General features: G+C 41.3%; 7 protein-coding genes across 9 annotated transcripts in view; 3 read left to right on the forward strand and 4 right to left on the reverse strand.

Annotated features, from left to right (window-relative positions):
- Positions 1–7604, reverse strand: part of mtmr7a (myotubularin related protein 7a) — a 12023-nt gene extending 4419 nt beyond the window's left edge. The window contains 11 exon segments of the mRNA XM_085130560.1: positions 30–139; positions 1434–1467; positions 1469–1540; positions 1542–1568; positions 3680–3814; positions 5746–5874; positions 5957–6078; positions 6081–6109; positions 6658–6827; positions 6973–7007; positions 7010–7604. Of these exon segments, the coding sequence (XP_084986686.1) occupies positions 30–139; positions 1434–1467; positions 1469–1540; positions 1542–1568; positions 3680–3814; positions 5746–5874; positions 5957–6078; positions 6081–6109; positions 6658–6827; positions 6973–7007; positions 7010–7121 (975 nt within the window). The 5' untranslated portion in view covers positions 7122–7604.
- A 4483-nt stretch (positions 7605–12087) lies between these two features.
- slc7a2 (solute carrier family 7 member 2) lies at positions 12088–27076 on the forward strand. Its single transcript, XM_085135430.1, is given in 16 exon segments — positions 12088–12097; positions 13959–14065; positions 14067–14147; positions 14149–14176; positions 14179–14258; positions 14261–14341; positions 14428–14584; positions 15490–15655; positions 15789–15925; positions 16006–16228; positions 16962–17101; positions 19354–19456; positions 19911–20122; positions 21107–21273; positions 21367–21475; positions 23486–27076. Coding segments are annotated over 16 exon segments (1977 nt in total). The 3' UTR covers positions 23662–27076.
- Positions 27077–34166: 7090 nt separating this feature from the next.
- Positions 34167–43790, forward strand: pdgfrl (platelet-derived growth factor receptor-like). The gene is made up of 6 exons (XM_085175446.1): positions 34167–34425; positions 35424–35694; positions 35774–35925; positions 40436–40729; positions 41268–41404; positions 42321–43790. The coding sequence occupies exons 1-6, from the start codon at positions 34371–34373 to the stop codon at positions 42507–42509; spliced, it is 1098 nt and encodes a 365-aa protein (XP_085031572.1). The 5' UTR covers positions 34167–34370; the 3' UTR covers positions 42510–43790.
- mtus1a (microtubule associated tumor suppressor 1a) lies at positions 42599–67669 on the reverse strand. The gene is made up of 14 exons (XM_085175428.1): positions 65765–67669; positions 65403–65619; positions 64163–64387; positions 62820–62912; positions 62333–62452; positions 56119–56336; positions 50002–50068; positions 47683–47897; positions 47455–47553; positions 47236–47316; positions 47045–47140; positions 46290–46406; positions 46094–46191; positions 42599–44550 (listed from the first exon to the last, which is right to left on the reverse strand). Exons 1-14 carry the CDS (start codon positions 67667–67669, stop codon positions 44322–44324), a joined length of 3780 nt encoding a protein of 1259 aa, XP_085031554.1. The 3' UTR covers positions 42599–44321.
- Positions 67670–67711: 42 nt separating this feature from the next.
- Positions 67712–75429, reverse strand: sybl1 (synaptobrevin-like 1). 2 transcript variants are annotated; one of them, XM_085175465.1, is made up of 9 exons: positions 75256–75429; positions 74664–74884; positions 74421–74478; positions 74012–74149; positions 73778–73868; positions 73428–73495; positions 73190–73282; positions 71723–73074; positions 67712–67787 (listed from the first exon to the last, which is right to left on the reverse strand). In XM_085175465.1, the coding sequence occupies exons 2-8, from the start codon at positions 74807–74809 to the stop codon at positions 73006–73008; spliced, it is 663 nt and encodes a 220-aa protein (XP_085031591.1). In that variant the 5' UTR covers positions 74810–74884; positions 75256–75429; the 3' UTR covers positions 67712–67787; positions 71723–73005. The 2 variants fall into 2 exon arrangements, with proteins under 2 accessions (XP_085031591.1, XP_085031581.1); XM_085175455.1 differs by having other exon boundaries at positions 74664–74842; positions 75256–75428.
- Positions 75430–75947: 518 nt separating this feature from the next.
- Positions 75948–85638, forward strand: polr1d (RNA polymerase I and III subunit D). Of its 2 annotated transcripts, none has more exons than XM_085175486.1 (5): positions 75948–76067; positions 77778–77875; positions 78289–78365; positions 82477–82559; positions 85275–85638. In XM_085175486.1, exons 1-5 carry the CDS (start codon positions 76029–76031, stop codon positions 85320–85322), a joined length of 345 nt encoding a protein of 114 aa, XP_085031612.1. In that variant the 5' UTR covers positions 75948–76028; the 3' UTR covers positions 85323–85638. The 2 variants fall into 2 exon arrangements, with proteins under 2 accessions (XP_085031612.1, XP_085031604.1); XM_085175478.1 differs by lacking the exon at positions 85275–85638 and adding an exon at positions 85027–85267.
- A 3428-nt stretch (positions 85639–89066) lies between these two features.
- On the reverse strand, positions 89067–100290 carry LOC146524263 (endothelin receptor type B-like). Its single transcript, XM_085175438.1, has 9 exons — positions 100119–100290; positions 96453–96958; positions 95272–95384; positions 94982–95186; positions 92575–92724; positions 92101–92234; positions 91904–92012; positions 91744–91816; positions 89067–91634 (listed from the first exon to the last, which is right to left on the reverse strand). Exons 2-9 carry the CDS (start codon positions 96837–96839, stop codon positions 91528–91530), a joined length of 1278 nt encoding a protein of 425 aa, XP_085031564.1. The 5' UTR covers positions 96840–96958; positions 100119–100290; the 3' UTR covers positions 89067–91527.
- Between the last annotated feature and the right edge of the window lie 36770 nt (positions 100291–137060).

Consider the following 137060-nt stretch of genomic DNA (forward strand, 5'->3'; position numbering starts at 1 on the left):
AGACAGTGAGGATTAGCCTCCAGACTGACCTTGGCGATGAAGATGCCTGCATCCAAAACAGCTTTGATGTGCTTCAGCCAGCCTGAGCTCTCCAGACCCTCCAGGAAGTCAGACATGGAGGGGGAGCGCAGCTCACACACTGTAACCACAACACAGCTGTCTCACTGTCAGGAAACACGGAGCATACCTGATCGCAGGACTTTATTAAAACCTCACAGAACACTGACAGCAGCAGAGACAAGTTTACAGGGAATCTGTGCACGCTGAGACAACATATGGGTCACCCGAGCATATTTTGTTTTTTTTTAAAGCAGATTCTGTTTATCTTCTCATGTTATTTGTTCCCACTGGCGATGGCTTTGTTCACACCAGCGACAGCCACTTGGGGATGAGCAATATAAAACCACTTCAGTTCACTTATTCAACTGCCATCAATTTGCCCAGACAGTAATGGTTCCCCAGAGGATGAATCCTTTTCATTTTAATGATGCACTAACTTTTCCCTCTAGTGCCAACGGCTGCAGGCTCACTGTGTCGTTTCATTGTAAAATGTATTTAAATTATTTTACAAACATTTTCCATCGTCAGGTTCACTCACAGGCAGTGTGACACGAACTCAATCGAACTCAGCTGATGAGACTACATTACACTAATGGTCATAAATCACCTTTAGATAACTGTAACCCTCAGATTACTCACTGAGGTGTGGACAAAGTGGGTTTTATGTTGATACTACATCAGTTTGCCGACCTGTAAGAGCTGATAACAGAGAAGCAGGTGAACGGGTTCATTTTAGCCTCTAAGGTTTTGTAACACTTCGCACAGTGGACTTGCACTAAGAAGAGATGTTTGAGGCTTTGCTGTCAGGCGGGAGGGGGGTCTTCTTAATCTTATTGAAGTGTGCAACCGGGCATTGAGAGGAAAGGCAGAGGGCAGACGTGAAAGGGCAGGCACTGTCTCCAGCATTTAAAGGACTTCCCTTGTGCTGCTAGTTGGGCAAAGAGTTAACCACAAATGAGAGCAGCTATAACTTTTCAGGGTTGAAATCGCATAATTCTCACGCCCTCTGTCTCTCTTTGGGGGATAATGTCCGGGGTTCTGTCCGCTCCGGGAACCAAAAATAGCTCTGAAATAAAAACCCGATGGATTCAAAGTCTTGTCTAGGAGCAAACCCCTGTACAATACCCAGAAATTCTCCTGTGGGCTCATTTGAGGCCTGGATTCCAGCACAGTTCACTCTGCATGACTGCATATGAAAAAAACCCCACGGGGGACCCGCTCTGCTTTAGTAATGTGACGACGCGGCCAATTTAAACAGACAATGCCAGACGTTTGTGTAAAATATGATGTGGTGAAACATTTTGACAGCTTGACAGCAAATAACAACCAGCTCAAGCGTCATTATAGCTAAATGATAATTACACAGTAATTACCTTCCAGCATTTTCTGCTGGCTGTTCCTCATGACAATGGATGTTCTCGATCCCAACAAATTGGAATTTGATGTTGGAGTAGTTGTCTTCGTTTTCATACCCTTTTCCTGGCAGCTCGGTTTGCGATCGCATTCAGCTAGAAAAAAAAATTCTGTCAGTTTTTTTATCCAGCTGTCATTCAAGATCCCAACAATATGTAATGTCAGAAAGACGCTGGTTTTACAACTTATAGTAGAAATACTTGGACTATAGTAACATAGTGTATCTAAAACTTATTTCCCTCCGCCTATTATACTTAAAAAAAGGAAGAATCAGACTATAGGATCAAGTTGATTAAACTTCTGGGATATTGATCCTGTCAGTGGGTAGCAAGAAGGGTAGTGTTATTCAATGAATTACAACAGGTACACTAGAGGGGCAACAATGGAGAAACCCCTCCCACATCAGGAATGATTTTACAGATGCGAGCCACAGACATTTTCATTCACTATTTTTTCACAATTTATGCATTTAGTTAGATGCACTGCATCTAACATGAGGAGTCCAACTCTTCCACGATGGCACGTCTCGCAGCCAAGTCTGAAGAGCATGGAGGAGATTCCAGAGCTGGACAGGGCCATAGAAGGTCCTTAACCCGACGAGACATCAGATATCACGAGGAAGGCCAGAGGGCCCAACAGAGCCCTCCTTTAGCGGGCTCTGTGCTCACTGTCCAGGCCATGGAGCTCAATTGGCATTTGCCATAGAATACCAGAATTGGTAGATATACCACTCACGATAAGAGGATGCTGCAGGTATTAAAGGTGCTGTGCTGTAGTAGTTTGAATCACATCTATCTAATAGACTTTAATTTGTTAATTTAAATGAAGAGTCCTCCTCACACACTAAGGTCAGTTTTGGAGTTCCACAGGGTTCTGTGCTGAGACCAATTCTGTTTCCATTATACATGCTTCCCTTAGGCAACTTTATTTATCTATGAAGCCAGATAACACACGCTAATTAGTTATCTGAAGGAATGTCTTCAAGACATAAAGACTTTGATGACCTCTAATTTTCTGCTTCTTTATTTAACCCTGGAGAACCCATGGGGTCAAATTTGACCCCATAGGTTCTCCAGGGTTAAGATAAAACTGAGGTTATTGTACTCGGCCCTAAAAATCTTAGAAATATGGTATTAACCAGATGCTTACTCTGAATGGCATCACCTTGGCCTCCAGTAACAATATGAGGAACCTTGGGAGTTGTTTTTCACCACGATATGTCGCTCAAAATGCATATTAAACAAATAGAGGGCAAATGGAGAGACAATAATAGATCGAGACAAATGTAGGACTGATCCTGTAGATGCAATGTGCAGGTGAGGCTGTGCTTTTGTACATATAATCACGGTCACATTTTAAAATCCTCTGTGTTGGCATAAAGAATAAAGAGTCAATGAAAATATATTTCTTGGGGTAATAACAGATGAGAGACTTAATCGGAGAGCACACGTAAGATATTTTCATTCTAAGTATCAAGAAGCATTGCAATACTAAACAAGGCAAAGCAGGCATTAGACTGTACATCTCCCCATATTACCGTACCGTTCGCTGGTTTCCCTTTACTTAAGCTGTTGTGCAGAAGTCTGGAATCAGAGAATTATACAAACTCACTATTCTTACAGTTTGAAATACTGAAATTTGCCGATCTAATGGAATTCCAAATAGCACAATAGCACAACATGCAAACTCCACACAGGAAGAGCCCGGCCAGGTGGTGGAATCAAATTCAGGACCTTCTTTTTGTGAGGCAACAGTGCTAATCACTGCGCCACTGTGCTGCCCATGGTTCAAAAAGAGTTATAGAGACGTGATCTTCATAAGATATAAAGAAAGGGAAAATGATGAATTTCAGTGGATGTCTCTATTTAGGGAGTTGTTATTTCATGCTCATTGGATTGAATTAACTCTTCAAAACTGGAGGCACTGGCTTTGCTGTGTAGAGGCAAAGTTATGGTGATCTATAAGCAAAGCAAACTACTGAGTTCAAACTCTATCAGAGGCCAAATTACATAAAACGCATATGTTGCAGAAACATTGCCATCAATACTGATCATATAACACCTAGCAGAGATCTGGGATGTTTTCAAAGCGTTTGCTGTGAGATCTTCAGCCGGCAGCGCACAGTCTGGAAAAATAAATCCCACCTGAATATACAGTTAATGCTTTAAACACTTGCAGGCCTTTCCTTTAGATACAAAGGGCTCACCTTAGGCCTGGTATCCACCACATACATGAAGTCAGTGCAGGGATTGGACCTCAAGATGGCCTCAAGCATCTGTTCATCCTCCAGGCAGCGAGCGCTGAAACCTGACAGGGGCTGGCTGCTGCGGCAGATGGCAGCCTGCGAGGAAGCAAGAGGAGCTAGGCTTCATACGGCGACTCATCCTCATCAGTTCACAACATTCAGTGTACGCGCACAATAACCAATCTAATATATGAGAATTAGGACGAGTTGAAATTCACAGTACTTTTCCTTCCCCTGCATGTTCAATTTAAATTATTCAACCACACAGTTTCTCATATCTCCACATTTAATAGCAACATGGGAAATAGCCAGAGATCACTGTGTGGCTCTCCCCTTGGGCACATGAACTAAAGTGGAGCTTTTTGTATGCGCTGAACTCCACAAGCAGGACCTTGAACCCTGGGAAGCTGACCTCACACACATAAAGCACTCCTAAACGTCGAATTATGGATTAATAAGATAAATTATGAGCACTTTGGCTTTTTCTTGTGTCAGATATACGACTTTCACCAATATGAAGCCAAGATCAGGGAGACAGTAATGATTCATGTTGTTATTTAATGACCAAATGGACGTCTGTCTTGCTTTCTTTTTTACAGCCTTGTAACACCCGGCCGTGTTGAAGAAGAGGAACAGTATTAAGACCATATCAGACACGGGATACATAACATTCCTGCTGAATCATCAGTCAAGTGATTCATAAATTGGTCACTTTTATTCAAATGTTTGTCAAAGCTTCATTCAGACATGAAGCTGATAGTCTACGTACTGTACTGTGTAAAACTGTGAGTTTTATTAGCTTTTGAAACAGATGAAACAACTAATAAAATTTAAACTCAGCTCATCTACTGTCAGTTGATCTGGTGTCAGTTTCAGGGACATTTTAATATAAGTAATGGATCTTAGTAAAATAGGAAAGACTTCTATAAACAGCTGGAAGCAACATAATAATTTCGGGTCCTTGCCATTCTTTGTCCAACCTGCCACAGACTCTGCTTTCATCGCGATACGAAAAAGCAGAGCCTCAATAATATTTCAGTCTGTGCTAGATCTGAAATTGTAGATCAAAGCCAACGAGCAGATGAAGGAGTTGAAGGAGAATCGCGCATCTCTTTATTGCTTTTTAGGGCATGTGTTAAAACAAGCACGCCTTTTAGTGACCCGAGCAGGATGCAGAGGTGACACACCCAGATGTAGTCAACTATTGGCCCAACATACATTCACATGTTGAAAGTGTCATTATTACCAGCTCTAAAATGGTAAGTTTGTCTCAGGTTTTATAGAAAGGTTCCCAGGATGGGATACGTTCATAAACCTGACATGATCAGACGTCGTCAGATTAACATAAACAAGCTTTGAAAACACTCCTTATCTTCTGTGATTAGCACGTCAATCCCAGCATATCTCACCTAATCCTTCAGCAGCCTGTCATATCTTACCCCTGCTAAAAAACATTTATTAAGAATGTATTTATTAAGAAGGCAAAATACATTATCAACCATCTTGACCACATTTTGTCAGGAAGTTGCTCTCAGGTCGCCACTATTGCTTTTTTGGGATTAATTAAGATATCTGAAACTGAATACATGACTTCAGACAAATACAGAATCTGGTGCTGTTTCTCTACCGGCCAATCATCATGAAGATGCTGCTTTCACGTGGAAATGGGAAAAGATTTCCTGACAGCAGTGACTCATGTTTGCTTTGGGGTGTGAGACTTTCAAAGCCTTTTTTTCTTTCCGGTTTCCCCTTTTCTCTCTCTCTCTTTTGGTGAAACATGAACTTTTGCATCTTAAGAACAGACCAACTTTTCTCACTTTTGTGGCTAAAACGGTCCAAGTGAAGCATTCAAAACTTATTTTATATACCTGTAAATAATCTCTTACCTCAGCTCCTGCAAAATGTTTTCGTTGTGCAGGACTGGAGATATTAGCTCTGTTAGCATCACTTCATATCCCTTGTACTACTATGGGGCAGATTGGAAGTGTATGGAAAATAAAAAGAGAAATACTCTGTAATAAACTTACATGATTGTCTTTGCAGTAGTATGACAGGGCAGGAAATCTGCCCCTGCTTCTGAATTTGGAGCTCCCCACTATGACCGGTGGTGTGGCACTCTCAGGTACAAACAGGTCAGCAGGGTAAGTGTCACTCACCTTTAGAAAAAAAGACCAAATAAACATTTAGGCATAGCTGTCCATATTAGGATGAATGTGCATCTAAGGCCAGCTCACTGACCTTGTAGTGTTGGTTAACCGGGGAGAGTTTCCACAAAGAGCTTGGGAGTCCCATTCTGCTGTAATCAGCCTTGAGGTCCAAGAAGTCCCATTCCTGTCGTCTCTCCTTCTCATCAACATTTGCTTATAGGAGAAGCAGTACAGCTCGTCATAACTCCTGAAAGACAAAACAGGGAATCGACAGCTAAAGGCTGATGAGCACAACCTTCAACTTGGTTTCAGTTCAGTCCAAAAGGCCAAAAGTGTTGCAAAAGCAGAGGAGATGAAATAATAATTAATGATTGGATTTATATAGCGCTTTCGTCAAGCTACCCCAATAGTGCTTTACAATGCCACTATTCATTCACTACTCGCATCTCCCACTGGTGGAGCAAGCTATGGTTGTAGCCACCAGCTGCCCTGGCGGCAGACTGACAGAAACGAGGCTGCCTATATCGCACCATCGGCCCCTCTGGCCAACACCGGGTAAAGTGTCTTGCCCAAGGACACAACGACAGGACAGAGATAACCGGGGATCGAACCGGCAACTTTCCGGTTACAGATACGCTTCCAAACCCCCTGAGCCACGGTCGCCCGTGACCAACTAGACCAAATGAACAGATTAGGGAGGCAGGATATTTACAGTGATACAGAAATGCTGGCATAAAGAAAAAAAGGAGATAACTCAAAGAGGAATCCAGTCCAAGCCAGTCCAATTGTCACAGCTCACCTGGCTGGGAGAGCCGCTGCAGGGACAGATTGAATATCGTGGCATCCTGCTCTTTAGAAATGATAAAATGAAGAACCTGGAAGTTCTGCAGTGATAAGCAGAGGGCAATCCTGAAGAAGTTGCAGCCAGTTTGTCCACACTGCCACACCAAACTGTGAAGTACCTGAAGCAAAGGTTAAAAAACAAACAAATTTACTGAAGTGTGCTTTGGAGGATTGCAAATGTTAGTCTTGCAGCCTGCTGGTGACTGCACGCTTAACATTTTTTCCTCTTCAAACAGACTGCTTATCACGGGCTGTGATCCCTACCCATGTTTTCATTGCGCACTCCGGCTCGCTCTCACAAAGATAGTGTGTGTGGCAGTCAGGTACAGGGTGCCCACCCGCTCCTTTCTGTGTGAGATTCTGTCAAGCAGCTTGACATCTCCACCTGGAAGGGGGAGGAGGAAGGACAGCATCAAACAGCCTCATCCTCTGCACATCTCACGCGTTTGACACAGCTGCACATATGTGTGAGATGACAGAGAAACACATCCTCAAAGCAGTGACTTTACTGCCAACGTGGCGAACACAGCAGCACGCGTCCTTTGGATTGAGACAGATGTTTGTCTTATTTATTTGACTTTAGATTTGATCTTAGAGTGCGCATGACGCTTTGCTGCTGGAGCGCCAGTGGCGGTACAGTGCGGAAATGTAGCAAATCACTGCAGCCAGACCCGCGGTTACCTTTGGCAGTCGGATGTGCTCCATCGGCAGCTAAGCTTCCAGCCACGGCTAAACTACCAGCACTAGAACATGTGCACAACAGTGTTATAAAAGGCGTTAAATTGGCTCATAAGGTTGGAGCTGTCCGTCAGTAGCTCTCAGGTTAAGCAGCTCATAATATTGCTATTGCCTGAGCTGACTTCAGCGCATGGTCCTAAAGCCCGCTCAGTGTCGTGCTGTTACCGTCACGGTTGTGAAACATAGACAGTAGATAAAAGATGGAAACAGCTTTGTGTCTGAAAAGTGAACCCCAACACAGACGAGCCCTGAACATCATTCATCTTTAGAGGCCAACAGAGGGCGACAACCTCAGCTGAATGCTGACCTGATGACTTTACAAACTCAGGCGACTGGTTTCAGGTCATACTGAATAGTCTAAGGAGCTTGAAAAGAGAAAAAGTGTCTGACTTTCTTTAAGTTGCTTGAAGCTTCTCATCCGAGAAGCTTCTTCAGTTGAAGATGAGAGGTGAAACATCTTCAAGCAAGAAGAAGCAGGAAGCCAGAACATTTTCTTTCCAAGCTCTTTGCAGAGCTTGGACTGGATGACTGAGAACCTTCACATGAATAAGTCGTACTGAATAGTACAAATACATAGTTTGTGGAAAAGGTTCCCAAACCCTATACAATAAGTTCTGCTTAACCTGCCCCAAGACCACATTTAGAATTTTTAGAATAAAAATTCTCCTAAATGGCCAAACAGGGGGAACAAAATGCAGCCAACACAGTAGTGTCACAAACTGCAGTTCCTCTAAGGACCACTTGGTGTGTAGTTCAAAATGACAGTCATTTCAGCGACAAACCCATGTTATAATGCCCAATTTTCCATCCATTAAGAAACCATGCTCACATGGGCCACTCTGATTGGCAGAGGTCTCCTGCGCAGAGTCAGTTGTAGCCCAGTGACTGACTGATATAAGCCGAATCTGCCCACTAATCAGAGGTACTACTAATACTCCACACCAGTTTGTGCCGTTAGGCCCTTTTTGGAGCATTTTACTGGAATTATCTGACAATATGTATTTATGTGTGGTGAAAACCAATCATTTATTCACTAACTACAAAGTATACAATGTCCTGTGAGGTACACTGGTGCAGTTTATAGATGCTGCTTGTAACCAAGCTTGCTAGCCTAACTACTGTGAAATTATACATCTATCACGTAATCATAACTTACGCCATAACTGGAAATGAATTTTTAACTCAATGCCGCAACCTTTATGTAACATGATGTGTACCTGTCAGGAATTTAACTACACTTTGAGTCGATACATACTTTACAACTTGAATGTTGTGGAAGTTTGCGGTGTAGGGATAAACAGAGTTTATGGTTACTACATAAATTAGGACATAGATTTCCTGCAAAAGCCTAAATCAAGCTTTTGCATTTCACCTTCTGGCTTTGAAAATGCAACATGGCTGCAGCCAGAATGTTAATGTTGAGGCTTCAAAGAACACAGTTCAAAACAAATAGATGATATCACTGTAAGTGTGTCCATCTTTTATGTACAGTTCATGAAGACTCCCTAAACATCCTCTCAAGGTGTCAAAAACTGATTTTTCTTAATGTTTCCTGAAGGTGACCGTTTATAGAACTATAAACTTTCTCTGAAGGATATTTAACTTTTAGAGACCCTTTAAGCAACATTCTCAGGAAATGTTTAGGAAATGTTCCCTGCAGGAACAAAAAAAAAAAAGATTTTGCAAAAATACTCCTTAGAAAATGATCCTGCATTTTTAAAGGTTTGTAACGGTCATTTTCTGGGAACTTTAAGGGAACATTAACTAAAGGTCAAGGAAATGACATTTACCAGTTTCAGTTTATTTAAAAGGAAAATGTGCACATTTTGATCGAATTGATCGTTTATGTTGTAAATTGGTCGTCATGAATTTAAGAGAGGATTTACACTCGGCCTGTCCAGTTGATCCAGTCAGTTTGCTGGTGGGACAGACCACGCACTGCTTAAACTGGTTTGAATTTCTCTTGTTTGTCAAGTGTTTTAAGTGATTCTGGTGGATTAGACCTACTGAAGTATATGTGAAGCTCTGTTGCCACAGTCACTTTGGCATGTCAAGACTGCATTCCACTGATGTGAACCAGTTCCAGTGAGCCAGCTGGTACTGTGTGTGAAATCTTTGCACGAGGTTGGAAAAATAAATGACAAAGTATTGCGATAACAAAAAGGACCAGGGCAGAGAACTGAGGAGAACATGTCTAATTAGGCACAGTTACATCCTGGGGCTTTGATATTTGAAGGTTTATTAGATACTCTAATCATTATGACTAGTTATCAATAGCTCTGATATGCAAGTTTCTTTTTTACCTTCGTTCTACATTATGAAGATGTTTTTATTACTACACAGAGACAATAGATACTTGATTTGGAAATATTGTGCACTAAACTCTGTCCTCTACTCTCTTTGTTCTAAACATCACTGTAATTTGCTTGACACCAGCCTGAAAGGAAAGCAAAAGCTGATGTAATTTGTGCAAAATAAGGTGATTAGAATGACAGGATAAAATCCTGTGCATTCAGTCTAAGTGTTGAATATGCACAAGATTGCTAGTTATTGTTAAAGCTATTATGAGTACAATTACAGATGGGGCCCCACATGATTTGAAACTGGACGACTATATGAGCCTCCACTCCCATTTCACTTTATCAAGCTCTGCAGACATCTTTATAGTTTTTGGCAACTCAAACCAAAACTCAAGCATTTCTGTATTTTTATCATCTGCAAGCCCAGCTACACCAGTGAAAAGCAGCACCCATCTGTTGCCGGGCAATAACCAGAAAAGAAAAATAGAATAAAAGCAGTAAAACTAACCAGGAGGGATTGTGACTTAGTGACTCCTGATGCATTCATGCATGAGAAATTCTCCCTGAAACAAAACAAAACAAAACTTTTAAATTAATATAAAGAAAAAGTTCATTTCTAATGTCACACTTCAGCAGAGACGAGCCAGCACATATGAGGAAAGAATCCAACAAGTTATGTGTTTTTATATCGATGTGTGTCCAGTGGTAGTAATTGCCAAACACCCAATATGTATTTAATGTTGCGAAATTCCACTATGAAGACCATAGCAGCTTTGTGGGTACACTTTTTTGGAAGTCATTTTCACTCGAGCGTCTCAAACATGATACTTGAATAGTGCTGATCACGCTTAAAAGAATCTGCTTTGCGATTGCCAATATGCTGCAAGAAATATCTGATGGCTTGAGTCCTGTATCATGACCCACATTCAACACTTAAGCGTGGACGTTTGTGATTTTTGACATTTTCTGCAGGAGTGTGACCCACTAAAACAACCGTCTACAGTGCACAGTGACCCAGATACAGACCTAGGAAATCACTTTCAGTAGAGCTCCGAGTGACTTTTCCTTCAGCAGTGGTCTTTGGAGCTCATAAAAACAGCATCATGTCAAACTAAGAACAGTAAGTCTTCGGGCTCGAGTCCCCAGACTGTTCTTGAAAAGCAATATAAAGAGGCTTTATGCCATTCTATGAAATTCGGCATCTAAACCACTCTGGCCTTCTAAGCAAATGCCTAACTGAGTTTTCTCCTTTGACTTTCAGTGAGCTACACGTGATGCTCGTTCAGCTCAGTATATCTGATCTACAGCAGCAGCATTTTAACACACTGGTTTTGCCACCCTGAACTTTTCTTTGCTCATTTTGCTGTTTTCCTATTTGACATAAAAAAATATGTGTTGTTTTTCATTACTTCAAGTTATCAGTGGTATCCTCCAACCCTGTAACTGTTGGCATTTTCACATAAATGTGTCCTCCTGTCCCAGACATTTATCTTAAATCTGGGCTCTCTGTCATTGCAGCCTGGCTTATCCAATAATTGCTCACTATAACATTTCCTGGTGACAGTAGTGTTAACTGGACCGTGTTAACAAGTCCTGCTATCTGCAAAGACAAACACCACTACATCTGTTGACCACTATTCACGTTTTGGAGCTGGGTTCACTCAGCCCATCAGGGCATCCAATTGGCTTCACACAATTAGCACATGTCAACAATGAAATACAGCGAGCTCGGTGGGTCCTTTCCATCCTTTCCATGGTTACAGTTGTAAACGGTATGTGAGGAAAGCTCGTCCATTCCTAAAAGCACCAAACAGCACAGTTTAAAAAAGAAAAAATTGCTTTAACCCTCATTTCAGTCCATATGAATGTGAAGAGCATGAGCATTAAATGCTGTGTCTCCTGTTAGCGCACTACTAAGTAAATCTTTGCTTTCCCATCAGCATGCCGGTCAGCTAATCCGCTCCTGCAGCCAGGCTCGGTGGGCAATCGCCCATGATATTTGGCTGCTTGGCTGGATGGCCAAACTGAGAGAGAGTTTGTTGTTGTCATGCTGTCGAATCTCTGGTCTGTGGGTTGGACGGTGTTTCTAGGGCCCAGCTGCCACCTTCCCACTGAGGTTTTAAGCTGGTTTGAGCTGGTCCTGGCAGAAAAAAATAAAACCACAGTCTCCGCTGCAAAACTCGACCTTTAGTTGTAATTTGCAAGTCAGTGTTTGATGGAAAAATGGGACTTTGTTTTTCCCTCCAGGAGCTGGAGCTCATAAGTGAAGCTCCTGTGGAGATGCCAGGCGTTTCGGAGGCGTTACCATGGCGAGCTGTTATTGATTTTGTAGTCATGGGTCATGGCTCAGGGTACATTGAGCAATATCTGTCTTCCATTAGGAGGATTTGCACTACTTCTACACCCTTCCATTGACCAATTCAGCGGCTTTTAGCAGCTGCTCCTGTGGGCTGCACTGGGTAAACAGTACTTGTGTTTATCAGAGAAAGTTGCCCAATCATGTTCCCCAGTGGTCAGTAAGCGCGTGGACAGCTGGGAATTTTTAGCCTGAGTATGTATTAGAAATGACAAAAAAATAAAAAATCCTTTCCCCATTACTGTAAAACCTCATTTTTTCTGTGTTATCTTGTGAAGGGAGCTTATTGTGCAGTTCCTCCAAAGAATCTTACTCCCACAAACCAAAAGCATGGAAGTGCCCCCCTCTCTTCCACCCATTCCCCAACCCATCTTTAATTCCTTTGGGTCCCCTCCTCCCTCTTGCGTCCCTCCTCTAGGGACGTCAGTTTAGGGGTAAGGCAAGGGCAAAATCCTATGAAAAAAACACTGAGCCACTGAGGGGAGGAGTGAAAACTGCTGGCTCTGTAAGTTTATGTGACAGCACAGTGAATGAGCGCTCAGCACACTGGAGAGATTTGAGGCTCCAGCGCAGATCTGTAGGTGTAGTCTCACTATTTACCTGAGCTTCACTGTGCAGCTGATCTCTCAAGGTTCTCCGCAGAAGCAAGGCAGATAGAAAATAACTGAGACTTCTAGCAGCTAATGTTGGCTTCTGTGTCTCAGCTGTGAACCCCTCAGTTTGCCTACTCATCTGTTCTAAGGTAGGTCCGCATGTCTAATGAAGTAGAAAACGTGTTCAAACATTTGAACGTTTTTTGTTTTTGCAAACTAACAGTTTTGTTGTGAGGGACTCTGGTGGAGCCTCACTTTAAGATCCGTACCACATGTTGCATGCAGTCATGGCACAATCTAAAAAACACATACGACGTCTTTCCCAGCAAACTAAAACTTCTACTTCACTATACTTTAAGCAAAGCTGAACTTTTACTTGCCAAAATCTTATTTTGCTCTCTGCTATCTTCACTTTCCATCCACTGTATTTATGGAGATTCTCTGATGCAGCCCTCATTGTAATATTAATGAGCACATCACATTGAAAATTAATATCTCCTGATATTAAATAGAAAACAAAATACAATCTGCATTGCAAAAGACATCAATGTAGATTTGGACGGTTGTCATTGCTATTTTATGGTCACGATTGATCAACGTTTAAAAGGTTCTAACCCCAAAGATGAATGAGCAGGAATTCATAATGGAGCGGGGAGTATTCATGCCTATTTAACATATTGTATTCATGCAAATATTTTTAGACAGCTTCCCATCGATCTCATAAATGGAACCAGATTGATGACATTGAATCTTAATGTCCTTTATATGCAATTAGTACAGAAGGTTGCAGGATGTCTTCATGAATGCAGCTCTTTGAGTAGGTTAGAGCTGATAATCCTGAACAATGCATTCTGATAGGAGTCTTTCTGGTATGACCTTTTGCCAGCAACAGCATTTGGCAGCAGTTCTAGAATTCATAGTTTGTAGGGTTAACATTTCTTTCGATCCCCCCCACTTTTCGGTTAATCTCACAGGTTGTGCAACTGTGATTTGTCAGCAAGAACAAGCTGTAAGTTCAAACTGCAGAGCAGGTGCAGCTAACATCAGACTGCACTTGCACACTGCCCTTTTGGTTTCGCGGTTCTGGAGCCTGTAGGGAATTTTTAAGACGTGATTTTCTTTCTCTTGGTTTACACTGTGATTTTGACAGGGTTGGTCTCAAGTATTAATATTAAAACTCGTTTAAATCATCAACTCATGCCTCACAACATGTGAGCAGACTGGTTTATTACAACATTTTTCTCTCTCGCTCTCTGATTTCAGGTGTCAATCTGCTGAAGCAGGTTCTGTCATTCAGCCGCTCCTTGGTGCGAAGAAAGTGGTCGACCTTAACAGCCTGGAAGACCTCCAAGCTCTTCCGCCGCTGCTTGTGGAACCCTTGACCGTATTGCTCTGGGAGTGGGCAGCACTCTGGGGGCTGGTGTGTACGTACTGGCTGGAGAGGTGGCCAAGGGGAGACTCCGGTCCCAGCATCGTCATCTCCTCCTAATCGCCGCCATGGCCTCTGTCATGGCAGGCCTGTGCTATGCCGAGTTTGGCGCCCGAGTCCCTAAGACCGGCTCACCGCTTACCTTTACAGCTATGTCACTGTAGGCGAGATTGGGCCCTTCATCACTGGTTGGAATCTAATCCTTCTTATGTGATCGGTGAGTTAGGGGCAATGCTCAAATTTGTTTTTATGTAAAGAAGACACTGGCTCTCCAACGGCGTATTTTCTTTGTTTCCCTCACAGGCACCTCCTCAGCTTGCCAGAGCATGGAGCGGCACATTCGATGAAATGATAGGAGGACACATAGAGATATTCTGTAAAACCCACTTCAGCATGAATTCTCCTGGTTTGGCCCAGTACCCTGACTTCTTTGCGGTCTGCCTGATCCTGCTGCTCTCTGGTAAGGCAGCAAAACAAAAAAGCTGAAAATCACAAGATTCAAGTCAAACGTTGACACACAGGCTGCAGCGAATAAATGAAATTAGAATTGGCTGCATCTTTGAGCAAAAACAAGCTTATGAGCCATGGCTGACATAATATAACATAATCTAAAACAGGAAAGCAGGGGACTCTGTGTTAAAGAGGGCGAGGGATCCAGAGGGCTGTGTGAGTCTGTTAGATGCACACGTGCACCCTGTTTTTGCAGCTCCTACAGATTTTGATCACTTAAGTCAAAGCATAAGTTGTGTCTTGCTCACATACAGTAATTTGGAGAATTTTGCACAATTGCACTAGTTTTTGTTACGTTCAACCCTTTAACCCTCAAACAATTTGATCATGGTTTTTGCTCTCGGCCTGCCAATACGATGATTACATTAAGTCAGTGGGACTCAGTAACAGTCCACCAGTGTTTGGTTGTTTTTGTGAGGATGGCAGAGACACAAGCTATGCAAATATAAGATAATCCATAACAAAATCTGAGTCGGGTCTTGTCCTAAAACACAGCAAATAATTTTCTGCCTTCATTCTCTGCATTTGTTGCACGCACTGCTGTTAGTTTCATTTGAGGATTTGTACAGATATCCATGTAGTCCTGAGGAAAAGCTGTGATAAGTTTGATAATCATTCTTCACGACAGAAACCAGTACAGACGTAACCTTTTACCCAGGATGCTAATATAGCATGCTAATACAAAGCAGGTAACTTTTTTTATAATCAGTTGGCTCAATTGTGACAATTTGCAATCAGTGACAGCTGGACTTGGATCCTTGAAGGGTTAGATTGAGAGACAGAGATAGAGTTGTGCGGGCATTTTAAATATTCTACAGCAAGCATCTGAGCTCTGTTTTCTATCTACTCATTCAGGACTTCTGTCCTTTGGCGTGAAGGAGTCAGCCTGGGTCAATAAAGTCTTCACATCGATCAATGTGCTTGTGCTCTTGTTCGTTATCATCTCTGGCTTTGTCAAAGGAGACGCATACAACTGGAAAATAACCGAAGACTCCCTTATAAATGTCACCATAGCTACAAGGTAATTTATTTATTTGCAGAGGCAATCCTAGACGGGGCAAAGACGCCTACCCTTTAATACATCAGTTAATATGAAACAACGTGCAGAGCATTGTAAGCAGCATTGCTTCCAGTCACGAGTGTACATGTTACAGGAACCTGTCCGTGACGGCCAATGTGAGCAGCGATTATGGCATTGGAGGATTCATGCCCTATGGTTTCAGTGGGACCTTAGCAGGAGCTGCCACCTGCTTTTATGCTTTTGTTGGCTTTGACTGCATTGCAACAACAGGTGAGTCACGGTCGGGTTGAGTTTTAATGTGAGTTTTACGAAAGCAGAGCTTCATGTTTTCATGCGTCTGTGTCTGATAGGTGAGGAGGTCAAAAACCCTCAGAGGGCCATTCCCACTGGCATCGTGGTGTCACTGACCGTGTGCTTCTTGGCATACTTTGGCGTGTCAGCTGCCCTCACGCTGATGATGCCCTACTACCTACTGGACGAAAAAAGTCCCCTGCCTATGGCATTTGAATATGTGGGTTGGGGCCCTGCGAAGTATGTGGTGGCTGTGGGTTCACTATGCGCCCTATCCACAAGGTAACCGCTGGATTTGTTTTAACAAATCAAACTGCATGCATTAGAAAATGAACACATGTGTTGCTACAGCAAACCTTTAGATGTAATGCTACATTTGTGATCGCTGTGGACGCTGTCAGCTGGGGATAAATGGGGCTGAGATTTGGTTGAAAGTTTTGACCACATATCTCCAGGTGTGTCTTGTTAATGGATTGATTCTTCCTTCTAATCTGGGGTGTGGTGGGTGCAATATGTAATTGTGTCTGTTTTGAGACACCTGCATGACTCTGTGATGTCATTCTGACATTTAAAGCCTCTTCATTTAATGAGAAAGTTGAAGAGTGTCTCCAAACTATCTAATGGTGCAGTTTCTATTCTGTCTTTCTTCCCGGAGGGTCTATAAATCGGTTTACTATCAAGAAACCTTGTCAATCCCTCTCATGGTCACATTCAGGTGAAGATTATCTGATTGGACTCAAAGCAATTACATTTTGTATTTTTGCCAGTGCCTGTAATTCGTGTATGCTGTTATTGTACTGACTGGCATTTTTATCCTTATGCAAGAAAAGTGCAATCCCTTTTAAAACATGATGGGATTGCACACCGCTGCTAAACTTGAAAAAATGATGATATTACCTTCAGGAAAGAAAGACGTTCAGTGTGTGTTTCAGCCCTATGTGTGTGTGATTTACTGTCCTGGTTTGGGGCTTTTGACTAATGTGTTGGTCTTGCATGTCTCTGCTATCTCATGCAGTCTGCTGGGCTCCATTTTCCCTATGCCTCGTGTAATCTATGCTATGGCAGAGGATGGGGTGCTTTTCAAAGCCTTAGCCCGAATCAATCCTAAGACGAAGACCCCACTTATTGCCACTATGAGCTCCGGTGTAGTTGCAGGTGAGAGCCAGGGAAAATCCAAGTGGGATCACTCTAAGCTAATCTTTCTCCTCACCGATCAACTGTGAAAGACAGCGCAGTCAATGTTGGTTCTGAATCAAATTGGGCCATTACGCTTTCTGATATTAATGATTCTAGCGTGTAAGGGACCTTGTCATACGTTCTGTATACACCTGTTGTTCTTTCACAGTTGTGCAGGTGTCATGTTTTCTTTCCCAGAAAGCCCTCAACTTAACCATCAACCCTCTTCTCCCTAGCCTATTGGGCTCCATGTTCCCTCTACCACGCATTCTCTTTGCCATGGCACGAGATGGTATTCTATTCAAATTTATGTCCAAAGTGAGTAAGCGCCAGTCGCCTGTGGCTGCCACCATGGCGGCAGGTACCACTGCGGGTAAGCTGCCGGACCTATCATGGGGTTGTATCGTGGTGTTTTTATTTTTCTTTTAAAACAATCTCTCCACAGATAATCGTTTGGTGACGGTGACTGCATGATAAACTGGGTGATGGTGTTTCCACAAGCATGCGACAAAACCAACAACCCAGTTCAGACAGTTTCTATCTCCAAGGATATTGTCTGATTTTAAAAATGTTCACCACATGTCCACAAATCCAGCTATAATAATAATAATAATAATAATAATAATAATAATAAAAGAGTTTTAAACAGGCATGGTTAGGAAGATACACAGAGACACAGATATCTGCTAAGTAAATAACACAAGTACGGGCAGTTGATGGTATTTGTTAAATAATTCAATTAAAATGCTCCAAAAGGGAACAACACCACAACCATGATGGAGACTTCCAGTTAGTGCAGAGGGAAGGTAGCAGGAATAAAATAATTCTTTGCTCCAGGCTGTACCGTTTCCTCATGGCTGGTTATCCACTGTGACATGGAAGTAAACTGGAAGCAGCTTCAAGTGGCCATTTGGGCAACTGCAGCTGTCTTATCCAGCTCTGGAGGTGTTGCATTAGCTTCAGCTGTACTTTGTGTTTGGCACAAACAGCAAGAAAAGTGTTTCAGCGTGCTAAACTAATATGGTGGACATGCTAAACGGAATCAGCAAGTTGTCATGTATGCTAATATTAGCCCAAAGCACAGCAGCTGCTCCTGGCATCAGACTTTAGCAGAGAAGAGCTGAGGTGAAGTTTTCAACACAGCACGTAAAACCTAGGCATAGGACCTCTCTCTCTCACACACACACACACACACACACACACACACACACACAGTGGAGCATCACTGGCCTTCCTGCTGAAAAAGTAAAAAAAGTATTTCTATTATAATCTAAGTATTTGAAAAAAAAATTTTCAATAAAATAGGATGTATAGTTTCACGTAGTCTGGCCTTTGTGTGTCAATGTTGGTGCACCTACGAGTGTTAATTTTGGATTCAGATTCAGTTTAATCGTAGTCTCTTGACTAAAACATAATTCAGTTTTGGTCATAATTAAGTCATCCAAAATTATTTAAATTTAGTCTTAGTTGGATAAATGTCTAAACTAAACAGCTGAATTTAAAGTTTGATTCAGTTGACTCAAATTAGATTATTTATTGATGAAAGCGTTGATACATTTCATCATAGTTTTGTCACTCTGTATCGTTTTTTATTTTAGTTAGCGTCATTGTTGTGATGAAAATGATCTGTGAGACAGAATTAACACTGGCTCTCGCGGTATTAAGACTTGTGTATTTTTAAAGCTCTCTGCTGTGGATCGCACTCATCCAGCTTAGACTTGCAGATTTGTGAAGTGGCTGGGAGATGTGAACCCTGGGAGAGACCAGCACCACCTTGCACCACCACCACAGGCTATGTACTGAGCACCTGACAGTACCAAGCAGGGGAGCTTTCTTTGATATTTTTGCTTAATATAATGTGTGAGAAGCAGCGGGACATACCACTGCTCTGTGTTGAACCATGCTGCTGAACAAAACTTCCATACTGAAGTCTGGTGCTGAGATACAAGACAAGCAACACCGCAGTATATCTCACATCAAATGACTCAATATGGAGATGAATACAGCTGTTGTGCTCTAGTGAAAACACATCTGCATGAAATTTGATTTGCATCTGGTGACTGTCACGCTCAATTAGAAGGACATGTCTTTTCCATGTTACTGTATGTGTGTGTAAGGGATTGTGTTCTGTGACTGTGAAGGGAATCAGTAATGATCCTGTTGAAATTTACTGTTAAGGGTGAAAGTGTTTGTGTTCATTTCTTTCCTTCTTCTTTTATTGCTTACTTTAGCCATCATGGCTTTCCTGTTTGACCTCAAAGCCCTGGTGGACATGATGTCCATTGGTACTCTGCTGGCCTATTCGCTGGTTGCTGTGTGTGTACTGCTTCTCAGGTTGGTACATTTTTAAATAACTCAAAAGTTTAACTGGAGCAGAATCATCTTTGTATAATATTCTGCAGGAGCGTCTCTAATAGCTTTCCCAGATGCCCACAGGAATGATTGCCTTGCTTGTTATTGCATCACACTGGTGATGTAAGGGCTGTGAATGGTCTGACTGTACACTGCTCAGTGGCTGCTTGAGTAAATAAAGATGTTTACTTGCTAAACTGAACTTGCTGCACACCTCTGTTGCCTGCACCACAAATATCAGTAAACACGGACACACTTTGCTTGTTCAGTCAAACTGAATCATTTAAATTTAAAAAGTCTAGCACTTTTGTGAAAGACATACAGTAGTTGATAGATGTGCAGAACACTGAGACTGCCTCAGAACATAACACCGCCTTACAGCAGAGCAATCTGGAGTTTAAACCTCAGTAAAATCCAACATTTCTCTTTCTTCCAGGTATCAGCCAGATGGAGCTCTGGAGCGGCAGGCAAGTAAAGGTGAGAGGGATTGCCTCGCGTCTGAAGAGGGCGAGTCAGACTTGACAGAGTCAGAGTCCCACCTCAACATGCTAAAGGGAGGCAGCTCCACACTGCAGACTATTCTACACCCTCCCGAGACACCTTCCGAGCGTTCGTCCAGTGTTGTCAACATGTCCACTGGCATTCTAGGTAAGTTCACAGTTTACGTTCTCAGCAGTGTTGGTCAAGTTACTTGAAAAAAGTAATCAGTAACTAATTACTGATTACTTCCCCAAAAAAGTAATCCCGTTACTTTACTGATTACTTATTTTCAAGAGTAATTAATTACTTAGTTACTTTTTAAAAACACGATTCACAACCTGAATAGGTGATAAAGCGATAGCTCTTTCAGCCCAATTCTACTTTTTCTGCATAATTCATCATACAAAGTATAATCAAATGGAAAAATCCCTTTTTAAAACTTGTTTTATTAGTTTTAATCTTTTACCTTTATGCATCAAGCAAAAATTTAATTATATGCAACATTCTCTGACTGGAAGAAATTTGTTTAATATTTAAACCTATTTTCTGCACATTCCAGCACATAAAATATATATTTTTTTGTGTTTATACTCAGTCTTTCAAATAGGTGCAAGTAAAACACAGCAGAAAATAAATAAAGTCAAAGACTAGCGGTCCTTTTGCTCTATTTTCACCTGTAAAGCAGGAGTTGGGCAGGCGGAGGTTTACCCTGGTGCAGGTGTGCCGCAGCGGTCAGTGGAAGAATCCGCGAGTTTCTCTGTGAATTTCCCATTACGTCGTAGCGCACTCGGTGTTTGCTTGGAAGTTTAGGGATTTTTTTTTGCTGTAAAAAGAAGTTTTCTTCCCACGCACAACGGACACTAATGTTTTTGTCACTTTTTATTGAATCAAACTTAAAGTAAGGTCAGTACTTCCACGCTTTAAACGCTGCATGCTCATACTCTTTCCCGCACTGATATATTATCCATTGTTGATCTGCACACAGCTGTTGTCACGAAAGTCGTGACAACAGCTGTTACTTGTAACGCGTTACAAGTAACGCGTTACTGCCCATCTCTGGTTCTCAGTGAGGATTTTTTCTCCTGATTGACTTCAGTCTGTTTTTAAGGTTTCTGTGTGACAATTAATTGTGTGAATGTCGTCAATCCACAGTGTTGGTGGTGTGTGTGATCAGCTATTTCACCACATACCACATCAACTCCGTTTTGGGTTTGGAAGTGTGGATCGTGGCCTCGCTGTCCGTGTGTCTGCTTGTCTTCAGCAGCTGCATCTTTATGGTCATCAGGCAGCCTCAGACTAAGAAGAAGGTCTCCTTCATGGTACGCACCAGCTCTGTAACTCTGGTTTTAACATTTTGTTATGAGATAACAGCATCTAAAACTGATTATTTTGGTGTGATTTATGCTTTCTAGGTACCTCTTCTGCCTTTTCTGCCAATCTTAAGCATATTTGTCAACATTTACCTGATGGTTCAGCTGAGTGGAGACACCTGGATACGTTTCTCTGTGTGGATGGCTGCTGGTGAGTGCCTTTAGCCATGAGCCAATACAAATTTTTAAGGAAGTATATCTGGGTCATATTAATAATAATAATAATAATAATAATGATGATGGATTGCATTTATGGTAAATGGCCTGTATTTGTATAGCGCTTTTACTAGTCCCCCCTAGGGACCCCAAAGCGCTTTACACACCCAATCATCCAACCATTCACACACACACTGGTGGAGGCAAGCTACAGTTGTAGCCACAGCTGCCCTGGGGCAGACTGACTTATATAGCGCTTTTCGGGGCCCTGAAAGCGCTTTACAATTCCACTATTCATTCACTCTCACATTCATACACTGGTGGAAGCAGCTACAGTTGTAGCAGACTGAAAGAAGCGAGGCTGCCATATCGTGCCATCGGCCCCTCTGGCCATCACCAGTGGGCGGTAGGCAGTGTTGGGGAGTAACGGAATACATGTACAGCCGTTACATATTTAAAATACAAAATATGAGTAACTCTATTCCGTTACAGTTACCGTTTAAAAAGGTGGTATTTAGAATAGTTACTTTGTTGAAATAAATGGGTTACACGGCGGTACTTCCCTGTTTCGCGGGTCAGGACTGTTTGGGTTTTGTTTGACAGCTACGTTGTTGTTCCAGGCGGCAGCGTTACGGTTGCCATGGTTACAGGGTGACGTTCTCTCTGTGCGTGTTTCCTGGGTGAGAGAGCGCCTTTTTGTTGTTGGTGTGCTAAGCTAATAGGCAGAATGCTACAGGTATAGCTCTAAAGAATGTAGCATCATAGGCAGTGTAGTCCGTGCTGCAGGGAGAATGGACTGCCATACCCGTTATGTGTCTGTGAGCGAGGGAGGGAGAAAAAGGAAAAGTACGAGTTGTCATCGAGCAAAAACGGGAGCTGGAAGCATGTAAATATAATAATAACCACTGCAGCCAAGAAGAGTGCTTGACGAGCCCAGTTGTAAGTAAGCTATTAAGACTCGACTGTACACTGTGTTTGTGTTTTTCTCCAAAAACAATAAGTTCCGTTGGAGCAGCCTTTCAACGCCTCTCTCTGTCTCTCGCAAGCAAAGTTGACCCAGACAACAAAGTAAAGTTATTTTTCAGCTACGAGCCCGACACAGAACCCACCGTATTAGCCAGAGGTCCCTTTACTACAGTTCGGAGCCGCGGACCTTCAGTAACAGTAATAAATCACAGCAATAGTACATTCATGTAGTTGTAAACAGCATGATAATATATTAAGTAATCCAAAGTATTCAGAATACGTTACTCTCATTGAGTAACATAACGGAATACGTTACAGAATACATTTTGGGGCATGTATTCTGTATTCTGTAATGGAATACATTTTAAAAGTAACCTTCCCAACACTGGCGGTAGGTGAAGTGTCTTGCCCAAGGACACAACAACCGAGACTGTCCGAGCCGGGGCTCGAACCGGCCAACTCTTTAGTGAAAGTGAAATAAATATTTAATCTGCTTTGCAAATTTCAGTCATATTATGTTAAAAGGAGGGTTACCTGTTGGCTAATTACTTGTCAATCACATTTTGTTGACCAATGAGCAAATGGTTTTGCAGTCATACTCATCCCTCCTTGTCATATCTGTTTATTTGATCAAAGTTTCAAAATGAGATTTCAGAAACCAGCGCTAAATAACCTTGGTTATTGTCTATGCTAACAAACAATAACCTTTTCTTTGTCTTTTTAAACATCAGCATGTAAAGTTGTTTACTTCTGCTGTGGATTTATACATTTTACCATAAGAGGATATGCAGGAAATAACTCTTGAAAACAGCCTCAAATGGCCATTTGAGGGGCTGCAGTTCAATTTTAGTTTATTTTGTGAAGCTTTTAAGGTTTCCCTTTGGAAATTAATCTGTAAGGGTAAAGTGAGTAAGCAATGAAGATATAATAGAGCTTTAGATATGCTGGTAGATTACTTTGGTTACCTTTGAACAGAGTCAAGCTGTTCCCAGTAAGCTCTTTTCCACATCTCCCCCTGTCTCATCACCACTTTTCTCAGGCTTCCTGATCTACTTTGGGTATGGCGTGTGGCACAGTGTAGAGCGTCAGCGCCAGCTTCAAAGTGGCACGGCACAGGAAAACACCAGGAGCAACCAGGAGAAGCGTGACAATGTGGATGCAGAAGGAAAGGAACAGGAGTCTTTCATCTGCTCAGAAAAGACCAGCCAGTGTTAAAGGCTGCCAGCTCCTTCACCGACTGTGTGAGGGAACAGATGCATTAAAGCACACAGCAGCTATTTCTGGATGTGCCTGTATATACAGCTTCACAGTGTGTGCTTCACAAGCACATTCAGTCTGCAAAGGCAGCATCAGTATTACGTATGAGTGGCACATGATGAGGAATCGCTCTATGACTGGGATGGGACCACATCCCATGAGTCACATTTGTGGACAAGCATGGAGGGAGAACGGACAGGTAACGCACTGGAGAGTGATTTTCATTTATTTTAGCGTTGAAACAGTCAGTGCAAGGCTGCAGAGAAGCTTTTCCATACACTGACAGGTTTGTACAGGTAAGGTATCAATGTAAAGTTCAATGTAGAGTTTGATACACCAGCAGCTTAGTGCAGCATTTGGTTGTTAGCCCTTTCTGATGATCATTACACATATAATTCTACTAGCTGTGTATAAATCATAATCACAAGATTTTCAGAGAAATGTACAGTGTGTGAAATAGTTTTGTAGACACATAACATGTCCTGACGTGACTCACCTGAAAGCACGCCAATTGTTGGTGGTAGTTTTCAGCCATGTGTAGGTATTATGTAACAACCCATAGAAACCTCTGTTATAGGTAGTGAGATCTCTGTAACTGTTGCTGTGGTCTTATTTAACAGGTTCCCCCTTGAGTTTGTTGACCTTGTTACTACATATATAAAAATATAGTTTTTTTTGATGCAGAGCTCTCACTCTATCACATATATTTTCCTGTTTGTCTGATATTTTGATGTAGACATACTGTTAATATAACCTTTGTATCTACTCTGGTCGAAAGAATCCACGCTTCGTACTGATGTCCACAATTCTTTTATTCCTCTCACAATCATGGAGCACCGTGAAAACTAGAAACAAGTAAAAATAATATCAATAACACACATGATATTCATCTCAGCCACTTATTTCCTTTCACAAAGTGCACAAGTGTTAAACAAATAACAGCATAATGACTTTATGCTGTTATTTACGCCTTGTAAAACCAGCAGTAGAAAAGTTGTACATTCCGAAAAGTCCGCCATGTTACCATTCTGTCTTGTCACTTCCGCGCACAACTTCCGGTTCCCGCAACTCACAGGAAGTGACTACTTCACAATAATATTTTAACAGAAACATTTCTAATAAGAAGGATATATCACTGGATTCATAGATTATCTTTTCCTACTGCAAATGTACACAAGCATGAGTAGTAAATAAAGAAAACAAATAGAAAACAATAACGATCTCAGATGCACTTTGGTGTTGTCATGGCAACCCACACAAACATTTCAGCGTCAGCTACACTCCCACCAATTACCTTTGATTATTACAATTGTGAACGTAAATACACTTGCATTGCTCATTAAATCAATGGTAATTCCCAAGCACCATGTTGTTGTTTTAAAACACTCTTGCATTGACGTAAACAATATTCTTTTCTCAACAAATGAATTCAACAATATGAACAGTAGAATTTACATCTACATAACATGTGCATGAAGTACAGCATAATGACAACTTCTATTTTAGAAGGGAAATCTAATCAATGAATGACATTTTTCCAATTTTAGCTGTTTTTCATTAGGACCACTAATTTCTGAATGGGTCTTTGAATGATGGAGGGTTGGACGAGGCGTTCGCCTCCCTTTCCTAACTTCCGATCACCAGTCTGGATTGTCACCTTCCGTACAAGTCCATCATCATCCTCATGTGCTTCCGCAACCCTAGTGAGTTTCGATTCATTGCAAGGAACATCTTCCTCTTTGAGAATCACAATGTCACCCACCTCCATATTACGTCTTGGTGTATGCCATCGCTGTCTCAGAGCAATATTGGCCAGGTATTCCTTTCTCCATCTGTGCCAAAATTGCTCAGTCAGATACTGGACCCTTCTCCGTTTCTTAGCATACAGGTCCTCCTTGACAAATTTACCTGGAGGTGGAAGTGGGATTGGGGATTTCATGGTGATCAAGTGGTTCGGTGTGAGTGGCTCCAAGCTTTTGGGGTCGTTGATGTTATCAACAGTGAGTGGGCGGTTATTCACGATGCACATAGCTTCATAAAGGAATGTCCTTAATGAGGCATCATCCAACCTTCCCACACTGCAGGCAAGGACCGTGCTCAGTACGCTTCTCACCGTCCGGATTTGACGCTCCCATGCATTTCCAGCATGACTAGAGTGGGGCGTATTCATCTGGAAGTCGCACTGATTTTCTGGTAGGTATGTTGTCACTCTTTCCTTATCAAGTTCTTTCAGAGCCTTTGCCATCTCGTTTCTTGCCCCCATAAAGTTAGTTCCCTGATCAGACCTAATGTGCCTAACAGCTCCACAAAGGGCAATGAAGCAGCGCAAAGCATTGATGAACGCGTCAGTTGTCAAATCCTCCAACATCTCTATATGCACTGCCCTTGAGCAAAAACATGTGAAGAGGAGGCCGTACCGTTTTTGATCTTTGCGACCTTGTTTGGTGTGAAAAGGACCAAAGCAGTCCATACCATAATAAGTAATAAGTGAATGGTGGTGTGGGATCAACACGGTCACTAGGTAGATCTGCCATCCGTTGCTCTGCAGGCTCTACTGCACTGTACGCACTGCCTGATGTATTGGGCTACAGCCTTACTTCCACCAGTGATCCAGTAACCATTGGCTCTCAGTGCATTGAGGGTTTGTCCTCTGCCTTGGTGTTGTATCTTGGTATGATGGTGTGCAATGATGAGGTTTGTAACAGCACCATATTTGGGAAGGATCACTGGGTGTCTTAACTCGAGAGGCACAGATGCCTTCCTCAGTCTTCCTCCTACTCTCATTATGCCATCTTGGAGGAATGGGTCAAGCTGAAAGAGTTGGTGGTTGCAAGGCAGCCTTCCTAGTTTCTGGCTGTGTGTGTTAGCTCCTCTTGAAAGGCATCTTGTTGTGCAAGCTTGATGAGAGTCTGTGCAGCTTGTTTTCTCTCTTCCACGTTTAAAGGCTCAGCGGTCCTGATTAGGGATGGGTATCGTTTAGGTTTTATCTGATACCGGTGCCAAACCGGTACTTTTGAAATGGTGCCGGTGCTTAAACGGTGCTCAAACTGGTGCTTAAAGAATGGAGAACACAAAATTGGTCCAAAAACCTCTCATGTTCAGCTGTTTTTTTGTAAAAAGATAACAATGTTAGCCTTTTCTGCAGCTATGGGGCATATATGGTATCATTCTTTGCTGGAAGCAGTGCTTAAACAATGGAAAAAACACAAACTTTGTCCAAAAACCTCTCATGTTTAACTGTTTTCCACTTTTTCTTTGGTCATTTTAGCCTTTTTGGCTAGGGTGAAGGGAGTATCTGCCATCAAACAAGAAGACAGCCGCATGTAACTACGACGGTGTTTGCTAGTTCACCTTACATGCATTAATTTAATAACGTGGTTAGCTTACACACGAACAACATTAAGCTACTCACGCAGAGAAGAACAGCTGCTGCTGCCATCATCATCATCATCATTTCTGCTACACTGGCAGGGCTAGGGGCCAGGACTCTACTCTTCGGGTTTTTGCAAACTCCAGGTCCGATAACAGGCAACCCACCTGCAGTAGATGTGCACGGTGTGAGGTCTCGCAGCAAGCTATCAAATACGGCGCATTTCTCTGCTTTTAAAAAAAAACGCTATGCGTCGCCAGGTGTTTCATCGGATTTGAGATGTTACCTCCTTTGACCGTATCACAGTATCACCTTAAAGCACTTGTTACAGGCTGCTGAGTTTGCATATTTTGCTGTGAAGTACAGCCAGACTTTTGACCGCTTCGCCTTGGGCATTTTTAATCTGTAGCTCTGTTCTAAAAGAACTACGTACATGGACCCGCCTACTATTCTCGGAAACTTAAAATGATTGGCTAGAATCTAAAGTGTATCACAGCTCAGGGAAAAAAAAGCACCGAAATAAAGCACCGAAATGTGCACTGCTTTTCGGTCTGGTTACTACCGAAAAGCGGTACTGGTATCCGGTGCCATCATGGCACCGGATACCAGTACCCATCCCTAGTCCTGATCCACTTTGCCAGCCGCTGGATACGAGCAATGACGTTGACAGCTGTAGTCCATTTTGAGAACCGCAGCAGATGCTTCTGGATGTCAAACTGCCTTGCTACATCAACCTTCAACACCTGAGTAGTCCTCACCTCTGGGTCTCCCACCAGCAAATCTGAAGTAGCCTGTTTTGCGGCTATCTCTCTTTCCCATAGAAAGCTGGAACCAGAGAACCAATTTGACTTGATGAGGTCAGGTCCTGTTAGCAGATGGTCGTTTAAGGAGGTGCCTTCATACCTTGCAGAGCAGTCAAAAACCACTCTGATTTTGCCTGGTTTTCTGGGGTGGTAAACTCCTTGATGTGGGATATACCAGACTTTCCCCAGCTCTGCTTGGTTTTCCACTTTCTCTGCATCTCCATCCTTGAAGACACCTTCCATAAATCTCACGTAGTCTATTTTGAATTTGGGATCTCTGTCCAGCTTCCTCTTTAGATGCTTCAGCCATACTAATGCCAGCCTTTTGTTGTCTGGGAGATGCGGACGTGCTTTGAAAGGGAGAGGCATCTCCAGGTGACCATCCTTATTTTGTTGGATTCTGTCTTTCAAGATCTGCAGGAAGCAAATATCTTCTTGAGATATGCTTCTGTCACCAGGTTTTGTGTCTGCAAAATCGGACTCCAGGGCCTTGATGACAGCAAATGGTGTTATGGGTGGCAACTCTCTGACAGACACTCGATGACAAAAACCAGTCACATCTTTAGCCTGCACACGCTGTGGTGCACTTCCCACAATGCTCCAACCAAGGTCCATCTCAATAGCATAAGGCTCATAGTCGCCCCCAGTGATGACCCTTCGTATCCAATCAACAATCCAACACCACAGTCCATCAACAGGGGTATCTCCTGGGCCATGCTTACAAGGTGTTTCCATTTGTTGGCTGTCTGGAAAGTGGGAATATGTGTGCGGTCAAGAGGAATGAAGTCCCTTGTGTAGGCGGGAGGCAAACTGATGGAAACATTAGAGGAAAATCCTCTAACTTTGAGCTTGTATACTCTTTGACTCTTCACGACTGAGTCTCTCCCCATCATGGTGGAAAGTTTAAGTTTCACTGGTTCCATTGTTGCTTGTAGCTTTTCATACACCTCCTGATCAACAAATGTGTGACTGCTTTGAGTGTCCAATAGTGCATACACTAGGGTTTTCAGTGTCCGGAGCACTAAGTGTTGAGATCCACACTGGGACTATCATCGACGTACTCCCACCTTCACCTCCACTCACACAACATGATAATGACGACATACTTTCTTCACCTTGTGTTGATACTGCTGTAGAACGATCTTCATGCAATGGCGTTGGGTGACTCTTTCTGCATATGCCACACATGGCCCTGTTCCTACAGTCTTTAGAATTGTGACCCTTTCTTAGACATGCAAAACACAACTTATTTTCAAGTAAGCATTTTTTTCTTATCCTCTACAGACATGTCCATAAGCCTCTTGCATTTATGTATGGAATGGTTCTCACTACAGCAAATACACTGGCCATTATTGGAATTTTGTGTTGGTGTGGTCCATTTCTTTGGTTTCCCTGCATCTCCCAACTTGATTTCACCAGGGTCAGATTTGGCGGTGGAGCTTGATGGAATTGGGAGTTTCACATTTGTGGCAAACGTGTTTGCTTTTGAACGCTTCATCTCTCTTGGTGCTGCCTCTTCACAGTGCCTTAAGGCATGTAAGGATGACACTGGATTGCATGCTATGCGTGACTCCTTAGAGATAAAGGAAGCAAACTCATGAAAGCTTGGATAGTCGTTGCCCCGATCTAGCTGCTCTGTGACATAACGGTTCCATCTAGATGTCACCCAATCAGCAAGCTTGACTAGTATTTTCTGATTCTCCTCACAGTCGTTAAGAACCTGTAAGCCCTTTATGTGAGGCATGGCATTACTACATGTTTGGAGGAAATCACTGAACTCTCTTAACTTGAGATATTCCTTTCCACCAATCTTCGGCCACCCATTTAGCTTCTCTCTGAAAGCCCGCTGCACTACAAAGGAATGGCCATATCTAGCATTTAACCTATCCCATGCTTGTTGATAGGCTTCTTCATCTTTTCTGTGGAAGCTGCCTTCAAGAGAGGATTTTGCCTCACCTGCTATGTACTTTTGCAGGTAGAATAGCCTGTCTGCAGGGTCAGAGCATCGTCTCTCTATGAGGGCTTTGAAGCTTATGCTTAAACTTCAGAGGATCGCCCGAGAATACAGAAGGTTCTGCAGTTGGCAAGCGAGTGAGAGCTAATGACTCTTGTAGCGATTGGACCAATGATGTCTCGTTTTGCACAACCTGCCGTTCTTGATCTGGGATGTGGTGAGCGAAGGGGTGTGCATCACTCACTTTGCTGAATGGAGGACTGCGTGTCCCATCCCTTCCCTCTTCTTCAGTGTAGACATTTAGCTTTGCCTGAATTACATCAATGTCCCTCTGATTTTCAAGTTTTCTCAACTGCTGACGTTGAGCTTCAATGGCAGCTTCCATATCAATTTCAGCTCTCCTTGCAGCCAGCTGAGCAGCCGCTTCCACCCTCATAGCTGAAATGCTAGGTGACTCTGAGAGATGGTTAGAATTGTGACAGCTGGGTGCAGTAACTCTGGAGGCTGTGGATCCATATATGGACCTAGCATATTCATTATCAAGTAGCATGCGTAACCTTGATCTTTCTGCCACCGTGTCAAACTCACCTTCATCTTCAGTCAGACGTACTCTCATCAGCTGCAGCAAGTCAGCCGTCACGGCTGAGCATGCATCGATCTTTCTTCGAAATTCTTTACTTGGTGAGGTTTGGAGTCGAATTCTGTCATACTGTTCCTTTAATTCAGACTCTAGCTTCTCAGCCTCATCCATCATATTATACATGTCACTCTCAGAGCATACTTGCTTTAACCTTGTGCGAATGTCTCTTACGTTGCTTTTCCATTTCTCATATGTTGCTTTGAACCTCTTCTCCTTTTGAGTTAACTCTTGATCTTTCAGTTCCTGCATTTTTGGCGTTAATCGCCTTTCACGAGAGGATTTTCTTGCTTTTGTCTCAGATTTTTCAGACAATACGCTTTTTTCCTCTTCCAAATCAACTGCATCTTGTACTTCTGACATAACATCAGGGTGACTATGACCATCTTTAGACATTTTCAGGTATCTTATGAAGAGGGCAAGATATCTAAGGTAATTACAAGAATGGAATGGATGTAATAGGCGGAGAATTATTAAAATTAACACAAAGGCACCTTAGCTTAGATTCTTACGTACGACAGCAAATAAATCTTCAGTTTCAGCCTTCATGCGGCTTGCAAACAATAGGTAAGAAAACAACAATAATTTCCAGAACTTTCACAGATTGTCTTTTTTTTATTTTTTTATTTTTTACACAGTCTGAAATTTCAACACTATTAATTTCTTGTCCATTATAGCACATTTGTAGCTCATGTTCTATCCATCAACTCATGAGGCATAATGACTGCGCAATATAGCCTGAGGACTCACGCTTTAGCCTGAAACCGCTTCTTGGAGTGCCCGCTGAATCTGCAGCTCCCGATTGGTTGTTACAAAATGCAAAGCAACGTGTGCACTGAACCCTGTAGCTCGCTGCAGGATGAGAAGCAACCGAGACCTGTAGCTTGCTGCAGGAGGAGAAGAGCTTTGCACACCGAAGCCTCCAGATGGATTGGGACACGTTTTTACTGTATCTACTCTGGTCGAAAGAATCCACGCTTCGTACTGATGTCCACAATTCTTTTATTCCTCTCACAATCATGGAGCATCGTGAAAACTAGAAACAAGTAAAATAATATCAATAGCACATATGATATTCATCTCAGCCACTTATTTCCTTTCACAAAGTGCACAAGTGTTAAACAAATAACAGCATAATGATTTTTACCGTGTACGCTAGTGATGGGTCGTTCGCGAACGAAATGGCTCTTAGAGCCGACTCTTTGAAGTGAACGACGCGAGCCGGCTCCTTAGTGGGAGCCGTGAGGTTTTTTTTTTTTTTTCTCTCACCCTCTCTCTCTCTCGCCCTTTTTTCGCTAAACTCCGCATGCGCGGCCTGTACTTTGCGCTGGGCAGAGGGGGGAGGGGCGTTAGTTACACTCGCAGTAGCACAGGAACAGAGCCAGAGAGAAAGAGAGCGAGGGACAACAACGTCACATTAGAAAGTTATAGTAATCATCCACTATTTTCAGTTGCAGATGATAAAGGATTCAGAAATCATGCAGGCCCATATGACAGAGAATGTGCATCTTCTTTTTGTTTTAATATTTAAATTTATATTTAATTGTGTTGTGGTTTGCAGTGTTTTGTGTTGTTTCACGTTAAATTTGTTTAAAAGGAAAAAGCTGAAAATTTAAATAGTTAAAAGTTTAAAATGTAAATAGTTGTTTTTTTGTATTATATGATTATTTATTACATTTTATGTGGAGTGAATAAATAAAGTATATTTATGGTGGACCTTAGAGACAAAGCATGTACAAACTCCAAAACGCGTAAAAACTCCAAAACACGTAAAAACTCAGAAGCACGTACAAACTCCAAAACACGTAAAAACTCAGAAGCACGTACAAACTCAGAATCACGTACAAAAGACAACAGAAGTGCTCCAGGATGCTAGGGCGCAGTGTTGAGTTTTTGTTACCTAGTGGCTACACAAGCCAGGAAGTATCAACAACCGGATTATTTAAATAAATATGAGTGCTTGTCTATAAATACACAAACAATACACACATGCTTTCAATTGTGTAATTTAAGTGATCTGGGTAGCTCTGTTTTGGAAGTTCAGTAAACGCTAGAAATGTGTTTTGGAGTTTGTACGTGCTTTAGAGTTTGTACGTGCTTTGTCTCTAGGGGCCATATATAAACATATATAAATAAAACCACTTTTTTTTACATTAGTAATTCCTTTTCTGCATAATTTTATATTATTGTTAATGATTAAATAATTAAAGCAACAAAACAACCTGAAGAGCCGGTTCGGAGCCAAAAGAGCCGGGTCTTTTTAGTGAGCCAAACCGAAAGAGCCGGAAATCCCATCACTAGTGTACGCCTTGTAAAACCAGCAGTAGAAAAGTCCGCCGTGTTACCGTTCTGTCTTGTCCCTCGCGCGCACAACTTCCGGTTCCCGCAACTCACAGGAAGTGACTACTTCACAATATTTTAACAGAAACATTTCTAATAAGAAGGATATATCACTGGATTCATAGATTATCTTTTCCTACTGCAAATGTACACAAGCATGAGTAGTAAATAAAGAAAACAAATAGAAAACAATAACGATCTTAGATACACTTTGGTGTTGTCATGGCAACCACACAAACATTTCAGCGTCAGCTACAACCTTCATGAAAATGTCCTCTCTTGCGCTGCCTAACAAAGTATTCCTGTATATAAAATAAGCTCCTCATTCCTCATGTATATATGTATTTTTAAACGGTTTGTAACTGGTTTCAAGAGATTTTGTGTGGTTGTATTCATTCCTCTTGGCTTTTAAGGACTGCTGGTGTTTTCCTTGGAGTGCATTTTTCCATAGATAGAGCATTGAAGCTGTGGTTCATCGATGTGCACCGTGGTCTAAAAACTGTGAAACAAATTCAGCAGGTGTTAGTAAGGTGTTCTGCTACAAAGAAGCTCTACACTGACGTGCAGGGGACTGTAATGAGGGTACAGGATGAAGAACGTACTGCATAAGATGCTGTAATGGAGTGTCACTTATTACCAACTGCACAAATACAATAAAATAAAATGTATTTTCCGGTAATACAGTGTCAGATGTGTCTTATCGCTTGTAATTTCCACAGGAAGATGAACTTTTTAGTTTGAATTTTTTCCTCAGAAACTTCTCAAAAACAGGAGTGTCCATAAACACACACTGTCCACTTGGGGGCGCTGCTCAAAAATTGTTCAAGAACGAAAACTCATTATTAAAAGTTAGCTCACTTTCACATCTAAACTCTATGCAAAGAGAAATACTTACATTTGTAGTTGTAATCTATGCTTTTTAAGCTCATTTCAAAGAAAGTAATCCTCTTCAGGATTTGTCTCTGCAAAAACACAAGAATCAGAGAAAGGAGCATTGTGACAGCTGCAGATGTGCTTCAGTCTCATGAAAACATTGACAATGACATCAATGAAGTTCCCACTAAAAGTCTAAAGTCCTTGTTCTATGACACAAAAATAAAAAGGTATAATTAGAAAACTAAGTCAAAAAAGACCCTCCAGCTCTCTCTGGATTCCCAATGAGCTGCTCACATTTTTTTCAGGTTACATGCTGGTACATATATCTAGCTATTCATAATGAGGCACTATTAATATTTCACTTTCCGTCAATATACGTATGGGCATGTGCCTTGACTTTTCTTGTCTAAAAGAAGGACAGTTCACACTGAGGGCCAGCAGAGGGCTTCCAACTACAAGTTTCTGCTCTTCAGATCAGAGAAATGGGAGTAAACAGAGGAGCTCTGAAGTTATTTTCCCTCTTCCGTTCAGTCTGTGAGGAGGATGGAGCTGGAAATCTAAATAGGGCAACTGGAGCCTGCAAATTTCCAGCCAAGCTGCAAGCCTGACTTTCTTTACCCGCCTCACCCCTTCATAAAGCCCCCCCGATCTCTCTCCAGAACTTGCAGATTCCTCGACCCTCTGACCATGAACCTCTGGGCTGTGCTTTGCTTGACTCTGCTCGTGGTAGAGCTCCAAAATGGTAAGTCTCCATTTCCACATCAATTTGTTAGTGAAGAAAGATGGCTGTTAACGTAATCACGACAGCTTTGGCTGTAACAATGCAGAAGAGGGAGAATGAGACAATCTGAGGATGCATCAGGACTGGTTGGGGGCATCGGCCTATGTGGTGGGCGTAGAATGGGAGGTGCAATCACGCAGTAGATCTCACTCACAAACTGCAAAGTTTAAATTCTGTTTACACTCCCTCTGAGGTCTGCAGCCACTGACTTTAAAAAAAATCTTTGCATTTTATTTTATGTATGCAAAGTGTAAAAGCATGCAAAGGATTTGAGTTTTTGAAAGTTTTTCCCAAAGTGCTCCTGCAGACCGACTCAAACCAGCTGGATCTAAGGTATGCAGCAGGCGTTTTTAATTATCTGGCCTGTACTACTGACCTCTCTCTGAGTTTCCATTAATGCAGCTCTGAGGAATAAAACAACAAATTCTGAAAGTCTACACTTCAGGCTGATTTTTCTTGTATTTAACGGTTTGTGTGTTTCACAGAGAACAAGAGAGCAAAAGGAGAGGAACAGCTATGGTCATACTGTGCCAGTAACTTGGACTTTTTACGCATCCTGTTTTAATGTTACCACAGCTGGAGAAAGAGCAGCTAACTGAAATGGACAGAGCTGCAGTGTTATTGTGACATTGTCATTGTAACCCTAACAATCATTTTAGATCATTTTAGGGTTTTGTACTGCCTCAAATGGGTTATAGAAAATTTCACCATGAAGGTGGAAATGAAACCTTTTATTTATATCATGATATAAATGAGTTTATTTTTTGGTCATTTTAAAATGAAAGTCTTTGGGGACTAACTTGAGCCACCCTCAAGTGGAACTGCAGTTTTTTTTGCACTTTCCCTGTTGGCTTCTTTATCAGACTTGGAAGTTATATAAGTTATATCTATCATATCTATCTATTGATCTATTTATTATTAGTTTCTCCCCTCTGCCCTCTATGGCTCTGTGTTTGCAGGTGCCTGCCAGCAGGTCAAGCGAAGAAAAGACATCGGAGAGAACCGCATCCGGCCAGGTGGGAAACGGGTAAAGGTGTGGCCTACGCTGAAAGACGGACGAGGCAGAAGCCATTCACTCCTGACGCAGGTGTTGGATAAAGGCCGCTTCCTCCGCCTGGGCCAGAGCACCATTTTGACTCCTGGGAAACACATGGAGCTGCGCTGCAAAGGCAGCAAAATCGGATGGTCTTACCCGACTTACCTGGATACTTTCAATAACTCACGCCTCAGGTGCTGGAAGGAAACACGAGGTACTTCATGCAGTGAATCATTAAATGCGAGCATCTTATATTTTGGTTCTCGCCTGCAGCATCAAGCAAAGCGACAAGTACAGTCAGCTGATCCTGACGTCGCCCTCTGCTGCCGACACGGGGGCTTACAGCTGCTGGGTGATAGTATGTGATGGCACAGAGTGTGAGAAGGACCACGATCGCGCCTACGTCTCATACATCTATTTCAAAGGTAATTTTAAAAATTCTTTATATTTTGCTTCCAAGGAGCCAGACTTTCTTCTAACCCTTTAAAGTGGTCTTGAGCAATAATTTTCCAGGCTTTCTGAAGGTCTTCTCAAAGTTTTTCTTTGGATCTTGACTGCTTTTTTTTCCTTCAATATTTTATTTTAATTTTTTCAGCATAGAAAACCCCATCAACAAACAAATACAGCTCAGGCGCTGAGATGATAGGACAAGAAATAGCACAATAATAATAATCAATAGGGAAAGACAAAAGAAAAAAAAGAAAGAAAACATTAAAATTAGAAACTACCAGTATCCATAATGAATTAAATGTCATGAATATGTAATAATCAGGGAAATTGCAGTGCCATGGTACATGTTTATACAACGTGAGCTTTCTCAAGGTGAGTACAAAACGGAGTGCAGGATTTTGAGAAAACATTTGCTGCAGGTCTTTGCAGGTATCGAACTTTTTCCAGTTGAATGACTGATAACATGTCATTGAGCCAGACACTGAAGGAGGGAGGAGCAGCGGACTTCCATTCCTTTAGAATAAGTCTTTTCGCAATCATCATTCCGAGGTCGATTGGCACCCGCACAGTCGCAGGGATAGTTCTGGAACGTACACAGCCAAAAACTGCAATTTCTGGATTGGGTGAGATGGAAATCCCATAAACTTTAGAGTACCAATCAAATATTTTGGAAAAATTGGTCAATGAGGGGCAATGTCAGAAAGCGTGAGCCAATGTGCTCTCTGATGTTTTACATCTGTCACATATGGGGGAAGTTGAAGGATAAATTTTGTGTAGCCGAACCATTGACTGTAGAATGAGCCGAACCTTGGAATAATGTAGCCGATGGACAATTTTAAATTGTATTAATTGATGTCTGCTGTTAACAGAGCAGGAATGAATTTTTGATAGGCATTTTTTCCCACATTGATTCTGATATTTCTATGCCCAATTCCTCCCTCCAAGCGTCTCTTATCCTCGTAGTCTGCACGTCAATGCTGTCATCAAACAAATGTACAATTGTAGAAATCAAATGTTTGGAGTAAGGAGGGCTCAGGAACACCTTAAAAAGGTTATGTTCATGTGGAACATCTTGGTAATTCTTCATATTGGATTGCATAAAATGCCTGACTTGTAGGTAACGGTAAAAATGTGAATGTGGTATATCAAATTTTTGCTTAAGCTGATTAAATGATGCAAATTTTCCATCTATATAAAGATCTTTGAATTTGATTAAGCCCTTCTCCTTCCAAACATAGTAGGATTTATCATCCCAAGGAGGCAAAAAGGCATGGTTATCACATATTGGTGCCTGCACAGAGGAGTTTGGCAGTTCAAAAAAACCTCTAACTTGGTTTAAAATCCGCACAGATTGTTTCGGAACAAACCCGTTTCTTAAGACTCTCAGCCCTCCCTACTTTTGAGAAAAGCAGGCCCTCTAGAGAGGAGTCCCTTACAATGCCAGCCTCCATTTTAACCCAAAGGGGGATGTTGAAATCACCAAGATCTGAGGATGTCTGTTGCCAGAAGGTCAAGGCTCTTAGATTTGCAGCCCAGTAATAATGTCTAAATATTGGCAAACTCAGACCTCCCTCCAATTTGGATTTTTGTAGATGTAGTTTCGAAATCCTAGGATTCTTGTTGTTCCATATGTAAGAAGTAATAATTGAGTCCGACTCCTTAAAGAAAGAGGAAGTGAGATAAATAGGAAGATTTTGGCAAAGATACAGAAATCTAGGAAGAGAGACCATTTTTATGGAATTTATACGACCGACCATAGATAGGGGAAGAATTTTCCATGACTCGATGTTATGCTTTAATGTTGATAAGAATTCAGCAAAATTCAAGCTAAAAATTAATTTGGGATCTTTAGGAACAGTTAATCCAAGGTATGTGAGATGGTCGTTAACTATTTTGAATGGAACATTACAAAGAAAACTCGGCAAACTGGTTTTAGATAAAGGCATAAGTTCACTTTTAACCCAGTTAATTGTATATCCTGAAATTTCACCAAATGAGGTGACCAGATTAAGAAGGGATGGTACAGATTCTTCTGCATTACGCAGGTATAATAGTACGTCGTCTGCGTACAAACTAATAACCGTTTCAACCCCTCCGACCAAGAACCCTTGTATTTTTGGATGTGCTCTTATCTTAATCGCAAGGGGCTCTAATGCCAGAGCAAATAGAGCAGGGGACAGGGGGCAGCCCTGTTGAACAGAGCGCTGCAAAGGAAATGGCGCCGACCTCTCTCCGGATCTTGACTGCTTTTTAACTTGTGGTATTTTCCGCACTATAAGGCACACTTAAAATCAATTAATTTTCTTGAAAATCGACAGTGCGCCTTATGTATAAATTCTGGTTGTGCTTACTGACCTCGAACGGATTTTATGTGGTACACGGTGCTCAAAACTTTGTCAAAAAATGTTTTAGTACGACTTTGGTAAGCTACGAAGAATCGTAGTGTAAGCGAATCACTCAGGACTCACTCACCCCCTCCCTTCCTGTGCTGAATCGTAGGGTAAACGAATAAATCACTCACTCGCCCCCTCCCTCCTGGCTCACAGCTTCTTCTTCTTCTTGGTTGGCAACCAATGTTAAGCAGCATTACCGCCCCCTGGCTCACAGCCCAGTGGACATTTAGATGAGAAAATATATATTTGACACATTTGAGGAAAATATACTAATAAAATAAAATTAAAATAAATAAAATTAATGTTCCCTTTAGAAATCTTTTTTTGCTCTTTTTTGCTCTATAAAAATAGTTTTTTTTTTTTTTTTAATCACTCATCTTAGCAGTATTTACATGAAAAGAGAAACAAATTAAGTTTGAGTGAAACTGTACATTTTTTTTGCACTCTCTGGTCAACTGATTCGATTCACTTTGATGAGTTACTCATTCAAACTCGATTCAGTAAAAATAATTGAATTTACCATCACTAATTACGGCTACCGTAGTCAGGAGTATTGCAGAGGAATCTGGGTCCGAAACTCCGTCTGCTTCAGTCCCAAAGTCAAACGATCACTGCAGCATCACTGAGAGTTAAAAATTGTCTAAATTCTTTCATCTTCCATAAAATGATCAGTGTTGCTGCTTTACCAAGTTTGACATCCAGGCATCCATGAAAACAGAATTGATGAAATTTAACAGAATTAGAAGTTAGCTCGCTAGTTTCCACCAAAACATGATATTGCATGTTCTGACTGAGAGATGTCTAAAAGATTAAAACGTACAGCTCTGCTATGCTTCCAACATAAATGAAGACAGAAAACTAAACAGCAGTGACGTTTGTAGGGTTACTGAAGTTGGCCTAGCTGGAATATAATGATGTGCTACGTGATCGCTAGCGACACAGCTATGTTAGCATAACATAAACACAGTGAAGCTGGAGGATGAACGCTAACTTTTTTCCACTCTGTAAAAGTTAACGCGAAGGTTCCCGATGGTTAGAGACAAATGCAATCGCATGGATTGCACTGAACCCTCATCAAAAATGGTCTCAGTAGAACGGTGGACTGAAAATCCAAAATTGAACTTTTTGGCCGAAATAACTGTCAGTATGTACAGAGTTAGTCAGGAGAGTGAGTGTCCACAGGTGTCTATAAAATGCTGGAGGCTCTGTCATGGTTTGGGATTCGGTGTCAGAGATCTTGTCACAACTGATGGATTTATGAACACAGAAAATTACCATCAGAATTTGGATCCAGCATAAAAAAGAATTTTGCCCAGTACTCACACCATATATAAGACTTACAAATATGTAAGACAGCATCATTTCATTGGATGCTTCAGCAGATGATGAGTTCTTTCCATCTGTTTGTAATATCTCTCCTCGCTGGCTGGAATACTGGAATAAATATTTTTTCCACAGGACAGATTTGTCCAAAACTTCTGTGAAGCAACTGCATTCAGTAATTGTTCATTAATGATTTAATCAGTCATTCGTTCAGAGCAAAAGGTTTGCAGTAAAGTGGAATAAAACACAGTATTTATTTAAAATTATAGCTAAGAATTTAAACCATTGTCAAGACTTCCAACTCCCTGCTCTGAGTTAACCGTGATTATCAAACAAAGTCTTTTTATAAGGCCTTTCTTAGAAAAGGCCTTATAAAAAGCATTTTACTAGTCCGTAAGGACCCCAAAGCGCTTTACACATCCAGTCATCCACCCATTCACACACACATTCACACACTGGTGATGGCAAGCTACATTGTAGCCACAGCCACCCTGGGGCGCACTGACAGAGGCGAGGCTGCTGGACACTGGCGCCACCGGGCCCTCTGACCACCACCAGTAGGCAACGGGTGAAGTGTCTTGCCCAAGGACACAACGACCGAGACTATCCAATAAATTGGCCATAGGTGTTAATGTAACAACATCTGTATCTCTGTGTTAGCTCTGCATCAGATTGGCGATCTGACCAGAGTATAGCTAGCCTCTCGCCCTATGGTAGCTGGGATGGGCAAGTTCTTAACAAAAATATCAATAACTTTTTCTCCAAACAGACAAAGACAACCTCTTCGTTCCATCCACCATGCACTTTGAGATTGTGTATCTACGCCCAGACCAGCCTGCCGTGGTTCCCTGCCGTGTGACCGAGCCACAGGCCAAGACGTCCCTGCACAGAGAGGTCCCCCCGGTGGAAATCACAGCAAATATGACCCAGATGGCATATGATCCCACCAAGGGCTTCATCCTGCAAAACCCGAGGCCAGAGCACCAGGGAGTCTTCTACTGCAAGGCTGAGACCATGGACACCCCTCAGATCTCCACAAAGTACCAGCTGCTTTATGTGGAGGGTGAGCACAAATCAATCACATGACACCTCATGAATAAATACAGTAATGGAAGATATGAACATGCTGCATGTAGAAACACTAACTATTGCTCTGTGGAACTAACTACTACGCATAACCATTTATCTTACTGACTCTAAGTGGCGACAATCAACTTTTCGCAATGTTATGAATCAAGCGCTGGTTACTTCTACGACGTCTACTTTTTAATTGGCTTCCAGGAAAGGGTTGTATTTCAAAAATGTCAAGAGCCTCTTTAATCCTCACTGCTGTGCTTGGTTAATGTGGACGCCTGCCAACTAAAGTGGAAACAGTTTGGATTTTGCAAAAGGGAGACAGATTTATGCAATGGAACTATTGTGCGGTTTAGATAAAGTTAAGCTGCTGTGGCACGGTCGACTGGCAGGTGGAGAAAAATCCAGATTCAAGTATGGTTCAACTGTTTTAATACCATCAAATATTTATATATATTTATGTTTTTTTTTTTTTAAATGACTTTAATACTTTAAGGAGATGGAACTTATCTTTCTCTCGATGACAGTTCCCAGTGGGCCACCGCTTGTGAGCCTTGAAGCCTCTCCAGACTCTGTGAGAGGAGGCGACAACGTCAATGTAACCTGCACAGTGCTGGGAGAGCCAGACGTGGACGTGAGCTTCACTTGGACTTATCCTGGTCAGGTAAGAGAAATCCTGGACTAAAAGTCAGACCCGATTACAGGTATTAAAAATGAAAAAGATCATTGTAGTCCTTAAATGGGTAGTTAGCTTTTAAGAATGAATCAACATGTTTTTAAAAGGCCCTTAAAATGTACTTTTTATAACAATAATTCTGTCCAACTTTTTACTATTTAGAAAAACAAAAAAGGAGTCTACAGGACAGAGCTGAGGTTGAAATTTAGACTTCATATATTTATTTTTTATTTTTTTTAGTTTAATAATGCAACACGGTGGTTAGCACTGTTGCTGCACAGCAAGAAGGTCCTGAGTTTGTATGTTCTCCCCGTGTTTGCGTGGGTTCCCTCCGGGTTCTCCGGCTTCCTCCCACAGTCCAAAGACATGCAGCTTGTGGGGATAGGTTAATTGGATAATCCAAATTGCCACTAGGTGTGAATGTGCGAGTGAATGTGAGTGTGAATGGTTGTCTGTCCCTGTGTGTTGGCTCTGCGACAGACTGGCGACCTGTCCAGAGTGTACCCCACCTCTCGCCCTATGACAGCTGGGATAGGCTCCAGCGCCCCCCGCAACCCTGAAAAGGATAAGCGGAAGCAAATGGATGGATAGTTTAATAATAGTTTTAAAAGAGAAGGTATTATTTAGTTGCGTGTTTTTATGATTCATTAGCCTTGTTGTCATAAAAGTTACTCACTGCATTTGAGTATTTCGCAGATGCCCTAAAAAACAAAACCAAAACCCAATTGTGGTATACGTGATGTTCTCCTTAAAAGCTGAAGGTTAGGAGTAAAAGATTCTGTTGCCACCTTTAAAAATGGATTTTTCTATTTTCTTTTGATAAAAGTAAAATGAGTTTGTTACAATTATGCTCTTTATTGTTGCTGATAACAGTGGGAGGAAATCATGTGTTCATGTTGTGTAGGGCTCCCGACCCGTTCACATCCAGACTTCCTGGAGGCTGGTTAACAGAGGTATGGGCTACACCACGCGCGTCACCCAGAGCATCCTGACGGTAGAGGACATGGAAACCATCGACTTTGGAGAATACATGTGTAAAGCCAAGAGCCAGCATGGCGAGACAATCGTGGGGACCACCATCATCTCCAAATAGCCCCAAACAACCTGACCTGCTGGCTCCATCTGATATTCAAGAGTTTTTGACACATTGGTGTTTCTTTTTTTTTTTTTTTTTTTTTTAAATATCTATGAAATACATGAAATCAGTATGTATATAAATAAAAATACATTTTTGCCAAGTTGAAAAGTTCATGTCATTAAAAGCAAGCTATGGACGACAGTCATTCACATACATCTATTAAAACAAATATTTAGAGGTTTCATTTTGCAGCACAACAGTGAGTCTAAGCATGCAAATATCTGAAGTCCAAAACAATAAAGAGCCAATTAGCACACTCCAAACTACTCAAGATCTCAGGAACATCAGATAAAAGAAAAGTTGTTTCATAACGTGCGTCATGTGATCCCCAGAAGTCAACAAAACTGGAAAACACAATTTTCTTAACTCTAGAATAACATAAATGAAGGTAATAGCACAAGCTCTGGGGGGAGGAGTCCTCATCATTTGGGGCTGTCATGACAACACCACATGGCTGCTGTCACTTCTGGCAGAGGGCTGTGTTGGACACCAAATCAAACATCCCTGACTAATCAGAGTTAGGCTTCATTTAAACAGAGTAATGAAGCTGTAAGAAAAAAAAAAAAACAAACAAAGGAGAGTGGCAGGAGTCAGAGTCCCGCTCTGTCTGAAGAGGAGCTGTGTGCCAGGCGGATGTCTTAATGTGCTCCGTATGTGGAATGTGATCTGAGGCCTGCAGCTTATTTTGATCCAGTGCAACACTTGCTGATATTTCCACTTTGCTGAAAAGTTACTGGTGGTTAGAATTTTGAAATATACTTTGGATTAGGATTATGAATGAATGCTTGTGGTTTATAAAAGCATTAACAGGTTGGATCCAGTATATACACTGTATAGCATTTCAGTCAACTAGAGTGAGGGAAATTTGGCATTTAAACATGACAAAAAACACAACTTCAATATGTCCTTAGGAAAAGCTCATGAGTAGAGCTTCATCATAAAATGTGGGTACCACTTTTGACTGACAATCCATTTCACAGCTTCAGTTTAATACAAGACTTTATTAATAGATTATTTCAAACAGGATCAGCACATCTATTATATAAATTCCACACAAAATACTCAGAAATTTACAAGATACAGTCTCTGACACAGATGAGCAAAGCCGCCTCTGGTCAGCTCTTTGCACAGACGCTGACTTTAAAGCTGTGTTAGGAGGCTTTGGTTTGGGCTACACATGCAAAGAGACTTGGACTGGTCCCTCGGTCAAATAAACATTGAAACAAAACAATACAAGGCCACAAATGATCCAGAACCCAACTATTACCAAAAAAAAAAAAAAAGCCTTTAAAAATAACATAACCAAGGAAATTCTGAACATACTTATTAGTTTTATAGAAAGAAAATAATAGTAATTTAAAAAAAAAAAAAAAAAATCGGCATAAGTTTAATGTATTTTTTCCTCTTTTTCCTGCAAATGTAAACATGCATGTATTTTACTGCATGTAGTGTGTGTGTATGCCGAGCTTCAGCAAAGATAAGCCTCTACAAATAACAAAGTGTTTCATTACATAGAAGTCCTGAGATTTCCTCTTTCCTCCATCCAAAGAATCAAATTCTAAAGGCAAACATCGTGGCCTTCCTTATTAAGTGCTTCTGTGCAGTGTTGTTTTTCCTGTATTTCTGCAGTGTCAGAGTTCATCTCATTCTGAATGAGCCAAGGTCAGGCTGATGTTTTGCTAAATGCAAAGGAAACAAAGATGGCTCTTAAGTCCAGAGGGATAGCTCAAATGCAGTGTTCTGCTTCCTGGAAGCAGGAGCCCGTTGTTATCTGGGTGACAGGGGAGGGCTGGAGAAGCAGCCAGAGCTGCGAGGTGATTGGAAGTTGAAGGAGTGGGAGGGAGAGGTGGAGGTGGGAGACACCTTGCGTGGGCTACTCAAGTCTCCATTATGGAGCTTCCACATCAGCTCCTCGTTCTCCATGGACAGACGCTTGTTCACCTTGGACTCCTTATGAAGAGACTCCTGCAGCATGGCCTGCTCTGTGGACAGCTGCCTGCGGTGCATCAACACAGAGTCAGAGACGAGCCGAGGCCTGAACAAAGCATTTCATTGTATACAGTTTTTTTTACTGGGGTGTACTGTGACAATCACTTGTGCTGCAAGGCTAACCTGCTCCAGATATGCAGGTACCACGTATGAAAACAACACCTACTGGCCAATGAGTTCTGTGGAAATGGGGTCAGCATTCCGGACAGATTCTCTTGACCTCCGTATGCTGAGAGGAGGAGGAGGATCTAAAATTCTTCCGCAGTATCTCATGTCTTTGTGTTTCTCTGACAAGTTTCATTAATAAACACATTCTTACACTTGATTCCTTCCAATTTTACAGTTTTAGAAACATTAATATATTAACCTAAGACATCCTCGGACATCTGCGCTGCACTTTATATCACAACTGACTTTATGTCAAATTTGGACACAGACTAAAGGCCTATACACACCAGAAGCACAAAATCTGTATAAATATTTTATGTTTCAATAATATTATTTTGGACACACCTATTATTATTTTTTCCAAACCAAGCTTGATTTTTCAGATTTTCTGGATCCAAATCAACAGATGTGACCAATCAGATCACTGTACTTGGCAGCAAAGTGCATTCACAACTCAAATATGCAACGATAGGAAAATAGTAGATGCACAGATAGATGCTGTCTGGGTCAGTCGACTCTATAAAATAAAGTCTCTGCTTACTCGGATGTGCCCCCAGCTCTGAAAACAAGAGCTCAAACTGACATCCTGAAATATGTACGCGAGCAGGCATGATGCAGCTTCATCTCCTGGATGAAACCATGAAATTATCACTGCTGCCTTCTTCTGAGAATTACTTTACTAATTTAGCAGGCCTCTTCCAGTCTTAATGACCAAAGTACACACTTTAATTTAACACACACACACCTGAAGTGTGTGTGTTTTCTATATTTGGATGAGTTTGAATCTCAGTAACTTCCATCTGAAGGCGTAAAGGTCAGTTTCGCAGCCCTATTTGACAAAACGTTGGGACGCTGTGGAGGCCCGGTGAGTTGCGTTCACAGACAGTCATTTCTAGACATGCTCGTGAGCCAATGCAGCGACTTCCATCACAGAATCAGGCCTGTTTTTAATGCTGTGCTCACCGACGGCCTCAGCCATACAATATTCCTTTTTGGCATTTTCCTTTGCGCGGCAACAAAGATAAGACAAAGCATCCCAAATTTATTTGGAATTAGGGTTGTTAAAGCAATTCCAAAAAAAAAACTGTTCTACAACTCCACTGACCTCCTCAGATGGAAAAGGGAATATGAGTCACTTTTCAATACATATTTGGAATCTTTGTGAGTAGCTGCGGCACCAGGATGGTGGCGTGATCGATAGTTTTTGGAATAAAGTGGAGGTGCATTAGAGGTTAGGAATTATATTGGCACACAGAAAAAAAGCTTGGTGTTCATTACACTTAATGAATGCAGTAATTTAAAAAGAGTCTGAGCTGAGGCAGCTGTTCAGCTGCTTCACTCTGTGGAATTAATCACTATGAACCCATATGGTGGACTCTTACCTTGAAAGAGCAGCGTGTTTTTCCATGCGGGCTTTGAGGTCTTCGTTCTCTTGCTGGACTTTTTTAAGGCTCTCGTCTAACTTTACATTTTTCTCTGTCTGTAAAAAAAAAAAAAAAAAAAAAGAATTAAAAGAGCGTTTTTAAAAGGGAAAGTCTCAGCAGCAGTGCTGAACTTTACGTTTCTTTATCGTCTGACCAGTTTGTCTATCTCCATGAGCTTCTTCTCCTGTTGGTGGACCTGTGTGTTTTTGATATCCAGCACCACTTTGAGACTTTGTAGCTCCTGCTCCAGATACAGAGTGTGAGGGTCCTTCTGTGAGTGAAAAAAAGTAGAGGGAAATTGCTTAGGATCCTTTATGAAGATAGATAGATAGATAGATAAATAAATAAATAAATAAATAAATAAATAAATAAATAAATAAAACAGACCATATATGGGTGGGGCGGTGGTTAATGAAGCACTCCATTGCTGATCATGTGTCATTTTATTAAACTGCTGCTCGTGCTATTTTTTTCTGAATAAGTGTATTAATAACAAATATGGAGTGATGGGTAATGTGAGGTAGTTAGCCTAAATAACTATGCTGGGGGACAATACAGAGTACAGTTAGAGCCACTTTACATTAATGAGGAGTGGCGGCCTTAATGTACAACAGCACTGCAGGAAAATTAATTCTGGGCGGGGGAATCTAGTGCATATGTAGCAGAAGTCAACTCATTTCAATTCACACCTATTCATACAGTAGAGAAGAGTTAATGAGGGTTAATTACTGAACAAACAACTCATTGCAGACTCGAGAATGAAATCCTCTAAGAAAATATGAAGACATTTTTGCATCTGTTCCCATTTTATCTTAAATCTATGTTGCACCTTTCATGCTCAGGGGGAAACGACACTAGAGTCACAAGATGCTTCTGTATCAGATCTGAGGTATAATAAGCACAGAGTACCTGACTGTTTTCAGCCAGCTCTTTCCTCTTCCTCTCCTCAGCAGTTAGTCTCTCATTTAGAGCACTATTCTCCAAGGTCAGCTCCTCAATTTGACTCTGTGGATGTACACAACAAAGTCTGAGCAAACCATTACAAAGTAAGCTACAGTCCTGTTGTAAGATGACTTAAAAAAGCAGAAGAGGAAGCTCACAGAGAGAGAAGCTTCAGCATCTTTTAAGGTTTTGTCCAAAGCCTCCAGCTCCTGGTTGTGGACTTTCCTGAGCTCTGAAAGGTTTGCAGATTTCAGTATCACAAAATGAAATGAACACAATGAAAATGCATGGAATAAAAACAAAGACAAATGTTCCAATATTTAATGCCTGCATTATGCAGGTGATGAATATATTTGGATTGTTCTCTCGCCTTCCAGTGACATCTCATACTGCTGTTTAACACACTGCAGCTGTTCTTCATGGCTTTTCTCAAGGTCCAACTTCATGGCTTCATGATTTGCTTTAAGCTCTTCAATCTTTAAACAGAACAAAAGTCAGCTAATTTTCCCCACAGGATTAAAAAAAATTGACTACTAGACAATGTAGGCTGTAAATCATCTTAAAATTTCCCAAAATAAGAATCAGAAGGTGCTGTAGAGACAAACCTGCTGCTGCATGACAGTTTTGGACTTGTCTGCCTCTTCCTGGTAGGCACGGTGAACTTTGTCCCTCTCAGCCTGGTAGTAGGCCTGCAGCCTCTGCTCCAGCTCAGCCAGGTCATTACGGTGCTGTTCCTGAAGTTTGTGCAGTGCATCCTCCAGAGCAACACGCAACTCCTCATTCTCCTTCTCCAGACGCTCAGATGAATGAACAGAGGAAACTGGAAGGATAAAGTTTTATCTTGGTGAAAGCTGACAGCTTGCATTGTATTCAGCTACTCTGTTTATTAAATATCAGTCTGTACAGCTGCAAAGTCAGAGGAAAATTTTCATTAGTAACTGTAAGAAATCTGATGTGTCCTCTAATAAAAGCCTTTTTAGCAAAGTCCTCGTTGATGCGAACATGTGTCACCAAATGCTCTCCAAAAAGGAATGGAAAAACTGACTTTCAAGGGGAGGTGCCTGCACACTTGAGTGCTGATGCCAGCTACACTGCATGTCATTTCCAGACACAAGAAGAAATAGAAATGAGTCCAAATTCTTTCACAACATCTCAAGACAGATTTCTTAAACCATTTCCAAGATGATCACTGGCCATTTTATCCTTTATTTGCCATTGATGGCTTTTGTTTTCCATCTCCAAATCAGCCTGACAAGTTCCAAACTGTTTCCACTGACAAGTGTTTATATCTGGGCTGAAGTGGGTGAGAGAAGCAAACTCCATAAACTGTCTGCAGCTCAAGTGTCTGTGCACAAACAGTGCAAATATCTGTCAGCTGGCAGGTCAGTCAGTACACTACAGAGAGACTGCGATAGTGTTAAGACAGTTATGAAGAACAAAAACTTCTTCCATGTCAAACAGACTGTGCTCCTCTAAAATCAGAATACTTTAATAGTTCCTAAGGAAGTGATGTGGGTTACAGTTGATCCAAAACAAGAGTAACAGACTGAACCAAATAATACAATAATGTATTATTTATTGTACAATTAACACTAATAAGGATGACAAAAAAAACCCTCAAACATTCAGGACTTGCAACTATGTGCACCTGCAGCAGTGGCTGTCAACATCTGGCTGAATCCAGATGTTGCTCTGTAGTGACACATGTGTGGCAGGTACAATTTGATGTTCTCAGCATGTCACTGCACAGTGAATGTTTGTAGATCATTTCCAAACAAAATGTAATCTCCCAAACCACATGAAAAAAAAAAAAAAAAAATAGAAAAAGGAAAGTCAAGGAATTACATTTCATTGCCTGAGAATGAGGAGCCGCCTTATTCAGAGTGGAATAATGGCAACAGATCCAGGAAGAGATGACAAGCAAAAGAAGGGACAATCTATCAGGCTTTGGCACGTATAGTTCAACAAAGAGAAGCAAAGCATTTTGCAGTCATGTGACTTTAATGTCCAAACCCCTCCACATAAAACACCTTGTGGCTCATAGAGTTTGGGTGAGATGGAGTTTGGAAGCAATGCAAAAATACCATCAACAAATTGCTCCTCGGATAAATAGAGAATCTGTAAAGTACACATACAAGGAAATTAACTAAAAGAGAGACAATATTCCTAAAATAATTCCAACAACTTCACACATCCAAACAAGTTTACAAAAATTCCTGAGGTGAATGTAGCTTCCCAGAAATGAAGAATGTGTTTCAGTGCAAATACAACAGTGCTCAGAATATAAGAGCAGTCATGTGGAAGTCCCGCGCCTGTGAGGGAGGGGCCACAGTACTACTGCTGCCTGAGGTAAAAGAGATAAAGGCTGGTGTGTGAGCTATGTTTGAGTGTGCTCAGGCCTGTTTGACAGCACTTAAGCTGGACATAAAACATGGATCACTCTCTCCAAGAATTCACAAGGCCTCATGTGGTGTGGCATTCCACCAGCCCCTCCTGTGTGGGTTCAGAGGTCAGACTGCCACGCTGTGGGAAATGGAAATCACTAACAAAAAAAACCTAAACGTAACCAACTACTTGCCTTGGCAACTGATTTTCAGTGGACAAAACAGTTAAGTAAAGAAAGTGCTGCATGGACAGTCTGTGTGGTCAAAGCTTTATCTGCATCTGGAAATGATCATCTTTAGTCATGAAACGCATATAAAAGTTAACCTGTGACCGCAAACAGGGCATGGCATTAAAGATAAAGTCAAATCACCCTTAAAGATTTCCTTAATTTCTACCAACCTGAACAAAAATCTAAACCTAAGGGATTAAAAATAAAAATCCAGACAAAGTAACTAAATGCAAACCCTGCACCAGCAGTGTTTCTTTACACAGCTAAACACTGCAAACACTTAACATGAAGCCAAGGTGACCCAACTTACCCAGCTCTTCTCTAAGATTGACCAGCTCCTGGGACAGCTCCCTGCACTGCTGCGTGGCTTCATCACGCTGCAGGCAAGAAAAACGTAAACAGTCACACACACACACTCGTGCATTTATTTCTGCAGCTTTATTCCAGCACAGTAACAGGACTAAATTGTGACAGTAAAGCCTACAAAAGGGGAAATGCAAGTAATGCAATCATCCAATTACTGCAGTTTTCCTACTAAAATACTGCATTTGAAATACACACAAAAACCACCAAGAGCAGCAGCAGCCACAACAACAACAACCACCACCACCACCAGCAAACGCAGGTGGTGGTGGTGGTGGAAACAAGAAAAAGCCAGAACAAGTGATACTGAGAGGAACTGAAAAAAGAAAAAGAAAAGAGAGAAGAAACTCCCTTACTTCTCTCTTTCTGAGTCAGTTTTGCAGTGGAAAGGCTGTGCTGTAGCTGCAGTGCTCCTGCTAGACTTCAAACTGACGCATAGATGATCCAAAAACGGTTTATCTCCTGTCTATTACGTTTCACTTACTGTCCCGATTCACATCAACAACCTGACACTGTGCACAGCACACCGAATACCTGGCATTATTTAATTATGGATATGAGAAAAATCAGGCAAGTAAGACAAGCCAAACATCACCTCACTGATCAGTTTACATTAGCAAATACGTGTTCACCCTGTCCTGCATCTATTCCTCACTGCAGAGTGGAACAATGTAGAAGCTAGTTACCCTCTCTGCAGTGCAGGGAGCACTAAGGCATGCTTTGCTGCCAGAACAGCCCATTGTCCAGCCTCAGCCAGAGGCTTGGGTACTGGAGTCCCCCCCCCTGCGTACTCCAGGACAGACAGTGGTCCAGGTGGGCACGCCACCTCCTCCCAGACTGCTCTGACTACATCTGAGGCAGGACTGAAAAAGCCGCTTCCCTGGCTGTGGTGAGTGACTGCAGAGTGCATTACCGTATTCCATCTAAAATAACAGAAGGGGCAGGCTACAGTGTGCATGAGAACAGCCTCCTCAGTGAGGTGAGGTCACTTTAAGACAGCAGTAAAGGCAGCCGGAGAGGAGCAAACAGATAAATTCTTCAGAGCTGTCTGACATCAGGCTGCTGGAGCAGGACTTGTGCTGTGCAGTGACCTACCCATGGGATACATGGAGAGGCTTCATTACCACCATCCCCCACTACTCATCCAAACAGATTAAATCACCCCTCTGCACAATTATATTACATCCTGCTGTAGAGCTACAGGCTGCACAGGCACCGTCTTTCTACAAGGCGATGATACGATGCTGTGACAGAGGAAATTTCCAGCTTCTGTGTGAGCAACACGATTTATGTTCACTGACTGTAAATCGTGTTGCTCACCAGCATTCAAATATTATTTGTTCACTAGCTGGCAGTATAGAAAATGTCTACAGTTCAACTTGTTTTCCTCTTTGAATTCAGTTCCCATCAACTACAATGCAGCAGTGCCCTTTTATTCTTCTTTATTCACATGATTTTCACCCAGAAATTGAACAACAACAAAAACCCCAACTTGCTACCATGCAGCCCTACAGTGTAAGCAAAAAATCTCCTTCATTATCCAAAATACAGATTGTTTTGTTAGGCAGTGGATGCTTTCGCTAATTTAATTTGATATCATTACTCAGCACAAGCCTCTGCACTGCACAACTCTTATAGCCTAATCCAGAGAGGAGAAATGTCCCTCGTGTATACAACTATGATCCATGTCAGGTGTAGGATGACATGAAGCTCAACTGAGACCATGACTGATGTAGATCACGTTCCTGTCTCCTGGAAATATTGAGACTTAACAAGCAAACAGAGCATAAATAATTTTTTTAAATAAATAGCTAAATAAATAAAGGTCGTATTTTTGATTTTTTGTAATGTGCTTCCATTTCTGTGCTAAGAGGAAACCAGTCTTATAGCATTTCTTTTTCACCCTGTCAAAACAACAGTCTGGTGGGGAAAGTGTTAAGAGAAGGCATGGCAAACACCCCATCCAAACAGATGATAAGAAACAGTCCTCGCTTAGCGTTTGGCTGCTGTTCATAACCATATTAAGTCAACAGCTGGGGCATTCTCACAGTGTCAGGGCCAGGTCCAGCTAGCTATTCTAGGTATGATCAGTGACCACCAGATTTCAAAGCGTAACACATCTGAACATTAATACACCCGACATCCAAAAATCACTAGATCTGTATCTCACAACCTCAGTGACTTCAGATTACATATAAAAGGCAAGTCCCTGCGTCTGATATACAGCAAGCATTAGCATTAAATAGTATCATCCTATAGGGGTAGCAAAAAGAAGCAGGACATGCAATAGTTTAAACTGACTCAGTGGGAGGAGACTTTTGTATCCTAGAGGAACGAGCGTGTTTTTAATATTTGTTGATGCATTCAGTTTCACAACCCAGCCGTCCAAACAGAGGGGAATAAGGCAAAGATCAGTGACACAACATCACACACTGTGCCTTATACCAGCTGTCACATTACATCACATGACACAAGCAGCGACTTAAACGCATTCTGCTCCAAATGTCTTCCTCATGACTGCACTGAGACCGCATGGAAAAAAAAAAAATCTGTTATGTTTTCATGTAAACAAAAAAAAAAGTTTTGATTTAAAAATATTCACAAGCTACTAAAATAAATATATAAAAATCAATTTGAAGCCAATTTCTAGTGCTCATCACCAGGTGGACCACATCCATTGTCAGGGTTAAAATTCTGGCTAGACTGAGGGTGTCCAGTGAATCAGCTTCTCAGATACAAACTAATAATAAATAAATAATGATCATTTAAATTCAATCTTTATAACTTAACTGTGCTACTGGACACTGGCCTTTCAAACTAAGTGAACCGAAAGAGTTTTAGCCATTTTGTGGGAGCATGGGGTAAGTAGGGAGAAAGAAATGATGAGAGGCAGTGGTGGGAAAAGCCTGAAAAGTTTGGTGTTGGACACCTGCACCAAACTGACTCCACCCTGAATAAGGAAAGGCATAACTCCATACTTCAGGAACATGCTCCACCTTCTGGCTTTTATTTCTGTGGGGAAGAATTCATACTGCAGATCAGTAAGAACTAGAAGATGTTTCCACAAACTAGCAGATAAACTTCAGACATTATCCAAAGTAATGAAAATTAATTCAGGGGGAAATAATGTGCAGTAAACCACACAAGCTTTTAAAGAAGTTATTGCTGTTTTTTTTTGATTGGTTGGAATGATGAATCATGTTAAATGGAGACAAAAATGTTCCCTAGACTCGAGTCCTCTGAGGTTTCTCTTGGCCAAATATGAACTCTGTCGTAACTGCAGTAATGATAAATTTGTCTGGTGTCAAAATCTGGAGTAAGGCAGAAGTAAAAGCAGTTGCTGAAATTAAGGCCAAAGGAGGAATAACTTCAAAGGTGACTGCGTGCATTACAGCTGAGAGAAGCAGTGGCTTCGTTTTCTGAAAATACTGTTAGCTGCAGAGCGCCCTAACTACACCACAACAAACAGAGCTTACAGCACCGGGGTGCTAAATGAAGATTTACAGACACGAACATATCAGCGTCTGACCACTGCAAAACACAAAGTGGCCAGGAGAGAACAATCCTACCAGACCAGACTTTTTGCCACTGATGCATAACACATGATGTAATCAAACAAGGGCATTACTGAATCAACCCGGAGAGCTGAAACACTGTCCTGTAGATAGTACTTCTTCTCTTTAAGAACACATGGATTCAAACAAAGAAACAATTTCACTCACATTATCTACATAGTTTTGCTCTGACAACAACTAAATAAGGCAGTTTGATGGTTGGGTGGAGTACGACTATTAGGATAGATGTGCAAAAGCCCTGCAGTAACCATAACTATGAGCCTAGAAGCTAGAGAAGCATAAAAGCAAGTTTAAACATACATATTTAAGTGCAAAGCAAGTCATGCTTGGCTACCTGTACAACCTATGAACTCATTTACAGCTACACATAAGACATTTGTTTTAAAGGGGAGACTTTTGGGATGCAGCCACACCTACAACTATTACACACCAAAACAAAAGACAACAGCAGGACTGTTTAATACTGGACAACATCCCAGTATATCCTTGTTCAACCTCTCACACATTCAGTCCCCGTGCTGTTCCTGGAAACAGTAATGCCATTAAGTTTCCCCTCTGTCAGAACGCACGATGTGATGTTACAACACTTGTAGTTATGATTCAAGCACAATGGACTCGTGTATGTGTAGAAAAATTATTAGCTTAATACAGGGGTGTCCAAACTTTTTTCACTGAGGGCCACATACATAAAAATATAGGAGGGGCTGGGCCACTTAATAGAAATTAGGTATATAACCTTAACTTTAGTGTTAGAAAGTTAGAAAAAAGTTAGAAAAATCACTTAAAAGTGGTCAAATATGTTATATTGGTGAATATAATTAAAGACAAAACTGCCTTCATCACAGATCTTTATTGATTTATTCGGAAAAGGCTTTGGTAGCTCATTCTCACAACAGCAGCCTCAGATTTCTTCTTGGACATAAGATTTACAGCACAGAGGGGACAGCACAATAAAGGGGAAAATGGGACGGGTACATTTCAAGCTTGTTATTTAAGTTATTAGGCTTAGCAACACACCTATTAACGTTCGTTTGAAACCGTTATCAACATTAACAGACTGAACTAGACTTAATAACAGGCGTCCGTATAATTTTAGTAAATTATTCTGGTGAATATCAGCTGCGCTGGGTATGTAAAACGGGCCATCCAGCTGCGGTGCTGATCGCCACTCGTGGCAAAAATCCGGACAAATGTCACTTGATCAAGGTGCAAATCTGCATCAGATGAGATCAGCGGACTGCGTGTGCGCGCGCTGTGCACAGCGGTGTGTACTCTGTGTGTTAACAAGAAAAACGCATATAAAGAAAGTGGTGCGCAAAAACAGGGTAGTGACAGAATTGATGCGCATTATTGATATTTGAAGCATAGGTACCTGCACGTGCATGCTTATTAACACACGGGTAGTGTGGAATATATTTTTTACTCATCTAAAGCGCTCGTGCTCTCGTCCACTCCCCGCAAAAAAATTAGCAGCTGTGCGGTGTCTGTGGCATCGGTGCTCTCGTCGCATGCGATGGAGTAAAAATCAAAAGCAAAGCTTTATCAGACAGTTGCAGTTTAATGTTGGCTGACGAGTCTTCAATGCGTCGCACAACTGGATTTCTGGACATGCTGACGTTGTTGAAGTCCTGCACTTTTTCCGGGCACATTATTTCGGTGACTTTAACGAGGCCGTGTTTTATGAGGTCTCCATCTGAAAAAGGCTTGCCATGTCTTACCATGAGTTGGGCGACCTCATAGATGGCTATTGGAGCCTTTTCCTGGATAATTTGAGCACGAAAAAAAAAAAAATACTGTTGCTGACCCTGCAGGAGAGCTACCCTTTGCTTTAATTTCTGCTCTCGCTCAGCACCAGTGTAGGATGCATAGGCCTGATGTTTGGTTTCATAATGACATCGTACATTATACTCTTTCATAACTGCCACAGTTTCAGTGCAGATCAAACAGACACACTTCCCCTCGAGTTCTTTGAAGAAATATTCACTCTCCCACCGTGTCTGAAATTTTCTGCACTCACTTTTCTACCTTTCGCTTCTTTGGTTCTGCCATGTTTAGTAACTTGGGGGTAAATTTCTTCTGTGATTGTCCTTTTTGGTGGAGCAACTGCCTTGATCAACAGCAGCTCCCCCTGGTGTTAATGCTAAGAAGTGCAATACACTCCAGCAAAAGCTGAAGTGCAGGCCATATTATATTCTATTTATAAAATTACTTGCGGGCCAATTAAAAATGGACCGCGGGCCAACGGACTTTGGACACCCCTGGCTTAATATAAAGAGCAATATTTTTTTATGTGTTTTACTGGAACGTCAAACTCACTGCTCGACAACATTAGTTTCTACTCTGAACAGATGATCATAAGAAACTACTGTGAGCCGAACTCACTGAACTTGGTTAATGATTGCCATGTCTCAAAACGAACCAAATGTGTGTCATAAAATATACTTTAAACTGCAAATGAAAGTGTTTTTATGAAATAAATCAATTCTTACCCCAGTCAATGTTTGCTTCAAGACTATGGAGAGTGCTTCAAATCTACAGTTACTGGCTCTCAGGAGTCCTTTGAGCTGCTGGACGTTCTGGTTTATTCTGTCAACTTCTGTAAGACTCGCAGGCACTGCATCCTGAGGCCTGTTGCTCTGCTGCTGTTGTGATGCTTGCTGTTGAGGGTGTTGTTGGTGGGTGCCAGCTTTGGATTTGTTCTTGTCCACTGTGGGAAAAAAATAAAATAAATAAGGACTTTAGTGTCATGACAACCCCGATCATCAACAAACTCCCCTCCATAATCACTGCAGGTGGTCTGACAATACAGTACAAATCACGACACTCATGTCAGGCGCACATTTGCAACAAGGCCTGAGTCAAAGCACTTATGCATGCATCTGTCCAATCAGGCAGTCTGATGAATCCCAGTGCTGCTCCTCTGATGGCCCCGAAGGGAAAAAAGAAAAAAAATAGATTCACTGAATACAATTAGATTTTAGTCTAGTGCTCTGCAGGCACTGGTCTCCAAGGACAGCTTATTTTAGTAAGGCCAGCGTTGATTTACATACATCACTGATATGCAACAGCTACCATCAGTTCACATCGTTTCCTCTACTATAACAGAGGAACACCTGACTGAAAATTTCACTACACATGCTGTTTAGGGGGAGGAAAAAAAAAAAAAAAGAAGAAAGAAAAGCTCCAACATCAATTACAATGATACTAATGGACATGTTTATATATCATGTCCATAGTACATAGTACTGAAAATAGCCTGAGACATATCAGGAATCCCAGCTTTAATGACTGGAATATACTGCTACTACATGCAGCTGCCTGTGGGACTCATTACTCTGGGACTAATTATCACCTTTCAGCGGTAAGCCTCCCTCAAGTTGATGTTTAGACATTGAACAATAGTCATGAAAGTCAGTATAGTTGACCTTTTGGATATACATTTTTGAATTAAGTCACATTGATCTTGTACATGTATGTAAGAGTGTCATTTTTGAGCCAAATTAAACATTGTGATAGCAACTTATTTATTAATCAAATTTTGGAGGGATGAAATCGAAGCAATCTTGCTCTGAGAAACTAGAGTTATATAAAAACAGATTCATCATTCTGCAGCCATAAAATGTTGGCGTCATACAGACAGACTTGAGTTTTCAAAGCTCTGTATCCGGATGTGCAGCTTACTTTACGGCTGCCAGAGTAAACTGTTCAGCACGAGCGTCGGGCACAGCCTTTAAGACAAACAAAATGCCTGTCTTGTTCTGCAACAACTACATGTGTTACAACTGTTAAGACATACTGCACCATGTGTGCTGATTTAGCTCAGTGCGTTGAGCGGGCGACCACATGCCATACGGCTGAGAGCGGTCGGCCCGGGTTTGAGTCCGACCTGCGGCCTTTTGCTGCATGTCTTTGCCTCTCTCTCTCTGCCCCTGCTTTCCTGTCCTTTCTTCACTGAGGCTATCAAATAGCCAAAAAAAAAAAAAAAAAAAAAAAATAGGACATACTGCATCATTCACGGTAAGATTCTAAATATTTCGATGTTTGGTTAGCAATTGTCACCATCGTGTAGCTGGAACCACAAGACTTGTGATCCTGACTAAGTTATGTTTAACTTAGTCAGACTAATGTTTGGGACTCAGATGATTCAAGACCATTCAAACATTTTTCCTGAAATAATGAAAATATGTAGTTAAAAACCCCAACACGTTTTTAAATTTCCAAGCTTTTGTTTTCAGTTTTAACGTCTTACAAACGGCAGCTGTGGCTACAACTGTAGCTGCCTCCACCAGTGTGTGAATGTGAGAGTGAATGAATAGTGGTATTGTAAAGCGCTTTGAGGGGTCCCAAAAAGCGCTATATAAATGCAATCCATTATTATTATTACTATTACTACTACAAACATTCCGGCCATTTGAATTACATGCAACAGACTTCAATGTCTACACTCTTTTTTTGTAAACAAAGCTAAAACATGAAACACTTTTTGGCTAAGTATTTCAATATGGATTTTGTTCATAGTTCTGATATTTTTTTAATGTTGTACTAAATTGAATTGGAACTCTAGAAGTGTTTTGCAATGCTTTTCACAAACCTAGCAGAGGTTTGTTTGAATTACAACGCCCTCTGCTGGCTGGAAACTAGAACAAATAGAGAACATCTCAACTTCACCAACATGTTATATAAACGTGCTTGTGTAGAAGAGAAAGAAAAAAAGATTTTCTACTGTATCATATGCTTCATACATTTACACATTTCAGGCTGTAAAACTATGCTTCAGTGAAGCATTCACTTTTCTCCTGTGATGATGACCCAGTGTAACACTAATACAAACTCAAAACATTAATTAAATATTCAAGCATTAACGTATTGTCAGCGAGTCACTATTAAACCTTTCTACAATGCTTTAAAAGCATCGTGTCACTTTTGCTTTACATAAACACACAAATCTGCACCCACATGACATTTAATTTCCTTTACATAAGCACATAATCGCCTTCTTTGTCTACTGCTCCATGGCAACACAGGACTTACAGCTATTCTCATCCAAGTGTCTAAATACAAAATAATGACAAGCTTCTCATTTCACTTCAGACTCAAAGAAGAATAACTGTACCACTCTAACTTCTATACTTAAACAGAGAGATTTAATGACTCCACAGCATTGTGCTCTGCTGGTGTGAGGAGATATCACATCATAGCACAAAGCATGATGGATGATGAGACCCCTCACAATCAGGGGCTTGTTACAGTTCTTGGCTAATACAGTAAGGGGCACAACTCTAATAGTATGATAATGAATGAAAAATGCACGAGTTTTAATACTTGTGAATCAGTGATACAGTAGCAGATTAGAACTTAAAAAAAGAAATAATACAATTTAATTACTAGAAGGATACAAAATGCTTCCAAAATTGCTTCATAAAACAAATTTACCACATTTGAGAAAAAACAAACAAACAAACAAACAAACAAACAAAAAAAAACCATACAAAAGCTTTAAGCAAACATGCAGTTCTACAATTGCAGCAAGACTGCCATGGAGTCACTTAGACATAAATAACCAAAATAACCCTGGCACATTTGACTGAAAAAAGAGTCATAGAAATCCCAGGAAGCATGAAAGGGAAGTGGGACATTTGGATACATAATCAACGCTTGAAGATAATATAAACAAACACTAAATGTCAAAGACTATTACAGTTTTTGATTAAATTATTCTTCAATTTTTCCACTCCTAGCATACTTCAGCCCATGGTCACATGCTTTGGAGCCATCTGTATTGCCAATGAATATAGCTAAAATGGATTTCATAAACTGACACCACAGATCTACTTGAAAGGCAAACTGATTGGCTTAAATACAACAGCACAAAATGTCATAATAACACTGACAACAATATTTAACACCAAAACAACTGACAGACCTGCTTGGAAAACCACAGTATTCTTCCTGCATCCTGAGAGCAGCTGAATATTTCGGAGTAAACCTTTGGCTGTCAGACGCACGTGGATGTTGGACAAGGAGAGCTTCGGAGACCATAACATCTCAAAAACAATGCAAAAGAACCAAAGTCGTCAGCTAACAATTTGATTTAAAAATCAAAAACCCGTTTCACGATTCAGATGGTTGGTGCTGGCTAAGGACCACGAGCTGTGGTGCCTCTCAGTACATCATGCCTCAGGTAACAGCAGCAATGATGAGGTCTGATGGAAAATTACTAAATAAATCAATAAAAAGCAGTAGTAACAGCTACTCCACTGAGATGGCCTTGAAAAAAGTGAGGGCACCCAGTTCGGCATGGCAGAAGTCCCAACTCAAAATCTAATTTCCAGCTGTGAACAGTACAGGGTCAAAGCCTGGCCATTGGTCGTGGCACAGTCTGAAAGATGTGATAAGGGCAGAATGGGGGGGGGGGGGGGGGGGGGGGGAAGCAAAAATCTCTTAATCCTCTGTAATGTCAGCCGTCAGCTTTGCACAAATCTCCCAAAGTAAAGCAGCATCTCCAAGCTGGATGATGGCGGTGCTGTAGCACTGCCAGGATGCCAGGGGAGAGAGTAGAGGGGGTGGGGCTAGGAAGCAGAAAAACGGGTGGGAGGAGCAAGCATGAGAACATCAGCCAATGGGAATTTGAAGTTGCCAAGGCATTACTCCATTTCCCTGTGTCCCTGGCAGTCGGATAGTAATAGATAACAGGAAGCTCATGGCAAGGTCAGTATGATGACAAATCAGGTTTAATTTAATGTGTGCTCCAGTTTAGCTTCTGCTCAAAGACACAATCCACTGACACCATAAAAGACAGCAAGAGATGAGAAGCCCTGAAATTTCAAGCACTGCGTATGAATCACAGCGAGCAACTCTCAAGTTAAAAGCTGGGTTGACTAATATGCCACACGTTCCTCGCAGCAGTGGAAATATGAAATTGTTAGTCATTAGTAGACAGCACACTAGCTTGTCTGCACAATTTGTTTGCCTGGTCTACGTTGTATTTATACTTACATATAGATTTCTTTAAATAGCAGCTAGATCAGTCGATAAGGCATGAGTGAGGACTGCTGTCCTAGGGGTGAGGAGGTCAATTATTAGAGAGAGGCTCAGAGTGGAGCTGCTACTGTTTCATATTGTAAGGAGTAGGGATGGGTATCGTTTAGGTTTTATCCGATACCGGTGCCAAACCGGTACTTTTGAAACGGTGCCGGTGCTTAAACGGTGCTCAAACCGGTGCTTAAAGAATGGAAAACACAAAAGTGGTCCAAAAACCTCTCATGTTCAGCTGTTTTTTTGTAAAAAGATAACAATGTTAGCCTTTTCTGCAGCTATGGGGCATATATGGTATCATTCTTGGCTGGAAGCAGTGCTTAAACAATGGAAAAAAAACACAAACTTTGTCCAAAAACCTCTCATGTTTAACTGTTTTCCACTTTTTCTTTGGTCATTTTAGCCTTTTTGGCCAGGGTGAAGGGAGTATCTGCAATCAAACAAGAAGACAGCTGCATGTAGCTATGATGGTGTTTGCTGTTCACCTTACATGCATTAATGTAATAACGTGGTTAGCCTACTCAACGTAAATTACACACGAACAACATTAAGCTACTCACGCAGAGAAGAACGGCTGCTGCTGCCATCATCATCCGTCATCATTTCTGCTACACTGGCAGGGCTAGGGGCCAGGACTCTCCTCTTCGGGTTTTTGGGGGATGTTGCTAATTCCGGGTCCGATAACAGGCAACCCACAAGCAGTAGATGTGCTCGGTGTGAGGTCTCGCAGCAAGCTATCAAATACGGCGCATTTCTCGGCTTTAAAAAAAAACACTATGCGTCGCCAGGTGTTTGATCAGATTTGAGGTGTTACCTCCTTTGACAGTATCACAGTATCACCTTAAAGCACTTGTTGCAGGCTGCTGAGTTTGCATCTTTTGCTGTGAAGTACAGCCAGACTTTTGACCGCTTCGCCTTGGACATTTTTAATTTGTAGCTCTGCTCTAAAAGAACGTACGTACCTGGACCCGCCTACTATTCTCGGAAACTTAAAATGATTGGCTAGAATCTAAAGTGTATCATTCCATACCAGTTGGTGGCGGTAATGCACCTTTCAGTTGTTTGCCAACCGCCAATACAAATGTAAGGAAGAAGAAAGTGTATCACAGCTCAGGAAAAAAAGCACCGAAATAAAGCACCGAAATGTGCGCTGCTTTTCGGTCTGGTTACTACCGTTTATGTCAGAACCGGTGCCATCATGGCACCGGATACCGGTACCCATCCCTAGTAAGGAGCCAGCTGAGGTGGCTCAGCCTCTGGGGCATTATGTTCGGGGCATGTACTACTGGGAAAAGGCCCCGGGGTAGAACCAGGGTACCCTGGACAGATATCTCTCTGCTGCCCCGGGAACACTTTGGTGTTTCTCCAAATAAGCTGGATGAGGTGGCTGGGAGAGAGGGAGGCATGCTCCCCCTACGACTCAGTCCCAGACAAACAGAAGCAATTGGATGGATTGATAGTTTAATAGGTCTATACATTTAGAAAATGAAAACTTCATCTGTTGCTGTTATGCTTTAATAGTATATAATGCACTGTGTTAGTTTTGGTCCGCCACACTATCAAATGGAACAAAACCTACATCAAGCCGATGTTTAGTTTAAACTTAGAAAATACAAACAAGGGCTTTAAAAATTCTGTAAAATACAGAGAGAATAAAACGAGTCTTACCAGATCCAACCAGCGTTGATCGAGCAAGTTTTGCAGAAGCTGTCTTTAACAGAGGACCAATTATAGAATTTGATGCTCCTTTTCCAGTGGAAGCAGCAGGCTTGTTTACCGTAGACAAAGCTGTTACAAGCAAAAGATCCAGGAGAGAAAAGAGGCTGGAGTTAATCTGACCCATAATGAAGGTGACACACTGCCTGCTGAGTGAATGACAACTGTGAAACAGAAAACTAGTTTGAGGAGGAGGAGACAATTTAATTTAATCAAGACTAAACAGTGCTTATCAAGCATCGTTACCATACTATACAAACTTTAACAGATTAGGTCACATTTATCAAGGTCATTAAAAGATAGATTAAAAAAAATAATGAAAAAGAAATCAATGCCCTGTTCAAAAAGTGATCAATTGTTATTCAAAGAAGGCTTAAATTTAATCACATTTTACAATGAAAGACTGCGATATGTGTGGCATGTGGTAGTGTGATCCTACTTGGTCCAGTGTTTTTCCCAGAGGTCGAGATGAGCCTTGCTTTCAGTACCACAGATTTGAATGGGGTTGCTTTGTGTGAAACTCCTCCAGAAACTGTTGGAGGCATTAGAGACATACTAGTTAAATACCGCAATGCATGTCATGATGTTCTGGAAATTCACTGGGAATTAGTATAACAACCTTCAGCATCACTGGTAGTTTGTCAGAAAGTCATTTGAAGCCATTTAGAGACAAAGAATATTTTAGTTCTAACATGTGCAATGTAGAATGTAACAATGTAAATTAATTATTGGAAGAGTGTATTATAAGGAATGTTGATGACAAAATGACCAAAATAGCAAAAAGAACTGAATCTACAATTTTTAGCACGCCAAACAAACGGTTATGTCATCCAAATTGATAAGATCCCAAACAGTAAATAATTCACCATGGCAACCCCACTAATGAGTCAGCTGCCAGCCCAACTTACTTCTCCACAGATTTCTCTCTTTTCCATTAAATGCAGCTAACAAAGGGATGATGCAAAAGCGATAGGATCCAATGAGCAGGCAGGTCAAGAGTGAGGTCACAGCTGGATGCTGCACTGCCTTGTGCAAGTAAAGAAGAACTGTTGAAAACATGAGCTGGAAATTCCGTCCAGGTGCAGCTTCGAAGCCCAGTGTAGCCAGCCATTGGTTTTCAATCAAAAAACAGAAGAAACGCTCCTTTTAATCCACCTCAGATGGCATCAGTTGTAGTGTATGTCTGCTCTTTCTCCTCCAGGCAACACTGCATGTGAACTAGAGTGGAATAGGAGCCGTTGCCATGACAACCAACAAGGGGGTCCCCGACTTAGACAAATATATTCTCTCAGCCAATCAGAGAGCTCTATGCTGTTGAGGACGCTCACATCAAAACATTGCCCCATCTATTCATGACACATCAGTACATTCTGATTGGCTGTTCAGAACTCCAAAGCAGATAACCCTTACAATGCAGATCATTTTCCCAGTTTCCTGGGGTTCCGTTCATTCATTCAGCTTTATGTTTAACATGTTTCTACATCCTTTCAGAAGAAATCAGAAAAATCTATGTTTAAGATGTCAAGCACCTATAATCATAGCAGAGGTGGAGTATTGCAATCAGAGAAAGACTGCCCAAGGGGAGATTCCAATCCTAGCCAGGGCAAAGTAGGTCATCATCCTAGCCACATGTGTCCTTAAAAACCCTCCAATAAACATCATGGCTAATCCCAGAAATCAGTTCATAACTGTTTTTATACCTTTATATAACAGCATACAGGCACTATTTCTAGAAATAATATCCCATTTCTAAAAGCGACAGAAAATTCTTATTAATCTCACCTTGTGAATTCCCAGAGCTTTGGGATAGCGCATGCTGAACACTGGTTTGAGTAAGGCTCCTAAAAGTCCTGTGTGGTAGTTTACTAACAGGGGTGGACCGAGGACCTATAACAGAGGGCTGAGTGGGAGTCTGAGGAGGTTGTAGTCCATTGACCTGGGGCTCAATGTTGGCTGCTGAGGCAGATCCCAGGGATGGCTCTCCTATTGCCTGTGCTCTCTGACAACCTGGGGAAGGAAATGAGGTTAGACGCATAGACCTCTTTATTAAGGATAAGCTCACTAATACATATAAAGAGTCATGTTCTAGGTATTTTTGATGTGTCAGATCCAGATAAAAATAAGGATATTTTTAAAAGTTAAAGCTAAAACCACATTCAATTGCACAGAAACTAGAATGTGAAAGTGTGACTACTTTCAGTTTTAACAGTCACTGAAACATAAGTTTGGGAACTTTGCAATCTTACCAACTCTAAATATTTAAAAATCAAACAATCCTAACAACAATCCATAAACAAAAAGGCTGTAGCTCAATTTACATTTAAAGCTGTGTGTACAGCTGGAAAATGACAATGTCATGGGTCATGACATTTTACTGTGCTAAAGGTCCAACTGGTTTAAATATTGTCCTCCTTTCAAACCATTGCTAACCTCAAAAACTCCCTTTCCTTCCCCTACTTTCCGGTTTGCAGACCGCTTCCCATCAGATGAACAGTCTCCTTTCCTCAGGATTCATCTAACAATAGCACTGAGTAAGCTGTCCATTTTTGACAAACACCTGAATAATTTGTGACAGACTTTGCTCAATGTCACCCTCTAGTGGAAAGGAAATGTCATGACAACCTAATTCTAGTATGAAAGCACATTGAAAAGTAATGAATTTGCAGTCGTTTCTTCTTGAAGTATTGGGTGAATATTATAAATATTTATCGTCCTGCTTTATCAGTTGGACTACATGCCCTTCCTGGAAAAAAAAGAAAAGAAACTGTGGTGCTTTGAGCCAAAAGGTTAAAAAGGCCTGTTACACAATTCTCTTTACATAACATCGAAAAATCCAGTTAAGAAATCCCTCGGTTCTACTTTTACAAGGCATTGACTGTGGCCTCCTGTCTAGTATTTTAATGCATTTATAGGTGAACTTTGGCTTCCTCAAGACAATAAAGAATAACTTTTAACATTTCTGAACTGTTGCCACAGACCAAGTTCAACATAACAAGTTTAATCAAGCAAACATGGCCCATACCTGTAATGCTCGTCTGCTTGGATTTCCCTACAGCTTTAGGGGTCCTGAATTCATTCATCCCCAGGGATCCCTGTCTCTGCCTGGCTGGCAAAGTGGTTGGTCTGGGACTGGCAGGTGGAGGTTGTGAAAGCGGTGTTCTCCTAGCAAGTCTAGGGGATGGTTGCCAAGGTACACATCTAGTCTTACCATCATCCAAATGAGCTCTTGCTGACTCTGCCTGAAAAGAGAACAATTCTTCACTTAGTCTGCAGGTCTTGTGCATTTGGCCCAGATGGACTACAACACACAAGAAAAAGCCCCCTGTAGCCCCCCCCCGACACTCATACATATTCACCTTCAAAATCAATGCTCCATCTACTCACCACAAGGCTTATTTTCATGGCCTCTCTGGAGGAGTTTTGAGTAGGGTCCTCAGAGTGTACGGCCTGTTTATTCTGGGAAGAGCAGCTCAGGTTCTTTGCTTTGGTTTGTCTCTGGTGGGTCTCAGCTTTAGTAATGTTAAAACTAGGTGAGAACTTTAGAGTTGTTCGCTTCTCCTGAGGTGTCCTGGGCGATGATGACGAACTCTCAGATGAGCAGCGAGGCCATGCCTTGAAGACAGAAGACTTGTCCTGACCCAAAGATGAGCCTGATCTGGGCACAGCTTTGTTTGACACACCCTTCTTTGGAGTTGGATTGGGGCCACTTTTACCCGGGGATTTTTCTAGGGATGAGAAGCTGCTCTGGCTGCAAGCGTGCTGTGCTGAGGTTTCGGATACTTGGCTGGAAGAGGGCCCCTCTGTTTGAGAGCTGGGTTTACAGCACTGGCCTGCTGGGGTTTCTCTGCTCTTGCCCTGGCCATCCACAGCAGTATGCTCACATGACTGTGTCACTGTTAATCCCAAATTAGCAGCTACAGCATCCACTTCTAACTGTCCATCATTAAATATTTTACTGGTGGCAGAATCAGATGTAGTGCTACTTCTTCTCTTGGCAGGAAACCTGCCATTTGGGGTTCTTCTCAGGGATTCAGTACGTTTATTCCCCAAATTAACTTCTGATTGTTTATGTTGTGGCACAGTACCTGGCACTGAGGTTTGCTGTGGATCTCTTGTTACGACTTTGGATTTTACATGACTGAAGTCAGGTTTGGGAAACCTTTTAATTTCTATTTTCTTAGCTTTTCTTGGTGTAGGTGGCAGTCCTGGGTCTAAACATTGTTCATTAGTGACAGATATTTGCTGCTGTTTAACAGGGTGACGTCCTGGGCTGCTCACATTTCTAATGCAAGGAGACGAGGGGAGGCCGTTTATCTTGTTCTCAATGTTTTGCACTGGAGTGGAAGTACAAACACCCTCATCAATTTCCTGCGTATTTGACAGGGTGGACACAAAGGTCTTGCCTTGTTCTGGTGTAAATGCTGCTGAAAATGGGGGCAAAGGTTCTGCTTCAGCACTGGTGCAGTTTGCCTCTCTTCCACAGTCTGGAGAGGTTTCACAGATGAACGTTGTGAAAAGCCCCCGTTCATTCTCATTTGGCAAAGCTACAAAACAATTTGATGTTGCCATTTCATTTTCCTCGTCGAGGAGCTCCTTGTTGTCTGCCTGAATGAAAGTCACACCAAGACAAGGATGGCCTGTGTTCTCCTCTGAGACTCTCTCTGTGGGTTTATTGCAGACGCCCAGAATAGTGGTCGACAGCAGGTTTGATACAGCAGGTGATTCTGGTCGACGTGCAGCTGGAGAGATGGATGATTCCTCCAAGGAAGAGACTAATAAGAGTGACTGGTCCTCCAGACAGAAACTATTGCTCCTCATTACCATTTCCCCAGAGCTCAGAGAGCAGCAGTCATTCTCATTGGATCCCCTCCAGGATGCCCCACATGAACTCTGAGACATTACAGTATTGTTACTTTCATCCCCTCTGTGCCTAAAAAAAGCCTCCACGTCTTCATTGCTCATGAGGCTCAAGTTTTGTTTCCAGAAATTAATGCCATCATTCACAGGTGTGGCAATGAAGGTTTGATTCAAGTTTGAAGTCACACCACAAAAGACATCCCCATGTGTTAAGGTGGTATTGTAAAGGTTATCCACAGGGGAGCCCTGGCTAAGGCGATGTTCCAGTACGTTAATGTCAGCAGAGCTGCTGGCTCCTCTGACATTCATGTATGAAATACTACTGCTGGAGTCAGGTGACACAGGCGTGGATGGGTGAGTCTCAGATGAAAGGATCAGTTTTATGTCACTGTGAGGTGGAGGCACCATGTTCTCTGGTTGGTCACTGGCCATGTTTAAGAATTCTGATGGGATTTTATTTCTTGTGTATCCTAAGTGCTGAACAGCTTCAGTTATGCGTTCAGCTGGCAGCACTTTAGCCCATTAAAATCTGATGACCAGGGAAGGATTTCTGTAAAAGAGGAGAAAAAGAAACCATTTTGGTGAAGGCAGCACCATAGCCTGTCAATACATTTGTATGTTCAAAGAACAGCATAAAAGCACCAACATACACTGACCAGCCACTTCATTATGTACACCTGTTTAACTCCTTAATAAAGCAAAAATCTAATAAACCAAGAAATTTGACAAATATTCTGAATTTCAACCTGAACATCAGAGTGGGGATGAAAGGCGATGCAAGTGACTTTTAATGGGACATGATTGTTGGTGCCAACTGTGGCAACAGTAACCCAACACACGATGCCACCAATGTCAGCTAAGAGCAGGAAACTGAATCTACAGCTCAGCAAAACTGGTGAGCCTGTGTGAACAACCAACCCAAACAATTTGTAATCTTTTCAGCATGATGCATTTTATATTTAAATTGAGAACTGCATGAAAATATCACAGTCAGTGTTGATGTCTCTGTAGAATCATGATTTCAAAAATGGCTTCAATGCAAGGATGGACCAACTTTTAGGAGGGATGTTTTTACTCTGCCGTGGCTCATGTGAGAGTAAAAACATGAATGAACTGTCTCGACAGCTTTGCTATGCACTGTTGTGTTTATCCAAGCAGGCTGGACAGCAGAGCTCGCCAGCCACAACTACAAAATCCACTGGGGTACAGATGACAGGAAAAGCAGACATCGGGTCACCAACAACTTGAAAATGCACACACAAAGAGCTTTTAGCATTGCTACTGCTTTTAAGAACAATTAACACTTGGATGTACACAAAGATAAAGTCTACTAGCTACTTTTAAAAAACATCCTGACTGACTTTTTTTTTTTTTTTTACATTCTGATAAAATTGGATAAATTGTGTTGTAAAGCTTTTTACTTGTAGGTTTTGATTTTTGTTTCCATCATTTTCATCCTTTTATTGGGAAAACATCGTTAACTTAAGCACCTGCCACCCATTGTTGGGAAACAGCCTATAAGCCTTTGGCTTATTTGCATATTTTAGTGCCAAGATATTTTGCAGCATTATGAAAACAATCCAGAAAAATGATCCTTTTCTTTCCCTGTGCACAGACCTGGCTCTTCTTGAAGTATGACACAACTTGGCAGTCGCGCAGACACCTGCAGATTATACTGATTTTTCTTTTTTTAAATAAAAATATCTCAATCACCTTAAAAAAGGTTTAATGTAGTTACATTTATTCAAATAAAGCACTCTTTGAAATGGGAAATCCTATGATGACACATAGGATTGAACCCTCAAGAAGTAAAATCACAGCCTATTTCTTTGAAGAAACATGGCGTTATATCCATATCCTGCCTCGCCTTTAATATCAGAGCTGAAAAAATTCCAACAGTTTCAGTGAATCTTATCAGCACGATCAGTGGTCAAAAACTCGTTTGTTTAACAGGCAGAGAGAACACACCTTACTGTACATTGCAATCTCTACAATGAAGTATAATATATAGCCCTGACAAGCTGAAGTGCACATTGAACTGTGGAAGTGCACCTTCAAGGCCAATGCTGTAAACTCAATAATGACAAAGAGCAGTTGTTTTGGTTGTTACAAATAAGCCTGGGCATGGCGTATTATGTAAGGTGCTGACAATCTGACGATGTTTATGGGTAAATAAAACTGAGAGATTCAAGTTACAAGACACTGAGACAGTGAACAGAAATAAGGAACAGTCAAAGAAGGAAGCACAACTGTGTACAAAGATTTAAGGAGAGGTACTCAGCTACAGTATAAACTAACTTCCAATACCTCCATTTGCATCCTCTGCATCCAGAGATTTACAGTAAGAAAGAAAATATCTTTAGTCAGCTTTTAAGCTTACTGTATTGCACTGGAAAGCACTTTTTGTAGCTCCATTCGCCTCATTTTAGCCCTTCATAGACAATCCAATTACTACTTTCCTTGCAAAGTCCAAAATCCAGCCAGCTGAGCAGGCAATTGGGTGACAGTCTATCGCCATCCCGCCGCTCCTCTGTCCTCGTGTTCAGAATCAGCCGTGCATCAGTAACATCACAGTCTGAGTGAGAGTGCCCCCCCATGCAGTTGTTAGCTTCACTTCTTTCACTCCCTGAGGTAACGTGATTTTGTCCTGTAGGCCTGCTGCAGAAGTGGATCATCAATCCATCTAACCAGCTCCTGTCTCAGACAAACTCAGTAACTTAGCTGCACACTGCTCCGCCTGTGCAAGCATGCAAAGGTCCAGCTAGAGGCGGCGCTCACTGCAGAGGTTCATTCCCCAAGTTCACAAAAGGATCAAGTGAGGCAGAGAGCAACACGTTACCTTATCCATGCCGAGGGGAGTGGCCATGGGCTGCCAGACGGACTTGGCATTCACTGTTGCTAAGCAGCCAAAGTCCCTCTTTTATGAGGGAATGGATCAGGCGGCTTTTTTAGCAACGGATAAATGAAAAGTAGAGCAGAATGATGTGAGGCCTAGCAAGAGGAGAAAGTTGCGCTATGAACGTTTTTAACCGTACATCAGTATTGGAATTTGCATTCAAACTCACACAATGATGGCAAAACACAGTTTTCAGTCTGACAACATCATTCTTTGATGGCACAGCCAGCTTGACACCTGATCCTGAAATGACAACAGTGATGTGACACCAGAGACTGAGACCACCAAGACCCAAGCTATTTCTGTTTAATCTATACAAGGCGTGTGACCCGAGACACGGCAGTCCAATCTTGACTTGAGATGTAAATCATGGTATGGAGCACAGTTATTATCCCCGCTCTTGGTTTTAAGAGTCCTACAACTTTTAAATTCTGTTGATCTTGACAAAAACATGATTGGAGCTTTTTAAAAACAACAAAAAACACTGGTCTTACACAACGATGCAAAAAGTTAAAAGCAGCTTTAAAACACAAACAACGCAATGTGTTTGATTAAGGGATCCATTTAAGTGTCTCTGTCCTCCTTAAGAGCAATGTAGTGCAAGTTACTGCCTGCAAATTAAATTATACATTTAAAAGTTGGAGTGAGAGCAACAGTACAATGCTTTTCTGTTCACGAAGCCCCTCAGGCACGGCATACAATGCCCCAAATGGCCTTTTCCTGGTTGACTGGATCATATCAGTATCACACAGAGAGTGGTTATGAGTAGCAGGACCAGCCATCAAAAGCCCAGTCACTGGACTGTCCAACACTAAAACAGCAAGCTCTGTTCAGGGAAAAAAGCTGGTCAGAGACAGCCCAGGGGAACAAAGTTAAACCAATGAGCCTGTGCAGTCTGCTCTCTTCAAAGCAATGAGCAAACACCAACTACACAGAGACATGTCCATACTCACAGAAAGCTACATGTGGCTGAAATTTTAACAACATTAAGTTCTACATTGTGCCAACTGAAAGTTTGTCATAAATTAACTTATTCAGGGGTTATCAAAAATAGAATGAATCCTGCTAGGTGGCGTTTACAGAAGCACTATAATCCCCTGGACTTTCACATGGATGGTCATTAGTACAGCAACTTCTGATCAAAACATCTTCGATCCCTGAACCCGACGGATATCCATTCGTGTGTGAGGCCTCCTCCAGCAGTCACTCAGGTCTACAATTTCTTCAGGAGTAAACATAGGATGTTGCTACAAATAGCAAAGAAAAAGCTCATTGAAGTCGCTGTGGGGTCTACGGTCTGTTAGCAGTTCCCCTCTGACTGTAGTTACAAAATGGTTCAGTATATACACAGATTAACTTCAACGGCTCGCTAAAATGACCAAATAAAGAACGGTTAACAAACAAGCCGAGGCGTTTGGGGTTAACATTATTTTCTGTTGAAAACAGGTGTAATTTTCGATACCTTTAATTTTCTAATTACATATTTACAAAGAAGAAAAACAAAAACGTTCTTACATTCTCTCCACCTTTTAAATCATACTGTAGGCAAGTGAGTTCATAAAAAGTACTTGTCAAAACTTGCTAGCTACCTGTCACAGGGGCGAGCAGCAGCGACGGGAGCGAGCGCTCGAGGTGCGGGTGGGCAATCGGTTCCACGTGCTCGTTTCTCCCCTTTTCACTGTATTTTTGTCATGGAAAACTTCACGGTGTCACGTGTTTCACCGTGCCAGAGTTCAACTATCGAAAGGGAGGAGTGATTGAAGAGTTGTTTACATGAACTTTGACCTCTGGGAGACACCGACGGCGAGTTGGCCATATTTCTCACATAATTAGTTGTAAAATAAAAATAAACGTATTCCGTGCATGTGCTATTTACCTAGGATCAATACACACCGATACATGCAGTTAGCCTTTTTAAAATGAATACATGTCACAACACCCTTTTGTCCTTTCCTGGTTTAGAGGCAAATCACTCAGTTCCATCAGAATTTATTTATTTTAAATGAGGATGTACAATTATTACATAATGATCATCAGCCATATGATGTCAGGAAGCAAATCTATGTACAACATAATATAAAAAAAAGTGCATTTTGTTAACAGAAAGAAAACTTGGGCACACTGAACCTCAAAGAGGGAGGTAAAAGGTGAAGGGAAGCCTCAACTCCACAGGCAGAAATCACACTTGCTTTAAAACAACCATTCTTCATCAATCAAATGTACAATATTTATTTTTATGATCATACAGGGTATTTCACAACATTAACCTTAGAAGATACAACTGTGCTAAGTGATAAAACTTATCAGAAAGTCTGTATACTGCATCAGTTTAGTCAACAATGTGTTTAAAGTTCTTCAACAGAGGCCCATACACTACACCCTCGTGATACATTTAAAACATGTTACCCACATACTCTGTTGGCATCCAAGATTAAACAGGACACTCACAAATCAAACTTTGCTACCTTTGTAGTTAAATCTATATGGATTAATTACACAGGCAGGTGCAGGACAGTATAGTAACTGATACATCAGCCAACCGAGTGCATGAGACAAGATGAATGCACCAGACTAACATAAGACAAGACCATTGTTCCACATCAGTTTTAGGCCACGTGGCTGCTGTCCATTAGTGTGGGTATGAGGTGGGACTCCAGGTCCAGAAGGCATATAAATGTGCACTGTCAAAGTCAGGGTGAGAAAGGAGGTGGGAGGAGGAGCAAATAGTTTTCCAGCTCTTCTGAAGCCAAAGGAGTAAAAAGCAAGGAACGTGGTATTTTCTACTGTGTCCACTGGCAAGCAGAGTTAAACAGGCACTTCTCCCCTTTGTCCCTTTTTCTTCATCTCCCTCTCTTCTGTCCCCGCTCTCTTCTCATTGTTTGACACACGTGGGCCAGTTGAGACCTCCACAGGCAGCAGAGACAATAATGTAAATCACCACCTGAAAAAGAGCACAGCCAGAGTTCACTTCCTTCACAACTGCTGCACTAAATAAGGCACAGAGAAGCCAAGCTCAATGCACTACTTGTTTTCATCATCTTGGTGTCTGTACTCACAAGGGCAACCAGCACAATGACTAGAGTCAGCTTGAGGTTCTTCATGCACATGGCTCGTGTAAGGTTACGGCTCGTGGTCTTAAATGTGACTGACTGAAGGAGGAGGGGGAAAAAATGTAATCAGTAACAATATCTGTTGTTTAATAGACCGCAGTTGCAGTATATACTTAATGACAAATGTTATGCATCAGAAAATAAGTAGAAGCAACAGAGCCTAATCAGTTGTAGTTAAACTCACTGCATCAACCAGGTTTTCTGTCTTGTCAATCAGCAGCTCCAGCTTTTCTCCTCTCTGAGCTACCAAGTCTGTAAAAACATGAATGCAAACAGTGAATTTAGTGTGAATACACATAATACAATACATATGAGTAATTCACTAAACACAGCACATCATGCATCGTAAGTGAGGTGGTCGCTCATGATATAACACTGCACTCATTTAAAGTCACACAACACACCAGTTAAACATTACAGGTTTTATCTAACTTGGTTTATTAGAGTTTTAGTCAATGTTTTTCCATCTCAGAGCCTTGTTTATTTATTTATTTATGAATAAATACAAAATGAGGAAATTAAAGAGATGCTCACCTATGTTGCGGACCATGATGCCCTTCAGGTCGTCCACTTGCATCTGAGTCTCAGTGACACGATCGGGTCCACGTGGATCTGAGTGGTGTTTCTGCAAAGAAAAGGAACACGTCACACTTCTTCACGTCTTCTTCAGTTTCCTTTTTTTTCTTTTAAACCACAGAAATATTATGACATTAATATTGCAGTAACAGGAAACGTTGCTTGGTACGTTCAGGCTTTCATCATACACACCATTTGAGCTGCCAGTGTAGAGGAGAACTCGCTGTTCATGGCGTAAGGTAGGGCTGTTTGTGCTCGTGAGCCATATGTTGTCTGGAAACGCTTTTTCACTTCACTGAGGAAGGTGAATGCACGTGACCTCTCAAAGTCCTTTAGAAGATGAGGGTCAAATAGGTTTATAAGAAGTTGCATACAATAAATTGTGGCTGCCTCAAAACCCTATCTCATCTTTAGCAACAGCAGTAATGCTAGGTTTTCTACAATAACACAGGACATGTGTCCATTTCCTACAGTGGCTGGGTGCTTAATATTTATTTTTATACTAATTTAGGTTTTTAAAATACATTCATAACATCTACAAATGGCCTACTGCAAATCCAAACCCCTGACAAAAATATATGACTGTCAAATATATACTTACGTCGTCCGTGATGCACAGGTATATGATTCTGTCATGGCAGATGTAATGAAACAGATAGCTAAAAATAAAGCAGAGGGGTTAATCGTTAGATGAGAGGTGTTTTATACAGTAGGGCTGTTTTTCCTACAGTTTTTACAAGGAATGAACTCTGTTGTACTTTATCACATGACACCTCCTTAGGCACAGTCACTAACAGGATGTAAACTGCCAACTGGGGATGACACAGGCCGCACACACCCTTACCTGCCATGGCTGTATGTCAGTTTGTTGTTCTCTGAGGGAATTTTAGCTAAGATCTGCTCAGTAACTTCCAGGAAGTTACCCCCACACCATGCATGCTTGGCAAGAATAGTGGTTCCTCGAGCCACCACAGCAAACAGGATTGCCATGGCAACAGCTGAGTTTTCACCTTTATTACCTCCCTGGAGGTAGAAGAACAAGGAAGGCGAGTTGTTACTGTTGAGCTTGGGGGGGAACCCAAACGATAATGATTAGGGAAGAATAATTCTTGTGAAACAGCCAAAAATAGTTACAGATAACAGGAAGAAGGAAATAAAATGATATGTGAACAGGTGTAACTAAGAAATCCAAATACTGCGATTAGAACGCCGTAGGAAAATTCCCAATAATGAACAGGTTGTCATGCTCTAGCATGACAACCTGTTGGTTGTTTCGCAAACCAAAATTTGCGAAACAACAAGCTAGCTAACACTGCTGTTGACCATTATACCTACATATTAGCGTCAGAAAGGTAGTTAGCCACTTGACGCCATGTCGGTTGTTTTTAGCTGCTGAGCTAACGTACGTAATAGTCACATAACATCATATTCAGTACCTGGATGTCTCAACGACGATTAAAGTGGCTCATTTAGCGCAAAATCCCCACATTTAAAGACGTTTCAGTTGCCAGCTGGCTAATCCTTTTCGAGTGACTTCTGCCTGCTTCGCAAATCGTCCAGACCGGAAACACGTTCAAGCGCGTGCTGGGGAGTGTAGTTCCTACCGCATTTCTGGCTCTATGTGCTTAACGTCGTTGTTTCCCTTTTGGAACTACATTTTTTTTACCCCCAGTTACATATTACGTAGTTCCGTCGTCACGTCTTCGTATAAATGACTTGTTAAAGAAGAAGGGCAAATTTCGCCCCTGTTACAGTCTTCCAGGCGACTTGAACGCTCGATAACGCTGTCCCCTGCAGCTAGAGATGTGACAAAACTTACCATTGTTAATTGCTGAACAGGTTAGCCTTTTATTAAAATAAATATTTATTAGGTAAGTATTAAAAATAACTATTTGTTTAAGTAAACATGTTATGTTATTAAGCATCCAGGCACAACAATAATATAAAATTTAAGCCATATTCACGCTGCAGAGTAGCCAAACGACGCGTTTGACAAATATTCTACCAACCACAGAGCTGCGTCACTTTAAATGAAAATTATTATATGATAATTTGATCATTTATGGCTACAATCATACATATGTTACCAAAAACATTAAGGTAAATTCCAGTCGTATTGAACTTTCCTTTGCCTGTCAAAGTAGATTCAGGGCTAAAGAGCACAGTACTAAACCTTACTCTGTTGACGGATGCAGTGGGAAAGTGAAGCATGGCCGGGGAAGGAGAAAAGAAAGCAGTACTAGAAATGGTAAAAAGCGAAAATCATGTGTAGTTTGATGGTGTGCGCGGTTGGATGGGTTCGTCTTTATTTTCTCCAGGTCGGATCGATTAACTAAAGAAGCAAATGACAGCGATTTGACCGCCTGTGTGCTCCTCACGTGGGTAGCTACAGTGACTAGCAGTAAATAAACTTAAACGGCGTTAATCTAACTTAAGTATACGCTAAAATCTGTCTTTTTGAAGCATTACCAGCACCGGAGACAAACAGTAATTTGGAACACGAGGGTACCTACTTGTTTAATTTAGATGATTTGTCTCAGTCCACGGGTACCTAACAGTATCTCCACTAGGGGGCAGTAGTTAAACAGTGTTCATATCCTATGAAGATAAACGCCATAAGTATTTGGAAAGTGATGCATTTTTCTTAATTTTCCTACCTCAGATGATGTGAAATAAAGATGCCAATTAAAAATGAAATATGAAGCTTCATGTTTAATTCAAGTGGGGGTTAAAAGTATTGCTTTAACTACCTTGGAAGGGAATAATATGATAAGAGGGGAAGTACCTCATCATCTTTGGTGAAGACAGTGTTGTTGCATGGGCATGTATGGATGCCGGTATAACTGGATCATTGGTTTTTATTGATGATGTGAGTGCTGATAGAAGGAGCAGGATGTACTGTGAAGCGTACAGGGAGTACTCTCTGCTCAGATTCAGCCAAGGCGCTTTAGAACTGATAAGACGGTGCTTTCAGTGCCATAACCCAAAACGCAGACGGAAAGGAATCTAAGAGTTTCCTAAAGCAAAGACATTAAATATTCCTGAATGGTCAAATCAGAGCTCAGCCCAGCAGAGCATGGTTTTCAGTTACTGATGAAGACAAAACTGAAAGCAGAGAGAGCCACAAACAAACGGCAGCTAAAGACGGCCGCAGTGAAGGCCTGCATGCCTTCGCAGCTGTAAAAATGTGGGTTGTCGTGTAAAAATGGCTGCAATTCTTTGATGGTTTTCCATAAAGAAAGCAAAAACTTGAAAACAATGAAGTTAGTGTTTGTACATTTAAAAAAAAGACTCTTAAGAGCTAAAAAGTTCCGGCTTCATATTACTCTAAACAGCAAACTATTGTTTCTCCTGTTGAGAGTGGATATCCCTAACATGGTCAAGTCAGGCACTTTAAATAAGCTCTAGCTGCTCCAGTGCAGATCTTCACTTTGTGAATGGTGGCCAATCAGATGAAGGCTGGCCTAAAAGGAGGAGGAACGGGGTAACATTGTATGTTGTAGATGTTTGATAAAGTTTATGAGGCCTGAGTTTAAAGATAAGAAAATTTACTGTGACCTAAAACAAAGAGTCCAATGAGCAAAATATGGAGCTGGAAATGTGCACAGTAGGTCCACTTTTGTTGTTAAAAGACTTGAATTAAAGCTCCAAGTCCTCCAAGTCACATCTTGATTTTTCTTTTATTCTTAGATTTCACATCCACTGTGCTGGCGTACAGAGGCAAAAAAATCAAATAAAATCATGTCCTTTTTCAAATACTCTTGGACCCAACTGTGCATGTAATCAGTGTCTGTTTCTATTTGCATCTGTAACTCTGTATGTTTTGAATATTTTGGAAGTGCATAATGAGCGTGAGCGGCTCGCCCACTCACTAATCTCAGAGGAGGAAGCTGGTGTAATGTTTCTCTTCCATGTTGGCTGTGCGATGTTTTAAGAATGGACTTTTTTTGCGTTCTAGGTCCAGGCCGACGGGGCAGATGAGGGCTGTGTGACTTTTGTGCTGCACGACGAGGACCATACGTTAGGGAACTCCCTCAGATACATGATCATGAAGAAGTGAGCGATTTTGTGTTGTTTTTTCCCCCTTTGAACTCAGCATGGTCACCGTCGTGTTTTCTTTTTTTCTTTTTATATTTCAAATCGCTTCCCACACATGTGGCTTATTTGACATTCAAACTGAAGCTTGACAGCTGTTATCTGTAGTAAGACTCCAGCTAGAAGGGACTTTCCTCGCTTTCCAGCTCATAGACAATAATAAGATAATCATTTTATTTTATGACAGTGTTATCAAAAGGAAGCATGTGATTTCTCCCTCTTCCCTGTTTTTGGGGCTCTCTTGTCATCCTGCCAGGAGAGGGTCTGCTAATGTAAAAAAATGTAGTCATTACCAGTCTTTTTTTTTTTTTAAGCAGAACTCTGAGAATGCTCACAAACCTCAGCTTCATTTTCCCACTTTTCTCTTTTTCCAGCGCGGATGTGGAGTTTTGCGGCTACACCATCACCCATCCGTCAGAGAGCAAGATCAACTTTCGCATTCAGACACGAGGTGAGAGACGTCTCTGTTAATACACACCCACTCCGTATGACTGTGTTTATTGGGAATAAAGGTTTTCAGGCAGCGTTGCAAGGTAAAAAGGCTGATCACGATATACTGCAAATAATAACACATGCGCCCTATTTTGAGAGCTATAACCACTTGCACCGTTGCCAAAAAAAAAAGAAAATCTGTCATCTGCTTTCACAAAAGATAAGAGCAGCCCTGTCACATGAAGGGACTCGGCGAGACTGAGAAAACAGCTTGTTTTTGTTGTTGAACCAAGTTTCTGGTTGCCTGGAGGTTTCTATTTTTTTCCTCACGGCTTCAATACAGCTAGACCCGAGTACCTTTGAGGCACAAGGAGAAATAAAAAAATACTCCCCCTCTTTTCCACTGCGCTTTCAGGCATCAGATCGCCCTTTGAAATGATCTGTATTTATTTTGGTTGTTAAATTTCTCCACCAAGACCGCAATCACAACGCTGGATTGAGGTCATCTGTGTCAGTTGAGGGGGCCAGGAGGGCTGCAGCATTCTTTTTGTTGGTTTTTTAATGCCACATCTTTTTTTGCTTAATCACTTAGATTATCAAAACAAGATAGTCAAGCGCAGCGACATAAAAAATTGACAGCTTGGTTTCAACAGCAGCCAACAAAAGCATATTCAGTTAACGACCAATGACACAACCCTGAATTGTTTCTTTTTTTTGTGCACTTGCACAGTCACTCATGACGAACATTAATTTCCCATATCCCGGTTTTGTGTCGCTGTATATTTAGTTTAGCATAAGAAAAAGGGAAATATTCTTTTAACCAGGCCTCAGTTCAGTTTTTCCTTTGACTTTTTCAATCGGGCGTTCTATTCATGTTTTAATGTGATTTTATGTAAAGCTGTCCATGTATTAGTTCCCACTTTTACTATTTCTATTCCAGATTTTGGCACACGTATACAGGGGGGGGAGTAATTATTAGGTCTCCAGCTGAATATACAAACTTTTTAACAAACAAATAAACTGTCTCTGATTTTATGGCAGCTTTATTTAAATGGAAAGAGACAGAATATCAACCAAACATCCAGAAAAGAATGCATTACATGAAAGTTGTGGGTTGATTTGCTGGTGTTCTGGCTGAGGGAAGGAGGTTCTAGGCCAGAATTTTATGGTACATAGCTTCGCCCACTGGCCACTCATTGCAGTGAAGTCGTCCTGTACCTTTACCAGAAAAACAGCCCCAAATCATAGTTTTTCCACCTCCATAATTGACTGTGCGGATGGTGTTCTTTGGGTCAAACTCAGCATTTCTCTTCTAAAACACATCAGGTAGAGTTGGTGAAGCCAGAGAGTTAGATGTTTGTTTCATCTGAACGCAGGCGTTTATCCCAAACCTTCTCTGAATCATTTAAATGTTCACTGGCAAACTTAAGACAGGCCTTCTTGAGCAGGGAGAGCTTGTGGGTGCTGCAAGATTTCAATCCGTGACTACATAGTGTGTTACCAGTGGTGTACTTGGGGTTTGTGATCCCAGCTGCCATAAGGTCATTGAGAAGCTTTAGTTTGGGGCTTATCCACCGTCTTTTTTTCCCTCACCCATGAGGTAAGATCTTGCACGGAGATTTAAACTGAGGGCGATTGATGGTCATTTTATATTCTCCATTTGTGAATAACTGCACCTTCTCACCAAGCTTGTTCTTGAGGAGGTTGCAATGGAAAAAATTGAAAATATATGTGTTTTATACACGTATTAAGATCAAGACGTCTGTAATTGATTGCAGCCAGAATTATGGCTGAGTTGTACCGAGTCAAATTAGGACTGCCGCTAACGATTATTTTAGTAGCCAAGTATTCCTTTGATTAATCCATACATTAATTAAAGGAATCAGATAAAAATAAATAAACATTTTTAAAATGTTTTCTTTTGTATCTTTGAAGTCACATCCTACACATGTGGCTTATTTAACGTACAAAGGGTATGAGTGAAGCTTGACGGCTGTTAACTGTAGTAAGACTCTAACTGGAAGGGACTTTCCTCGCTTTCCAGCTCATAGATAATAATATGATAAACATTTTATTTTATGACAGTGTTATCAAAAGGAAGCATGTGATTTGTATCTCTTTAAAACACAGGTGTTTTAATATGAACTGCTCATTGCTTTTAGTAGTTTAAGTACATACTATATCTGTCAAAAATTACACACTGGCTCTCGTAGATTAGCAGGAAGAGTTCTGACAGTATTGTATCACCTGGATGAGCTGGATTTAGTTTGTGTGTGTGTGTCTGCATGTTTAAGTGTGCTGGTGAACAAGTGAGTACGTGTGACTGGAATGAGGACACGCGAGCATGTCAGCGATCTCTGTGACAGCGTTTTAGGGCTTCAACGATTCATCGAGTAAGTAGATTCTAAAAAAAAAATAAAATCCTGTTTTGTTTACTTCAATGCTTCGTTTAATGTGCAATTCTGTAACGATCACATGTCACAGTGTAAACACGAGCGTTTCACCGACTAAAAACAGATGAGCAGTGATAAGAGCGCACATATCAATAAAAACTGTTGCACAAAGTTGTCCCTGTTTATTGTGGCGCCGCAGAAGAACACGGTGAAGAAAGAAGAGGCAGAGCTGTTACCTAAATGCTGAGTTCAGGCGAAGTGAAAGTTGGCTCTTTTCATCATATAAAACAGAAACGTTTGTTTCCGTGAAGAAAAGGGAATTTTGTAGCTGCTCCCATTCATGTTTTAAACATCAAACATCTACATTAAAGCCACAGAACTTACATTAAAATATGCAGATGAACTGTTAACTTGGTCTGATATAATGTTTAAATCGGGCAGGTTGCTGAAGGCAAGTATAATATACTTTTAGATTAATCTAATTCCACAAAATAATGTTACTAAAGCCCTGAAATAAATATGGTGTAGACTTTAGGCTCAATCCTGCTTGTTGCAGGTATTGCTGCCATATAAAATAGGATGGCTGTTGTGTTATCAATCTGTTTGTTGAAAAACTGCTATTTTCTTCACACAGGTGCTCCTATCTCCTACGTTTCTATTGAAGGTCTTTTTTTAATCATAGATGTGGGCGAAACACTCAGAACACCCTAGATCAAAGACTTATTACACAAATCCATTTATAACTTGGCTGTAATGTGTGCCTTCAGTATCTTCATTAAGATGAAACTACGATAAAATTAGAGACTGTTTATTTCTTTGGAAGTGAACAAACGTAATAATCCCAGCAGGTCATCAAATGATTATTTTCTCAACTGTGTGCAACTCTGAAACAAGCTTTTTTTTTTTTTTTTTAGCTCTTCTTCCTTTAAGGCACACCTACCTTTAGCTTTCTTCTGATTGGCCGCCCATTGCAAACAAAAGAATTAAACAAGGAGAGTTTTTTAAGCTCATAGCAAGAGCTGTGCACCTGAGAAAACCTGTCAAAGACTCAAGAACACAAAACAACTTTTGGCTTACAGCGATTGCTGGTACATACACGGACCTCATTATTTAGAACATGAGTATCCACCACTGTAAAAGTATATATAACAGAAAATAAGGAACAGCACAGTCAGTCCCCCATATGGTAAATATCCTACAAGGATCAGGTCATGTGACTGTGGGGGAAATGTCCAGGATTCCTTGGTTTTCTTTGGCCCTCGAGTAGTTCTCGCAAAGCTTCGAGGTGTGTTTGGGCTCGTTATTTCTGCAGCAGAATGAATCTTTCCCCATCGAGATGCCGACCAGAGCGCGTAGCGTGCCTACAAGCCATCGTCAGTGAGGGTGCAGTCAGTTCGTTGGCAGAGTTTCTCTGTAGCGCTCACAATGCATCGCTTGCAAGTGTGGCGTTTGTTTCGACACTTGAAATATCAAATTGGGTAAGACAAAACGATCCCACGTTGCAAATGTGGTTGATGCGTGCTTCTCATCTCTTAACAGCGCTGGTGACCCTTGTCAATAATAAATTTGTGCAGAGTGTCCGCTTTTGTGCTCATCATGGGCGCATGATGACTCACAGCGCTAAATGAAACCCAGAGACGAGTGGCTAACAGAGTGCCTACATCTTCTGCTGTTGTTTTTGTTCTGTTTGTGCTGTCGGTGGTGGTTTTCGTCAGAAGTATCTGCTATCTGCTTCAGGGGGAATTCCAGCCGCAGAGCCGCTGCGGAGAGGCCTGAACGAGCTCAGCGACGTTTGTCAACATGTTCTCAACACATTTCAGGTAAGCATGTGTGACTGTTCTGTACACAACATGTGTCTTACATAGAAAAATGACCCGGGGTGCGTTCCGGAAAACAGGTTTGATAAACTCTGAGAATCACCTTGAACTCTTTACTCTGAGACAGGAAACTCTGAGTTTGTGGTTTCAGCACAGCTGGTCAGAATTGGTTTAATCAGCTCTAATTTAAGCGTGTGCGTGGGGAATGGGGGGAAAAGCCATCATCAGTGGAGGGCAGATAACTTGTTTTCCCTATTGTGACGGCTCAAGTATAAATGCACGGTCCCTTTGGACCACAGCGATTATCTCGTAAAACACGAATGGAGATGTCATTCGACATGATCCAATCAATCATGATTTACGCATCCTAAATTTCCCTTAATTGATGATAGAGCTGGAATCTTGCAGAAATCCCAGCCTACGGTCATGTCTGCATGTTATCTCCTTATTAACTAAATCAGCCACAGTGCCATGAGTGCAATCTCCTCGCTAACTTTATTAGTCTAATTTCATTATAAACAAGCATGCACCTGCCTATACTCATATGATTTCTGAAAATAGAATTTCTATCGACTTGTGATTCGAGCACATAAATGACTGAGGAATAAGTGCTTGAGGCCTCGTGTCATGAGCAGTAAATTCCACAGTTATGGAATCATTTCTTTTTTCCATTTTGATGAGAGAGGAAGCTTCATGTCCAGCTCGATGTGGGTGGAGTTGCTCCTGCTACTATACACTGAAGCTGTCGCTGAATGTGCCTGCCAGTGATTGGTCAGAACACAGAGACCTAAATTACCCTCCTAGGACCTGGCGTCCACATATGTGGACATCACATTTTGGGTTATTTAGACCAAAATACTAAATTTTGCTCAACAAGGGCCTGATATCCACTTATGAGGACATTATACTGCTACTGTTCTATCGAAATTTTAAACAAATATCCTCATATGTGGATCTCATTTTTTTAGAAACAAAAATCAGGTAAAAATAAATCTGGCAATTCTTTGTTTTTACATTCATCTGGCCCCAATATGCCCAAATATCAAAGAGAAATCAAAAATGCATGCCGTGGAAGAGTTCGGGTCTTAGGAGGTTAAACCATTAAAGGTAATTAGAGTGGACAGTACTGGACTGATAGGGCAGCAATGCAGTGATTAGCACTGTCCCCTCACAGCAACGAGGTCCTGGGTCTGACCCCGCTGATAGTGAACCGGCTTTTCTTTGTGGAGTTTGCATGGGTTCCTCCAGAGTCCAAAAACATGCATATTAGGCCACTTAGGGATTCTAAATTGGTGTGAATGTCACTGTAAATTGTTCTTTATGTCTTCGTATTGGCTCTACAATAGCCTGCTAGCCTGCCAGAGTCTACCCTACGTTTCAGGGTATAGCTGGGATAGGCTCCACTCCCTCCACAACCCTGCATTGGACAAAAGGTTGTGAAAATTGATGGATGGAAGCTGGTTATTGGTTGTTGAGCTGTTGAAGTTTCAGCTTGACCTTTTTGGCTACCAGTTGAAACAAATGCAGCAACACTGTCAACTTCATGCATGCTGAACACCAACTTGTCCGGTTTCCATGAGACTGGACAAGTTGAAGTTCTGAAAACTTGGTTGTTTTTTTTCTTTCCATTTGTTTTCATATGTTCTTTGTTCCTCCACACAACATAAAAGATTTACTAACGCCCACGCAAATTGGTTTTGGCGTTAAAAAATGCACTGTGGTATTTACAAAGAGAGCACAGATTGCACGTAAGAAGTGGGACCTCAAAGACCTTTATGAATGATCTCTGGGAGTTCCTTTATCACAGTGCAAAATATAGAGAGGAGAATATTCAAACCAAGCGTGCAAACTGCACATACTTATATTAATAATAATAATAATGGATTGCATTTATATAGCGCTTTTTGAGAACCTCAAAGCACTGTACAATTCCACTATTCATTCACTCTCACACACTGGTGGAGGCAGCTACAGTTGTAGCCACAGCTGTCCTGGGACAGGCTGACAGAAGCGAGGCTGCCATATCACGCCATCTGGCCATCACCAGTAGGTGGTAGGTGAAGTGTCTTGCCCAAGGACACAACAACCGAGATGGTCCGAGCTGGGGCTCGAACCGGCAACCTTCCGGTTACAAGACAAACTGCCAACTCTTTGAGCCACGATCGGCCCTTTTTGTTTTGCTTGTCTTTCTTCAGCACTGATGTGGGACAGTATTTTGATTTTGTTGTACTATTCTAATGAGAAAAAAGATGAAATAACTAAAGGCACAGTCAAATCCATTTTTTCTTTTTTCTTAAAAAAAAAAATATTTCAAAGGGTTTTTTTTGTTTTGTTTTTTTTTGTTTTTTTTCATTGACTTACCACCAATAAGTAAAAAATACAAAGGCAGGTGGTGTGCTAGTCTTGTGTGCTGTGCAGGGAGGATCATCAGCCCGTGTTAGCAGCTGCCAACAATTTCTTCCTACTGCAGGGTCTCTTCCCATCACAGGAGTCCTGCGGAGAAGCTGACCTGGTGCTCTCATTTCTAAACTGGGGAAAGCAACAAGAAGCAAACCTGAATTTCCATGCACGTAACAGGACAGAGAAAGAAACCCTGGGCGTTCTAGCAAACAGTAATTTTAAGTGAAAGGACAGTCAGCTGACTTTAATTAAATGTGACACTCCCACATGCTGCCTGAAATCCACCTCTGACTTGGACGTTCTTTAAATTTGTTCCAGGCAAGAGTTAATGAGTTCAAAGAAAGACAGGAGCAACCCATGGAATGAACGGCGTTTGGCACGAGGGACAGCAGGGGAGTCGGAGACACCAGTTCTGCATCCACACCATGAAAATGAGTTAACTGGACATTTCTACTTTTTTTTGTATTATTTAAATATACATACTGAGGAGCAGGAGGAATGGCAAGTTCTCCGATTCCTGAACACAGTCTGTATCAGTTTCAAACATCTGTGCAGCTTTTGTATTTGTAGTATTTTCAAATTGATTAATGATGATAAATGTGAATACGTTTTGTGTTTATCATTCCCTGAATGCTCGAATAATGAGTGAAACAAATATAAAACATTAAACTCTTAAAGACTTTGATTTTTCCTTTTTTAAGGCATGGATTTCACATTATTATTATTATTTTTTCCTTCATAAGGAGACGGTTTTCATGGATGTCCAGATCTAAATGTTGTTTTTCCCTAGATTGCTCTCATCTGTCCTTTGAAGCTGTGTTTGACGAATGTCCTTATTAGAAGAAGAATGTGGTGTGAAGGACTGCGCCCAGTGCCAAGAATACAGAGGGAAAATATGAGGGGAGTGAAGTGTGAATAACAAGGTTAAAGTTATTTGAGGTTAATCGCATCTCTTCATCAGTCACATGTTCAAGCAAGGCGCGCTCTTCGAGTATGGAAAAGAGTTGAGTAAAAGTGTGGAGTAACCCTGTTTCAGGACTGCAGGCATCGTGAGAATGAATTATAATTGTTAGATAATTGCTGTAAATGTCAAAATTTGTCACAAATTTGCTAACATAACCAAAGTACCACAAGTCACCAGAAAAGCATTTGTGAATTTTTGCTAATAAAATCAACTTACGAGAATGTGTTGTGCCATCTTTTTAGAAGTTGCATGACTGCATGAGCCACCTTAAGTACCATTGATGTGACCACCAGAGACCACAGTGTCACTGACATTCAGGGGTTTTGAGTATTAATGGGCTAAATCATCACAGGAAAACAAAGTGAGCAGGATCTGAATGAAACTTTTTCCATCTTCAAAGCAGCAATCAAAGTAATTACCAAAGAGTGACAAGGATACCACTGATTGACAGATGAGCAGTTGGTAAGCACGTTAGACCAAAGATATCAAACTTATTATACACTGTATGCGTCATACAGCTCAGTTAGAGCTTAAGTGGGACGAGCAAATATAACTTAAAGTTTACGTGCATCTTAAATCCCTGAGATATATAAATATTTAAAAAAGTATTGTAACAGTTGGTCTCAGTTTTTCCTACATGAACAAGAAATGCGGCTGTAATAAAAAAAGAAATAAATGTACAAAATTTTAGAAAACTTTAAGTTTTGTACATTTAAAGAGAATGAACCACTGTAAGAAAACAAACAGAAACTGTGAAAAGGCTTTTCTTTTAATTGTTTACCAATTAATTACTTTAGTGCAGTATGACTGGCAATGAGGGTGGTCTTTCTAAAGCAGGAAAAGGTGAAAAATAAATGAAAATACAATTTAAAGTTGAAACTTTATAGCGTCCTTGACATTTTCCAAAGTTGCTTGGTGGCCCAGCGGCTTTGCTAGGCCAATTCTGGTCCCCAGCCTTATCTTTGGCAACCCTAATTTAAAGGGTTACTTTGGCAGCTAAAACAAGTGAATTTTGTGTGTGGACTTTTCTTTAAAGTTCAAAATTAAGTTGAGTCATCCTAGATCAGATGCACCAAAAAAATTGATTTCAGTCTCACCTGCTCACAAAATATTTTTGAAGCAGTATTGTGATTCGTCCATGTGATCTTGAGCATATTGCGTATGCGTATGTTCTTCTGGAGAGCAGCGCTCTGTCCTTGAAGCCATTCCATACACACGATTGCCGTTCGCTGTTCTCCTGATGGTGGAGTCATCAACACAAACATTAGCCAAGAAAGAGAGAGAGAGGCCTGCAACTGTTCCTTTGTGACTTTGATGACTGTAACATGGTTTGCTGTGGGAATGATCTTTGATTGTCAACCTCTCCTTCATAGTTGAACACCATCTGTCTGACTGATTGGACTTGTGGAGTCCGAATTCTTCTGGGATGGTTTTGTAACCTCTTCCAGCTGCATGAGCATCAACACCAACTACGATCCTGTCAGGCGTTGTGTGGAGGCGAGGAAGAAGAAACCCAAACGCAGGACTCACAGGTAGGTGAAGACTGGTGAAGGTTTATTATAAGGAGTGGATGAACAGAGGGTGAACGGACACTGACTGGCTGGAGCACTGAATGGCTGACTGAACTAAGAGAACACACGGGAAGGACAACATCACACGAACATCAATGACACGACAAAGAACTGGTGAAACCGAGGAACTTAAATACACAGGTTGAATGACGACAATGATTGGAAACAGGTGAGTACAGAGCTGAACATAATCTGACTAATGACACGAGAGACAAGCTGACACGGGAAAAAAACAGGAAGTGAAAACATCGATGTGGGAAAACTGAAAACACTGGGTCACCGACCCAGGAACCCTGACAGATCCACTCCCTCAAATGTGTTTTGTAAAGATCAGCCTTTGATAGATCCCTGTTGTTCCAGTCATGTTGTTGTTGTTGTTCACTTAAAAACATCAAAAACCCACCATCCACGCCCAATTTTCATTCAATGGATTGATAACATGTGTCTCCTAATTTTACCTTTAAATTATCCACTAAATCTAGAAATTCTTAAACTTTTGCCCCATCCCATGTAGGTGTAATTGTGAATTTTTTTTCCTGAATTTCATGAAAATTTTTTAACTTTTAATCTTCAAGGTCATTTTTATGCAGAATTATAGAAAGACAAGTGCTCAATAACCACTGTAACGTGGGATGACTAATAGAGAAATAATGCATTGATGCCACTGCTGTGGTTTTCAAAATGATTTAATTCGAAATCCCAGTTTAATGTGCCAGTCATGCCCAAATGCAAAATAGACGAAACTCATATAATGACAGAGAACCACATGAAACATGGTCACAAACTTTAAATACTGTTTACTTGGACATGTGTTTGCTGACAGCAGCACTGGGACACTGAAGCATTGCTAAGAATATATAATTCTCTTAACAAACAATAATTTTGAGTGTTGATGTGGTTTTGTCAGTGTCACGAAGTTTAGAATTGAATAGAAGCGGGATGGAGTTCCAGCCCATACCACGTTTATGTAGAACATATTGGAACTCTCCAAAGTGTCTGGTGTAGGAGCTCAGAAAGTCCTATAAAGTGAATATTATTTTTCTAATCTTTAAATATTTGCCTTAAAGTCCTTGTAAACGTGCCAATAGAGGATTTTATGCTTAAATTCTTTAATTCAGTTGTTCCAGGAATCCAGTGCAGCGCCGTCTCCGTTTGACCTCAGGACTCAGCTATGTTGTTTTTTGACAACAGCCAGTTTTGTGGGATTAAAGAGATCTGTAATGTGAACAGTTGTTTAAGATCTTTTTCTCACATTCGGTCTACAGTAAATCACCACAAGACCCGCCTCTTGGAATCAGCTTCTCTATTTGTCAGCAGTAAAGTCAAGACGTTTCACAAGTTGCCATTTTATGATCTGTGATATCAAATGCAAACCAAATGCAGCTTCTTCTGAGAAAAAGAAAGCATTATGTTTATAATATCACATTTAAGCTTCTACAAGCTGTTATTGACAGAGAAGACGGGTTGTTTTGTTCACTGTTTTCTACTTTATGTAACATGTTGTAATGTGTCAATTAGTGACTGCATCTCTACTGACCTGTAATGACTCAAACAAAAACCCTCAAACAACACAAGTGCTATAAAATGATATTTATTACTGCATACTAATATAAATGTGATTTCAGACATAAGGGGATATAAACATTTAACTTGATCGTCCAGGTCAAATTACCGACATGTCTCAGCTTGTTGGTCCCACTTACAAAGGAAACTTACAAAGTTGTACAATCACTTAGACGCAGCTAAAAGCAGGCTCAAAATGGCAAGAAATAGATTTTAATGAGTCACATACTGCATGATCAGCTGACTTGATTGATGTTGTGTCCAAGCGTTAAAATGATAAACATATTTCAGTGTGCTCTATTTCAGTCTTCCAAATGGCCTCAAACACGTTGTCTGGATTCTCAGAATACGCACATTTCACGATTACTGAGAACAGTGAAAGTGTTTCTAACCACATCTTAGAAACACTGTACTGAAATTAGCACGCTACATAAAATGGGTTCATCCTGGGCTTTTCTTTATCACTGGACTGAGTGTTATTAATATTGGCACTGTCCCATTTTCTTAAAATGAACTGTAACATGCAATTTTTTCTCCCCAAGTGACAATGTTGTGAATACAGAATAAATGCGTTCCTTCTGAGGGGGAGTTTTTATATTAGATTTATATGTGATTATTAAGTGCTTGTATTCACTTTACTTTCAGCTACCTATATCCTTCTCATTGTGAGATGACATTAGATTAGATTTTTCTTCAAAAAGCGTTTTGTTTGTTTCTGTTGGCTGGCATATAAAACAGAGACACAGCCACGGGGTAATTAACATGTAATGCACTCGCACATACACAAATGCTGGCAATGACATTGGTCAGTTACACAGGTGACTTTGCAGGCTCTACAAAGACTCACCACAGAAGTCTAGTCAGACAAATTCATGCAGCATGGCCCCTCCCCCCGCTAGCAGCTGAACACATCAACAGACTCCGCAAAGCATCTTAAAAAAGACTTCTATCCTGTCTTTCTGAGGAAGTTTGAGAGGTCAGTAAAACTCCTGTTTCAAACACATTAAGTATTACTTAGTTAACACAAACATTAATCTGACTGGCATAAATGTTAGCATTAGCCATTTAACTGTTAGCAGCTAACCCACGTTAGTTGTCTGTTATCATTAAGCTAGCAGCTATGGCTAATAATGAAATATTAACGGTAATTTTGGAGCTAGGCAGCAGATTTTATCAGTCCTGCCTGTCTGTAAAGTTAATGGACTGTTAATTTAACACGAAGGCACAGTTGTTTGTGTAAAAAAAAACCCAGTTTTATTTCTCACTGGCAGCCTACCTCTTAAACTCTGTTCAGCAACAAAAACGTGGGACTAAGTCAACAGAAGCACAGAAAATGAACAGGACTGTGGTTCAATCCTTTGCATGAACCAGCATTGTTCTAATATTTTAAAAGAAGTATGCCTATTTTGTCATTTTTTCATCTGTGGTGTTAGAAATAGCATCAGGTATTGAGTATTTTCCTGAGTGTCGGAATTCTAGTATCGCGAAAACCCTACTCAGGACATTACAGCCCAGCCCTGCTTCGACTGTCTGACCCTGGGAGACTAATTTACTGTTTAAAAAATAGATAATAATGATAATAAGAAGAATATGTGTGCTCCTGGTCACACTCCTCGTTCAAAGCTGCAAGCTCTTCCACTGCAATTTCCCGTTTGGTCTCTGGGTCTGAGCACCCAGCTGTCATTCCTAGTAACGATCCTCAACATAAAAGCTGAGTCTGTTTGAAACAAAAGTCGATGGTTGCTCTCTGCACAAGTTACAGGTCCATGATGCCTCATTTAAGTCATGTCTGACCTCAGCTTTTTATGGGCTGTGTAGTGGAACTTTTTAACCTTCCCTTGTTATGTGAGTTTTAAAATCATTCACTTACATACAGCTTATCCAGCAAATTTCTTTTTCCTTCCAAAAAGCTTTTACATGGCTCAGAAATGTATTACCTAAACAGCTCTCATAAAGCATTTTCAGACTAATTTCCAGCCACAGAAACATTACTGCTCTCCGATAGAGGTGAAATATTTGGCAATAATAACATGTGGACACCTCACGTCTTTAGGTAACACAAGCTCTTCGTGTGCTTTGTGTTGTTTTCTTAGAAAAATAGAAGCTACATTGTAAAATTACTAAGGGTCACAGTTTCCCTCTAGCTTTCCCCGTGAGGTAATAAAGCTTCAACAGGTAGTGTTTTTCAGTGCTTATTCATAGCTACACAAAGTACTAAGGCTAAATATGATGGTAAGTTTGCACTCTATATGTAAATAATACTGTACATACATTTACATAGTGGTTTGAATAAACATTCTGTATAAATGCATTTTTAGTGTCACCGAGTTGTCCTCTAGAGAGGCCTCAGCGTAGGAATATGAACGTGTTTATGTAGCATCGGTTTCATCAAAGCTTTTGCATTTACTATTACAGCCTGAGGAGGCACACTTCCATTATTTCATCAGCATTTTGGGGTTGATCTTTGAGTCTTTCAGTCGGCGGCGAGTCCTGTAGAAGTGACTCCAGGTTCCCCTTCTGACTCTGATCTGAAGGCCAGTTTGTCGGCACTGAGACTGCTGTTTGTCCCTGATGGGAGCACTGGTGTGTACAGGAGGAGGTGTGCAATTAGTGTGTCTGTGTGTTTGCATTTATGAAGAGCTTGTGTATTTCTGACTGGAACGGGAGCTGGAGCGGTCTAGTCCGTTACCGTGGCATGAGCCCTTCCAGCGTCCTCGGTCATCCAGATGAGATGTTCTGTAACACCAGCAACACAGGCAAGACTACGAAACAGCAAAAAAATATATAAGGTTTAGACTTTTGACAAATAGGTTTTCTAGTAAAACCACATTTGTAATTTTATTGCATACCTGGAAACAGTTTTTAAACTTTTGGCTGACAAAGTAGAGTGCAATCGGGTTAATGCAGGAGTTTATGGAGGCCATGTTGATTCCAATGTAATCCATCACTAACAGGAAACTGACAGATAAAAAAGCCAAGGTTTACATGCAAGACTACAGGAAGGTTCAGAATGGAGAACAATGGCATTGGCTATCTTCGTGCCTACCTGAGCAGCTCACAGCGGTCGGGGTCATCCTCCTCATAGACTGTTTTCTTCAGAATACGGCTGAGATGAAGGGGCAGCCAGCAGAAAGCAAAAATCAACACCAGGCAGAACACTGTCTTTGCTACTTCCCTCCTCTGCAGCACACGCACACAAAGAAATCAGAGGAACAGTAAGGTGACCATACCCAGCTCTTGATCTAATCACAATTCACAGGTTACTGTAATGTGTGGTCAAAGGAGCTTGCAAAGAAAGTGTACAGAAAGAAAGTGTACAGAAAGAAAGTTTTTGCTGTCATTGGTTAGCTGTATTTCACAAACTAATATAAAGATCCAATGTGCCAGTGAATTTAGTCATTAGTTTGAGTGACCAGTACTCTCTGAGAAGAAGTGATTCTTGTAAATTATAGCAGACATTGCCATTGCATAAGCTAATCAGTGTAATGGTTCCCAGCATGGCTGCCATCTGCATCTCTACCTGCTTCATGTGGTCATTGAGTGCGATGCGCATGCCTTTTTTGCGGCTGAGCATCTCACAGGACATGAGAGTGTAGAAGATTCCCGTGCAGACCAGAGGGAAACAGAAATAGAAGCCAAACAGCCACCAGTCCTTCGCTTCCTTATAGAACTGGGAAAACAAAACAAAACAAGGGTACTGGAAAAAATACATATCTATTTTTCAAGATAATGTCATGTTAAACCTGTAAGCGGCAGGTACAGTGCAACTTTGGTCTAAGTACATAAGTCCATTTGTATTCACCTTCAGAAAGCCTGGAGGACTTAAAAAAAATAACAGAAACTCTGGTTTCCTGGAGATTGCAAAGAAATGAGGAGTGGCTTATGACTAATAAACAGTACCTTGATTCATAGCAATAATCAGCTTAAATCTGACTATTGATCAAAGCTGACATTGTAGGTTTATAAGATAATTCAAATCCTTTCACCGATGACGACACATTAAAAGCCAGCTTCCCGCTTTGTTTCCACTGAACTCTGTGGTTCCTTCCTTCAGATTTAAAAGAAACAAAATATCTTTGTGATTTTGATCCTGCTGCGTGGCTTTATCAATGAACTGTGAAAAAGTAATTTGACATGTTTTGCCTGCAGTGTGTTGTATTGCATTTCTTTGCTTTCACTAATACCTTACTGGCAGAGTGATAAAAGGAGCCTGATTAAAGAAACACTCTAATTGTATCATTGCTGTCCAGGCACTTTACTTTGAAGAGAACCATTCTGTTGACATTTTCACTCAAAAGTAACATCAGGTGCAAGCTGTATAGAATCCAAGGGGTTTATTCCCCCTCAGCCCAATCCTAACAGATCCAAATCAACACGCTGGATAACTTTGACCATGTGTTTGTGGGAAAGTTTAATAATCCCTATCAAACATTTTGAATTGATGCATAACTCCTCTCTGCAAAACTGAAGTTGTTTAGATCATATATCTCAGAAAGATGTAAGTATCCAGCTGTTTGGAGTTTTTCCATGTTGCTGGTTTTCATATTTCCTCAGCTAAGGCGGATGTTCAGACGGCAGACAAATTAAAGGAAAAATCTGAACCTTTGACCGCAGCATCAAACATTTAAACATTTCCTCTCCGATCAGCTGCAGCAGTTTCACCTATCTGCAGAGGGGTCGTCGTGTGATTTGATGAGTTTAAAATTATGTGAATAACTCTTACCACATTCTTGCCAACAAACATTACACACGACTTCTCCGGGCAAACTGATGTTCTGTGATCAACACATGGAGCTGTGCTGATGCATTTCTTCGATTTACAACAGTTTTTTCGTACTGAAGGTAAAATGCCTGAGACATGTTGTTGTTTCTACACTTCGTATTTCTCAGGCTATTTAGCATCTGTTTTGCAAACTGATGGTATAAATTATAATGTTATGACACCCTTAGTTTAGCATATCTCAAATTTATTCTGTTTATAGCAAAACACTAGTACCAAATCGCAACAATAGTTGTCTCAAGGCTCCTTATATTGTAAGATAAAGATCCTACAATAATACAGAGAAAACTATCCAACAATCACATGACCTCCTATGAGCAAAGCACTTGGTGACAGTGGGATGAAAAAACTCCCGTTAACAGGAAGAAACCTCCAGCAGAACCAGGCTCAGGGAGCCATCTGCTGTTACTGGCTGGGGGTGAGGGGAGGAAGAGCTTGTATGTTATTTATTGTGGGCGATCGTGGCTCAAGAGTTGGGAGTTCGCCTTGTAATCGGAAGGTTGCCGGTTCGAGCCCCGGCTTGGACAGTCTCAGTCGTTGTGTCCTTGGGCAAGACAGAGGGCCCGGTGGCGCCAGTGTCCGGCAGCCTCGCCTCTGTCAGTGCGCCCCAGGGTGGCTGTGGCTACAATGTAGTTTGCCATCACCAGTGTGTGAATGTGTGTGTGAATGGGTGGATGACTGGATATGTAAAGCGCTTTGGGGTCCTTAGGGACTAGTAAGGCGCTATATAAATACAGGCCATTTACCATTTACCATTTATTGTGTTAAGTGTCCTGCATTTTAATGAGAATGTCATCATTGCCAGCTGTTAGCCCAGTGTTTAAGTGATTTTTAGAGAATGCTATCAAGCTGACATCCTAAATTAACATGGTGGACAACGTGATCATGTTGCAGAAATAAGAATATAGGCCAAAATGTAGTTCTGTATTTACTGTAGAAGAGTTTAACAATATCTTGTTAATTTCTGTGCACAGTGATGGAAATTGGGAAACCGAAGGTAGCAAAGGACACCTTTGCAACAACTAACATCTTATGACCTTAATACGTTTATATAAAAAGTACTTGTGCAGTTTTTCCACCTCCTACTGGTGACCTCTACCTTGTGATGCTGTAAATTTTGACTTGACTGTGACAGTCTGGTGGTTACCTTCATAAAGCTTGTGGTCTGTTCTGGATGCAACAGGCAAACCCTCAGCTTGGTGCCTCTGTATGGTATCTCCAACATGTCGAATGCGAGCGCCTCGGGAACTGCCAGCACCACAGCAAGCAACCAGATCAGTGTCACCTCCACAGCTTTCCACAGTGGGATTCCCATCCCTTTCACCCTGCTCCATGATGTCACTGCATGGTAGCTATAAACAGAAACATCCATTAGCTGCTTTTAATACTAACACTTGTCAGTGTCTATGTATGTGTGTGGAGTAGTGGTGTACTCACCGGTCGATACTGAGTGCGCACAAGCTGAGGACGGTGATTCCCACCGACGCTTTCTGGATGAACGGCATCAGCTTACAGACGTACACGCCAAATGGCCAGTCCTCGGCTAACAGCTGCAGGAAAAAGAGACGGAGAGGAGAGAGTTTTGTAAATGTAAGAAGTTCACCTGTGTAAACATGCGGGCAGACCTCTTTGAGGTCCATTTAGGGGTCCTTCTTTCCTCGTGTCTTCTTTCATTAATACAGCTTCTAATGCCAAAAGCAACAACAGCATGTTCCTCGTGACTGCCAAGTCCATCTCCCAGGGGTAATAAGTTCTGCTCAGGGTCAGGACAGCGTGTGTAACAACAAATTATGGCCACAGATCTGAATATCAGAAGGGACTTTATATTTTTCAGCTGCTCACAGCAATCTATACTAATCGCTAATCTATCAGAGGTTGTAAAGCCTTCGCACTCAAAATGTTTCTTCATTAAATCATGCTGTTGAAATGCATCTTAATACTCCCACAAAAATTTTTCGAATATTGTTTTTTGGTTTTATAAGCTCTTGCAGGCTGGGATTGTCTGGCTGCACTAAAATCTCTGACCATTGGATAGTGCAAGTGAATAAAGACATTTCTATGAAAAACCTAGCATAACACTTTACATCTGCCTTTTTATGGGTTTGACAATCCCTTGAAGTTTTAGGTAGACAAGTCTGCAACATCAAATCTTACAAAGCAATAAATAAACCTGATTTATTTATCAGGTTTACATTTTAGGCAATGTAAACTGCTTTAGCTTGAAGTAATACTAAATGAGATGCATCCTCAGCTTTGGTAATAAACTGAATCAATATTAAGTTTTTACATATTGTGTAAGTCGGCTAAATTGTTTAATGAAGACTTTGTCATGCGAAACTTTCACTTGTATTAACAGTGAATTGAATTTTATTCAAAGATATAACTGTGTGATTTTAACAGAGCAAACAGTTTCTGAATTAAAGACCTGAGAGACAGAGATCACATAAAAGTGACAAACTCCATAATGAAGCCACAAAAAACAACAGATAAACATATTCAAAGCTGGCAGAGGGGTAATCCAGCAACCAGTGGGTAATGTAGCTATGTCCATCTTTTATATACAGTCTATGTTAAACTATGAAAAGAATCATAAAGACACATAGTATAAATCTGGTTACCTTGTACACATTGATGGGGATGGCGATGACAATATATAACAGGTCTCCCAGTGCCAAGCTGCCAATGAGTACATTGGGTCCATTCCTCATACATTTGTTCTTATATATGATCCTGAGCAGTGTTGAGTTGCCAATGATTCCCACGACAAAGATCAGGCAGGATATGATGGTGTTCACATATTTGAAGGCTTGCTTGATCTCTGTGGGTTTTATGCACATGGGAGGGTGCGAGCTCCGTGGTCGGCCCGGCTGCGAGGGTGGAAGAACAACTGATGCGTTGTTGTTGGCGGGTTCTAAAGCTTCAAGCCCACTTTGGGAGTCACGGACGAACCTGGAGGCTGCAGCCTCCGCAACCATCAGAAGACACAGCAGTGTGATGGCCCTCATCTTCACAGAAGCCTCACCCAAAGGTGCACAGAAGTAAGAAAACACACACTTAAGGCACACACACGCATCCACCCACTGGGCCTTGCTCCACAGCTGGCAACGTCTGAGTCCAAGTTGTCCTGCAGAGAAAATAGTTCAACCATCAAAACAGAAAAATTGCTGCATGTGTGAAATGAAGACAAGCCTTCCAGGATGCATGCTGAGGTGAAAACCAGCAACGATGGTGAGTTCACCGCTTTGGACTAAAGTATTTCTAACAAATGTTCGATTCTCAGGGCGCATAAAAAGATATTTATGGTTTGAAGAGGATGACTTTTGATTCATCTAGAACGCCAAAAGCACGTCTGTGTTTTTGTTTACCCTATAAAATATGTACTTGTTGCTGATCCTGTGATTTTTCAACTTGGGGTTCACATTTACAGTTCTGTACAAAATAATTATAAAAATAACTACTGAATGGATTATTAAAAAGTTTACTACAGGTAATCATGCCCCTCTGAGCATGACCAACATCACCAGGTGCAAATTTAAATTTCTCCTGTGCTTTGGTTTATGGTGAAATTTTTTTTTTTGAAGAAATTAAAAAAAAGAAACCTGTTTCACAATCTCAGCGACCCCTGCAGTATGTTCATGGATCAACTAAGAGCAAAATCATCCCCACACCAATGAGCCAGCCTATTGTCGCTTGATCCTGAGGTCTAAGTAATTATAAAACAAAGCAAACATTTCAAGCACAATCCTTAGTAAACAATTTGCTCTTGAATCAACAGGCGTCACAATATATTTAACTGAGTACATGTGCACGTATATTAAACACATCATCAAAGCAGCGTTTTTGTGCGATGAAAAAGAAGCTGTAAAATAAAGGCTGGTGAACAAAGGGAGCAGGAGGGATGAAATATTGATGAAAACAGTGTTTGTGTGTCCCGTGCGCTCTGACATAGATTCTTTCTTTCACTCAAAGAGGACTCTAACTTGGCTATGAGCCCTCCCAAGAATCATGCCCCCCCACCACACACACACACCCTCAGAATGGCCTGGAGCATGGAGGGATAAATGGGCTGATTGACGAATACAACCGCGTCTATAGAGACACGCTATCGGGGTGAAGACGTACACACACGCTCACACACCACACAGACACACTCACACACGCATGGGTACAATCTTCATCTTGGCGCAGATGAGCAAACCTCTTTGACATGATGGTTTGGAAAGGCAACAATTTGCAGACACACAGGGTCACTTTTAAATAATCATGTCAGAATACACTTGCATTTGCAAAATTTAATGCAGATGCACTAAAAGAAGCAACATACGCTTGAGCACATACACACACACACACTCGCTCAAAGACAACTGCTATTCATAAATGCATTTGACTGAAAAACACTAGTTGGTTCTGTTCTCACACACAAAGACAGAAAATCACATGGGTCACACACATATCACAAGAAATCAGTTTTGAAAAATGTGGCCATCGTCCAAACGTATGTCTCGGTCATGTGAATGATCCCTTTGTGTTGTGTAACATGGCAGCTCATTAGGCTATGTTAGAGCAGAATTGTCTGATTTAATTGGAAACCTGAGTTTTAACTGGCCGGATCCTCTTAATCTAATAGATTTGGCTTTAGAGACCATCTCCAACCTTTAGCTCTGCTGGCTCCACATCTGAAGAGGTTGAGAGAGAGGGAGGGGGAACGTTGGCAACCAGCTGAGCAGCAGTGGAAGGGATATTGCGGTGGTCAGATAGTGTATGCCTGTGCGTGGGGGCTGAAGGTGGGAGCTCAGAGAAGTGTTTAAAACTGTGTTTTTAAAAAACAATGAAATGCAGGAAGACACAAGAGGCCAGGACAGGAGAAAACTGACAACTTGACCTACCGTACAGTTTGGAAGGACAATAAAATAGGGAGGAATGCACAGGAAAGGGAGAGCCAGAATGAAGGAGGGGGGTATCTGAGCTACAATGAAGGAGAGGGCAAAAGTCATGAGAGTGACCTCAAAGTAAGAGATGGCAGAAAGATTTTAGGAAGCATTTATTCTCAGCATAAATTTCCAGGATGTCCATGATGTGAGGAAATGACATCAAACTGTCTTCATTTTCTTGCGATCTTCACATTTTGAATTATCTGAGCAGCACACAATAAATGGGACTGTTGAAAGCAACATGTGGTTTTGATCCCAAGCTGTGGAAAGGAGGTGGCTTCATTTTATCATTAATTTTATAGCGCTGGCTAGATAATTAGTTGGCAATATAAGTGCAACAATCAGATAAAGCTTCGCATGCATTTATGACTGAAATGATTCCCGGCGGCAGAATACAGCCGCTGAAAGTTATGCATTTTAAACCTTAAAACTGTATTTTTAGACAAAAAGCTCGGGAGCTTGTATAACCGAGCAAACAAATCCCGCATAAGTAAAGTTTATGGGAATATTTGTTGAACTTCGTCACGTTGTCACTGCTGTTTAGAAGCGCAATGTCAAACATCCAGTGCACATCATCACAGTGCCGTTTTACATGGATGTGAGGGGATAAAAACCAATGCTTCCAAATGTTTCCAAATCCACCGAACCTGAATTTAGGTAATAGTTAAACAGCCTCCTTTTAAAAAAATCACTATTAAAGTGTTAAATGTTTCTCCGACAGTGCCCTGCAGGATCTCCAGGGTGAAAACATCCGATAAATCCTGTCTAGCAAGAAGGAAAAGCTCTTCAAAGCTTTACTCTTTTGATGGTGTTGTGATGCATTCATGCCACACATTTTAAAGACAAAGCCTGCGCGCTTGCAGGTTCTGGAAGCGACAAAGGTCGCAGCCTGAGATCAGTTGGTGATGCGGCGCACAAGCCGCTCGTTTTCAGCTCTGCAGCTGTCCGAAAACTACACGATCATGCAGGAGCATCAGAGGATAGGCTGAAAGTAGGTTAAAGCATTCACCAAGTCCGGCACAAAGGACTGAATGGGGTTCAAAGCAGTAAATATAAAACTCTATGACATGGCAACAAAACATATTTGGCATGCAAAGCGCAAACTTCAAAAAGCCCGGAGAATGCAGTAGCAGACGCACAAGAGCAGTTAATAAATACACAAAACTGCAGATAGATAGATAGATAGATAGATAGATAGATAGATAGATAGATAGATAGATAGATAGATAGATAGATAGATAGATAGATAGATTGGAGTCTAGTATAACATAACATACATTTGTTGTTGCCTCTCCAAATTTAAATTGAATCAAATGTTAATTATTACATTAATACCAGCTTCACTCGACTTACCGGACCGCGCTGTTATGATGTGCTCAAACTCAACGTTTTAGATCAATATTCCTCTGATTGGCCCGATGCTGTTTGTGTGAGTTCCTGGCGTTCAGAGATCACACCGTGCTTAGCTGTGCGTAAAACCTCCCCTCCCTGCTCCGCCTGCGCTCTGAGCAGCCTCCCGACAAGTCGAGGGGGTTAAATACCCAAGCCGGGAGGTTGCGAAAGCAGCCAATCAGACACAGCCATCCTTTCCATTGTGTTGTCAGGATGAATTCAGGAAGACTTTTGAAATACATCTTTTCAATACTGCAGATGAAAAGCGTATCGGATTGTTCCAGCTGATAACGCAGAAATAATAAATGTGTAATATATGACCTTTCCTTTGCTGTTTGCTTGTTTTATGGGAATCTTTTTTGCCTTCAGCCGTTCTCCACTGATGAACCTCTTCAGAATAATCGACTCCATCTCCAGGGGAAAACTGAGGTGGGTTGCACCAAATATATCTCAGTTATTAAAACACTGATTCACCTGGACCACCTATGGGATGGCATATGGCATTCATTCATTCACAAACACACTGATACTTTTTTTTAAAGATAACATTCATCCACACACTCACACTCCAATGGTTGTATCAGGGGAAACTTGCCTTTCTTCCACATGCAGGCTAGAGGAACCAGGGACTGAACCACCAACCTTTCGCCACAGCTGCCCCCGTAAAATCTTTTATCATTACTTTAACTGCTGTAATATGATAATTTCCCCCAAAATGGGTCAAATAAAGAACGTATTATTTATCTTACTGCCCACATGACTGAAAGATGATTACACACGAAATGAAAAATATTCACATGATTTATTCAAATGGAGGAAGTTAGCGTTGTAACTGAACTCGGCTATTGAGGGTGAGCAGTTGCAACAGTGACACATATGCTGTTATAAAAATGTATCCTATGTTTATGATATGACTGCATGCATGACTCTAGTATGAAAACATCTTTAGAGGCTGCAGGATCTGAGGGTTTCACACCTGCGTTTTGCTGGTACTCTAACCTGCAGGTGTGAACTTAACACTTGTTTTTATTGCATGCATTGTTGTTACTTTGATGACTAAGTGCTGTTTAGGTATTCAAAAGGTGCAACACACACATTATCAAACAAACACAAACACACTGTGTGCTTTCATTTTTTTTCTTAGAGTTTAACAATTCAAAACATACAATAATAATAAAATCATTTCTCTTTGTAACAAATGCATACTTGCACACTTACCCTCTGCATGTGTGAATCCTTCACATCACACACACACACACACACACACACACACACACACACACACACACACACACACACACACACACACACACACGCTCACACAAAACAAAGGACCTTTCTGTGGAGTCTGTTTAATGGCACCCATCCCCTGCTCTATTTTGGGACGCGACTATTCCTGGTGCATCATTATTGTCATTACTACAGCCTCAAATTATTAAACCATTAACAGACATTATCACCATTACACACTCCTTAATGCAGCATTGCTCTGCACCTGTGTGTGCTTGAGGAGACGGAGGAACCGAGGAGAGGATGTGTTGTTGTGCTTCTAGAGAATTTGGCCTTGGCAGATGTACACAGGCACTCCTTCTTCCTCCTCCTCTACCACAGGAAGCAGCCAAACTCTGAAGTTGGAAAGCAGCAAATACGACAGCTCTTCAATTTGGAGTCTATTTTGTTTGCTACTCAAAAAAGAACAGAGGTTGCAAAAAGACAATAGAGGAAGACAATGATTGATCTTCATGTGTGAGTTAAGTTTCCATGGCTCCAACTTCAGGCTGATGTCCAGTGGGAGGAACCTGATGAGCATTAGTTGGATATGATGTTTCTTGCTGCACAATAAGCCTCCTGGGGCAAAACTCATCCCCAAACTTATTAAGACTCTTTAAAAAAAAACAACCAAACCCCTCTCATCATTGCTGAAGTTTTTCTGCCGCTTAATTTCTTTTCACCCATCTGAGCTATTTTTTTTCCTGAAGGCACACATTAGTCTTTCTTCAGCTGTAATGTGATAAATCCAATTTCAACACATCATGTTCCGCTTCCAGAAAAAGCACAAAAAGAATCATTCTTGTATCTTTCATTTATGCCTGCTCAACCTCTTGAACTCTGAAGTTTTTTAAACTTAAAATAAAGCCACACTTCTTCATCATGCCACAGCACCATTACTCCATCACTTTGTAAATAAGGTCTTCCCGCAAACTCAGAGATGTTTGACGTCTTTTTGTAATGAGTTATGTTAACTGAAAACAAATATCTGTGGGTTTGAACAATGCTTGGTCACCCAACATTAGTTTTTAACAATTGATATCACCGAGTTCATATGGTTAAAAAACTTAAGGGGTGCTGGATCTAACCTGATGAAACATGACGAGTTTATCCAGCAGACAGGTTTGTTTTAACCTGGCACCATCTCTTTTTCCCCTTTACCGCTTATCTGATCTTGACTGTGGTGGGGCTGGAGCTTATCCCAGTTTACCTTTGGGAAAAGGTGGGGTGCAAATTGGAAAGGTTGCTAGTCAAGGCTTCTGGCAAATAACATCAAAATCTCAAGAAGACTCTGAAGATTCTTTGTGTCAAATTTTGGCTTTGTATCTGATAAAATGAATGATGAGCACTGCAATATGAAATCCTGCACTGGCAGAAAAATGGAATGAACGTGATGACTGATTACATTTTTGTTGATCTGAATATCTGAAAGAGAAGTCTTTCTAGGGTGTAGCTAACCTGACAATTTGCATAATGGGAGAATATTAAAATTTACTGATTAACAATACCGGCCAGCACCAGCAGCTCAAATTAATCTCTTCATGTAGGCTCGTCACATGACTTTTGACATAAATCTAGAGAGGCCAAGCAGCACAAGCAGTGCACCTTCTTCTTCTAAATGTGAAGACAAATGGAGGCTAAATGTTTCTTTTCGCTAAACCAAAACTTAATATGTGCTTATGAAAACTTACAATATATTTTATTTTGATCTGATTTTAAAGCAGAAAATATGAAGACAGTAAAAGCAGGTTTTAGTGGCAATATACATGCATACACCAGCAAGTACTGATAAAATAAAAAGAAACCAAACCAATACCATCCATCGTCTGCTCAACAGGGAAACATAGCACAACTATACATAGACATAAGTACAAGTTATTCTGATACGTCAACTCTTTGTCAAATGCTGAAAGAACCATCACCTTCAGATGACAGGAAATTGGTTAGGATGCTCAGAAACAACACAGGAACCACCATGAAATATGAACTCCTGAAACACCAGTCTCACTGCCCACAGTGAAGCATTGTCAGTAAAACATTGCCAAACACTCAGAGAGGCTGATTAAGAAAGCAGCACCCACTCGAAAATCAACACCTTCAAGCTCAAATGGCTCATATGGACAAGCTATGGTCAGACAAAACAAAGATTAAGCTATCTGGTCACAATGAATGGTTGAGCTGGTTTTTATATAGCATGTCTCTTCTTTACTTGTGTTCACAGTAGTAAAGGTTTTCAAACCTAAGAAACTGTACCAACTATCAAGCATGGTGGTGGTACCATCATGCTCTGGAGCTTTCTTGCAGCCAATGCTAATGCTGCATTGAACAAGGTGAATGAAATAATGAAGACATTCTTCAACTTCACCTTAAATCAACAGCTAGATGGTTGAAAGTTGGACACAATTATATGTTCCAACAGAACAAGGATCCCAAAATCCAAAATCCACTGCTAGGCTAACACATGGAGACAAATAACATTCACGTGGCCAATTTGTCACACTTAACCCAGCATGCATGACTCTGAATTATGAGGGGCAGCGTGATCTCCCAATGGAAACCCACAGGGAGAACATGCAAACCCAACACAAAAAGGCTCCAGTCAACCAGGAGGTTTGGATTAGAAGAAGTCCTGCTGTGAGGTGACAATGCTAACCAAAAAGGCAAACATCTCATTCTGTTTGCATCTTATTGTGACATTTACACCTTATATACAGTTTTTGCAACCGTGAGAATAGCCTGCAGGACAAAATCATCAGTGGATTGCATGCAGTTTTGCTTTTCCTGTTTCAGCTCACTTGCTACCATCAGCTTTCACTGATAATAAAAACATAAAGTACTGCCAAATGCCAGAACTGCTCTTTTTACAACATCGAGCCTTCCTCTATTGGTGTGCTGCTGTGATGTAGAACATAGCAACCTTAAAATGCATCCCTCTGGCTCTTGATGTTGTATCATTCAGGTGTTAAAGGAGAGATATTTTTTTCAGTGGTGAGTATTAAAATTTCTGTTTTACACGCTAATCATTTTTAAGGAGGGGGTGCCTTTTTGAAGGTAGATTGAAATAAAGAGGAAAGGCTAAGAGGAAAGTTCCTTGAACTAGTGGTCAGACTACACTATGTGCTGTAAGTCAGCGGTGCCCAACCCCCGGGTGAGTCGTTTGGTACCGGGCCGCGAGAGTTGAGGCTCAGGTGTGAAATTTATGGTTTTCGGGGGTTTTATGAGTTTTTATCGTTATTTTTTTATTGTTGTTTATCGTTAAGTCGGTTTCCCTGGGTCTTTTCCCGTGTGTTATGAATAAACATTCTGTTTTTTTGGTACCGGTACTGGTTTTATTTTGTTGTATTTATCCGCGACACCTTAAAGGCCGGTCTGTGAAAATACTGTCGGACATAAACGGGTCTGTGGCACAAAAAAGGCTGTAAGTTATAAGGAACAAAGTTATCAGATAAAGTGTCTCATTCCTTTTGTTTCTAGACAAAGTAGCTCAATCTGATGAGTTTTGGTAACTTTTACAGAAAGATCCAATTTCTGTGGTTCTTCTCCTAAGGTCCAGAGATTCCAAAAAAATCTATTTTCTTTTCTTGGTATCTTTCACTAAAATGATGCTAAAACCCCAAAACATCTATGTTCTGCAGAGTTTAGCTGTTTGCCACTGGAGTGGTGACAGGAAATGAGGGAGAACATCATGCTCAAAGAATAGTGAATATTTGGATGCATAATACTCTCCATGTTCTCCAAATGTGTGAACAGGGTACAGTTGGTACTGCGTGTCTTTACTATAGTGCTGACAAAATAATGGTTCATTGTTTACTCTATTCAGCCGAGCTAGTTCCGGATGGATTGGATATTTGTGAGGGAAACAAAGATTTAGAGCACAGCTGAACTCAATCTTTCAGTGACCAGACAGACTTAAATCTCAGGGGACAATAGCCACTTTTGCGTTGGCTTGATGGAACTAGAACTGTATATGAGTGATGAAGTTGAATAGGTGGAGTTTGGACTCCACAGGAAGATTGCCACATTAGGATGCTGGAAATTAAACAGCATTGTTAGGCCTCAGACTTCACTCATCACTGTTGCTAAAGCTGCAAAGAACTCGTGTTGGTCCACTGTCTCAGGATTGCATATTCCTGCCCTTGCATCAAGTCCAAGTTATCCTTTGTTCAACAGTGCTGTGGTGCAGAAGGACTTGTCTGTTTTATGGAAGTACTGGTTTTCCAATATAAGTACAAAGCATCCTGAAGATGGAACAATGGACGCTGTGTACAACTGAGAGATGAGTGGGATTTGCAGTTTGTCTGGTTTTGACTGTTTTTAAACATTTTGGTTTAAAAAAAATAAAATTAATTATCCATGAGTCCCCTTTTAGGGTGGCAGCATAAATCCTAAAGCATTTTTCAGATTTCTTTTAGAACAGACCTGTGACAAGAATTGCATAATTTTCCTCATTTTGTCCGTCATTTTGACATAATAGTGGACACTACAACAACAAATGGTACATTACCCTCAGAAGACAACATAAATGCATAGTGGGATTAAAAGGCATGAAGGGAAAAGGAGAGAAGAGGTGCTCAGTGCTTTGTGGACTATCTGGAAACACACTGTCTGGTCTGTTTTCAGGGCTTCTGGAGTAGCCAGTTGATATTTGAGCCAACATTTCAGCCTCTGTCTGGAGGTCATCGTTTTTGCTGCTGGTAAATTTTAAAAAGCTAATAATAAACTAAACCATCAATACCATCAAAAGTACTCAATTACAAGCAAAACTATGAAGAGAACCCCCCCACGCACACACACAAAAAAACCAACCCAAAAAACAACAACAATCTGCCATTGAAATTGGCATCAGCTGCTTAAAGATTCTAGATATTTAAATACAGAAACTGTTCTACCTTGGGAAGAGCCAAGGCCTATAGCAGTATAATTCAGCAATGGCGAAGGATGAAGGTGATAAATCCTAAGACAAATTGTGAGATGGATTGACTGATCAGTTTGCCGTTGGACTTAAAGATGAGCTTTGGCTCTGAAATAATCCTAAAAATAATGCTTCAGACTGACAGGATCGGGGGATGAGTTGAGCAGAAGGTGCACACGGTCCTGCCAAAGACAGCACCATTAACACTCTAATAATTTCTCTTCTGCACGCTGCTGTTTCTGTAGCACAATACCACCTGGCAGGAGAGAGAAGAACAGTAGGGAATATATTAGAGAGAAACCTCTTCATTGAGCTTGGAATTTATTATTTAATGAAATCCAAACCAGCTCTGTGATTTTGTTTTCTCTCTTACAAATAAAGAAAATACCGCTGGATATCAAATGTACGGAAGACTGAGAAAATTGCAGCATTACTCAATAGGTGATTTTCCCAGGGATACAACCTGAACGATTTGTCATGAATTTCTTAGAGTGTTGGATGATGAGATTTCTGTGCCAAATATTTACCAGAAAATTACGTTTTATGATAACTGCAGTTTTCCGGTAAATATTTGAGTGAGGTTGGAAATTGTCATATAGTTGGTGCAGAGGAAAAGCACATCTGGTAGCAATCTGTTTTGCAGCTCTGTATTATGTTTAGTGTATAGCTGGGCCTAGGCATGTGTGCATTAGCACTGACGAGAGGGTTATCACAGGGCTATTATGAAAATCCCCCCTCCCTGCTCTGTCCACACCCGTCTGCTGTAATTTTTCAGAAACTTGTACAAATTTGATTGATGATGTGAGAAATGGGAAAAGGTACCTTACACTGTACAAAGTTTCTTCTTCTTTTTTTCATTTTTGAAGCCTTTCCAATTAGTAGCTCAGTGATAACCCCAAAGCCACACTATGCACACATGTTGTAACCCTCCCTCAGCACGTGAACAATTCCCACCAGCCCCTGGCTGGTTCTACCCTTGGGAACGGGAACAGTGACTTCCAGATGACATCAACATCTAGGAAACCTGCTGCACGCATCTAATTTATTATTGAATAAGCAACATTTGCAGTGCTGGCTTCGGGGCAAAGGGTCTATTTAGCAACAACATAACAGTACGAGATAGCTGGTGTCAGAGTCAGGATAGGTGGGTACTTCCTTTCCGCTAAGGCCCTGTGCAGGAAACATCTGATACACAAAGACAGCATCAGGGATGCTGATAACTTCAAGGGCTTGAATGTTTCTTGTTCAGTAGTTCTCAGTTTGGAACAATAGCTTGCAGAATAATTTAAACGTGCATGACAGATTTAGAATTTCTGTAACTGAAAACCTCAATAAGCTGGCATGTGAGCTTAATAAATCTGACCTTCCCTGATAAGCTTGGTTCCCTTATTGGACTGATTTTATGGGAAAGATTTGGGATAGATCTTCTGCAAAAAATCCGCATGTGACTTTTATCCCTGCAAACATGGTTAAAATGTGTGTGTGTATGGGGGGGGGGGGGGGGGGGATGTGTGTATTCATGATCGTTTATGTTAATGAGAGTGTGGGGAGTGAGTTGTAAGGCGGGGTGGGCTGCTTTTAACCATGTAAAGCACTTTGTGCTACATTTTTTGTATGAAAAGTGCTTTATAAATAAAGATTGATTAAAGATGGGTTTAACATTATCAGGCCCTGTATTTTATCATTAATTAACCTGTCATTGTCAAATGAGCTTGCAAAGAAAAGCGTCTGGACTTCTTTAAGTTACTTGAAGACGTTTCACCTCTCATCCGAGAGGCTTCTTCAGTTCTGAGGTCAAATGGTGGAGAGTCCCAGATATAACCCTAGTGGGAGTGTCCCCCCACAGAGGGACAAAAGGACCCCCTGATGATCCTCTAATCGCCTGAGCCAAGGTGTGGAACTGGGTGTGGGTCCCAATCAGCCAGAGTTTCGGGTGATTTCATTGTGAAACCTGGCCCCACCTTATCATGCGAATTCCTGAGGTCAGATGGCCCAGGGTGTGAGTGGGCCTTAAGGCGTCTGGGAAGGGATCTCAAAACTGGATTATAGATGGCAGAGAGTTGGTGTCGTAAACCACCGCCTCTGTTCAAAGATGGTCGCTCACAGTGGACATAGATGGCTTCTTTCACTCCTCTTTCAAACCATCTGTCCTCTCTGTCCAAAATGTGAACATTGGCATCCTCGAAAGAGTGTCCTTTATCCTTAAGATGCAGATGGACAGCTGAATCTTGTCCTGTGGAGGTCGCTCTTCTGTGTTGTGCCATGCGCTTGTGAAGTGGCTGTTTGGTCTCTCCAATGTAGAGGTCTGGGCATTCCTCGCTGCACTGTACGGCATACACCACATTGTTAAGTCTGTGTTTTGGCGTTTTGTCTTTCGGGTGAACCAGTTTTTGTCTGAGTGTGTTGCTGGGTCTGAAGTACACCGGGATGTCATGCTTGGAGAAAACCCTCCTGAGTTTCTCTGATACACCGGCTACATAGGGGATGACAATGTTGTTGCGCCTGTCCTTCTTATCCTCCCTCGCTGGTGTCTGATCTTCTTTTCTGTGCCTCTTTGCTGACTTTAAAAACGCCCATTTAGGATAGCCACACGTTTTGAGTGCTTCCTTTACATGTGTGTGTCGTTTCGAGGATGCCAATGTTCACATTTTGGACAGAGAGGACAGATGGTTTGAAAGAGGAGTGAAAGAAGCCATCTATGTCCACTGTGAGCGACCATCTTTGAACAGAGGCGGTGGTTTACGACACCAACTCTCTGCCATCTATAATCCAGTTTTGAGATCCCTTCCCAGACGCCTTAAGGCCCACTCACACCCTGGGCCATCTGACCTCAGGAATTCGCATGATAAGGTGGGGCCAGGTTTCACAATGAAATCACCCGAAACTCTGGCTGATTGGGACCCACACCCAGTTCCACACCTTGGCTCAGGCGATTAGAGGATCATCAGGGGGTCCTTTTGTCCCTCTGTGGGGGGACACTCCCACTAGGGTTATATCTGGGACTCTCCACCATTTGACCTCAGAACTGAAGAAGCCTCTCGGATGAGAGGTGAAACGTCTTCAAGTAACTTAAAGAAGTCCAGACGCTTTTCTTTGCAAGCTCATTTGACTACGATGACCTGGATGACTGAGAACCTTCTCAGACATTTAACCTGTCATTGTTATCGGGTTGTGTTCCGGCTGCTTTTAAACACGCTGTAGTGCAACCTATACTCAAAAAGAGCTCCCTTGATCAGAATGACCTCGCCAACTTTAGACCTATTTCCAAACTCCCGTTTCTGTCTAAAATCCTAGAGAAGATTGTTCATTCCCAACTTCAAACTTATTTGGATGCAAATAACATCGGGGAAAAATTTCAGTCGGGGTTTAAGCCACGCCATAGCACGGAAACTGCATTACTGAGAGTCTTTAATGATCTTCTCTCAATTGCTGACTCAGGGCGCCCTGTGGTGTTAATTTTGCTTGATTTGTCCTCTGCTTTTGATTTGGTGTACCATAATGTCCTTTTAATGAGGCTTGAGCATCTGGTGGACATCACAGGCAGTGCCCTTAGCTGGTTTAAATCCTCTCTCTCAGAAAGGTCCTTTTCTGTCACCATGGGTACCTATGCCTCCTCCATTGCGCCTGTTACCTCTGGTGTCCCCCAGGGGTCTGTGCTGGGTCCCATGCTGTTCTCTTTATACTTGTTACCCTTGGGCCGAATCTTTGATAAATACAACTTTTCTTTTCACTTCTATGCGGATGACATTCAAATTTATTTTGAACTAGTTAAGGATGTCACGTCGTCATTGCAACACTTCTTTGATTGTATGAATGAAGTTAAAAACTGGCTACTGAGCAATTCTCTCATTTTAAATGATAAGAAGACAGAATTTGTAATCTTTGATACTCCCTTCTCTCGGGCTGAACTAACTGGTATTTTTGGGCCCTTTGCTGATTCCCTTTCTGACACTGTGAGGAACCTGGGTGTTGTCTTGGACAGTTCCTTCAAGTTGGACAAACATGTGTCCTCCGTAGTTAAATCGAGTTTCAATCAACTACGTCTCATCTCTAAGGCCAAGCCCTACATACCACATAAGGACCTGGAGAAACTTATCCATGTCTTTGTTACATCAAGGTTAGATTATTGTAATTCCCTTTATACTGGTCTCCATTCTGCCCTTGTTCACAAACTGCAGCTCGTTCAAAATGCGGCTGCGTGTCTCTTAACTGGAACTGGCAGGTTTGAGTCTATTACTCCAGTTCTTTCCGACCTCCACTGGCTCCCTATTAAATTTCGTATTGATTTTAAAATCTTATTGCTCACTTTTAAAATCATAAATAACACCGTGCCCAGCTATCTTACGGATTTCCTCAGCTTTTATATTCCTGGGAGAGCGCTTAGATCAGCAGGCCAAATGCTCCTGGTGCGACCTAGATCTCGGCTCAAGACCAGAGGTGACCGCGCATTCGCCGCTGTCGCACCCTACCTCTGGAATAACCTCCCCCTAGCTATTCGGGCGTCTGATACAATTCAATCTTTTAAATCTCGATTAAAAACTTTGGCTAAACTTTGTTTAGCCTTGCTTTCCCCGCCTCCTAGAGCCCACATTTTTAGGGTACTGGAACTTATCTTTATCACTTTGTTAATGTTTATAATGTTTTAACCTTCAGCATTGTGTGTGGACTTCACTAGTGCCTACTATGCCTGGTGTATTATTGGTTAGCTATGTCACCCGCCTGTTAGTATATTTTATTTGTATTTTGTGCTTTATATTTGTATTTATTATTGCTCTTAACTCATTCTGTGAAGCACTTTGGCATACCTGTGGTTTTTAAATGTGCTATATAAATAAAATTGTATTGTAATTGTATTGATTGATTGATTGAAAACAGCAACAATATATTCCCAGTCAAAACTGGTCAGCTAACAACATTTATTGACAACAGGTTTGGTAGCTCTGAACCTTGTGAACAATTATTAGCCAAAGTATATTTTTGAGGATTCATTTTTACTATTGATCAAGTACAGTGTTCCAGGTCAATCCAAAATGTTAAAGTCACACCTGAATGTCTATGAAAGCAAAAGTGAGGTTTTGGCTTTCCTAGAAGAATAGAAGAAGTGAGAGTAATAAAAAAAACAAAACAACAGATTCTAAATCTAACCCCACCTCCACCTTGCTGGCATCTGAGGCGGAGCTCAGTGCATGTTTCTGGTCTAGCCACAGTCTCGTCCATCTGGCCCATGAAGAGTCACTCTCATGTCATCAGTGTATAAAACCTTTGAAAAATCTGTTTTCTTTTTTTTTTTTTTTTTTTTTTTTTTTTTTTTTTTTTGCCTGTCCCGTTTGGTTCTTTTGCCATCAGAATTATTGTCTAAAGGCGAAGAAAGATGCCCAACGGATTTTCTTTACCAAATTGACCATCCCAGCTTTGCCGTAATGGTCCATTTGATTCACCTTTTATTCTTTATTTTATTTTCACTTGCTGAATACGGGACAGACTTGACTGGGGGAAAGAAAAGGGAGAAAGAAAGAGGGGAAGAAAAACAGTTGAGAAGAGGGACGGGGGAGAAGGGCAAAAAACAAAAACCAACAGAATAAGCAGAAGAAAAAAAAAAAAAAAAAATACATATATCGATCACCTGGATCACCTGTTGAGAAAGAAAAAAGAAAACAAGCAGAAGAAAACGAGAGTAATACAATAAACCACATCACAATGATATATGGGAATATGACAGTAAATACTAAATATTAAACATTATTGTGCAGCACGTAAGATCGACAGCACAGTGTGCATTGAGGTAGGAGCCAAAAAGGGTGTAGTTTGTGTGTGTGATCACCCGTGTGTACACCTGTGAGCATGGACGCGCTTGTTTTCTTAAAAGGTTCCCTCATGTAATGATCTGCTAGAGGGTGTGGGGGGCCACTGCCCCGTCCTCCAGGGCATGAAGCAGGTATGGAGGAGATCAAAACCCCAGACATCCAGAGGCCCCCAGAACACAAGAGACCAAGGAAGACCAACAGAGGGGCAGCCGCGCCACTGTCCCAGAAAGAGCTGAGGAGAGTCCCAGATGAGGGGTCACCCAGCAGCCACGGAGCAGAAGCCAGGGGGGGCTGCAGTGACGTGCCCGTGAGCTCCGCCGGCAGCCAGCTGTGCCTGAGTGACCGAGCCCCAGGCCGAGAGGCCGGGGGCACCCCACCTCCGAAGTGGCCCAAGCGAGCCCCAGGCTCCAGGCCCCGATAAGCAGCCGCCAAGGAGTGAGCCGGTGTGTACCCGGACGCCCACCCCCGGACACAAAGAACCACCAACGCACCGACGTCTGAGGGAGTCCGCCCCCGGCAGGGGAAGTGGTGGGGGGAGATAGGCCTCCAAACCTTGGAGGGCCTGAGCTGTCCTCAGAGAGGTGGCATCTGATACCCAACCTGACATACAGACACAGACATACAGGCACACACAGATACAAACATCCATTCCCACCCTCATGCTCTCATATGCACTTACTCCACACTCAACCAACGTGGAGACAGACATAAAGAGACGCTGTACACACAATCACACTCCCCAAGCGTACTCTACGAACCGGGTCTAGGTACCCTTGCCCCTGGAGGGGGGAACTGCACCCAGACCCAGGTTGTGTTACCCTTTTCCCTGCAGTGGGGAGAAGCAGACCGCCCCGACTCCGCAGCATCAGGGAGGCCCCACACTCCGGACCCCAGTCGGACGGCCAACTCCTCCTCCTAGAATGTGAGTAATGTGAATGTCTAAGTTGCGGGATAAAATTGAGGCAGAGGCAGCCAGAAGGGGACAGAGGGGGGGGGGGGTTACCTCCTCTGCACCCTGGTGACACACCCCCACTCCAAGGCCCTGCATGTGTGGGTGGTTGTGGTGGAGCGGGAAGAGGGAGGCAGCTGGAGATGGGGAGGGAAGGAAGGGAGGAGCAAGTGACCCCTCCCTGGGGCCAGCTCCCCCGCTGACCCCAGTAGGCACCCCCATACTCCGCGACCCACCAGGGAAGGGGGGCCCAGGCCCATCCGAACCGGGGCCCAGCGCAGCGGCGCCGCCCGGCCCCACAGAGCCCGGGGCAGTCCACTCAACCCCACAACAGAGAAAACTGCACCCACCCCATCATCCACTCATCTTCCAGACTACATAAGACAATAGACGCCCAGGCTGAGATCTTCCTCCACCTCTCCTGTATCTCCCCCTCTTGCAGAGAGAGTTCCTGAGAGAGGAAAGCCCCTGCAAGATGTGACAACCCCCCCCCCACCAGTTGAAGAGCCCCCCAGCTGGCTCGGCGCACCGGCGGCACCCTGCGCCAGTGGCGGGCCCCCATATACCCACCGGCCCACAACCCCGGCAACACACCAACCAGGACCCAGGCCCCCGAGGCCCGGCCAGGGCCCCAGGCCAGAGCCGGAGCGCCCCCAGAACCTCACGCCCGTCCCGGACCCACCCAGGGGCAGCCAGGCTACCAGGTCAGTAACCCCCGTCCGTCAGCACAGACCCTCCCCTAGCCCCGCTGCACGTAGCCACGAGGAAGCCGTCACCTAAGAGCCAACAGAGCCCCCAATTGGCCATGACCGCTACCCCGGGTTGAGCCCCCCAAGGAAGATGCTCCCGGGGAACCCCCCGACGCCCCAAGCCTGACCCTACCCCCACACCAATCACAACAGTGAAGGCGAGACCAAAATATGACCCCCCACCCCCACTAGGTGATGGAGCTGATCAGAGGAGCCCAGAGCGATTGATCTGATGTGGTGGCAGAGGCTGTATCAAGACTAATGTAATCTAATAGATAATTTCTATATTGGTTAGAATTAAGATTGTTTTTATTTTTCCAGTTCATGAGGACTGTTTTCTTGGCTATGCATAGAGCAGTGAAAACCATATGGGCTATATTCTTTTCTGAAGTGACATTATCTAAGCTGCCCAACAAACACACTAAGGGGGAAGTTGGAATGTTACATTTCAGACACTTTGATAAGTCTTCACATATCTCGCGCCAAAACTTCTGAACTGGTGGACAGAACCAAAGAGCGTGGATATAATTGTCCGGTGAATTGGTTTGGCAGTGTGAGCAGTTGTTGGTAGATGCAAAGCCCATCTTGAACATCCGATGACCTGTATAGTGCACTCTATGTAGTATTTTGTATTGAATTAATTGAAGACTGGGATTTCTGATTAGATGAAAGGTTTTTAAGCAAATCTGAGACCAGAAGTTTTGGTCTAAGTTAACTGATAAATCCGCTTCCCATTTTGCAATAGGAAGTGATATTGATTCATCTGTTTTAGAAAGCATTCTGTATATTTTGGATAGTAATTTGGGGGTTTTAAGAGTAAAAAATTGAACCACACTTGGTGGTGTTTGTAGTTCAACTTGACCCAGTTTAAATTTCTTTTTTATTATGGATTTAATTTGTTGATATTCTAAAAATCTTTTCTTGTTGATCCCATATTGTGTAACTAGTCTGTCAAATGAAATAAATTCTGTTCCTTCTAGTATATGTTCTACATATTTGATTCCTTTACCATTCCAATCTGAAAAGTTTATCATATTATTGTTTTGTAATATGTCAGGGTTGTTCCAGATAGGTGTACGTTTGCATGGGATTAATGAAGACTCTGTCAACTTCAGAAACTCCCACCATGCTGTCAGAGAAGAGCTGATGTTGATGCTTTTGAAGCATTCATGTCGTTGGATGTTTGAGCTGATAAATGGTAGATCTGAAATCTCTAGATTATTGCAAAGTGCTTGTTCTACATCTAGCCAAGGTTCATCTAAGAGGGTATGTTTTAGCCATCCTGAGATAAACTGAAGCCTGTTGGCTAAGAAGTAGTGCTGAAAGTTAGGTAGTTCTAATCCTCCTTTATCCTTGGTCTTTTGTAGTGTTTTTAAGCTTATACGTGGGGGCTTATTTTTCCAAAGGAATTTGGACATATATGAATCTAGAGATCTGAACCAATCTTGCGGCGGTTTAGTTGGGATCATTGAGAATAAATAATTTATTTTTGGTAATACCATCATTTTTATAGCAGCAACCCTTCCCATGAGTGATATGGGTAGACATTTCCATCTAGCCAGATCACCTTCTACTTTCTTTAAAAGTGGGGTATGGTTTAATTTAGTTAGATCTGCAAGCTTGGGAGAAATATTAATACCTAAATATTTTATATTTCCCGATTGCAGTGGAGTAGAAGAGGAATTATGGAAGCAGCAATTAATAGGAAGGACTGTAGATTTTGACCAGTTAATTGAGTAATCTGATATTCTTGCAAAAGAGTTTATCAATTCAATCACCCCAGTGATATTGGTTTGTGAATTTTGGAGAAAGAGTAACACATCATCAGCATAAAGGCTGATTTTATGTTCTACGTTCTTGCATTTTATGCCCTTAATTGCTGAATTCTGTCTAATTGCTGCTGCTAGTGGTTCGATAAAAATTGCAAACAGTGAAGGGGAGAGTGGGCATCCCTGCCTGGTGCCCCTCAGGAGACATAAGCTGGAGGATGTCTGGTCATTTGTTCTGACACAAGCTGTTGGGGAATTATATAATATTTTTAACCAGTTGATGAAAGAAGATCCAAAACCAAATTTGTGTAAAGTTGCAAATAGAAATTTCCAGTTAACTCTGTCAAACGCTTTTTCTGCATCTAAGGAAAATATTGTAGTTTCAAGGTTTTTACTGTATGAGTAGTCTATCAAATTAAGTAATCTACGTGTATTTGTTGATGAGTGCCTACCTTTTATGAAACCAGTTTGGTCAGGATGAATTAAGAGGGGGGTTATTTTCTCTAGTCTCTTCGAGAGAGCTTTGCAGATTATTTTGAGGTCTACATTAATAAGGGATATTGGACGATAGCTTGAGGGATATACAGGGTCTTTGCCTGGTTTTAGCAGGAGATTAATGTTTGCAGAATTCATATTTGATGGAAGTCTGCCCTTTTCTTTGATTTCTAACAACGTTCTGTAAAAAACTGGTGCTAGAATCGTCCAGAATTCTTTGTAGAATTCTGCAGGAAAGCCGTCTGGACCTGGAGCCTTATTATTGGACATATTTATCAGGGCTTCCTGGAGTTCACCTGATGTCAGTGGCGAATCCAGTGCCATTGCTTGAGATTCTAATAATTTTGGGAGAGTTATGTTGTCTAAAAATTGATCAATTTCCTTTTTAGATGGGTTTATTTGTGGTGAATACAACGTTTTATAGAAATCCCTGAAAATGTTGTTTATTTGTTTCGGTTCATATATTGTGTTCCCAGATGAATCTTGAACAGCACATATAGTTGTTTTTTCTTTATTTATTTTTAACTGGTTTGCTAGAAATTTACCGGATTTATTACTATGTTCATAATTTTGTAAGCGTAGTCTTTGTACTAAGAATTTTGTTTTTCTATCAATTATCTCATTTAATTCTAGTTTTGTTTTGCGTATTTTGTTCAATGTTTCCTGATCTTGGTGGGACGCGTAGGCTTCTTCTAGTGATTTGATGTTTTTTTCTAATTCCTGAATATTTTTGTTTTCTTTTTTCTTTTTATGTGATGAGAAAGAAATTATTTTACCTCTCATCACAGCTTTCCCTGCTTCCCATAAAACAGAAGCTGATGTTCCGGGAGTGTCATTAAAGTCTAAATATGAAGTCCACTCTTTTTTAAAATATTTAATAAAGTCTTCATCATTAAGCAGTGATGTATTAAATCTCCAGTTTTTACTTGGCATAGTATTATTCTTGTGCATTAGTGTTAGAGATACAGGAGCATGATCGCTGACAGCTATAGGATGAATCTCAATGTCTGAAATGTCGCTCAGCAGTGAGCTGCTGACCAAAAAATAATCCAGACGAGAGTAGGAGTGATAAACATGTGAGAAAAAAGTATATTCCTTACTGGTGGGGTGAAGGGAGCGCCATGCATCGCAAAGACCAAAGTCGCTCATATACTGTTTGATTATATTTGTGGACTGCCAATTACGCTGAGTTCCTGCTGTATTGAGCCTATCCATTTCTTCATTCAGTCCAAGGTTGAGGTCGCCTCCAAGCACAAGTGTGCCATCTAAGTGTTCAGAGAGTGCACTGAAAAAACCGTGAAAGAATGAGGGATCATCAACATTTGGACCATATACACTTACAATACATAGATTTTTATCAAGTATAGATAGTTTAATGATTAAGAATCTGCCCTCTGGATCTATAACTGTATCGAGTACTGTGAAATTAATTTTTTTATGAATTAAAATTGCTACTCCCCTTTGTCTAGAATTATAACAGGCTGAGAACACATTAGGAAACTCAGGTGTTTTAAGTTCATTCGAACCTCTAAGAGGTCTGTGGGTCTCTTGTAAAAGGACAACATCTGCCTGTAGTTTTTTGAGTTGGTTAAATATTTTTAACCTCTTTTCTCTGGAGCCAGCTCCATTTACATTCCATGTAACGAATCTTAGTGCACCCATAGATGTCTGTGCATAACTAGGGGTGTACTCTGTGTGTGTCGCTTAGACAGGTGGAGAGAATATATCACTTGTTCATAAATAAGGAGAGGGAGAGAGAGAAAAAATGTGTGGCGAGATGCTCCCCGAGTCTGACTATGTGTTTGCATATTTACTAATATGAGTATGCTTGGCTTAAGTGTGTGTATCCTGTAGGTCTGTGTGCGCTGTCTGACTGATGTAAATGTGCTGCCGTTGAGCGCATGACTGTGCGTGATCGTGCAGTGAGTAAGTGTCGAAATAAATGATGTTGTTTGTGGAAGAGTGTGGAAGCAGGTGATCGAAGCAGTGAAAGAAATAAAGAAAGAAACCAAGGACGAGGGTGAGCAGCATAAAAACAAGAGGGGGAAAAGAGAGGAAAAAAAAAAAAAACGAGAAGAGAGAAAAGAAAACGTAAACATTCCAATTAAATCACTGACGGAGAGTGACGGTGTTAATATTGCTATGAAATCACACTTAAGATGTGATTTGATACCGGTAAGTTAAACAAATGTTAATCCAAGTTAGTGTGAGTGGATAGGGAAAGGGTGTAGCGGATTCTTATCTGGTCTGAAGTTAATACAGCCACGGAGTGATGTTGGGGTCGCGGTGGAGCTGTCCGTCCACGTACAGCCGGTCCACAGCGATGACAGCGCGGGAGCCTTTCTGGATGAAGCCGCGTCGAAGTGGGAAGAGGACCCTGCGTCGTTCCAGGATCTCTTTGGGGAACTGATCGTTCACGCTGAAGTCCGTTCCTTTTAATTCCCTGCCGCGGCTTTTCACATGTTGTTTTTGTTTGAAGTGGCCGAATTTGGCCACGATAGGACGTGGTCTCCCGGCCGTAGCCCGAATGGGGCCGAGGCGATGCACCCTATCGAAGACGATGTTCTTCACCATGTCCTCCGGCAGCTTCAGGTGGGTTTTGATGAAGCTTTTTACCGTGGTCTCCGCGTCCTCTCCAGCGGCTTCTGGAATACCAGAAAATACTAGATTATCACGCATGCTACGAGCTTGTAGATCAATAACCGTTTCTTTTATTTTTTTATTTTCTCTATTTAGCTGAGTAACATTTTCTGTGAGAGATTTCACCGACTCCCTTAGCGTGGCATTTTCAGCAGCGAGCGTTTCCACTTGCTGCTGGCTGAACTCCAGGGATTCTCGCAAGCATTTAAATTCCCGGTGAAGAATCTCCACCAGGGACAGCCTTGCGTCGAAACTGGACAACCGCTTGTCGATTGACTCCAGTATGTCGGCAATATCTTTGCCAGCTGGCGATGTTGTGCCGGGGGAATCTGCCGGGCGTTGTCTTTTCGACGACGGCGTCTCAGATTTGGCCGGGGAAGCTGTACTCTGGGCCTTCTTCATCACGAGATCCTGAAAGCACTGATCAATATAATCTTGGAGAGCGTCTAAACTCTCCCCGTTGTTCTCCAGGGTGTTGGAGATAATTTAGACAAATATTGTTAGTTATGAGACAATTGATAAGTGTATTTGGTAATACTGAAGCTTAAAGAAATTTGTTCAAATCTAAACTACCATTTGCTTTAATTTTCCGCCAAAATCTCCGGCGTCTGACGTCAGTTACAACATTAGTCGCTTACCTTGACTGTCACTTCCGCCTCTGACTGCCGCTCGGTCACGCTCCAAGTGCTCGGTCAAATTTATTTTGAACTAGTTAAGGATGTCACGTCGTCATTGCAACACTTCTTTGATTGTATGAATGAAGTTAAAAACTGGCTACTGAGCAATTCTCTCATTTTAAATGATAAGAAGACAGAATTTGTAATCTTTGATACTCCCTTCTCTCGGGCTGAACTAACTGGTATTTTTGGGCCCTTTGCTGATTCCCTTTCTGACACTGTGAGGAACCTGGGTGTTGTCTTGGACAGTTCCTTCAAGTTGGACAAACATGTGTCCTCCGTAGTTAAATCGAGTTTCAATCAACTACGTCTCATCTCTAAGGCCAAGCCCTACATACCACATAAGGACCTGGAGAAACTTATCCATGTCTTTGTTACATCAAGGTTAGATTATTGTAATTCCCTTTATACTGGTCTCCATTCTGCCCTTGTTCACAAACTGCAGCTCGTTCAAAATGCGGCTGCGTGTCTCTTAACTGGAACTGGCAGGTTTGAGTCTATTACTCCAGTTCTTTCCGACCTCCACTGGCTCCCTATTAAATTTCGTATTGATTTTAAAATCTTATTGCTCACTTTTAAAATCATAAATAACACCGTGCCCAGCTATCTTACGGATTTCCTCAGCTTTTATATTCCTGGGAGAGCGCTTAGATCAGCAGGCCAAATGCTCCTGGTGCGACCTAGATCTCGGCTCAAGACCAGAGGTGACCGCGCATTCGCCGCTGTCGCACCCTACCTCTGGAATAACCTCCCCCTAGCTATTCGGGCGTCTGATACAATTCAATCTTTTAAATCTCGATTAAAAACTTTGGCTAAACTTTGTTTAGCCTTGCTTTCCCCGCCTCCTAGAGCCCACATTTTTAGGGTACTGGAACTTATCTTTATCACTTTGTTAATGTTTATAATGTTTTAACCTTCAGCATTGTGTGTGGACTTCACTAGTGCCTACTATGCCTGGTGTATTATTGGTTAGCTATGTCACCCGCCTGTTAGTATATTTTATTTGTATTTTGTGCTTTATATTTGTATTTATTATTGCTCTTAACTCATTCTGTGAAGCACTTTGGCATACCTGTGGTTTTTAAATGTGCTATATAAATAAAATTGTATTGTAATTGTATTGATTGATTGATTGAAAACAGCAACAATATATTCCCAGTCAAAACTGGTCAGCTAACAACATTTATTGACAACAGGTTTGGTAGCTCTGAACCTTGTGAACAATTATTAGCCAAAGTATATTTTTGAGGATTCATTTTTACTATTGATCAAGTACAGTGTTCCAGGTCAATCCAAAATGTTAAAGTCACACCTGAATGTCTATGAAAGCAAAAGTGAGGTTTTGGCTTTCCTAGAAGAATAGAAGAAGTGAGAGTAATAAAAAAAACAAAACAACAGATTCTAAATCTAACCCCACCTCCACCTTGCTGGCATCTGAGGCGGAGCTCAGTGCATGTTTCTGGTCTAGCCACAGTCTCGTCCATCTGGCCCATGAAGAGTCACTCTCATGTCATCAGTGTATAAAACCTTTGAAAAATCTGTTTTCAGATGTTTCTTGGTCCAGTCTTGATGGTTGGGTTTCAGCCTGCCTTACCTTGGTCGTGTCTCTGAGCACTTTTGCCTTTTCAGAGTTCGTTAAAACTCTTTTTTACCTCAGGAAAAGGAACTGCTTGACAATGATGCACATGTTGATATAGGGCGTTGATCTCCTGAGAGCACTCCCTCCCTCATTACACAAATACACATGATATGTTTAAATCCAGTTAGCTTTCAGGTTTATACAGCTTGAATTTGGAAAACATACATAAACATTTCCAATAATATCCTGCGATGCAAATGCATAGATGCCAATCGTTTGGTTTATTAGGATTAGAAGTTAAGAGTTCACGATGCCTGTACCTTAGAGGCTTTTCTTGGCATTAATGATTTCCTCTCAGCCTACTTCATTGTGTTCTAGTAAAGTAATGATTAAAAAACCAAACAAACATAAAGATAATATGAAACTTTTCTTGGAAAGCTCAACAAGGATTTCAAGGACATGTTGAAGAGATATGTCCAGCAGAAACTGACGTTTAAATTCTTTATGCAAATTGCAGATGGTTGAGCAGAAAAAATGTTTTAATGATTTGCGATTAAGCGACCCAGGTCTCGAAAACAAGAAATATAATATATTTAACAAGCTTTTCCGAGTTATAATAAGAGTGCCATCTGGATGTGAAAATATGAGTATATTATATGATAAATGTTTTGTTGTATTAACAGCAAAATCCACCAATATTTTTGTTTCTGTGGGACAATTTGTCATAGTTGCTCCATCCAACATGAAAGTTAAATGAAAACTGCTATTTTTTCATTTGCATGTTACGACATATTCTACGTGTGTTATTTTGCAAGTGTCAGACTTTTTTTTTTATGTATCTGTCCCAATATTACAGGTTCTCCTTCATTTTTATGGGTCAGTGGAAGTTTCAGGTTTTTGTCTTCAATAGTTTTTGCAGTGTTCATATTAAAACATTGCCGCAGGTTTCACTGTGCCAAAAATGCCCAGAAAGCGGGTTCATTGACCATTTTTCAATTTCAAGCTAAAATTTCACAGAAATGATTACACATGTTAAAGCTTTAGTCCATGAAACTTTTAGTCCAATTGGAGATGCTTGAGCAAAAAATGTGCTAAAAAATTGGCTGATTTGAGATGGTTGGGCCCTAATGTTTGCTTAAAAATGGGCTTCTGTGAAAACTCCACAGCCAATGCAAAGATGAACTGCTAGCTGTCACACATAACAAAATTGTCTTGAGTGGACAAGGCTGTTTTCAAATTACTCCATCAGCTAGCGTTACTAACCCACTGATTCATACCATGGAGCTAAATTGTAGCTGGATGAATGCTTTCTAGGAGCAGCTAACGCTCGATCTCTAATAATATCTTAAAAACAGCAGTTCATGTCTTAGATTCTTGATTCAATAACGTGCTTTACATGCATCTTGGCCTGATCCTATGTTTATGTGCAAATGCACGTTTGGGCTGATAATTAGTGTAACTGGATGTTGTGAATTACATGTTCAAAATGTCTTGTTTGCTTGCCTGGTGTGTTTGCAAGTAAGTTGTCCAAAAACGAGCAAAAGAACTTAATTTTAGGCTTTTAAGAAGTGAAGGTTCTACAGTGAATCTGTATAGGTTTATGATGCTAGCATTACTACATTAGCATTACAGTGGTCCCTCGCTATAACGGGGTTTTTGGCAATCTTGCAGGCTTTTTTTTTTTTTTTTTACAGTGCATTATGTTCTGCGTCCTGATTGGCTGTAGACCACTGTCAATCAGTCTTCTCCGTGCCGTGTCTCCTGTGCAGAATGCGTTCAGCTTATCAAATTTACATAAATCTTCGATGGCTAGCAGTGTGACTCTGAAGTGCTGTGTTGTATGTTTGTAAGTTTTCTCCCCAACTTCTGGACATGCTAAAGGAAGGTAGAAGTTACCGTATTTTTCACACCATAAGGCGCACCGGATGATGAGGCGCATTAAGCGAAACAAAACAGTCAGATAAGTCAAACTTTACTCAACTCGTTCTTCTTGCTTCCTCTGCTTCCGTAACATTGATTCATTAATGGTGAATTCTCTGGCAGCTGCTCTATTCCCATGTTCTGGACCTGAAAACAAGGTTTGATTTTGGTTTCATTCTATAATACTGGACTACGAAGTTTTGAACTTGAAAAACATGGAAATGTTCATGCCTGTCTGAGAAAAGTGTATAAAGAGGTTGAGAGGTTTTACAGCCTTAAAACACCTATAATAATTGTAAAAAATAAAGCTGGCTGCTTCGCAGATTTCACCTATTGCAATTTATTTTTAGAACGTGATTCTCGCGGTAAACAAGGGACCATTGTACTACACCATTACTATGTGAAGGTTGAACCAGTGGCATCTTCCACTCACTTATCGATGCTCGGCTGTTCATGAAGCTTTAATACATCTTTAGTACAATACCTGACTGGTAGATGTCTGAATGATGTTAACTGTCTTCATACTGCTAGTTTTGGGGAAATCCTGAGTGAATAGGAAAATATCATCCAGTACCAAGACTAAACAGAAACTGGACAAGACAGTGAACTAACTGCACTATTTGTATGTTGTAAGATTTTCCGCTGTATCCGCTTGAATGAACATTCAATGCTGAGCGACCTCATATGAGGAAGAAAGACAAAAATATAAGGATTTCCCTTAGATGTTAAATGTTTATAAGACTTAAATCTCCCATGCAGCATAATGTTTTCTTGATTGATATTTATGCTGCATGATGCAAAAGGGGCCACATTATCAGTATGAGAGATAGGTTTTAGGAGGCATGCGACACATATAAAACATAATCATTTACTATTTCTCTCCTCCCTAGTTTTCATAGAGGACATCTGTATTGAGGGGAGAAAAAATATCCAGACAAATCATTCTCATGTGGTTTAAATGTGGTTTCCAGCCCCAGTAAAGCTCAAAAACATACCATATGTTCATTGGTTTAGAGCTTCGGTGTACTGCCTGGTTCTCCTCTAACACCTGTCTCCCCCCCACCAAATACAACATAAGCAGGCTGAATGTCACGCTACAGTGAGGCCTTTGCTGTCATCTCTCTTATTTTATCACCCTCTGCTGTGGGTTTCTTGTGGTATTCAGGAGTTCTGGAAAATCTGACCATAAATCAATCACTGATTTTATTTGTCCCCATGGGGCTGTTAGTCATACTGCAGTGGGATACACCATAACCAGTGGGTAACCCATTTAGCACACATAGACACATGAATGTAACACTAAATCAGGAATTTAGAAGCACACGATATAGAAAGCCATGCATGCACAAAAACAACCTTTTGTTGGTTTTGGGTGGATGGGTTCATTCATTCATGTCTCATTTTTGTAGAGTCCATGAGTACAAAAGGAAAAAGAGGACTGACATTTAACTCTGATAGCGAGCTTCTGCAATTGCATGTCTGGCTGTGTGGCGCTGAAGTCCCCAAACAATTCTGCATTTTCAGTCGAACTCTTAAGGCAAAGATCCTGAGTCCCTTCTTGGTCCTAGAAGCAAAGTGAGTCAAGATGCTCACTGCTGTTTTAAATATTTTTTCTCATGATTTTATTAATAAAGAAGTCAAGGCCGTGGGTCTGAAGTCATTCTGAAATTTGGGAAGTTTGGCTTTAGTTCAGGAAGCTATCATGGATTGTTCCCACTGTTTGTGGACCCTGTGCAGTAAAAAGGACAGAGAAAAAATATAAGAGTAAATATAGGGACTGTTGTTCTGCTCAATAGTCAAGCATTTGGGTACTTATATTATCAAGGATAAGACATATTCCCTGCTAGCTGCTGTTAAGTCTGCTGTTCCATCGGTATGAAACACTGAGAACTACAGGGCGCTGATTGAAATCTGGGATTGTTATAACATCCTAAAATGGTTTTCATTTGAGTATTTTTTTACAAGTGTAATTCTGGTATGCCAAAACCAAAACAAATCGTGTTACACTCAAGAGATCTAGCATCACATGTACTGAAAACCTGATGGTTTTCATTGATTGAAACTATATAAAATTACCTTTGGAGAGTTTGGAGATAATAAACATCTGGATAGTAATTAAAAATAAAATCTGAAGCACTGTGCAAGTCTTTAGCCACTCCTTATTTCTTTCTATTTGGCCTTCATGGTATCAGACTGTGCCATTTTTAAACGGCATCTTCAGTCCAGTCCTTGTGCCTGACCATTTTCAAATGATTTTTTTCTTTTGCTGTTTTTCTGTTAAACCATTTAACACTGACCAGTGAATTCAAGCACAAAAAGGCACCTAACTCAAAGGAGGACACAACGCTGTGTCTACAGAAAACTTAGTAAAGAACTGAATTTAAAATGTTATTTTTAGGCACTTTGTTACTAACAGCCTGTCACAAAAACACACGTTTTGCTTTCATTTCTTTAGCTGAATATATGAAAAAGGCCAAGGATAACACAGTTTGACAGGCATGAAATAATATTTTTACACTAACAAGGTGATTGCCAAAGAGCTATTAGCTGGAAACTTGGCGATGTGCAGTGTGTCCTTTGAGGAAACTGGACTGGTGGAGGAAAAAGGTATAAATGTCAGACCTGAAAACCTATCTACAGCAGATGAGCAGGATCTGAAAGTCATATTCTTAAGAAAAGAACTGACAAAGGAACTGAGAGATGATTCATCTTCTGTTCACCTTATCAGAACTGCTCTCAGTGGAGGGTTGGCTGTCAAGAAGCCATTCTTAAGAAATGAAAACAGGGAGAAAAAACTGATCTATGCCAAATTATACATGAACTAGACTGAAAATCAGCGGCAGTGTTATGAATGATGAAATGCTCGGCCGTGTAAAGCTATGCTGTTAAACTCCTGGTGTGCACTGTTTGTGCTGATGTTAAAACCACAGTAGGTTTGGAACCCTGCAGTTACTGAATCACCAAAGCACTGGCAACATTTGGGAACTATGGGCCTCAGCACTCAGTGCCTAGCTCTGTATCTTTATGTGGTTTGCCACTTTGTGGCTTACTTGGTGTGGTTCCTATTTGACTCCATCTTACAGTATAATCAGTTACATCTGATCGTTCAAGAGGTAGAGTAAATATAATGTGATAATATTTGTTTGCTTTAATTATCTAGCAGAACGTAGTGTTAACCTGCTAATTTGCCGTTGAACGCTAGTAGCCTTTAGCATAGCATGGTTTGCTAATCAATAAATAGCTAGTTTTAAGATTAGTTAAAGTGCTTTATATGGTGGCCTTGAGAAGCCAAACGGACTACAACTTAAGAAAATACCAGCATTAAGAAAAATGTTGCAAAAGCACACAAAACACAACGTAAATAGGACAAAAGAAAACAGAAATGGGAAAAAACATATTTCCAAAAGCACAAGGGAAATGTTTCTGGGGAGACAACAACTCGACGGACAAGTTGCAGGATCAAAACATGCTAGGTAAGTGTGTTTTAATCTCATGATTCATATAATACTGATGATGGATTTTTAGGCTAATAGTTAGGCTAACACACTTACCTCTCATCTTTTCTTTCCTTGCAAAACTGATAGATTCTCCACTTCTTGTAAGTGTCTCCCAGCACAATTCTTAGCTTATGGTTTCTGCAACTGGTCCGTCGGGTTATTGTCTCCCCAGAAACATTTCCCTTGTGCTTTTGGAAATATGTTTTTTCCTATTTCCGTTTTCTTTTGTCCTATTTCCGTTGTGTTTTATGTGCTTATGCAGCGTTTTTCTTATTGCTGGTGTTTTTGTTGCAGTCTGTCTGTCTGACTGACCTCTCAGGGCCACTGTAGCTTCAGGATTAGGAGTCACCTATAGTATTATAGATTACTTTGTCCACCTTAAACTCCTCAGTGAAATTTTATTTTTTAAAGATTTGATCTATTCAGCAGGTCTTACATTTTCTACATTTTTGTTGCTATCTGGTTATAGTATTAAACTTTAAATCAGTGTTGAAGTGCACACCGTGAATGTTAATACTAAATTTAATCAATAATTTACTGTAATGACAATACATTTGAATCTAAGTAGAAACATTTGCTTATGAACAAAGCACTGTATATAACACATGTACAGTATAGAAAATGTCAAAGACAACGCCATTCAGTTCCTTTCAGGAGTATATGTAAATAGGAAGTGGAATTTACTGCAACGCAAGGGTGGGGGCGCCACCTAAAATCTGGCCTAGGGTGCCAAGTGGTTAGAGCAGGGGCTGTGTCCCGTACAATGCTCAATTCAGTGAGCTGATTAGAATGACCATTGTTTCACCAATGTTTGTAAAATGTGACTTGATTTTATACACCTGTGACAATGGGACTGAAAACTCTTGAATCTAAATATTAAGAGTTGTGGCCTGTCTACTTTGTCCATATAGTGTGTCTCGGTATTTGGTTGCCATTTGCAGTCTGCTTTCAGGGCAGATAGCATTGTTCAATCAGGCTTGTGCAGCCTTTGGCTTCATGCAGGTAAACAATCCTTCTGAAGTGCAGACGAAAGAACGCATTTGCAGAAATTCAAAAACACTGGCTGTTGTCTGATGACAATTTAGCTTTGTATTAGCGTTTTAAAATTCATCAGCTTTTGTGAACAATGACCCGGAAAACAGGAAGTTTTTAGACTTTAGCTACATCGGAAACACTAAAATGTTGCCCAGTGTGCCCAGAGGCTATGTCAGCAGACTAGACAAAGGGGTCTCAGATTGCTAACAAACTACCCAACTGCTTGGTTAGACAACTATCAAAGGTCCTATTAATGTGCAGTGATAACAAGTATGTAACGCTTTGTATATATGTAGTATCTACAGAAGAATGCTAACTTTGTCCAGCCAGCTTCAGCCTTTTCTTCTGTTTAATTTAGGAAAATTAAACATACTGTATATGTCAGTTGGCTATGTTGCTCATCAGATGATGACATGTCTGTAGTAACTCAGAAACAGCATGAGAACGTCAACAACAGGCCGTGCGCTCTGCTATAGAGCAGTAGAAGAAGAATCTTTGTTAGTTGGTCTGTCTGTGCCGCCATTGTTTGTGTCCGTCATAGTTTGTCCTCACTGTATCTACTGGATAATGGCTCAGGAACAAGGCAGTTGCTCAGGTTGCCAGATAGGCAACTTAGACTGACTGCAATCACTCTCAGACAGACTGGTGAAGGTTTGCAACTAATTACCACCCTAGTTATAAATGCCAAATATGAGTAATTGGAATCTATGTGTATGTAGATGACAGCAGATTTGCAGTCTTTGCTGATTCATCAGTTAATTGCATGAGTTTTACATGCAGAGTTTGCATGTAGTTGCCAACTTAACCCCATTCAATCACAAACTGGCAGCACACCGATAGCAGACAGACACAGTTTTATTGCCACCTTGTCACCATCACATTTCGCCAGAGTATTTGAAGATGGACTGTGAGTGGTGTCAGACCTGGTCCCCATCTTTGAAGCAGCCATTTCAGTTCATGGTACACTTTTGCAATTATTTTGTTTGTGCTGAAGTTGGACTGTAACACAATCACCATCACACGTACTTTTCTACAGTCGTCATGTGGTTATGCAAGAGCTGACCCACATGATAAAACACTCTGTTAGGCAGACTGACTAAATCCAAGTCAAAATAACTTGTAGATATATACCACCAGTCCTTTATTTTAAATATGTTATGTGTAATTAAAAAGTTAATGTTATGATTAATGAAGAACTGCACAAAATAAAAACATGTAGCAATAAGGTGACTCTGGCTCTTTTTCAAACCCATTTTCAGCAGAAGAATCGAAGCACAGATGCTTTCAGCTCTTTTGTCTTCTGGTTGAATGATGGCAGCACTGAAGGCCAGGCCACCCTGGTGTGTGTAAATGTGTTTGCGGCCACCAGCGAGGAATGTTGGGTCTTCGGTCGCTTCCTGTACTCTTGCATTTGTGGTGTGTTTGTGTACGAATGCAAATCTCGAGGTCACTGACGACAGAGAGGGGCTCACTGCCTCTAATGAAGCTCTCATGCATCCCATTACCGGCTGGCAAACAGCGTAATTGGGGACACAAAGCTGCCAGTTGTTTTTCGGCCCAATAAATGTATGTTGTGAATCTGCGGCAAAGCCCTTTCGCAGTGGCTGATTTTCTTAGACTGCTAAAAACGAGGTCAGTGGACAGAAGAGGACAAGAGAGGAAGTTGACAAGCTGGAAAAAAACCTCACACCTGCTCACAGCTGAGGGTGATCCAAATCCTGTTTTACATTATTGCACATTTACCCAGAGGCTACACACAGACACACACACACCATTATATTTGCACACTCTGATTCCAAACAGCTCGGGGCTTGTGAAATCTCTTCCACAGCTCCAGCTTTTTTGCATCTGTTTGTGCTGCATGTTTAGGTGTGCTGGTCTCAGAGCAGCCTGATGGGATTTTTAGGTCAGCGAAAGCCAGTAGAATGAAAATTTTGAAATCTCAACCTGTTTTGGCTTCTAGTACAGCATCTCATCAGAATTTATGTTCTTTCCTCTCAACATGGTGCTGTGGGGGGGGGGGGGGGGGGTTTGGCTGTGCTTACAAACCCAGCTGGACATCTGCTTTACATTTTTTTCTCTTTCCTCTGGTCCACTGACTTGAATTTTCTGAAAACAGCATGAAGCGTCATCGCCATCACTGTGGGTGGAAGAGCAGGAAGACATTAAACCTTTTTTTTTTATTTCAAAGTTTATTACTTCCCTCGTGTCTTGAATGTAAGATATAAATTCGTTGAAGAACATGCAAACTTTTCTTCATTTCATGAACAATTCCACGAGTTCCCCCTTGAGCTTGCAGTGGCAACACTAAGCAGAACTAACTTCAAAAACACATCACTGCTCTATGACTTTTATGAAACAGTAAACATGGTAGGTCTTCAAACTTTCAGACTTCCTGTCTCCACAAATATTGACAAATGCTTAACATGAGCATGTGAGCTCCATAAAACCGGGCAAAAGGTTTCTACCAAAGAGAACTGTTTGGTGAAAACAGATTTGTTTTTTTTATCATGGAGGCAGTGTCAGGGATCAGGACGTGCTGGGTACATTGCTAATTACAAGCTTTGCAACAGCCTACGTAAGCCGGTGTCCCATGTAATAGCAGCAGCAGCGTCAGCTGACTACACATAAACCACTGATTATTCAGATGTGAAATATACGCCGGTGAAAACAACAAAATCGCCATGTTCTCATATTTCAGTGGCTTTCAGTGTTAACTGGCCGTAGGATAAGAGGTGCTGCCTTCAGTTAACTGGAGGAAATGGCTGCCGCATCAATAGGCTGCATTGATGAGGTTGCGGCATGAGCAAGTGGCACATGCAGGACCATGCACCAGCATCATGACTTTGGCCCTGAAATCTGCAGGAGAGGCTTCCTGTACACTCACTGGAGATAACAAGCAGCCCATTGTGTGCATCTGAGTGTGTGATTGTGCGTGTGTGTTTTTGTGATGGTAGATGTTGAGGGTCGAGCTCAGCCCTGATGAGGAGACTGTGACCAGGTGCCATGTGATGGGTGGAAGTAAACACAATGGCCACTTGAAAAAGAAAGTAAACAACCTTAACCCTGCATGCTGTCTCCTCCTACTGTAGCAACTGCCTCACCCACCGACAGAGGTACACGTCTGCTCTGTGGATCTGGAGCAGTATAACACGGCACCACTTCAGGCCTGCAGTGCAGACGGCCGTCCCTTCCTCAGCCTGGTCCTGTTAAAAATGGGTTTTTCCTTCCAACTTTAACTAATACTGTAGGGCCTTTAACTTACAGTATAAAGCACCTTGAAGCAACTGTTGCTGTGATTTGATGCCATGTAAATGAGCCTAATTCAGCAGTTCCCAACTTTTTTTGTGCCACGGACCAGTTTAATGTCAGACAATATTTTCACGGACCAGCCTTTAAGGTGTCGCGGATAAATACAACAAAAGAAAATCATGCAATCAACACAAAAACTGTGGTATTTTGTAAATATAACAATAAAAGCGAATTTACTGTGTAATTGTGTAACTTTAGCAGCGTCCTCCTGAAATGCGCCAACAACATTGAGAGTAACATCCTCCTCTCTGCCCCTTAATGCTCTCGTCGCTATGGAAAAGGCCCAGGGAAACCCAGTTAACAATAAAAACCCTGAAAACCATAAATTTTACACCTGAGCCTCAACTCTCGCGGCCCGGTACCAAACGACTTACGGAACTGGAAGTCAGATGAGTCAATTAAGTCCCGCCCACAGTCTCATATACCAACAATGACAGTCACGTGTAATGAAATCCAAGAAACCCAATCTAAAATAGTTTAGGGTGTCCACAGTCATGCATATGTGTATCACATCAAGATGATCCAGCCTCCCTCAGACTCAACTACCAGGTGTACACTGCAAGTATGTATGCTTTGATACAGTACACATGGAGATTACACAAACTATAGCAACTATCTATAAAAGAAAGTCTGTGCTGTAAATTATTATTCATTTTTGTCAAAGAATGGACTGAATGTTCTCGTGTGGTTTGTTGTGGTGTTCGCTTGGAATTTCTCTGCATGAAAAGAAACCAAAGTGCAGTACAAGTTTACTGGCTCGTCAGCAGATTTCAAGTAGAGTAAATAAGCTAAAGGTGTGAACAAGCTCTTAGTCGTCTCTTTTCTTTTGTAGACTCTGGGCTGAGCTCTTTGTGTTACCAGGGGCCAGGGTCTAGTCTCACAGCCTTACAGGCAGATGTAAAACATCTAAATTGGTTCTGTATGGATTGGTGCCCCCCTTTGCAGCCACAACAATTTCCACTCTTCTGGGAAGGCTTGTTACAAGATTTTGGAATGTGTCTGTTGGAATTTTTGCCCATTCATCCAGAAGCGCATGAGGTCAGGGCCTTTTGTGGTTCAGTCAAGTTCTTTCACACCAAACACATACAACCCATGCCTTTATGGACCATGCTTTGTGCACTGGTGCACAGTCATGCTGAAACAGAAAGGGCCTTCCTCAAACTGTTCCCGCAAAGCTGGAAACATGCAATTGTCCAAAATGTCTCAGTGAGCTGAAGGATTTAGATTTCCCTTCATTCCCTTCAAGGATTTCCCTGCACAGTGCAGCCAGGCAGGTAATATTCTGGTTAACTCAGACTTGTCCATCATACTTTGCAAACAGAGAGGTGTGTTTGATCACTCAACAGAAGACATTTCCACGGCTCCAGAGTCCAGTGGTGGCTCCAGCCAATGCCTGGCATTGTGCCTGGCCTGCATGCAGCTGCTCGCTCATGGAAAACCATACCATGAAGCTCCTGGCCCACAGTTTTTCCCCAATGTTAATGCCAGAGGAGGACTGGAAGTCTATAATTACTGTTAAACACTATCCAGTATGACTTCTTGTGGTTAAATAAATCATGTAATTTTTTTATTGTGTACATGTCATTATTCACAAAGTGCAAATTTTATTGCTTGTTGCTTTTTTCCCTAATAGTCTAATTAGTCTGAAAGCATATATATAAATATAAATTAATGAGAAAATCAATTCATTTAATTAGCCTGCATGTAGCTTATTTCCATAGCGACTGCCTTTTAGTTCAAAATTGTATAGACAATGCTTCAGATGTGATAAAGTCATTAATAAATACTCCAGTAAAAGTTGAAGACAGTTATTGATTCAGCTTCTTCACTCAAGTAAAAGTAAAAAAGTACTGGCTCTAAAATGTACTCAAAGTAAAACAGTAAAACGCAGCTCTTTGGAGGACGCTACTACCAGCTATTTTAGAGCAAAGCTAACTGAGCCTTGTGTTATATTAATGTAATAATGAAATAACACGAATAAATGACATTAAAAACTCTACTTCAGTTTAAATGTTAATTCTAATGAAAGTAGTCAGCTTTAATCAGTTAAGTAGAACATGAGAACAGAAAAAGAAGGAATATTTAAAAAAAAAAAATGGCTGTTTTCTGTTGCCGACATTGTAAAGAGTGACTTTGCCTCCAAACAGGAAAATGAGTGGAGAGGTTAAAATGGATTCAACAGGCAGGAGAACCTTTAAATCCAACACAGAACAACAAGCTAACCTGTTTATCCTGCATTAACCTTTTCATGCAACCTTTTGTTGTGTATGACGCTGTGGATAACTGTGAATAACAACAAGTCAAAGAATATAATTTAAACCAGAATTACACATAACGTGACACCTTTAAATAAAACAGTTACTCTACCTCAGCTTTTTTTCAGCAATATGAAAAAACATAATGGTAAAATGGTAAATGGTCTGCATTTGTATAGCGCTTTTCTAGTCCTTAAGGACCCCAAAGCGCTTTACACTACATTCAGTCATTCACACTCACATTCACACACTGGCGATGGCAAGCTACATTGTAGCCACAGCTGCCCTGGGGCGCACCGACAGAGGCGAGGCTGCCGGACACAGGCGCCACCGGGCCCTCTGACCACCACCAGTAGGCAAACATGGGGTTAGTATCTTGCCCAAGGATATTTGGCATGCAGCCAGGAGGCAGCCTGGGATCGAACCACTGACCTTCTGATTAGTGGCTGACCTGCTCTGCCACCTGAGCTACAGCCACCCCGAAACGCCGCATTTGAAATTAGCTGACACTTAAAAGTCACTCCCGTTATGCTCGCGCCTCTTCAGTGGAGCTAGCTAGATGCTAAAGTACCACAACCTCAACTTACGGACACCTGCAGTTGTTAAATAACGATAAATCGAAATACAACCCACTTTAGCCCCTGGCTTTGGCACACAGTTTTGCCTCTTTTATCTCATCTATCTGGTTAACAGGCAACAGGATTACCTTTCATGTGTTACTGTTAATGTTTGAATGTTTGCAATGATGTGATATAATAACTCACAGGCTCCTAACTTAAAACTACTCAAGAAAAGTACAGAGACCTGAAAATTCTACTTAAGTACAGTAAAGAAGTGTTTGCGTCCTGTAACATACAAGGCAAAAGCACTCCTCTGTAAACAAACCTGCTGGTTCTGCTCAAGCCAGCAGCTTTTCCTGGGTTCCCCTTTTCCGCCTCTCCCTTCCTGGTTTCTTTGTGTCTTCTGACTCTGCTGATATCTCAGGCTCAGCAGCTGGCTTGTGTTATGTTATTCCTCAGCCTCCTTTAATTATACCCACAATTTTCAGGTTGTTGTGAGTCTCCTCCACACCAGGGCACTTCAGTTACAACTTCAAAAGCAGCCGTTTCCTCTCGCTCACCTCACAGAGGGCTTGGGCCTGTACGTGTGAGATAACAGATACATGGAAAATCTCGCAAGATTGTGTGAAAAACAGAAAATTTAGATCTAGTCAAGCTATCCAGTTTAATTGTAATTAGACTCATCGCATGTCATAGTTGTTTAAGTGCGCAGAGCTACTATTTAATTTCATATTTTACCAACACGATCCTGGAAAAGTTGGGACAATAGGTAAAATCTTAATTAAAACAGAGTACAGTGATTTGCATATCTCATAATCCTATATTTTTATGGATAATCCATAATCCAAACAAAACGACTGCTGTATAATGCCCTCCACCATCTTAGTTGAATTGGTCACATGACTGCATCATATGACTAAAATGCGTCATGGTTTTCGAAAGGTTCCATTTACGCAGTCTGCACTGTGACGCGAAAAGCTGTGTTTTCAAATGCATCCGCTTTGGAGAGCGTTTCCAAAAATCTCAGTTTTCCTTGACTAAAAATGTCATCTCAGTGGGGACGGGAGGCCAAAATGAAGAGAAAACGATGTGTTTTCAAACGAAAATGTATTAGTGTGGAGATGACCTAAAGTGGATAGGTACCATCCCTGCCTCAGATGCTAATGGGCTGAATTAGTGCCTATAAAGCTGACAGCTTGCACATCTGGAAAGCCACCATCAATACTGAAAGGTATATAAAGATTTTAGAACAACATCCATCTAGATGACGTCTTTTTAAACTAAGGTCTTGCATATTTCAGCAACATAATGTTAAACCACATAGAAGAATTTGAACTGTTCTGCCCGCAGTCCAGACTTTTCATGTGCCAAATCATAAACGAAGGATCCAACAAAGACCCAGCACTGTTGAGAAGCCTGAATCCTGTATCAGACAAGAAAGACACAACATGACTCTCCCAAAGGTCCAGCAGCTGGTCTCCTCAGTCCCCAGATGTTTACAGAGGGTGTTCAAAGATGAGGGAATGCCATACAGCGGTAAAAACGACCCTGTCCCAGTGTGTTTGAGACATGTTGCTACCATCAAATTCAAAATGACCTTTTTAAGTTTAAAGATGAATGTGGTCAGTGGTCAGATAACTCACTTGCTTTGTGGCTGCAGTGATAGTCATAGACGAGAGTGAGTGATGATTCTGTTTTGTGTCATGTCAGCTCATCACGCTGTCAGGTTTTCCTGTGATGTTTTCAGAAAAAGGGAGCAAAAGAAGCCCAGCATGAGGAGAAAATAGTTGGGTTTATTCCAGAAGCCATAAATCTGTCTAACACAGCGGGAATAGTTGCTTCACTGCTTAGCTCATGCACCAGCGTCTTTTGCCAGTCAATTATAATTTATTATTGATGATTTTAACCTGAAAGTATTTCAAGTTCTTATGTGCATGATGTCATTATGTCATACTATATATAACGTGGTGGTTTCTTGTTTGCCTTGAGCTGCTCAATAAGCAACGACTTGATTAAATTAAACCGAAGCATGCAGTAGTAGAGGCTTGTTGCCAAAAAATGGCTTGGAAAATGGGAAGTTAGTGCAGTACATAAAACAAGAACATGGTACAATTTTAATGAGCTTAAATGTGAATATTTTTAATGACCACTTTTATTCTTCAGCACAGTCTGAACTCTTTCAGGCAGCTTCTTTGTTATTTCTTTAAATCGTCTTTAAGAGTAGTTCTCCAGGCTTCTTGCAGGGCATTCAAAACTCTTCTTTGGATGTTTCTGCCTATCTTGTTGGATGCAAAAATATTGTTTTATGCCTTTTGAACTATATTAGCGTTGTCATTTTCTGTACATGAAACAAAAGAAATGGAAACAAATGATGTGTTTTTAACAGATTCAAGTAACAAAGTTCTCAAAGACACAATTTCTTTTGTGTTTTGTGTAGACACAACACTGGTGCATTCCTTGAGTTAGGTGCCTTTTTTAACTGAATTATCCACAAGTCAGCGTTAAGTGGTTCAAGAAACAAACAAACAAAAAACATTCCTCTGAAAATGGTCTCTTACAAAGACGGGATTGAAAATGGTGAAAAAGCAGCCAAATGTCTAAAGAAAAGCTGAAAGAACTCCAGAAACCCTGGAGAACTGTTGCTCAAGAACACTAAAAAACACAAATACAATAAGATCTGTGTCTTTCTAATTAAAATATAGGGAAATTAGGGGTTGTGCTTTTGCCCAGTGTAATCAGCATTAATGAAACCTTCACTGCGAATAACCCAGGCCATGTTCACTAATGCCCCCCATGGATGTTGCAGTGTGTGCTGATCATTTCTAAAAAGAATTCCGGCTGAATTCCCAAATGTCGTTTCCGGAAGTTGTCCTCCTACACTTTTCCAGACTGAGCTGAACTTCCATGAAACATGTTGATGGAATCAAAATCAAAATGAGCATGTTTCAAGTTTTCAGATTTGTCATGTTTTCATGCACATATCAGTTAAAATGTAATGTTTTGTTTTTTCAAACTGTTGTATTCTATTTTTATTTATATAACTCACAACATCCTATATTCTGGAAACAGGGTTTTTAACTTATCTTCAGTCTTGCTAAATCATTTGAGTTTCTTCCGACACCTCAAAGGACCTGGCAGTTATTTCCAAGTGTAAAAATATTTTGCTATTACGCTCGGTTTTGTTTGAAAAGGTCATTCCGATGGCAGGAAACACGAGATATGAGCCAAAAAGTAACATCTTTGATGAATCTAACGTTTTCCTGCATCGATGAGCCGGATTCAAATTCACACGTTTGCTCTTTATTAAAACAGTTTCTTTTATGCACTTGTGTTATAGAGGACTGCAATTCCTGTGCTTTTGTAGTTCCTTGTAAAGCTAGTCTTTTGTTTCTGATGAAGTTTTCAGTTGAAGAATTAAAACGAGTTAAAAGTCCTCTTGTTGTTTTAAATTGCATGACCTAAGCATTGCATGCTTATAAAT

The sequence above is a fragment of the Neolamprologus multifasciatus genome, chromosome 2, assembly GCF_963576455.1.
Source record: "Neolamprologus multifasciatus chromosome 2, fNeoMul1.2, whole genome shotgun sequence".
In the NCBI taxonomy this organism is placed as follows: Eukaryota; Metazoa; Chordata; class Actinopteri; order Cichliformes; family Cichlidae; genus Neolamprologus; species Neolamprologus multifasciatus.

What these genes read in the sequence shown, in the direction of transcription:
- sybl1 (XM_085175465.1), bottom strand. Translation starts at nt 74,809, where the DNA reads ATGGCAATCCTGTTTGCTGTGGTGGCTCGAGGAACCACTATTCTTGCC. An exon ending in CTGACATACAGCCATGGCAG is followed by an intron (nt 74,479 to 74,663) that starts GTAAGGGTGTGT and finishes CTTTATTTTTAG; the next exon opens with CTATCTGTTTCATTACATCT. An exon ending in ACCTGTGCATCACGGACGAC is followed by an intron (nt 74,150 to 74,420) that starts GTAAGTATATAT and finishes CATCTTCTAAAG; the next exon opens with GACTTTGAGAGGTCACGTGC.
- pdgfrl (XM_085175446.1), top strand. Translation starts at nt 34,371, where the DNA reads ATGAACCTCTGGGCTGTGCTTTGCTTGACTCTGCTCGTGGTAGAGCTC. An exon ending in TTCAATAACTCACGCCTCAG is followed by an intron (nt 35,695 to 35,773) that starts GTGCTGGAAGGA and finishes TCTCGCCTGCAG; the next exon opens with CATCAAGCAAAGCGACAAGT. An exon ending in CTTGGACTTATCCTGGTCAG is followed by an intron (nt 41,405 to 42,320) that starts GTAAGAGAAATC and finishes CATGTTGTGTAG; the next exon opens with GGCTCCCGACCCGTTCACAT.
- polr1d (XM_085175478.1), top strand. Translation starts at nt 76,029, where the DNA reads ATGGCCGGGGAAGGAGAAAAGAAAGCAGTACTAGAAATG. An exon ending in AGAAAGCAGTACTAGAAATG is followed by an intron (nt 76,068 to 77,777) that starts GTAAAAAGCGAA and finishes TTTGCGTTCTAG; the next exon opens with GTCCAGGCCGACGGGGCAGA. An exon ending in AGATACATGATCATGAAGAA is followed by an intron (nt 77,876 to 78,288) that starts GTGAGCGATTTT and finishes CTCTTTTTCCAG; the next exon opens with CGCGGATGTGGAGTTTTGCG.
- mtus1a (XM_085175428.1), bottom strand. Translation starts at nt 67,669, where the DNA reads ATGGCCAGTGACCAACCAGAGAACATGGTGCCTCCACCTCACAGTGAC. An exon ending in AAACTGTCATGCAGCAGCAG is followed by an intron (nt 47,554 to 47,682) that starts GTTTGTCTCTAC and finishes TTCTGTTTAAAG; the next exon opens with ATTGAAGAGCTTAAAGCAAA. An exon ending in AGCTGGCTGAAAACAGTCAG is followed by an intron (nt 46,407 to 47,044) that starts GTACTCTGTGCT and finishes TTTCACTCACAG; the next exon opens with AAGGACCCTCACACTCTGTA.
- LOC146524263 (XM_085175438.1), bottom strand. Translation starts at nt 96,839, where the DNA reads ATGAGGGCCATCACACTGCTGTGTCTTCTGATGGTTGCGGAGGCTGCA. An exon ending in AGTTTAAAAACTGTTTCCAG is followed by an intron (nt 91,817 to 91,903) that starts GTATGCAATAAA and finishes GCTGTTTCGTAG; the next exon opens with TCTTGCCTGTGTTGCTGGTG. An exon ending in CTGGAAGGGCTCATGCCACG is followed by an intron (nt 91,635 to 91,743) that starts GTAACGGACTAG and finishes TGTACACACCAG; the next exon opens with TGCTCCCATCAGGGACAAAC.